Source organism: Pleurodeles waltl, chromosome 5, assembly GCF_031143425.1.
Source record: "Pleurodeles waltl isolate 20211129_DDA chromosome 5, aPleWal1.hap1.20221129, whole genome shotgun sequence".
NCBI lineage: Eukaryota > Metazoa > Chordata > Amphibia > Caudata > Salamandridae > Pleurodeles > Pleurodeles waltl.
This window is the reverse complement of record NC_090444.1, coordinates 714,099,617-714,243,795: the sequence shown is the minus strand read 5'-3', so window position 1 is coordinate 714,243,795 and position 144,179 is coordinate 714,099,617.

Below are 144,179 nucleotides of genomic sequence, written 5' to 3'. Positions count from 1 at the left end.
TGCATTATTTACACAAATGTTCTGCACATTGCCGAAATTTGGTAATAAACCAACACTGTGAAAATAGCCATATCATACCATCCCTACCCACATGTGAAGGACCATGGAAAAGGCGTGCCATAGAGGACAACAATGTGGATGGTAGACATATTTTACCATTCGGTCCCACCCACACCCCCTCCTCATCTTTCTTGCAACCGCCCTTCTCCCAATCTGTTAATTCTGATTCTTCAGCCTGCTGTTGAACACTTCTTAATTCGAAATATGTGCTTTCTTCCTTGGCTATTGTGGTGTGTGTTAACTGGACCATTTCATATTCACACCCACCCAATGCTATTCTTCGTGCCTCTTTGTCAACAAAAACATTGCCCATAGAAACGTAGTCCTTCGCAGAAGTGTGGGCTGCACATTTTACAATTGCAACTTTCTTGGGCAATAATAGAGCTTGCAACAAGGCGACAATCAATGAAGCATGTTGTATGTGCTGGCCTGCTGAAGTGAGGAATCCCCTCATCGCCCACAGTTGACCGAAATCATGTGTGACCCCAAAAGCATATTGGCTGTCTGTGTAAATGTTCGTTGTCTTTCCCGCTGCCAATTTGCATGCTTGGATGAGTGCTATTAGTTCTGCTGCCTGGGCACTTTTAATTGTTGGTGGCCTTCCTCCTTCTAATAACCTTTTGGCGGTCCCCACGGCATAAGCTGCCTGCAGCATCCCCGTGTGGTCCCTGAGGCATGAACCATCTACAAACAAATCGCCCTCGGCCTCTGGGAATGGGGTGTCTTTGAGATACGGTCTCACTTTGGTGTGTGCGTCAACTGCCATAATACAGTTGTGGAAAGAATTATCTATGGAGGGATCATTGTGATCCTTTTCAGTAGGCAGCAGGCAGGAGGGGTTCAATATGGTGCATCCCTTAATCCTTATGTGTGGTGCCAACAGTGCCAACTCATAGCGTGAGAGGTGAGCATTTGTCAAGTGCTGAGTCTTAGTGGTGGTTAGTAAGGTGTCCACTGCATGTGGGACATGTAATACTAAGGCATGAGCCAGGACAATGTTCTCTGATTGCTCTACTGCTAACGCGGCCGCTGCTACTTCCCTCAAACTCGGGGGAAGCCCCGCTGCTACTGGGTCTAGGGCGGCCGAATAGTAAGCCACCGGACGGCAAAAGGTGCAGTGTTTTTGTGCTAGAACCCCTAAGGAGCAACCCCCTTTTTCATAGCAAAACAAGTGGAAGTCCTTGGTGTAATCTGGGAGGCCTAGTGCTGGTGCCGCACGCAGTTCCCTTTTTAATTTCTGGAAAGCTTCCTCACAATGGTCTGGCCATGGTACCTTTTCTGGCACATCCTAGTGTGTCAAGTTTAAAAGTGGTTGTGCAATCAGGTCTACAACAACCTGCCACCCCAAGAAAAGCCCTCACTTCCTTCTGTGTTTGTGGTCTGGGGTGCTGTGTTATTGCTGCTATCCTATCCGGTAGCAATCTCCTGGATCCCGGAGACAACTCATGCCGTAGGTATCTAACCTTGGATTGGCAAAACTGCAGCTTCTTTGGGGAGACCTTATGTCCTTTCCTTGCTAGGTGGCAGTGTAGGGCCACGGTGTCCTGGACACATGCTTCCCGTGATGGGGATGCTAATAATACATCATCAATGTATTGTACCAAGGTAGATCCACCCGGGAGGTGCAAGGATGCCAGGTCCGTCCTCAGGGCATCAGACAATATCGAAGGGCTGTCCTGAAACCCCTGAGGAAGATGAGTAAATGTGAGCCTTCTCATTTTAAATGTAAAACAAAAGAGCCCTTGAGATTCCCTATGAAGGGGCACTGAGAAAAACATATTACTGAGATCGAGGACGGTGAAATGGGTGGCAGTACTGGGAATGTTAGATAGGATTTTGGCTGGGTTAGGAACTACCTGGAATGATGGCACGACTACTTTGTTGAGCTCCCTAAGGTCCTGCGTAAATCTGAATACCGGGGACCCATCTGGCCCTGTCGCTGCCTTTTTCACGGGGAGAATAGGAGTGTTGCAAGGACTATTTCTTATTTCGCGCAATATCCCTTTCTTCAAAAGATCTTCTATTACTGGGGCTATACCCTCCTCACCCTCTTTCTCTATTTTGTGTTGAGGCACCTGTGGTAGTTGGGCTCCAGGGTGCAGTGTCACTCGTACTGGAGAGTAATCCAATATTCTTCCCACGTCATTTGGCCCCTTTGCCCACACTTCACTGGGGACCAATCTTGTAATTCTTGTGGAAGGCCCTGCTCTTGCGCCTTCCCTCCGGGGTCGCATCCCATGAAACCCTGTAAAGCTATGCAATTCTACTTACTTTCCAAGAAGATCCCTTCCGGGGATCAGCTGATGGTGCATTGTTGTTTACACAGCAGGTCCCTACCTAACAAATTCACTGAGCAATGTCTACCAAAGATAAATTGGTGGTGTGCAGTGATAGGGCCTACCTGGAATCTCAGTGGTTGTGTAAGATATTCACTCATAGGTTTTCCGGTCAACCCTACAGCTGTTATCTGTGTTCCTGATAATGCGGCATTTGGTACATCAGAAGCCCTCAGCATTGATCTTGTGGCTCCGGTATCAACCAAGAAAGTCACTGTTTTGCTCAGAACCGTCCCATCTACATAGGGACCGTCTTAATCAACTGACAGTACTGGGCCTTGGAAGTGCGTTTCGGGGGGGGTGGATATGGGAACCCATGTCCCCCATGAGGTGCCTGTGGTATATCTTGGTATGTACCCCAACCTGCACACGCCGGCTCATTGGCAAGGGTATCATATGCATTATTAAGGTAGGGTGGGGTGGGGGTGGCTGTGGTGTCCCCTGTTGTTGTCTCTGTTGGCCCCTACCCCTTGGACCTCTTGTTGAAAGGGGGCAATCTGCCTTCCAGTGTCCTTGCTGATTACAGTGGAAACAGGTGGAACCCGGCGGGGCGTAAAAGGTACCCGTTCACCCTGTACCCTGCCCATGCCCCTTCCTCTCCCCTGCCTTGGTTATTGCTGTAAAATCGTTCCTGGGCCACCATTAGCTTAACCTTGTCTTTTTAAAAATTTTCTTCGTCTGCCCTTTGGATATTCGTTTGATAGTCCGTGCAAAATCTTGCCGCTGCTAACACTTTGTCAATGGGTTTTTGTTGCCAGCACACAAATGACATCTGTAAATGTGTTTGTATAGGTTGTTGTAATCCACATACAAAGTTTGTCACAAACGCAGTGGGTTCTTCATCCCGCTACTCTGCTGGTAGACCTGGAGAAGGCGGTCATAATAACTTGTTACGCTCTCATTCTTTTCCTGTTTTGTATGTATTATTCTGGACCAATCTACCTTGTCCTCGGGTACCTTCTCCCATATGTAATTTATCACCTTTTCTCTTGCTATCTCTACCTTTCCTCCTGGTGCTCCTCCTTTCCCCCTCTCTGGTTCCTCTGTTGGCAATCATACCACTTTCTTGCAATCTTCCCATAGATCTTCTGGTATGATTATGCTGAATAACATATTCAGGTCTTTCCACAGCATTTCTCCCATTGCCACTATCCTATTCAATTCTGTGCACCATTTGTGTGGTTCATCGCATAATTTTCGGAAGTCTTTTGTGAATGAAAACATATCAGATCTATGCCAGGGTACGTAGACATATGTTGGGGTATGGCCATCCTCTCCTGTGGAGGACGGGGGCACCTCCCTCAGCGGCAGTATATTCACATTTTCCTGTACTTTTCCTTTCTCTAGGTCTTTCAGAATCTGGGCTGTCTGAAAGCCTTCTAACAATTCCTTCCATCTTTGTAATGTTAGTATTGCATATTGTAATTTTTCATACACTTTATCGTTACCCCAGGATTTCAATTCTTCCTCTGTGAAGCTCAGTTGGGAGGTATCCCAACTGTACTCTGTCGGCAGGGGACCCGTGCTGTTCGTGTATTGTGCGTATTTCTTATGTATTTCTGGTGCTTGGGCCATTAGTTCTGATTATGCTAGGGACAATAGTTCCTCACTGTGCGCTCTTGTGTTTTCCCTCTCTACATTTGCAATCTTAGTCCTTTTATCAATGAGATCTGTAAGTATGGCACGACATGTGTGACTGTCTGACCTTAAGAACATCTTCTTTCTTTGTGCGCTGGGGGAACCCTTTGGTGTGTTGAACAGTGTGCTGTCCTTTGACTGTGTCCCTGGGATGCTGCCCTTCCTATTTCCTGGTAGTTTTCTTCTAAGTACAAGTTCATAATGTCAATGTTGTGCTTCATGTGGTGTGTGAAAGTACATATCTCCAATATAATCTTCTGCAATTCATGTATCCCTTGGCTATTGTCCCCTGATAAATCTTCGAATGCCTGCCTCCAGTGCGTTATCAACTTTGGCCCTTTCCCTTTCTTTTCCTCTTGTACCAGTAATTTGTCACTCTCTTTGCTCATTTTTTCGAGCAATGTGGGCAGCTTCCTCTTTTATCTCCTGCAGTACTTGGTAATCTTTTATTTTGTCGAGGACTATTTTTAATAGTTCCTCATTGTCAAACCCAGCGCCAGTCCACGGGCTGCAGACTTCTGAGTCGTGGATAGCTCCGAAGGCTGTATCCCTGCTGCTGAGTGCTCAATTCACTCTTTTCTCTCCGAACCCACATCTTTCTTTTCCTGTCCTAACCTTCCCATCAGTATTTCTTCAATTAGTGGGTCCTCTGTCTCTTCTTCTTGTGTTCCCTGCGTATTGTGTTCCTGTGATGGTGCACCTACCACAGGAAGACATGGGAATGTTCCTACTACTTCCAGTGTTTTATCTCTCCACTCCTTCCTCTTGTCTCTCCTCTTTTTCTCCGAATAAATTCCATCCTTCAACTCTACTAATTCCTTGTGCACTTTATTTTTGACATCATTCGTTACACTGAGCTCCCGTAAACAAAAGTCCCAGGAATAGAAGGAGCACCCATTCTAAGTTCCTAATTTTCCGTCCTTTTAGAATCAACATCTGTCTCAAGCATGATAATTTATTTATGTCATATGTACCATTTTTTGGAAACTGTAAGTCAGGTTTTTTGGCTGTCAGTCTATGCCATTTGTAAAGGAATAGTAATGCGTGGAGTCCCTGTTTAATACCTACTTGGTATGCAGGGCTATCCTTTGGGGGTGTAGGTAGGTGTGCCTCCAAATGGTACTTGCTAAGAGGGTTCCCCGTAGCTAGCTTACCCCTGTCCCTTACAAATGTCACACAATTATTCAGTCACACCAGAAAACATAAGGGTGTCGGAAAGTTATCCTTACCGCTCATGCCCAGTGACATATAAGGGAAACAACAGTGGGTGTCTTCACGCACTCAGATCCTCACTGTCAACCGCAATTGATATTAGTGAAGCAGAGAGCTTGTTCTCAGCCATACGACAGTACACTCTGTCATGTTCACCACAAGCATACACAAGTCAGAAAGAAGAGAGTGTCAAAGGTGCTAATGATAGCGATCACCGGCTTCCTTTCGGCTGAAAAAAGGTGACAGAGTAGCCAGGAGAGAAAGTAAAGATCCCGCACCCTTGCTTTCCTTCCCTAAGACAGGGTGCGGCTGCATGGGATTAGAACCCAGACCAAATCCATGGCGGATAACACACAGGTAAGGCAGAGTCGTTGAACAGCACACACAATCACATATAAGACAATATAACACAGAACAGGTACTTGCCCTGAGTGATGATAATTCCTCCCCACACTTTGTGCCAGTGCGTGGTGACCGCAGCGTATGGTCTACAGAAGGGCCCTATAGCAGTTGTGGGCGTAAGTCACTGTAATGGTGTTGCCACTTATTCCCTTGGAGTCCTGGTAGAATAGCAGCTTAAATCGGTCAGTTTATACATATGTCAGTATGCCCCTTTTTATTTTATGTCAGTATGTCCACCAGAAGTCCACCCTCCTATCTCAGTTATAATTGCTCCTCCAGTCCTATGTTATTTCTACGTACAATTTATATAATCAGTCTATTTGTTCATTTATCCTCTACCCTTTTCCTATATATTCTCCCTACCTCATACAAACATTGCGTAACAGACACTAAAACCCCTAATACCTTATAGAACACCTCTTTAACCCAAAACCACACTGACAGAAAACATGCAAGAGCCCGGCACTGCCTGCCTGCTCCACAGGAGTGGACAAACTACCACTCAAAAAATCCTGGGCACCAACTGCCCTTAAAACTGAGGCGGACAACTACCACCCCCTCTGGCCAGAATAGACCTCCCAAGCCCCTCTGGCTGGAAATGCCACTGCCCTACGCACCAACCCTGTCCTGTTGGAAGCAGTTGGAAGCAGTGGCCGCACAGCGCCACCAGATGTCTAACACAGGGAACCCTTCTGTGGCGAAATAAACCCCAGATGCATGTGTAGTAAATACTGAAACATGAACAATTTATGCACTTAGAACAAAAGAGGGAAGGAAGTGGTATAATGAGGCAGAAACAATAACATTAACACAAAACTCCAGTATGCGGCGAACAGCTATAGGCCACCATCGGAAAGTCCGAACGATGTACTGTAGTGGGGCCAGGAAGGTGGGGAGAAGAAACATCAGCATGCTAGCGCAAACAAAGAAGGAACATAACCACAAAGAAGAGCAGGCTAATGGGAGCAGCATATATTTTAATTAACCACACTTCCATTTAGAAGGGTACACCGAGGTCGCTTCACCACTTCCCCCCTGTTAAGTAAAATCCCCAAAGACTGAACAAAAGACGAAACAGGGAAAATACCAACCGACTGAGCGGGACCATAGAAGTGACTGATACTCACGACCGCACCAGCTCCCCGTCCGGGAGGGGCCCCGTCCAGCCCACAGAGAGTGCTGTTGGCCCTCCACACAGAGGCAGGAGCTGGGCCAGCGGAGATCGTCAATCAGGACACCGCATTCCTCCACCAAGATGTAGAAGCTCAGTTCTGACCACGGGGAACCAGGATGCAAAACCACACACCAGCCTGCTCTTTTAGATAAGATAGGATTTGAATGATACATGTACGCGGAGACTGAACAGCCTAAGCCAAGCATGGACAGTCTGCCAAGAGAAGTAATACATGATCTTTTATACAATTAAACCGCAAACACATTAATACATTTCATTGGTTCTTGATATTGACGTATGATCAATTACGAAATACAGCACACGTGATTTATCATTTATTCTTCATAACACCCCATATAAGGGTTGGAATCATAAACCAGGAACTTGCACAATGCGTCCTATGAATCTAATAGCGCATGATACATCTATATTAAGAGAAATAGGAACAATAAGTGCATACGTTAGTACTTTTGAAAGAGAGGATTGCTCAAGCTAGCATGCTGTGATGTTTTGTGATGACTGTGATGTTAGCAAGCCTTGCAGTATAATGCGTTCCAGGAGAGATAAACACATCTCAAAGGCCTAACTAATCTAGCATTAAATGGTGTTCAACATAAACAGGCCCAATTGTCATTGTGTATCACAGGGCCCCCTAGGCCCAAGTTTGCACCGAGGAGAAATGTGATTCCACAATGGCGAACTTGGAGACACCTAAGCAAAGATGCACCTGTCATGAATTAGCAGGTGCAGTGATATTGAGTTTGAGGGGTCTGATTGGTGCACTGGCCCCAATTATATCTTTATTTAATATCGACCAGGCACCCATTTTCTTTGCATGGGTTAGCGCCAATAACACCAGTTGCTACCCACTGTTCAAATATGATGTGTCTGGGCCAGTGGGGTTCAGGAGAGGACCTGGAGTAATGGAGACGCGCTTTCTCTAAACAAGCAAGGATAATGACATTTTCTGGCCTGCGCCCCAATCCTTGGAACTCTGATGCCACAGATAGGGCACTTGTCGGCGTATTGGGCCAGAGCAGGTGGTGTGGTGAGCTGGTGCCGGTTGGGTGAGTGCTACTGAGCGGGGGGAGGGGCACAGCACTAATGTGACTGCGATTACAGCTGACTTCCACCTGCCAACCGCCCACTTGCTGCCTGCTGCCACCCAGTACCCGGTGGCTCCTGGCTTGCCACTCCTGCTCTTCCCCACCTCTGTGCGCACACACCGCATACTGGCATCACAGCGTCTCAGGGGGTAGTGCGGGGGGGGTGGTCCTGGACCTGGGCTCAGTGCCCCAATTCCTCTCAATTCCTCCCAACCCTTGCTGGCCCCTTGTTGGCCTGGCTGGCCAAACACCCTTGTGTCCCCTCGTGCCCCCCACCCCCACACCACACTGTGCCCCAGTCTTCTCACACCCACCTGTCCCTCACCCCAGCCGGCTGACGACGAGCGGCCCGCTGAGTGCTGTAGAGGGTAGGAGGCGGGGTCGGAAGACCAGAGTACAGGGGCAGGGGCTAGTGGGTCCAATGTGGCTCACAGTGTGGCTTGCGGAGGGAAGCCTAGGGAGAGCATGGAGGGGCTTCAGAGGGAACAATAGGAACCCAGCACTCCAGCTCCCAGTACCCAAGTACCCCAGCAACTAGACAACCTGCCAACCCGGCACCTGGCACTGCCTACAAACACCCTCTGACACCAACATCCACCAGGTGCTCCGAGCTAGAATCCTGCTTGCCAGGCCTCCGGTGAGCACAAAGTGGTTGGGCCGCTGGGACTTCACTGAAGGTCGTGAAGGTCTCAAGAGACTCATCACAACACTCACCAGCTTCCGATTGCCCCTTCTGCTCCCTCTGTAGTGTGGTTGGTTTTACATATCCTTTGCGCGTTCGCTTTAGGCTTTAGGCCTTTGTGCACTTTGCCCTGGATGTATTTTATTCATTTGCTGGCAGCTTAGAGCCTCTGTGCACTTTGCTCTAAATGCTTTTTATTAGGCTTCGTACTGTTATTTTTCAAATAGCCAGTTCTACGGTCTTGTTTTTTATTCATATCACACTGTTTTGCCTACTTCAGCACTGGAGTTCTCCATAACATATTCACTCTGTGCTTCAGTCAAGGATACAGTCTGGTACATTGCCGATAGACGTGGTAGGAGTTTAGACTTGGCATTCCTGCGTAGGGACATTTTGTGATCACGATGACATGTTAGTTATAAAATCACTTCCTTGTCCCAATACACGTAAGAGGGAGATTCCGACCAGGGAACCAAAAGTAGACGCTGACTGCCTCGTTGCAGATGCTGAACCAAGATCACAGGACTTTGCTCAGGTATGAGGGCTGATGTCTCCCCAGTGATACAGACAGGCAAGCTAGAAGCTTAACATGCTGTGCTCGAAATAGAACAAGCAGAGGGAGAGTAGAAACTATTATACACGATGATCGCTTTGTTCTTATTTTTTACTCTCCTGGTAACTATTTCAATTCTACTGTGTTGTATGGTTCTGGTTATTGCGGCTCATGCCTTATTATCTAAAATACAGTTGTTTTATTAAATCATTATATAAAACTTATACTGTCTTTGTCATTTGTATATGAGATCATATTGTAAATGAGAGAGTTGGTTTGGATCTGAGTGACCACGACTTCCCTGAGAAGTTCCAAAGATGTCATGCGCTCGGCTGCCCAATCATCTCTTCCCCGTGGGAGAAATGAGGCACAGCTAGTTAGCCGGAGCAAAAACCGGATTTAGGGTGACAGAGTTCCTTACACGTGGGTCAAACTCAGTCCCCCACACCGTTATTGATCCTGCTGCCTAGAAATCCAGTAGTCTCATTTAGGATAATGAGAGCCCACGCGACATGGCGCCGCCAACGTTTGGTCTGGCTCTAATATTTAGGTCCGACTGACTCTCTCGATCTCATATATATTTTGACTCCTCGGTTCCGTAAGCGGAGACGTCCGTGGGGCTGAGGGTTTCCGCCACCATGGGATAGGTACATCCTATTGCTTAGTGGTTGGTTGTTCAAGCTTGAACTTTGAAAGGAAGAACCCCGATATTGGTGTGCCTTCTCTGACCTAGAGCTATTTTTTACAAATGGCAAATCCTAATGTAGTGAATATAGCTATCAATATGCGTCACCCGCTCACAGGACATCTGATAGCACATGGACTGACGGTCCAGGGGGGTCCGGTCACTTTTGTGGTGGACGCCCATGCAGCCTATTTCCAGCAGTTGATGGGGGTACAAATACTTTTCACGAATACACTGTTGCGAATGTCCCTGGACAATACAGGGCTTACGCATACTTAGAGATACCTTTATCTTATCAAGAACACCATAATTGGCTTGATGGCGCCCTCCCACACACAGTAGCACAAGTTAGGTTAGGTCCACTGAGTAATGATGGTCCTACCTGGCCGTTATTGGCTACATATACACCTCATCCTGCGGCTGCTCAATTGACAGTGGTTGAAGTTCGCGTTTATATACAGACTTAACGGCTACATATAGACGATTAGTTCAGTTTGTCATGCAGACACTAAATACAAACGCAGCGCGTGCTGCTCCTGCGCACCCACAGGCGGTGGTTCCGGGTATCAATCCGGCCACTGTACACTCAGTTATTGGTAAGGTACCGGCTAAACGAGAGGAAACTCCATTTTGGCTGGCGCAAAAAATGAATACGCTGGAAGCAGTGTTTCCCCATACGGGACCTCAGGATAAACATAGGATATTGACGATGTGTTTGCCGTATGGGATGGTTCCTCCGGTGGACCTTTGTAATACCTGGGGCACGGTGTTTGCCGCGCTCTATACTATGGCACACGGTACACCGACATTAGCTAATTTACCGGAAGTGCTTAAACAGATTCAAGATGAATATAGGGCTGGCCCTGCCTTAGATTTGGGCATGCAGTTAATGGGCAATTTTGCTGCAGTTTCTTCTATTATTTTGAGTAATCTCAAGGGAGAGGCAGTAGCACTAGCAGTGCGACTGCGTCTTCGGGATGTTCCGCAGATTAATCAGGAGCGGGAACTTACGAGAATAATAGCAGAAACCTATTCTAGTATTGGTCGCGATAGCCTAGGGGCTAGACCGCAAAAATCCCAATTGCAGGGTAAAAATAATAAAGATAATGCTAAACAACAGCAACCTGAGGGTACTAAAAAGCGCTGGGAAAAGAAACAGCAAACACCTAAAAAAGATGGGGGACAGTCTCGGCAACCGGAGACCCCGCAGAATAGGTATAATCTCAGGAATAGGGATAATTTGAAGATGCCTGATAGATATCAATATACTGATACACGCCAATCTCGTTCCTTTCAGGTCTCCTCAGAGAAGAGAAGTGAGAGAGGTGGGCGGTCAGAGCAGAGGACGGAGTACGTGAAACCAAGACAGGATTCACAACGCTCGGCGGAGGTTTCTATTAAACAAGAGAAACCGCTGCAACAAAAACAGCAATTTAAAAAGAAGAAAGTGGCAGCAGTCTCAGTTAGACATGCACTCAAGAAGAGAGTTCTCTTGACGAACAAGACATGGGCGTTAGCACTGTTAGACAGCGCGGCAGAGGTCACAATAGTTCGCCGGAGTCTTCTAGAGCATCTGGAGGTGAAAGCAACTGATGACTTCATACAAGTCGAAACGGCGGATATGCGAGTCTCTGATCCTGATAGAGTATATCAAGTGACCCTGCGATTAGAAGGGGACATTGAGTGCATTGTACACGCCATCTTTTGGGACCATGTGGTAAAATCATATGATGTTCTGCTGGCCGAACAGGATTGGCCACCTGACTTTGTTCGCGACTGTCCGGTTGGGGAGGAGGTTATTGCACCTTCCTTCTCACCACTTGTTCCGAGAGAACTAGCGGAGTCCTATAGTAAAACATGGGCTCTAGCACAGGCTCCCGCCTTATATAGAAATAACGTGGGGTGGGATAGACAATCACCTTATCATGTAATTCCAATAAAGGGCGAACCTCAGCCACAGCCGCAGTATCCTATCAAATTTGAGGCAAGGGCATCAGTTAGGAAAATTCTTACACAATTGGAGTACCAGGGTGTAATTGAGCCCTGTGTCTCGCCGATGAATAATCCCTTATTTCCGGTTGCTAAACCGGACCATTCATATAGGATAGTGGTGGATTACAGACATTTGAATAGTCATACACGCACAAATGCAATACAGAATTCACATAGTGCAGCGCTTATGAATAATATAGTACGTAAGAAATACAAAACAACGTTAGATATCTCGAATGGATTTTTCTGCCAAAATATAGCGCCCGAAAGTCGGGACTATACCAGTTTCAGTGCGTTTGGCTCTCAGAAAAAGTTTTGTCGTTTGCCTCAGGGGTATAAGAATAGCCCAGGACTGTTTTCGGCTCGTGTGACTGAAATGCTGTACGAGTTGGACCCTGAAGCGTTATCATATGTTGATGACATATATCTGACAGACAATGAGATTCTGCAACATCTAAGGCGTGTATCGCGCATTGTTGTGGGGTTTGCTGATATTGGCTATAAGTTTAATTTTAAGAAATCAAAGATTGCCTTCCTCAGCGTCATTTTCCTGGGATATGAGTTGTCGAGTGAGGGCAAGAGCTTAGCGCCACTTTTTTGGGAGAAATGTGCTTTATTGCAGCCTCCTAATACGGTTCGGAAGCTCCAGTCATTGTTGGGGTTTCTGAATTTTGGCAGAACTTACATTCCTGATTATGCTACGCGTATAAAACCCTTATACGAGTTGATTCGTCCGAATTTTTCGAGTAGATTTTGGACGATTGAGCATACACATATCCTACGAGATTTGCAGACTGATCTCTTAGCAGTTAAACACTTACACATACAGGACAATAAGACACATTTAGTCATCAGGGTGATACCTGGGGCTGTTGGGTTTACATACGTCACCTTTAATGAGGGTGAGACAGTCCCGATTGCATACAAGTCACACTTGTATTCTGCTGCAGAACAACGATTTGCACAGACTGAAAAAATACTCACTGCAGTACAGATGGCTGTGATTAAAGAAAGACCGCTTGCCCAGGGACAACGTATCGTTGTTGTTTCCCCGATTCCGGCCTTAGAAGCTGTTACAAAAGCGAGTGTTCCTAATTCGAAAGCTTTACACCCGCGATGGATTCAATGGGCTGCGTCTTTGACGGCCACTGATGTAGATTACATATTTGACCCTAAACTGCAGACTCAAGAATTTCTTCAATATGAAATAGTACCCAGTCCCTGCTGGCACATTGCCGATTGACCAATATCAGGTGGTCATGTATACTGATGGCTCTGCGCAACCAGCGGTTGGGACTAAACAGCAGTATTCTGCTGCATGTGCGGTGGTGAGCGGCACGATGGAGGGGAAGTGTTCTGCCCCCGTCATACTTATACTAAAACCTTGGGAGATTGCACGGCACAGCTGGCTGAGCTCACAGCTCTATTGTTAGCGTTGGAGCACGCGGATCCGGCGATGTTAACCTTGCTGGTCTGTGACTCCTACTACTGTGTACAGTCTTTCAATTAATATCTACACTATTGGAGGATAAATGGGTTCAGAGATTCTAAAGGCAACACCATTAAACATAAATTGTTGTGGGGTAAGGTTGCGGATCTGAAGGAGACGCTTCCTAAGGTCCATGTTGTACATACACTTGGACATCAGCGCGTTGGAATACACGTTGCTGGGAATAATTTGCCTGATGAAGCCACGAAATCAGCAGTGGCTGTCGCCACTGTGGCCGCAGTGACTCGTTCGAGTTCCAAACCAGACACAGAGATTTCGGCTGCCATAAAAGCTACAGCTGATGGCACGCCATTTCCTAAAGGATTTCCTTCTAAATATAGTTACTGCTTGAGTAGTGTGCTGAATGCTGTTGTTAATATTCCAGGCATTGGTGTACGTGAACTACCCAATAAAATTGAGAGACCTCGATTAATTTCTGCAGCACATGAGGGGGTGGCGTCTGCACATGCTGGTGTGGCTGCCACGATTTCACTTTTACAGGCTCGTTACTGGTGGCCTGGTCTATATAAAGAGACGAAGCAATATGTCCTTTGTTGTGACGTTTGTCAGCAGATTAAAGCTTCGTCGGCTAGGCGCCCGCAGCAGACGCCCCTTCTGATTTCAAATAAACCTTTACAGTGTGTGTACTTGGATCATTGTGGTCCGCTGACACCAGATAGTGCATACAAATATATTTTGGTTGCTGTAGATTCGTGCTCCAGATTTGTGTGGGTCTGGCCACAACGCTCGGCTGACGCTCGGACTGTTATTAAAGATTTGCGCATCTTTGTCGATACATTTGCAGTTGCGGCTTTTCATTCGGACTAGGGCCCTGCTTTTGCCTCTATGGCATTCAGGGACACCATGGCTTCGTTGGGGGCCCAACTCCAATTCACGTCTCCATTTCATCCCGAGGGAAATTCTGTCGTGGAGCGTTTAAATCGTGATTTAAAGCAATCCTTAACGGCCAGGGTTATAGGTACGGGTCGTAGTTGGCTAGCCCACCTATATGGAGTACAGAGAGCACTTAATAACTTGCCTAGACGGTCACTGGGGGGTCGTACTTCATATGAGTGCCTGTTTGGAACAAAATGTATGTTCCTGATCTAGATGGTCCTGGTGTGGAGGCGGCAGATACGCCCTTTGACATAAATGATCGTGTCACTGTTTTGCAGGATTTACAACAATTCCGTGAAGATAACTCTTCTGCCAGTGCTGCCTCCTCAGGAATTAAGGATGAGCCAGTAACACCTACTGGTTGGATACCCAGGATTGGGGATCTAGTGCGTGAAAAGGTCGCAGTAAAGAAAGAATTTGGTCCTTCTTATCGAGCACCTGTCCCTGTGTTAGGGGTAAGCGGCACGAGAACTGTGATTTTACCGCCGCTGCGAGGGGCCAAAGGAAATCGCTTTGTTTCCATTGATAATGTCAAGTTACAACATGTGGCCAATTCTGAACAGCAGACCAAGAGGGACACCCAGTAGTTCCGGAATCCCTCTCACTACTTGGGAAGAAGTCCCGCTGCAGGTGATTTACACCGATGCTGTTTCCTCTCCGAGCTTGGGGAGGGTGGATGATGATCTTGCGATTGTTCCACAGACGACGATTAATATGGAATCTTTTGATCAAATTGCTGTACGTTCTACTGATGTTTCTGAACATGTGGTTTATAGCGTGCCTAGGCGAGAGCCTCCATCTGCTTCTTTGTTCACAGTTGCACCTTTTGCAAGAACTGCCTCTGGCTGCTTCAACGACACTGATGATGCAGTGTCCCACTCCTCGTCCTCGATGTCTTCTGTCCGAGGTCCACGTAAGCTGCTGTGTTGGCTTAAACGCACGTATTTTGTTTTTCCTTGGAACTATTTGTGGCTTTTTATGGCTGTAATGACTCTTTTTTTATGGTTGGGATTTGTGGTTACTTTTTTTCTGGTAATACATGGTCATTTTCTTCCTGATCGATCTGACATTGAGCACGTGGAGACTGTGTTAAAACCACATTTTTCATCTCATATGCTTCGAAGAGACTTGTCCAATGTAAACATTTCTGCAATACCGATTCCGGATGGGATTGTGTGGGATAAAGTAATGTTTGATATATATGGTCCCACTGAATTGATTCAAATACCGTATGTCCTCAAGTTATCAATGAATGATATTGTTATACCAGGCATTGTTTCTGATGATTGGGATGTGAAGACAGTAGATGCAATGCTGACAGATTTGCAATATTATACTGTCTATGACGATGAAGATGCTTACCAATTTAGAGATAATCATGGTGACATGTTTTGCTACAACTATTATGGACACCACTTTATTCATAAAGCTAGTAGCCCTAAGTCCATATTTAATTATGTGCAATGGGAACATTGCTCGACTCCCCCACAAGGGAGTTGGAAAACGTATTATGATAAATTTGCATATTTTTCTGGGCATAATCAACGAAATGCTAGGTGTTACTATTTTAAGGTTACTCCGTATTCTAATAAGCAAATGTTATTGACCGATACTAAATTGCTGTATTCCAATTTGTTTGTATCTAAACTTTCGGTCGAGGGGTATGAATACTGGTTTAAGACTGTTGACTTGAAAAGTGTTTGGGGTACGAAAAATTGGCAGATGCAAGGCAGGGATACATTATTTAGAGCATGTACTATCCCTGTGCAGATGATTTTCCTCAATGACACAGTACAACAGACTAGCTGTTTGGGCTTGGCGACAATTAGAGAGTTGAATTTGCCTAGTATACCTGTCCCTTCCAAATTAAACAACTGGCAGCACTATGTGAATGCTACTTTTAGTGAATTTACACATTGGGTCCAGAATGGTACGCTTAACACTTCATCGTTACATCCGGGCGGGTGGTTATTATGGCCTGTAGACACTAATAAGTGTCATAAACGTTTTGTCACCTCTTCAGGGGGGTTCAGGACTAGTAGGGCAGACCCTCGTTACATTTCGCCAGAACACGCTGATATTATAACTACATACAGCGTGGGGAAGCTTTGTCAGCAATGGTTGAGGTCATCCACGCTGGATGCAGTTAAGTCACATCTCACGTTACTGTCTAATGATACTGATTTACAAGATTTTTTGTCAGGTCCCAAGGTACCACGGAAGAAAAGATTTTTATACGAAGTTTATAATGAGATTTGGAAGCTTTCACAACAGGAGGCTGCAGCCCGGTTGAGGCAGATTGATCAGGAAAATCTGATGCAGACTTTGTCTGTTGTTGATAATGGCATGCATACCCTTTCTGACCGTGTTTACACGATTGACAGCAATGTTTCCTCTGCTATTGACATTATTAAATCGGACATGTCTTCTTTATATCATGGGCAGAGTCAGACGTGGTCCATTATGCAGCCGGGTTGGACTCTTCAGACCTTGAAGGCAGGTCGCGTTCCGTTGCAGCACATTCGTGCCAGGGAGATCTTTGTCTCCTTTAATTTGACTCGTCAACAACAGCTGATGGCTAAAAAGGAAGCAACGTATGTTATGTTGAATATTGAGAAACTGGAGAAACTGCCTTTCACAGTGGCTGAGATTCCGTCAGCTGAGTGGTTGATTCATGGGGTTATTAATCTGCCTATCTCCACTCTGCAATTTACTTCTTGTTTGAAGCACATTCCGGTGGGTAGATATGGACTATTGGGAGACAGTTACATACACGAGGTGTGGGAGCTTCCCTTTCAATACAGATGTGTTAATTGTTTGAGGGAAGTTTTTCTTAGCGGTAGTGACTGAGAAACTTCTGTCAGCATTCTATGATTTGTAAACAGCTGTCCTTGCACGGAGCGTGTAACGCTTCGATTGCTAACTTAGCTTGTTATCTGAAGGGAGTTCCAGTCCCGGTTATTAAAAACACTTTCCAGGTGCTTTCTAACAGCAGTTACATTGTTCTTAACAGCGAACGCTGCTGTGCATGCGTGCCGGAATAGTTTACGTTGTCGTTATCAACAAGGCCGGTACGTGCTGCGGGAATGTGTTGTTTCCCCCCACTCAAATTAGGGAGGTAGCGGACATCTGGCCTCTTATTACTACTTCCAAGGTTAATTTCGACAAGTTGAGTCGGCTGAAAGCTTTATTGTTTCAAAAGCATGTGGCCCTTACATCTGCTAGCGAGACCTACGCACTTCAGGTGGCAAGGTCATCGGCGGAGATACAGTCCCTTTTGAATACTAACTTTCCGAGTCACTTCGGTGAACTTGTGGGACGTATATTTAATGCATCCAGCACTGCTGGTATGGCACATTTTTTCAAAGCCGTTGGTGTTGGTTTTGCTCACACCTTCTCTTCCATATTCGGTTTGATACCTTCGGCTATACACTCTATTTTCGGAAGCATTTTTTGGGGTTTCCCGATTACTTTGGCTTTATTGGCTGGAGTCTTGCTGTTGTCGCTCTTTTTTCGCAATGGCTGTCCCGCCATGACGAGATCCTATATTGCTGCTCCCGTCAGCGCAGCTGTGTCGTGAACTCATGATGCAGCATTTTGGAGCAACACTCCTGGGCCATTTGGAGTGTGACTGGTCTCTGTCATTCAGACCGGTTTTGGATTGTGTGCAACCCGTGTTTCGGTGCCTTTGGTGCTTGTTTGAACATGCACTGTCTCTCTGTCTCTCACTGCGGCGCCCTCCAGTGGTCGATCCTGATCTGTTGATGTTCCCGATTAGGGCTCATTCCCAGACTTGTGCACTACGGTTGCGTTTGCTTCGTGAGGCAGTTTATGAGATTCCCTTCCTGGAGGAAGATGGTTTTGTCTCATTCATAGGCCCTGCATGGGGTGCCGCCCTGAATGGTTTTGGGGCTTTGGAACACACATGCTCCATGGTACTTTGTGGCGTGGATCTTCCGATATTGACATACATCGAAGTGGAGCAGCTCCTACTTTCTATTGCTTCTGTTTAACAATTGGATTTTCCTCTCCTGCTAAATTGACATTATATTGAATTTGGCTTTATTGTCACATGTTTTCCAAATTTATGCCTCTGTTGGCTTCTGAACTTGTCGAAATTTGTATATAATTTTAGGTATTGTTTATATCTGGGGCATATTTTTATATTATTGGAACCACTTGCTACTGACAAGGGGAGGGTGTAGTGTGGTTGGTTTTACATATCCTTTGCGCATTAGCTTTAGGCTTTAGGCCTTTGTGCACTTTGCCCTGGATGTATTTTATTCATTTGCTGGCAGCTTAGAGCCTTTGTGCACTTTGCTCTAAATGCTTTTTATTAGGCTTCGTACTGTTATTTTTCAAATAGCCAGTTCTACGGTGTTGTTTTTTATTCATATCACACTGTTTTGCCTACTTCACCACTGGAGTTCTCCATAACATATTCACTCTGGTACATTGCCGATAGACGTGGTAGGAGTTTAGACTTGGCATTCCTGCGTAGGGACATTTTGTGATCACGATGACATGTTAGTTAGAAAATCACTTCCTTGTCCCAATACACGTAAGAGGGAGATTCCGACCAGGGAACCACAACTAGACTCTGACTGCCTCGTTGCAGATGCTGAACCAAGATCACAGGCCTTTGCTCAGGTATGAGGGCTGATGTCTCCCCAGTGATACAGACAGGCAAGCTAGAAGCTTAACATGCTGTGCTCGAAATAGAACAAGCAGAAGGAGAGTAGAAACTATTATACACGATGATCGCTTTGTTCTCATTTTTTACTCTCCTGATAACTATTTCAATCCTACTGTGTTGTATGGTTCTGGTTATTGCGGCTCATGCCTTATTATCTAAAATACAGTCGTTTTATTAAATCATTATATAAAACTTATACTGTCTTTGTCATTTGTATATGAGATCATATTGTAAATGAGAGAGTTGGTTTGGATCTGAGTGAACACGACTTCCTTGAGAAGTTCCAAAGATGTCATGCGCTCGGCTGCCCAATCATCTCTTCCCCGTGGGAGAAATGAGGCACTGCTAGTTAGCCGGAGCAAAAACCGGATTTAGGGTGACAGAGTTCCTTACACGTGGGTCAGACTCAGTCCCCCACACCGTTATCGATCCTGCTGCCTAGAAATCCAGTAGTCTCATTTAGTATAATGAGAGCCCACGCGACACCTCAGTGATATCCGATGACATCCTGCGACATCTGACCTGCAATTTACTAGAGAATCACATCAGAACCCTTCCACAGCTCACAGAGACTGGAGCCTTATGAGTGCAGACCCTGTGGAAGCAGCTTGGGTAGCTCCGAGTGTGGCTTGCAAGGCACCTGGAGAGAGCCCAACTCGCCCAGGCACACCCCGCCACCCAAGCTAGCCGAGACCACACGCCTTAAAACAGCAACATCGCAGACGTAGCAACAGAAGAAAAAAACACCAAAGACGATGAGGTCAGGGAGGCTGCAGAAATCCCCATTGCAGCCTGCACAGCCCTGCGAAAAAAAGAGGACATGCCACAAAGAATCCCCCCTGGTGGATATTCAGCCGGCAGACGTGCTGCCAATGGGCGCCCACATGGATCCCCACAGCAGGGGGAACAATCACCAGCCAACCTAAAATAACAACAAAGTTCCAATTCCTGAAAGACGGAGGAGCTGTCATTTACTCCCCCCACCCCCGGATACCAGTGTTCGCGCCCCATTGACACCTCTGGTGATAATCGGAGTCAAAAAGCAATCACCATCTCCGATTCCTAACGGGAACTCTGGCATCCAGAAGGACGGGTCTTCTAGGCAGGCTGGGGCCCCACAGGATCCAGAGCCATCATCCAGCACCATAACAAGTACAACAATAGCTGCCCTACATAAACTCAGCGGTAAAGCCTACCCAGGCAGGTCCAACACAAGTGTCACAAGCAACTCTCAAACAACTGGGCACAGAAAAATAAACACAGACATGGGTAATGATGCAAAAGCACCAGAAAAGCTGAAACCCCGGTATGGACCACCCTGTCAGGATTGCCCAACGAAGGGGACAACCTCACCCGGCCTAACCTGCCCACCCGGACCGAGGGACCATGCCCAGATCACCACTGGACACGGAGCTCGAGAGGAACATGACGTGCATGAGAAAGCCCTCACTGCATGAAAAGATTGAGCAAACTGGACAAATACAAAGACACCCAGACAAAGGTGGCTCAGAGCTCAACAAGGAGCATCACAGCGAGGCAGAAGCTGACCCCAGCAGACTTCAATGACCTATCATCGGAAGACTAAAACAAGCTCTTAGCCTCATATTTGTCAGAACAAGAAAAGACGTGCTCGAATGAACATCAAGAACCAGGCTCTCCTGCCCTTCACCAGAACCGTGGCTGATCCTCCCCTGACAGTAGCAGAGGATCCCCTAGGCAGGGGGAAGACAGCACTTGACCAGCATTGCTCAGGACTATTCAGTCAATGACTGATGCACTCACTCAGCCAAGATGGATGCACAAGTGAAGATACTGAGCTCAATAGCAACCCATGTGGCTGGCATAGATAGGTGCATCAACGACCTCAATAGTCTCATCAAGAGGGCACAAGAAGCCACCAATGATCTCACTCCAAGATGTTGCTGCTCTGTAACTTTAGACAAACTAAGCCAGCTGCCAAGCATACTCAGGGGCATAATAAAAGAGCTGAAAGACAGGAAGGGCGTACATACGTCTATGCAACCACAATGAGGGCCCAACACTGCACATGGGAACAAGTATGACAGCGAGTCCGTAATTTAGGGCACTTCACCTGGAAAAGCAGCGTCAAACTTTCAGGACCCCTCACCTCTGAGGAAAACCCCAAAAACTACCAGGGAGGGGGGAGTCTCACCATCGAGCAACCTGATAGCAGAGTCAACCACAGGGATTAAGAGCACCGGCAAAACTACACACCACACTCCAGCAAGGCAACCAGATGGAAACGCCAAGTTTAAAAGGTCTCAGAAGTGGGAATCGCACAACAAGAACTACCCCATAACCACTTGGCTACAAACCTACCTGACCTCACAGCCCACGAATGCAACACTAAGAGCAGCACCAATAAAGCGACCAGCAACAAAGGTATCCCAGCATCTTCTCACCCCGCAGGGCATGAATTAGAGCCACTCACAGCAATCCTCACTGACCTCAAAGCCACTTGAGGGAAGAGGAGCTGTCCCAAGGCAGCCCGAAGGCTAGGAAAGGCCACCTGCAACACCAGTTCAGAGGGGGCTCGCCACCAGAAAACAAGGGACAGGACACCCCCTTTCAGGGGGTCTGCCTTACAAGGCAATGGACATCCAACGACAGCCAAGAAGCGACGGGGGACAAGGTCCCCTGCTTCAGAGAGGAGGACACTCCCCAACCACAAAAGGTCTGCAACAGGCACAGGAGCCCGAACAACTCTCCTTGAATGAAGATGTGAGGTGGCAGGTAACCGCCCTTCAGCCAGATACTCCACCTCTGGTTAGGAGACCAATCAGATCTGGCTCCAACAGAACCTCGTCAAATCACCCCTCAGACAAATTTCACACCATGCTGTTCCCACCCAAGGAGGATAAAAATGTGAATACAACAGATTGCCGAACGGACAACATCCCAAGGGGGGGCAGTGCAGAAAAATTCTATTCCACCCAGAATACCGATCACTTGGGAACATGGACATCCTAAACTAGGAAACATACTAAAACTCCTAGGGCAGAACCCATGACTCACCTACATCACCTCTGACATGATTGAATCCATAGAATTCATAGAGTGAAGGCCAGGGAATGCCAACACACCAACCAAAGTCACCGGGCGGTCAGCTACACTGGCTGGGGCGGTTCTCAAGGAAAGCAAACACTTTAAGAAGTGATGAATCATCCTGGAAGGGGCAGAAGACCCTGGTTACCCATATCCTCTCATGCCACGAAAAAGCATACTGGATAACAAAAGGAGGTCGACTGTGGCTCCCCACATGGTTCTTCGAGGAGCAAGAGGCCCGTCCTTACCTTGGGACCAAATTCCTCAAACTCCCCAAGGCATGCTCAGCCCACACATCAAGCTCCAAACCAGAAGGACAGCCACGAGAGAGACGATTGGGGGTGAGTAGCCCACATCCTCAACCAGATGCAAACTACAAACTAAATCACCATCCTGAGGGCAATGAGGTCCTTGACAGTCACTGCTTAAAAGTCTGCTCCTGGAACATCCTGGGCTAAAGGACAAACTGCAAGATCCTCACACACCCACCTATCTTCAAGACTTCTCAGTCATCGCCTTAAAAAAAAGCTGGGCCCGGGAAGCAACCCCGATCCCAGGCAAATGTGGCTGAGGGTAATGGGGCCTGGGGGGTATACCTTTCAACTGCCCCAAAGTCCCACTGCAATATGTTCTCCTTGGACACTGACCAGTTCCTCACAGTGCACCTAACCTATCAACACAGAAGGGAGGAGCAAGGACTAATCCTAGTCAACACATACATGCCTCCGAGACAAACAAATCAAGACAAACAGTCAAAACTGCTTGTAAACCACATCACTCAAGTTGCTGGGTCCCACCCACTTCTTCCCTTACTAGTAACAGGGGACTTCAACATGAACCTGCTAGGAGGGTCTGTAGCTAATGAGATCATTGAGGCCCAGGAGCACCAGTGGTATATTACTGAACAAGCACTGACTAAAACAGTATAGGAAGCAACATAGGAACAGTTTTAGCTGTGCCCTCAGTCATCAGAAAACTAATTGGCTAATTCAGCAAAGATATCCTCCCTTCCCTATCATTCCACTGTACAAATGGAAGCTCCCTAATAGACTTCACCAGGGTTTCCCTACCACTGTTGCAAACGGTCTCTTTCTTTAAACTGAGCTTGAGGTCCGAAAGCGATCACTTGCCACAGGAAGTGGCTTTCACTTCGATTCCAGCCCTACACATGACCAACTCTGCACCCGCCGGCACCGAGCAGCTGGGCCCGCTGAAAAGATTCAAATGGACAAGCACTACCCTTGCTTCCCTGTCTGAGGAAGCTGACAAGCACCTAAAAGCCTCCCAAAGAAGGAAAGGGCCAACTAAAAACAAGTGGGAAGCTTTTATTCATTCATATACCCAGCAATTCATCAGAAACTTGACAGTCACCAGGCACCAACCCCAAAGAGCCACAAAGAAGCCCTACTTCTAGCTTAAAACAGCTAAAGAGGAAAGTTAATCAAGTACTCCGGCTGGTCCACCGGTTTTTCTACCAAGAATGACACCTCATAAATCTGAAACAAGCAAAAGGAAAACTGAAACAGGTGATATGGGAAACAAGGAGGCTACACATGGACAATGTCTGGGCCAGACTCATCTGGGACATAGTACACACGAACACCAGCAAATTCTGGAGGCTTGTAAATGCCCTGAAAAACCAACAAGGCCCAATCACAGACTCAAACAATTCAGAAGCTGACTGGGCATCTTTTCTGAAACGACACTTCCAGCAAACCAAAAGTGGCAAGGAACACGTCACCATCTTTGGCCCAGGCAGGCCAACCAAGCTCGACAACCTAGCTGCCGGCAAATCCAGTAATGTGGACAGTGAACTAGCCCTCTCCTGTGCAGGTGTTCAATGGATAATAAGCAGGGGGAGGAAGAGGGGAGCCCCTGGCCCAAACGGAGTCCTCAGGCCATCTTCAAACTGGATGCGCCCAAGTGGGCCTAATTCATGGCCTCAATCTTTAACCACTCCCTGTCCGGCAAATTAATCCTGGAATCCTGGAGGGGATCCATAATTCTTTTAATACACAAAGGCGGCGACAAGTCCAACCTCAGCATTTACCACCTGATCGCACTCATAGACAATGAAGCAAAGTACTACACCAGCACTCTCCTGGAACACCTTGTCAACTGGGCCAGTCAAGAATCAATAATCACCCCAAACAAAACAGGGATTGCCAGCAAATTAGGCATAGGCACTAACATTATGGCACTATCCCACATTCTGGACTCTTCAAAGGCCATGAAGCTCCCACTCTATCTCTGCTTCATTGTCTTCAAAGCAGCCTTTGACAGCATCAACTGAAACAGACTCTGAGAGAAACTTAAATGTTCGCAAATCCCACAACAACTGCTGAAAGCCATTGAGACCCTTTCCAGCAGCACATGGGTCAGGATCAAATTGGGCAATGGGTCAAACCTATCCAAGAAGATCCCAATGACAAAAGACCTAAAACAGGGCTGTGTCTTTGCCCCCACGCTATTCAATCTCTTCATGGCAGACTTTTCAATTATGCTATCTACAGTCAACTCCCACACACCATGGTTGGGAAAGAAGCAACTGGCACATTTGCTATATGTAGACGATGTTGTACTGCTCAGCAGAACAAGGGTAGGCTTGCAACGCTTCCTGAAAGCCATGGAAGACTATGCCCTCGAGAACGAGCTACAAATCAACCACAAAAATCCTAAATGATGATAATTGACAATAAAGCAGTTCGGCATCGAGGGCCCATAGTCATCGGACCTTAACCACAAACTTTTCAAAGCTTAAATCAAAAGATCAACAAAGCTGCTGTCCCTCACTGAAGACAAGATAACCCTGAAGAAAAGACACCATGCCTGGTTAGTTTTAAACAGCTACAAGATCCTGCCCCCCCCCCGCCCACCAGTTATATCTGGGTGAAATTTTTATCTACAGCATCAAGATGAAGTTCTTGCTCCACTGCTTGGGGGTCCTACCAGTAGGAATACTTGAGAGGCCTTGGCAACAACCAGCTAAGGACAGACTATGACGACTGTGTGGGCTAACACATGAAACGGTGCCCCACGTGCTCTGCCTATGCCCGAGGACCCTGGAGGAGCACATACAGACATGAGACAGTAACCTGTCTTAATACAACCAACCAAAAACCTATCAACCATACAATGAGATAACCTGGAGGGCCTGGAGCACGCCCCAGCCAATGGACCTACAGCTAACAACAAGATTCTGTAACAAGCTTTCTATCTGGAAGCTAACACCATAACACCCCTGGATCATTGTCACCTGTCCTGAACAGGACATAACCCCATGGTTTTATTTGTTTTGGATCTATTTCTTTTAAGAGTGTCAGTTTGATTTTGATTTTTTTACTTCGTATAATTGCAATGGTTTTCATTAACTAGAGGCTCTGATGATAACATTTTTTTTGATTTGACTGTGAATTTCTTAACTCAATAAATGACCTGCCTACTTAGCAGTGCCCTTCATTACTCTGAGTCCTTGATTTTCTTATCGCAGCCCAAGTCCTTGCTCTCCTTTCCCTTAAAAAAAAGTAATAATAAACGAATGTTCAGCTCCATACATTTTTAAATAAAGTTAATATTACAAGAAGTAATGAAGGAAGACTCCTCTTTTTCTATAGTGGGTTGAGCCTTAGTACTTGAGAGAGCCATGTTCAAAAGGTGGAATATGTTCAAACTTGGATAGGCAGTCAATAACGTGCATAGAAGCAAATTGCTCATCAATTAAGAATTGGGACAAGGAAGACAACAAGTAGGCAATTTCAGTACATACAGTGAAATTATTGTGCCTAAAAGTCCATCTAGTATTTCTTTCTCCAAACAGGTGGAGATATTCTTATTCATGTGATTGTTTTTACCACTGTGCAATACTTCTTACTATTTCCCTGTGAAGAAGGGTCTGATCAAATGCAATTTATCTCTATTGTTGGTGCTTCACCAAAATATGGACTTTGATTTATCAGGCTACCAGAATATCGTTCCAATCACTTTGTGATATCAAAAATATCATCAACAAAAATATTGCAGGTAAGAATATTGTTTTTTTTGCATTTCTTTACATATCTGCTAATTGGATTTTGCATTGAACACAGCACATAACAGGACAACAGTGCCACATATAAATTTGATTGTCAACATTCAAATAAGATTTTTACAGTAAGTAAAATAGATATGAGGCACGTGTTTGGAGCAAATAATCTATTTGAATGGGAACTGTAAATCAGGATAAACAAGGTCCCCGGAATGATATTTGCATTCACTTCCTCTCCATTTGTAAAAAAAAATTCACAGCTCTTGCACAGTAATCCATATAGTTATGCCAACCTCTCCGTGGCAGGCACTCCAGAACCCTTGCTATGTCTCTCTTGACATTAAGAAACCAATTACAGCCAGAGATCTCTGTCACCTAGTCTCAGACCACAACCCTTCTTTACTCCCAGCAGATCAACATTTGGGTCTGGGACTGAAGATGTGTTAATAACTTGGCTAGAGCCTTGTATATATCTTGCTAATAATATTTTATGGTGGGGCAGTCCTGAATAATATGGTTGAAAGTCTCTCTTGAGCATATATGCATAGTCTGGCCTTTACCTATCTTCTGCAGTCTATCCAGGCTGCAGTAGATACAATGGAAATATTGAAATTAGATTAGTGAAAAGTTTGAAGGATCGACAAATACTCAGACTGCTATCTTGGCTTCCTCTCATTCATCATTTTCAATGACCCCTTCATTTAATTCCCAGGTAGCTCTTTCTCCCGGTATGGGTTTGGGCCATTAAATAGGAATGACCTTTATAGACCTGATATCCGTGTCTTGCCAAGATGAACTATACCAGTTTGGATTCAGGTTGTTCAAGTGGGTTGAAATCTGGCACCACTGTAAGATCTACCCAGGATGTGTATAGTGCATGATGGATTTTGAGACACTGGACAATTTGGAGTCTATGTAGTCCAAACATCTGAGCTAGAACTTTAAAAGCCTTGATGTGGTCTTGCAACCATATATCTCCCATGTGGGGTTTAACCTTAAATTATTAAAATTAATTAGAGTGTGTATGGTAATTAAATATTAAAGTGTTGATTTTTTACTGCATGTCTATACGAAATGTAATCATTTTTGTGTTCAATACCTTGAATAACGTAGTGTGCATTGAAGTGGCAATAGTAATGATAACTATTGTAATGTTAAACACCTAGTATAATGTAGTTCACATTTTAGTAGTTATAGCCCCTTTAATGTTCAACACCTTCTCCAAAGTAGCATAAACTGTAATGGGAATGGTATATCTAACCCCTTTAATATCAACACCTTCATCAATGTTGCATAGATTGGAGTGGGAATAATCAACCTAATTATTTTAATGCACAACTCTTCCCTCAATATAGGTAAAATTGGAGAGGTAATAGTTATTATAGCTCATTTCATTTCCAGCACTTTCCCTAATGTAGCTGAAACCGAAGTCAAAATAGTAACTCTAAACCCTTTAATGCCCAACACCTTCCCCAATGTTGGTTAGATTGGAGTGGGATTAGTAAATCTAGCTCCTATAATATCCAAAGTTTATCCCCAATGTAGTTCATATTGGAGTAGAAACAGTAAATGTAACCCCATTATTGTTCAGTATCTTCTCCAATGTAGCGTATATTGGAATGGGAACAGTGAACCCTTTAATGTCAAACACCTCCCCTGATGTAGCATAGATTGGTGTGGTAACAGTAAATGTAACTCCCTTTAATGTCCAACTTTTACCAATGTGCATAGGCTGGAGTGGGAATACTAAATCGAATCTCTTTTATGTCCAACATATTCCTCAAAGTAGCTTAGATTGGAGTGAGAATGGTAAATGTAACCCCTTTAACGGCCAACACCTTCCCCAATGTACTGTAAATTGGAATGGGGATCATCAATCATATTTATTGATTATGTGTAAGTTGTATTGAGTAGTATGCAGTGATTGCATGTTTTTATTAAAAAAAACTTTTAAAATTTTTTAGCATACATTTTATTAATACATATTTATTTCACATTTTACACACATCTTTATATTAAGTTCTTACACACAAATGTTGTAAGTGCACTTTTAAGACAATTTTAGTATATTTTTCACTTAGTATGTACATATACATTTTTCTTTTTTAACATGTTTTACTGTTACTTTCATTTTTTAGGAATCATTGTTTTCACATACGTTTAAGTAATACATTTTTTAACAAATATATTAAGGGCCTCATTACGGCCCTAGCGGCCGGCGGTACACCAGCGGTAACACCGCCAACAGGCTGGCGGTGTACCAGCAGTGTATTATGACCATGGCGCATTAGCCACAGCCATACCGCCGGCCCCTCCAACTGACAGCCAGACTTCCGCCAGGCAGTCATAATCCCCAACTGCTAGCCTGTCCATGGCGGTAAACACCCCCATGGAAAGGCTGGTGGTAAGGGGGGCTTGGGGTGCCCCTGGGGGCCCCGCACTGTCCATGCACTTGGCATGGGCAGTGCAGGGGCCCCAGGCACAGCCCCATTGCGCATTTAACTGCCAGAACTTCAGGCAGTGAAATGTGCGACGGGTGCTGCCGCACCCGCTGCACATCAGCATTGCTGCCGGCTCTGTTATGAGCTGGCAGCAATGTTGATGTGACTTTTCCACTGGGCCAGCGGAAAAGTCATAATAGGGAGCCAAAAATAGCGCCAGTACTGGTGGTATAGTGGCGCCCGCAGCTTCGGCGATCTTTTTGTAAGACCGCCGAAGTTGTAATAAGGGCCTAAATGTTTTTATTGGATATCCCATTAACATTTCTGTAATCATATGTATGTTAAATATATATGAATGAGTACTATTAAGTAATAACATATTTTTCCATAATACTTTTTAATATATTTCTAACACATTTGTACGTTTTATACATTTGTAACATTTCTAATAGTTTTTAATATTTCTGTACCACAAATATATATTAGTATTATTATCATTCAACACTCACTGACTTGTATTAAAGTACTCTTTTTAAATTTTCATTCAACTCAATTATTTTTCCGGTACTTCCATTTTTCAATTTCTTATCATTATTTTCAGTTGCTTCTGGTTCCTGTCAGCTGTGGTTCCCTGCTGCTACTCTATGGATCAGGTGAGATGACATTTAAGTTACTTTAGTTGTTTTGTGAGTAGAGAAAAATATTTGCTAGGGTAGTGAAGTTAGATTAGTGTATTGTTTTGTTATGGTTGTCTAGTTTTCCGTTGTACTTTGAGTTTTGTAGAGCATTGCAGTATGCCTAAGTGAAATATGTGTAATATAGGGGGTTATTCTAACTTTGGAGGAGGTGGTAATCCGTCCCAAATGTGACGGATTTACCACCAGCCGTGTTACGAGTTCCATAGGATATAATGGACTCGTAATACGGCTGGTGGTATATCCGTCACTTTACCGTCACTTTTGGGACGGATTACCACTTCCTCCAAAGTTAGAATAACCCCCATAGTGTCATTTATTAATTGTAATACATCATTTTTGTTTTTAAATGAATGTTATTTTTTTGTTGTCTACATGGAATATTTGTTACGTGTGGATGGCTATATTGTGTTTTAAAAAAGTTTCTTGTCACAGTGGAAAACATATTAATGTTTTAATGCATTTTTAAAGAAAATTAACTTTATCATATGTTCATTAACAATTCATTTTACATTTTTTATTTTCATTTTTAAGGATTTGAAGGACTTTGAATTATCTCCATGGATATTATTTTTTCTGTTTCATTTTTGCATTTTTTTCACCAGTTTTGGTGGATTTTATTTTTGTGGACATCAGGAACGGCATGGATTGAGCTATGAAACAGTAAGTTATATTTCTTCATATTTTAAATGGGTGGGAAATGTTGGCTCACAGTTATGTATTTTATTGAGATGTTAAATAACTTGATTTAGATTTAGGTTTCTAAAAAAATATTTTACTACTAGATTGCAGGTATTTAATTATGATTTTGTGGTGTATGTTGGCTTTCATTACATATCTCTTTATTATTCAGTTTTTATTAATAACCTTTTACTTGTCAGTCTTACTAGACTTTGTTTTGAATGATGTATATAATTTAGACTAATTAGTAAAAAATAATTAAATAATATGAATAAATAAAGAGTTTTGGTTTATTTGTTTTGAGGTTGTTTTTTAGTATTAGATGGAATGTTGATATTTTACAGTAGTGTAATGGATTGTTATATGGATTTTAGGTAGAGTATGCATTTCATATTAATAAACAGTGGCACTTTGTGCTATAGCATTTCATACATTTCTTTGGTTTATTTGGATATTTTAGGCTTAATTTGGGCAATAGATTGTTCATTCTAAGTTGTTGTTATCTTTGCTGTTTTTTGGGATTGCTTGTAATTAATAGAGGGTAGGGTGACTTTGGCTATGTATGGCTTGAAAGGCATTGTGCCATCAATCTAATGCATTGTTTTTTTTTTGTTTGTTGAGCCATAGTGCCCTCATATACATTCCACAATGGTATTTGATACTTGGATTGTCACCTGTGGCCAGAACAGTGTAATCTGCCAAGCCACGTCTCTTAAGAACAGTCCTCTTTGTGACTTAAGGCATGATTACGAATTTGGCAGTGGAACCGACAGACCGGCATGTTGGCTGTCCTAAAAAGACGCTGTGCTGATATTTCCTAGCCCACCATATTATGATGGAAATAGGCAGAACTGCCTCCCTCCAAGCAAAAGACAGACCACCAGCGGCACAGTGGTCTGCTATCTAGGTGGTTCGACCTCCAGTGCTGTGACAAAACCACAGAGCCTATTACAAACACACAGTCGCTGTGGTGGTCCCCTTGCGGTGGTTAGCCAATGACGGTTGACCACCGCAGTCCACTTTCAACAAAGAAACAGACAAGTGCAAATTGGATGAATTCAAAAACAACACAGCTGGCACACATTGGTCCACTGGATACACCTGAAAATCACACTATAAAACACACCACTTCACAAACCACATTTCTTTGCATCTCTACTGGAAGACAAAGAACACTGACGACAGTTTTTTTAATTTTCTTAAATTAGGCACCTCTTTTTTCACCATCCTATTTAACACCTTGCACACACTTTTGTCTCTTCACTCCCTATTGCACTTCCCGTGTTAAGTAAGTCACCTACTTTCGTTATTCACCCCGACACATGCAAAAAATCCGCATTTTTCTGAAGATGAGTTGAGAGTCATGGTGGCTGAATTCATAACGATAGAGCCATAATTGTTTGGAGCCCAAGTCCAGCATACTCCTCTCAGTAGGAAAATGGGACTGTGGCAAAGGACTGTCAACAGAGTGAATGCTGCTGGCCCCACCCTGCACACAAAGGAGGACAGTAGGAAGAGGTGGAATAACCTGAGAGGCAAGGTGCGTTCCCTGGCCTCCAGCAACAGATGGAGGCCAACAAGATTAGTGGTGGCCCTCTCAGTGCCCCAATAAGACTCTTTCCTTGGAGGAGAAGGTATTGGCCATCCTGCATCCTGAGGGCTTGACAGGAGTCCTTGGGGGAGTGGAGTCTGATAATTTACAACACATAAACTATTGCAAAACTGCAATGTCATGCATGCTCACAGCTCAGCTTTAGCCACTGTGTTGTTCATGTACTTCACCAACATACCCAGAGTATCTGAGACGTAACACTGTTAATGTGTATTGTTGGACCCAACTTCAGGGCTACCAAGGCCCATCATATACCATAAATTAAAATGGTGCCTTTTAAGTCTTTCAATATCAGAAAATCATCCCAGGAATCATGTTGTGTCTCAAGATGAAAATGATTGCTCAACCTAAATGCAGTCTGCCTACAGATATGTAATACCCAATATTTGTCAAGTGTGTGAAGAAGAGGGAGTGATCTGACTGCAACTCCCAGAACGCCCTGTGTCTGTAATTCCAACCACCAGCCCATTGGTACTTGCCCATATACCCCTGTTTGTTAACTCTCAATTGAAGTGCACTCAGCTGGGACGATATGATTTATCAAGTGTAGAAAGTAGAGACAGTGACCTCACTGCAACTCCCAGAAGGCCCTGTGTCTATAATTCCAAACATCAGCCCAGTGTTCACCTGCCCATATACCCATGTTTGGTAACTCTCTAATGAAGTGTACTTAGCTGGTAGGATACCATTTGGCAAGTGTGAGAATGAGAGGGTGTAACCTGACTGCAACTCCCAGGAGACCCTTGGTCTGTAATTCCAACCACCAGCCCAGTGGTCACTTGCCCAAATCCATGTTTGTCAACTTTCATTTGAAATTGACTGTCCTGTGAGTGAGCAATATACAGATCATGCTCAACTCAGAGATGTGTCTGTCTACCTAGCTCCATCTTGAACTGCTATCCCAGTATTAAACTATTGTGGATAGCAATGACACCTTGCCAAGTGCTCACAGCAAGTATTCCTAAGGCCTCACGCTGCACCATCAGAGTGTCAGCTGCAGTAAACACATTGACACAGCACTGCACACATGATGAATGCAGTTACATATACAGCAAAATTCTGTGTTTGCTATATCTCACTCAACTATCCTCCAAATAGTCAAAGGCACATGTTGTGTCTCCACTGTGATGACTTCACTGTTGGTAAGATGTCATTTTCATTCCATCATCCAAAGTGCAGCTGATCTGAAGATCTTATGAGCTGCTGGTAGTAGAATAGTTTAGGCAAGCTTCACACGTCATGTCAAAAACTCCAATGCCATGGCAACATGGCACAATAGGCTAACCTACAACTTATGAATGTACAATGTTTCTGCTTACTGTAGCACAAAGGGCCAGATGTATCAAGCTCCCAGTTTGCATTTCTTAAATAGCGAATGTTAAGAAATCGCTATGTTAGAAATGCAAAATAGGATGTATGAAAACTGCGAGTTGGTAATAGCAATTTCTTTAAATTGCCAACTGCAATTTGTGTGTTGCACATACTGAATCGCAAAAAAGTAGAGAATCAGTATTTGCAAATCGCAAATTGCGAAAACTGTAAGCCGGAACAGCCTGATGACATCACAATCAGGAAGTGAGTCAGCCCATGCTGTTTCCAGAAGCCCCACCCACAGGAGCAGGCAGAGAGACACAGTCCAGGACCAGGGAGGCAGCCTTGAGAGCCAGCCAGGACCAAACAGGAACATGGCTAATGATGGGAATGTGAAGGAGAAAGGTGACAGGAAGCACAAGCTAAAATTCAGTGAGCAGGAATTGGAGGTGCTCACCGAGGAGGTGGTCAGGAACCACAATAAACTTTTTGGGACTCCAGGTACCTGAAAGTGAGAAGAAGAAACTGTGGTCAGACATCCAAACCAAAATATGCTCAGTGGGTGTTGCGCAGGCTCCATTGCGGAGATACGCAAGAGATGGTACGACTTGCGTTCATGTGCCAAAGAGAGGGTAGCCAGCAGGCTAAAGGAGGCAAGGAGCAACGGAGGAGGACCGCCCACCCAGACACTGTCCACTCCAATGGAAGACATGGTAGAGTCGACACTGCTTCCTGAAGCTGTCAGTGGTGTCACTGACATTGACACCTCAAGCACACCCAGCACCAGCTAAGGTAAGGGCAGTAATAATGTGTCTCCCCATATGTGCATGTACAAATGACCCTTGGAAAATAGCTAATGGAACTATGCAGTGTGTGAGAAAACAGGGCTGATTGCTGAGGCCCCCTGACTTTTTGCCCGTATTTTCCACTGGTGTTTTCCTGACTCTGATGGTGCCCTGGGTACTGCTAACCAGTCCCAGGGCCTGTGCTCTGTGTAAAATCAATATGCAAATTAGGCTAATTATAATTCGCTAAGTCAACCTACCTATAAGTCCCTAGTATATGGTAGGGCATGTAGGTTTAGGGACCGCAGCATAGATAGTGCACCCATAGGTGCACTGCTGAGGTGCCCAGTGTCATCTTAAAGGCAGGCCTGCCTTGCTGGCTGCTTTTAAATTAAAGTTATATGCAAATTCGACTTTGGAATTAAAAGTAGTTCTAAAGTCTTAAGCTACCTTTTTTTTTACATATAAGTCACCCCTAAGGTGTGCCCTATGTGCCTCTAGGGTTGGCTGCCATGTAACTATAAGCAGGGACCTTATAAAAGTAGTTTTATAAGCCCTGGTGAGGTAAAAACAGCCAAATTTGTTTTTCCCTCATCGTAGTGAATGGCCTTCATAGGCTAGAATGGGGAGACTTTATTTTAATTTTAAAAGTCCCCATAAATGACAGACACAAAGAGTTTGGTATCAAATTAATTGTTATAATAAAACCCACAACTTCCAGTTGTTGGATTTAATATAACTTGTTCAGGGAAAGAGTTTTAAACTTTACCTGAAAAGTTACCAATTTCAGCCCTGAATTGTTTTTGCTGCTGTGCTCTGATTGGCCAGCCTCTGGCAGCCTGGCCAGGCTACCTTGCTTAGGTGTGAAGTGGCCTGGCTTCACACAAAGAGATGTGCCTGTGGGAGGGAATCTCCCCTCAGCAGATGCTGAAGCAAGAAGGGTGAGGGCTGCCAAACTGGTCTTCAAAGGCAGAGAAGGACATTTGGAGCAACCCAGCAACACCCCCACATCCTGCAACTCCAGACAACTAGGTGCCCCCTTGATTAGATTAGGAGAGGGCAGGAGAGGAATGTGTTTATGATTTTTAGCCACACCAGTGGGTGGGCTCAGCCAGATGTATCCTCCAAAAATCACTTTCAGCCATGATGGATTTTTGAGGAATGTTGCCTCCTGGGATTGATTTTTGCCACACTTCCCAGGAAGTGGTCATCACAGGGGGAAGGACCCTGCACCTGATTGGAGAATCAGGACCCCCCTGTTTTTCAACCAGGATCAAGGATAAAACTGGCAGACCTGCACCCACACCTCGGTTCCCTACCAGATCCCTACCTGGAAGAACTACAGAAGAAGAAGGACTGCCCTGCTGGACCCCTGGCCTGCACCGGGAACCTGTTTGCTACAGGTGAAAAATCGCTAACCAGAGTCCCCTGCACCAACTCCTGAAGAAATCAACCAGCTGACCACTGCCCAGTGGCCAAAAAGGAGTTTGCGCCAGGTGCATTCTTGGAGTTGTAGTCCACACCCCCAAGGATCATCTCAGAGCTTCTGGACCCTTGGGGTGAGCTGTGGACCCCAGAAGAACCTTAAAAGAACATCCGGGAGAAGACCCAGAAGTCTGGAGATGTTTGGAGAACTTTTGAAAAAAGCTCCATAGAGGGACCGACCCGCCGCGGCAACTCTAGCCCGCTTGCCTCAACCGAGAACCGGCCTGATTTGCAGGTTCGTCCCAGTGAAGAAAATGTCCAAAAAAGAGACTAATTCCGAACGTACAAAGTTGACCGGGACCTCCCAGCCAGCGTATCCGAGGAGGGCTCCAAGGGCGTTGGATCAAGATCCAGGTTTACCCCGGTTGAAGGATTTTCACCTCGAAAAAACGACTAAGTCCGAAGGTAAAAGTCTCCACCGAGGGCTCCCGCGACGCGTATCCGGAGAAAAGTTCCAGGAGGTCGGATTGGACTGGAAGGTTCGTCCCGCTGAAGAAAATATTCAGAAAAACGACTAAGTGCGAAGGTAAACTTTTGACCGAGGCTTCCTGCGGCCTGTAGCCAAGCCGGGCTCCATCGCGGTCGGCCTTAAACTTTAACTTTGCCCCGGTCGAGGTGCAACCAGATGACCAGATTGGCACTTTTTTGTTTCTAGGCGCTAAAAAACAATAATTCTTTAAAAAAATCATATTTCCAGGTCCCCTCATCCGATTTTATTCGTTTTTGTGTCATTTTAAAGGTAAAAATATAATCTATTTTTATAAATTTGTTTTGGATTTTTTAACTGTTTCCTGTGTTTTATTTAATTACTGTTTTGTGGTATTTGAATGCTTTACACTCTGTCTCCTAAGTTAAGCCTTTTCACTCGTTGCCAAGCTACCAAGGGTTGAGCTGGGTTTAATTTACAGAGACCTAACTGGACCTAAGTGGAGGTTAGTGGACTATTGCTAAGTGTACGTACCTACCTGCCCTTACCAATAACCCATTTGCCAACACAGTGTGATAATTAGTCCATGCCACATCATACATACAACACAACAATGCCTTATGGGAGTGCTAGTCCACACACCTAAAGTGCAAATACCACATAAATATCAAGATAGTGTTAAACCAAATTGAGAAACAACACAAAAGACTCTTAGTGATACTATGCCAGTGTGCATTTAATACCATTATGCAACTATTTGAGTATTAATCTAAAATGACATGCAGCACATTGTTGTTGCAGATGTCCCGGGCCCTGACGCAGCAGAAGGTGGAAATGCTGGGGATAGCGAAACTCAGCCACAGTCCGACTCAAACACAAGTGAGTCCTTCATACATGCACCAACAAGATGCAGGAGAAGAGTGTTACCCCTCCCTGAGTATACCCTTGACTCTGATGAAATGCCAGATGAAGTACCCACACCACCCCTAGAGGCTAGAGGCACTGACAGACAGCAGTCCCTGCCCCAGCATCAGTCCACTCCCCTCAGGAGGCGTCGTAAAGCAGGCAGACAGTGCACAAAGGAAGGTGAGGGCCGATCACTGTTTGGCGGCCTTGAGGCTTCCATGCTGAAAGTGCGGCACCTGCAATGTAAACACATGAGGTCAATGCACAGGCAGTTGGTGACAGTCACTCATAACATGGGATCAATGCACAAGCAAGTGGATGCACTCAATGAAAACATGGGATCAAAGCACAAGTAGTTCGAGTCTCTCAATGAAAACATGAGATCAATGCAGAGGCAGTTTGAGTCTCTTAATGAAAATGTGCAAGCTGCATGAGGGACAGCATACAGCAGCAGAAAACACAAAGGAGATGACACACGCCATTAGGGAACTCTGCACTATGATGCAACAGGAGCATGTCAGCCACTGTAGGCACCATCACCATTTGATGGGCAGGTTGGATGGGTTCTGCAGATCTGTCAATCAGCTCACTGCCACAACTGCCTTGCTATCACGACGTGCTGTGGGCATACAAGTGGAGATGGCACATTGCAGTCGGGACGTTGCACAAGGATTGGTGCAAATAACTAATATTTTGGAGACAATGCAGACAGCACGGAGTGCTACAAACAGAGAACAGGGTGGTGGGGATAGTGAGGTGCTCTCTAGCCTCAGCAGTCTCACAGCCCCTGTGATGGATCCTAAGCATCACTGTACTAGACACAGTACTGTCTTTGAACCCGCTACAAGAGGTGCCACCGAGGCCACTGAGCACTCAAGTGGAGTGCGTGGACGTAGGAAGTAATTTTGAAAGCTACATAGGAAGTAATGTTGAGAGCTTAACATGTAGCATAGCAGTTATACTATGATGCCAATAGTGTGACACTGTTACTCGCACTTGTTTGAGTATTGTACATAGCTATGTCCTAATCACACATATATTACCTGAAGTAAAGGCAATAGAGATGCTACCTACAGCAATACATAAAATAGACGTGGTATCATCATTACTTACATCAGAAATAGTTGCGCACGATCTCAGGACACCTTTGTCTGCCCTCTGCTGCACTGCTTCTGTCTGCTGGGTGAAGGGGTGGCAAGGGATCATCATCCTCACCTGAGTCCGGCTCAGTGGGTTCTACAGGTATGCCCCTGTTGTAGCAATGTTGTGCGACATAGTACATGTAGCCACACTTTTGCATGTTGTTTTAGGGCTGTATTGTAGTGTACCACCACTCTTGTGTATGCATCTGTAGCGACTCTTCAGCAGGCCAAAAGTCCTCTCCACAACGCTACGTGTTGTCCTGTGATCAGCATTACACCTTCTTTCGGCTGGCATTGCAGTACTTAGACAGGGCATCAGTATGAATGACCGCACGGTGTAGGCACTGTCTCCTGGAATGACAGGAAAGTAAAATGAGTAATTGTCATCCGTGACATCACATATTCATCAATGCAACATTACCCAGTAATCAACTAGTAGTGTCAACTTTTACATTACCCAGTAGGTATCCTTCGCCAAACTCCCCAACAAGGTGTCTTGTGTAAATTCCACTGTGCCAAAACATGTAGGAGTCATGTGTGTAACCCGGGTATCTGGCCAAGAGATCGGTTATTATGTTGGAGGCATTGCTAATTACTTGTATGTTCATGGAATGTGTACTTTTACAGTTCCAATACACATACTCTATGGCCGATGGTGGACAGATAGCTATATGTGTCCCATCGATGTTGCCTATTACATGTGGGAATTGGGCAATCAGGTAGAAATCAAATTTTGTCTGTAGTAATTCCTGTGGGGTGTTAGGGAATCTTATGTTCTATTGAATTTTGCTCTGCATGGCATTGAGAAATGCATTGAAAAATCATGAGAGAGCACTCTGTGAGACCCCTCCAGCTGCTGCTATTACCCCTTGATAGCTCACTGAGGCTAATAGGTGCAGGGAGCATAATACCTGCAAATGGGTGGATATGCTATTGGTCCTGTGTGTGTTGTGCTGCAGTATGGGTTTTAGATCAGCTATCAGGTCAAGTATCATGGCTGAGCTTAACCTGTACTTATCATATATCTCCTCCTCTGTCTGGGCAAAAAGGGTAATGCGCACTCTAAAAAGTGCGCTCTTGTCTCCTCCTCCCTCTCCTCAAACTTGCCGGGATCCTCATCCTCCTCGCCATCACGTACAGTGCAGCCATTGTGGAAAAGAGGCTGAGTCATTCTTGGCCTCTTTGTGTAGGTTGCACCGGTTTATCACCTGATTACACTTTGTAGTAAATTGCACGTTCAAAAGGCCATTCTGAGAATATCTGCTATTTGCAAATTGTTGTTTCATTGCATTGTGAAGTGGATTTGCGAATCGCATTCTGCGTATCGCAAATAGCAACATGATTTTGCGATTTGCATTCTGCGGTTCGCAAATTCATGTTGCTATTTGTGATACGCAGAATGCGACCCACAAATTCATGTCGCAGTTGCAAGGAATCGCTATTTTAGTGATTCCTTATATTTGCACTGCGACTGCCTTTCATACATTGTGAAAAGTCATTCTGCATTCGCAAACGGTGAAATTTACTGATTCACTCCGTTTGCAAATGCAAAAACCTTTGATACATCTGGCCCAAAATCTTTGGAGGTAGATGTCACACTTCAACCAGTAACAATGTACTTCATTCATCAACAGAGTGAGCTGCTACTTGGCACACGAAGCCACTGAACAGACACCCACTAACCCCTGGATGAATCCCTCAGTGATGTTGACACTCTTGGACTTGTAGATGTGGAGGACGGTCCTGGCCCATCCATGCAACCTGGTCAGACGGCAACAGTCAGTCTTACTTTGGCAACGTCACCTCCCAGCCCTGTTGCATCAACATCCCAGGCAACAATGTGTCCCGTAACCTGTGTACGTAGCACAGTTTTAACGATCTTGTGCCACTGTAGTAAAGTACCCTTTTTTTGGCAGCTTACCCCCCCAATTTTGCCTGATGTCAGTGTGTTTGACTATGTCACTGGAGTCCTGCTAACCAGGACCCCAGTGCTTATGCTCTTTCTCCTCTCAAATCTGTCACTACATACTGGTAACCCAGTATTTCATCCAAAATTGGCATACTGGTGCCCCTTATAAGTCCCTAGTATATGGTACTTAGATACCCAGGGCATTGGGGTTCCAGGCGATCCCTATGAGCTGTGCATTACTTTTGCAATCCATGGGGAGCCCATACAAAGGCTTCTACAGGACTGCAATTGCAGCCTGTGTGAAATGGTGCAGGCACCATTTCACAGCCATCTACAATGCGCCAAGTCACTTATAAGTCACCTATATGTCAGGCCTTCCAACCCTAAAGGCTGGGCACAGAGTACCTGTGTGTGAGGGCACCCCTGCACTAGCAGAGGTGTCCCCACATTGTCCAGGACCATTTTCCCAGACTTCGTGAGTCGGGGACGCCATTATACGCATGTACTGGACATAGGCAATACCTATGTCCGGCTTCACAGCAGTAACTCCGAATATGGCCATGTAAGGTGTCTCACATCTGTAAATTGTACTCCAATACTGATTCTAGAATTGGTTTTACAATTCCCTGCACTCTGGGGGCTCCACAGTGGACCCCATTACTACCATACCAGCCTTCTGTGGTTTTCCAGGCAGCCCCAGCTGCTGCCAACTCACAGACAGGTTTCTGCCCTCCTGTTGCTTGAGCAGACCAAGCCCAGGAAGGCAGAACCAAGCATTTTCTTTGGGGGAGGGGTGTTACACCCTCTCCCTTTGGAAATAGGTGCCATGGCATGGGAAGGGCAGCCTCCCAGAGCCTCTGGAAATGCTTTCCTTGCATAATCCAGTCTACACCGGTTCAAGGCCCCCCAGTCCCTGCTCTGGCATGAAACTGGACAAAGGAAAGGGGAGTGACCACTCCCTGTCCATCACCACCCCAGGGGTAGTGCCCAGAGCTCCTCCAGAGTGTCCCTGGGTTTTGCCATCTTGGATTCCAAGGTGGTGGGATACTCTGGGAGCATCTGAGTGGCCAGTGCCAGCAGGTGACGTCAGAGCCCTCCCCTGATAGGTGTTTACCTGTGCACTTGACCAATCCCCCTTTCAGGACTATTTAAGGTCTCTCTCCTGCGTGTTTCCTCAGATTCGGATTGCAAGACTCCAGCATGAATCCTCTGGATCTTTTACTTCACCTTAAACTGACGAAACTGCATCTGGACCCTCCAGGAATTCTAAAAAATGCAACAAAGAAGCAAAGACGACTTCTACAACATAGGTGGTCATTACAACCCTTGCGGATGGTGTTAAAGCGGCGGTAACACCGGCAACAGGCCGGCTGTAAAAAAATTGGAATTACGACTGTGGCGGAAACCACCAACAAAGACAGCCACTTTAACACTCCGACCGCCACGGCGGTACAAACAAGCATCACGGCGGTCACCGCCAGGAGACAGGCGGAGGACAAAGTACCGCCCACAGTATCACAACCTACCAATCCGCCACCTTTTGCGGGGTGGATTCACCGCGGACAAAAACACAACGGAAACAGGACTTCGAAGGGAAAACGCTCAGCTCTACACACCCCACGAGGAACCAGGACGCCATGGAACCAGAGCTGCAGATCCTGCCAGCCCTTATCTTCTTGCTCCTCTACCAGGAGCACGAACGCCGGCAGTGAAGACCACGGTGAGTACTGCACCTGCGACACAGGGGAGGGAAAAAACAGGGACACACACACGCAACACACAACACCCCCACCCCCACCCTCACCCATGACAACACACACACTAATACATCATGATACATTATAGTTACACCCCCCAATCCCCCCGGAAGAATGCAAAGACCAAAGAAAATGAGTGTAACCATTGTAATATATGAAAATGCAGTACGCAAAAATATACATATATACACTATAAACCAAATATACACCAAGAATAGTAGTCCAGGTAGTGCTCCATTGAAGTCCGTGGAACACTGGGCCCACATGGTATGGGCGAGGCCCACACAAGATCCCCGACCATGACAGAGAGAACACTGCAGGGGCATCAGATAGCAATAAAACAGGCACCTCAGGGGGAGGGAAAGGGGCGGCACCTCAGCCAGTTGAGTGCACGATGCCAAATCCACGAGGGGGCCACATGCCCACTGTTCAATCCTGGGGAGTGCAAAGCCACAGTCTCTCAAGTCTCTACAGTGGGTGGGTTGCCCACTTTCCATCCTGGGGAGTGCAAAGCCACAGTCTCTCAAGTCTCTACAGTGGGTGGTTTTCCCACTGCTTTATCCTGGGGAGTGCAAAGCCACAATCTCTCAAGTCTCTACAGTGGGTGGTTTGCCCACTGCTTTATCCTGGGGAGTGCAAAGCCATAGTCTCTCAAGTGGATGACAGTCTCCACTGGATCTGGAGGGGGCTTTGTGCCCAGAGTGCTTCATCCTGCTAAGGACTGAGGTAGTGGATGGATCTCTCCACTGGTTCTGGAGGGGGCTTGGTGCCCAGAGTGCTTCATCCTGCTTGTGACGGACTCAGTAGCATCAGTGCCCTTGGCGCTCATGGGCCAGCGGTGCATGTGGTGGCGGTTCCCTGTTCAGCGGTGCTTGTGGCGGCGGTGCCCTGTTCAGTCGTGCTTGTTGCGGCGGTGCCCTGTTCAGCAGTGCTTGTTGCAGCAGTGCCCTGTTCAGCAGTGCTTGTGATGGTGGTGCCCTGTTCAGCGGTGCTTGTCGCGACGGTGCCCTGTTCAGCGGTGCTTCTGGCGGCGGTGCCCTGTTCAGCGGTACTTGTGGCGGCGGTGCCCTGTTCAGCGGTGCTTGTTGCGGCGGGGTCCTTTGCAGTGACTCAGCTGCTGGCGGTCCTTCATGGCCCAGCGGGGCTGGTGCTGGTGGTTGTGTCTGGCCCAGTGGGGCTGGTGCTGGCAGTCCTGTCTGGCCCAGCGGGGCTGGTGCTGGCCGTCCTCTCTGGCCCAGCGGGGCTGGTGCTGGTGGTCCTGTCTGGCCCAGCGGGGCTGGTGCTGGTGGTCCTCTCTGGCCCAGCGGGGCTGGTGCTGGCAGTCCTCTCTGGCCCAGCGGGGCTGGTGCTGGCAGTCCTGTCTGGCCCAGCGGGGCTGGTGGCCGTGGCCTCTTGGTCAGCAGGGCAGGTGCTGGTGGTTGCCTCCTGGGCAGCGGGGATGATGGTGGTGGCCTCATGGGCAGCAGGGCAGGTGCTGGCGGTGGCCTCCTAGGCAGCGGGGATGATGGTGTGGCCTCCTGGGCAGCAGGGCAGGTGTTGGCGGTGGCCTCCTGGGCAGCAGGGATGATGGCAGTAGCCTCCTAGGCAGCGGGGATGATGGCGGTCTTCTCCGCCGTGCTGCTCTTCCCAGACCTGCTGACTTTCCTGTGGCCCTTCCCCACCTTGGAAGGTGTCGCAGCTGACTCCACACTCCCACCTGTACCCCTGGGAGGGGCTTTGGTGGCTGGAGTCTTCCCCCTCTCCTGCGGGCACTGGCCAACTTTTGATGCTTCACAGGTGGGGGACTGTCCGTGCTGTGGCTCCGTGCCACACTGGCTGCCCTGGTGGCCGGTGCACTCCAGATTCCTGTGACTACAGGCACCACTGGTCCCAGAGATGTTGTGGCTGAGGTGCTAGGTTGGGACCTGGAGAGTCGGGCCCTAGGAGACGGACGGGGTGGGGGAGGTGTGGGAAAGAGGTCAAGGTTGGACAGGAAACGTTTTGGGAAACACTGTGAAGGGTAGCTGGAGGGGGTTTGGGAGTGGAGGAAGAGGTTGTGGTTGTAGGAGGTGTTCGTTTGGTGACTTTGGGTGAAGGTGCATGCGCTGGAGGCTGTCGTGAGGTGGATGGCTGTTTCTGTATCTTGGGAGGTGGCGTCACAGACACACTGGGAGAGGACACAGGGGACGTGTGAATCGCAGTGGGGCTGGTGACTGCACTTGAGCGGGGTGTGGTGGTGTGTGTGCTGGTGATGGCAGTAGTGGCTGTAGATGTAGTGCATGCAGGTGTGAGTGTAGACGAGACTGGGAGGGAGGAGGGAGATGAGGAGGAGAGGGACACAGTGGAGGCAGTGGATGTTGGTGTGTCTGCATGTGTGTGATGCTTGCGTGAGTGCCTGTGGGATGTGTGGTGCTTATGTTTGCCTGAGCTTCCCTTGTGTGTTGAGGTGTGTGCATGCTGGTCTGAAGGTGTGCTTGGGATAGGCTGAGGTAGAGGGGATTGGGTCTGGGTGGAGGAAGTTGGAGGGGGGAGGCTAGACACAGGGACAATGGCTGCCATCAGTGCTGAGGCCAGAGTCTGAAAAGCTCGCTGAAGGGCCGCCTGACCAGAATGAATGCCCTCCAGGAATGCACTTGTTTGTTGCAACTGCCTTTCTACACCCTTGATGGCATTCAAAATGGTAGACTGCCCAACAGTGAGGGACCTGAGGAGGTCAATGGCCTCCTCACTGAGAGCAGCAGGGGTGACTGGGGCAGGGGCTGAGGTGCCTGGGGCGAAGGTGATGCCCACCCTCCTGGGTGAGCGGCACGGGGCAAACGCTGAGGGGCTGCTGGGAGGGCGGTGCTGGTAGGTGGGGTGGAGGCTGTACCTGTAGATGTGGGGGCACAGATGTTGCCGCCACCACAAGGGAGCTCCCATCAGAGGACGAGTCCGTGTCACTGGTGTCAGCTCCTGTGTCTGCAGTGGAGCTCCCCTTGCCTTCCGTCCCACTGGTAAACTCCGAGTCTGTTGTCTCGCCCTCCAGGGCCATGTGGGATGCAGCTCCCTCCTGGTCCAGTGCCACTGCTCCTCCGCCTGATGATGCTAATGCACAAAAGAACAGGGAGACCACAAAAAGGGGGGGGGGGGCGACAGAAGAAAGACATGTTGAGTGCATGCATTACCGCTACCGTTGGCGGACACAACAGACACAGAAGCCCCCTGCACTACGCCGCGCACTTGGCCTCCACTGTTCAATCGCTGGGACATGGCCTACAAGGCTATGGACGACATCTGCACACATGGATGACACAGGAGCCTGAATAGGTGTACTTGGCACTGTACAGAGGTGGGGTGAGATGCCACAGGGTCTGCCAGAACAAGGGGACCTTGCCTACTAAACTCACCCTGGCCTAGGGAAACCCACAGCCCACCTCACCTACCCAGACAGATCCACTGCGCGCAAAATCAGCAGAATGAGAGTGTACTCACCCCCTTGTGGCTGCTGTGATGCCCCCAAGCACCCATCCAACTCCGGGTACGCCTCCGCCAGGATCCTGAACATCAGGGGGGTCATGGTGCGACGGGCACCCCTCCCACGTTGGGTGGCCATCCCCAGCTGGGCCTCCTCCGTCTTCTTGCTCCAGCGGTGAATGTCCTCCCATCTCTTACGGCAGTGGGTGCTCCATCTATGGTAGACCCCCAGGGTCCGGACGTCCTTGGCGATGGCACGCTAAATATATTTTTTCTGGTGGGCGCTGACCTACATGAATTGTACAGGGGGAAAAGAAAAGGTATTACCAAATGCACCGTCACAGTCATTGGCCCCCATCCCTACCCTTGCCATGATGCACATGCACTCACCGTCGTTTCATGCACGCCTCAATCACCCCCATCTTTCATCCACCCCACTCCACACAGGCATAGCCCATACAGCATGCTCCTAGTGTATTTACCTGTTTGTCTGGAGGACCGTAGAGTAGCGTGTACAAGGGGAGGACCCCATCCACGAGTTTCTCTAACTCCTCCGATGTGAAGGCAGGGGCCCTTTCCCCAGAAGCACGAGCCATTGTCTCTTCCAGACCGAGGCCACAGCAGCACTTGCAATGTAGGTCCTCTCCTGTCGAAGATCAGGTATCGAGTGATTGAACAGATAGAAAATGGCGGTCATGTCCGCGACGGTGCATACCGTCACCGCCGGCGTACATCGCCATTGGCTCCTGGGACCCATAGGGTCTAAGGTTAACAAATGCAGCATTGCGCCGCGGTCTTCGACCGCCTACCGACGGTGTACAACGCCAGCGCAGTTACCTCACATCCCATTGTCCCACAGGTCAGGCAGCCGCCATTTCAGGGGCCCACATGGCTTAATTTTTTACTGCGTCACACATACCTAGGCCTAGCCTCAACACACATACAGGCCAATTTTCGGATTATGATTTGTGTTCTGTGTAAGCTGTGGGTACATACCTCTGAGTTGTTGGACTCTGTGCTCGCTGTTGTCCTTCATAGGCACCGTCTGCTGGGACATGTGAGGAGATGGCAGCATCCTCCGGTGCACAGACCGCTGGTGGACCTGTCGACAATGGAGGAAAGACATGTGATCATCACCTACAGGCTTGACCGTGCCACAATCCAGGAACTGTGTGCCCAGCTGGAGCCAGACCTGATGTCAGCTATCTGCCATCCCACAGGAATCCCCCCTCAAGTACAGGTGCTGTCAGTACTCCATTTCCTTGCAAGTGGGTCATTTCAAACAACAGTGGCCATAGCATCAGGGATGTCCCAGCCTATGTTTTTCAACATGTTGTCCAGAGTGTTGTCTGCCCTGCTGAAACACATGCGGAGCTGCATCGTTTTCCCTCTGGTGGAGGATTTGCCTACAGTGAAAGGAGACTTCTATGCCCTGGGACATATCCCCAACATCATAGGTGCCATTGATGGGACCCATGTGGCCTTGGTACCCCCCGCAGGAGTGAACAGGTGTACAGAAATCGGAAGAGTTATCATTCCATGAATATGTAGATGGTGTGTTTGGCAGACCAGTACATCTCCCATGTTAATGCCAAGTTCCCTGGCTCAGTGCATGACGCCTACATCCTGCGGAATAGCAGCAACCCTTATGTGATGGGTCAACTCCAGAGGCACCGTGTGTGGCTAATAGGTGAGCACCTGGAAGCAAGTCAGTGGGAATGGTTGTCTGGGTCTGGGGATATCCCTACTGGTTAGTGTGTGTCTAACAGTTGTCCCTCTCCATTTGCAGGTGACTCTGGTTACCCCAACCTGTCATGGCTCCTGACCCCAGTGAGGAATCCCAGGACAATGGCAGAGGAACGCTACAATAAGGCACATGGGCGAACTCTGCGGATAATAGAGCGGACCTTCGGCCTCCTGAAGGCCAGGTTCAGGTGTCTCCATATGACAGGTGGATCCCTATTCTACTCACCAAAGAAGGTGTGCCAGATCATTGTGGCCTGCTGCATGTTTCACACATTAGCTTTGCAACGACAGGTGCCTTTTCTGCAGGAGGATGGTCCAGATGGCGGTGTTGTTGCAGCTGTGGAGACTGTGGACAGTGAAGACAAGGAAGCAAAAGAAGAGGAAATGGACAAAAGGAACTCGGTGATCCTGCAATATTTCCAGTGAGACACAGGTAAGAATACAAACCTGCCTACTACATGTATTTTGACACTACTACCTTTCTACTGTCTGTCGTTTTCACCCAGTTTATGGTCACTGAGTTGTCACTTTCCCTTACGATTTCACAGATGTGTGTCCCACAGTGTGACATCTGCTTTGATTCCTCATGGACTAGAGCTGTGTGACATAGGTATGTTGACATTACAATTGAAAGAGCATTTTGCCACTGTAATTGCTAATACACTATTTCGAAATCACAGACTGACTCCAGATTGTTATGTGCTTCAAGGGTGTTTATTTAAGTGCTCAATATTGGAGGGGGTTGTAAAATGGTGAGGGGTGATGGTGGAGGAATGTCCATGGCAGAGTCAAGTCTATTAGTCTCACAGGTGCATTGCCCAAATGGGCATAGGAAGTGGAGCTGGGGCAGTTTGAGGATGGACAGGGTGACAAAGTGGGACAGTAAGCTGACATTCAGGGGGGTCTCATTTCTTGGGGGGGTCTTGGCATCGTTCTCTGTCTTTGTCCTGGATCTCAGAGACCGGTTGCGGGGAGGTTCTCCCTCTGCAGGGGGTGGGGTGCTGGTGTGGTGGTCCTGTGGCGGTGCCTCCTGTCCACTAGCACCGGCGGAGGTGGTGGGCAGTTCATCGTCCATGCTAGTGTCAGGGGCCCCTTGTTGTGCCACAGTGTCCCTCCTGGTGTTGAGTACCTGCTTCAGCACCCCTACGATGGTGCCCAGGGTGGAATTGATGGCTCTGAGTTCCTCCCTGAAGCCCAAATACTGTTCCTCCTGCAGGCGCTGGGTCTCCTGAAACTTGGCCAGTACCGTTGCCGTCGTCTTCTGGGAGTGGTGGTAGGCTCCCATGATGGAGGTGAGGGCCTTGTGGACAGTGGGTTCCCTTGGCCTGTCCTCCCCCTGTCGCACAGTAGCCCTCCCAGTTCCCCTGCGTTCCTGGGCCTCCGTCCCCTGGACCGTTTGCCCACTACTACTGCCCCCAGGTCCCTGTTGTTGTTGGGGTGGTGGGTTAGCCTGGGTTCCCTGTAATGGTGGACACACTGCTGCTTGACGTGTCCTGGGGACAGAGGTATGGGCCCGCTGGGTGGGTGCTGTGCTGGTGTTTCCAGAGGGGGTGTTGAAGCGTCCTTTTCTATCTGCCTTCAGGAACAAACCAGAGACCACCAGAAATATTTAATAATACGTGCACGGAGACTGTGGCTTGAAAGGCCAAGGCCAAGCAGTCTGAATTGCGGAACTCCAATACAATCTTTTATGCATGAAAACCACAAAAGGGTGAAAATACATCATCCAATCAGAACAACTGAAAGATAATTTCTTCATCAAGTACATGGTGTGATGTTGATCAGGAGATGCATGGTATTACACATATATTAGGCATCTATCCAATCACAGTAGAATAACATTTCATGGTGGCAGCGTGATACAAGATGACAACAAGCGTGACCGTCACATTTCTCAGACGTTTGGGACTTTCCAAGGCGTCACCAATCCAGCTTCCTCATAACCTCTCCTCAGACCTATGTGGACATCGAGATGTCTGTCTGTTGGTGGGCGAATGAAGCAATGCATGCCACATGAGCTGTCTCTTTTAAGCAAGCCTTGCATTACAAGCTGCCTGTCAGTGTTAATGCACTAAAGGTCATTCAACCTTCTGCATATGTTTTTCAGGCCTGTAATCATTGAGTATCACAGGATGAGGTCAGGCCTGGGGAATAATAAAATGGATTCCTTAGCCAGTTTCCACATTCCGTCCTCTGATAATCAATGATGAAATGGTTTTTCCAATCCTCCTGGAACTGTCTCCCACCCATCAGTGTTTAGATCTAGATATTGTTTCTGGTATGCATGCTGTTGCTATCTTGGGAATCATTACTATTGCTGTCTTTTGTCATCTTTTGTACCTCTTGTTCAAACTTCAGAGGATACCTGATATATCACTATATGTGTTTTTTTGTATAAGCAATGTTGCACATGGGACATTAACCTTAGTTGTTATCTGGTGTGTGTGTGTGTGTGTGTGTGTGTGTGTGTAATTAGGAACAAATATTTGTTTCCTCAACCTGGAATATGGGAAGTAAAGTTGGGCCACTACTTACTAATCTAGTATTAACCTAACAACAACCCATTCCTCCTATTATGATCACTACACCTGTACTTGATATTATGCATTATTATCAATGACAACTCTTATTTGACAGGAAATGGAATGTTGATGCTGTTCTGTCTTTCACAGCTATAGTTGGTGAAGGTGATGTACGGTACTACTCTGTATTTTTTTTTTACTAAGCACTGTTGGAGCAGGTGTGCGCAAACATCAAATGACACAATATATTTAGATTTGCATCATACTTCACTTTCAATGTAACATTCTTCTAAAATTCTTCTTTGTCCCTCAAAGCATCTTTGCTCATCTCTGTGGTGCTTACTTCTACTGATAATTTGGGAAAGAAGTTCAAAGTTTTAATGTTCAAAGTCTCATTGTCATTTAATGCTCCTATTCTAAGTAAGGGTGATACGTGGGAAATCAGCAGACTTCATGAGAAGTAGCACAACAACAACAAAAAAATCTAGTGCCCATGGCTATTTTTTGGTGGGCCTTGAAGGGGTGTCGGACATTGTTGCCTTATTGTATTTCAAAAGAGAATTTCAAAATGATCAATTTCCTATACCTTAGATTTTGCCCCAGAGGTCACCAGTACTTGAGGCAAAAGGCATTGTAGAATGGAGGCCAGGCACTCTAGAACTGAAGGTTGACTGAGGTATTTCAGCCAGAACTGCAGGAGATGAAGATTGTGAAGCTGAAGTTGACAGTTGGTGAGGTTGACGGTCCCCATAGTCCTTGCAGTTATACTCTTTGGAGGAGACGAAGAGATCCTTAAATGTTGCAGTTGTAGAGGGCTCCTATTCCCGGAGCCAACAGTCTGCAGTTACAGTACCATGGAATGGCAATCATCTGTGCCACAGTCGGTGGTACCCCCTCAGTGTGGCATCAAAGGATAACTTGATTACTTTGTATTAGAAACAAACAGGGCCCCCTTACGCCCTCAGTCCCTTGTAGGCGTGCAGCACGAGCAGCCCTTGTTGAGCGGAGACTCTACCGTGATGGTTGGTCCACCAGTTGTTCCACTCGTTTCTGCTGTTGCGGATGTCATGTTCCGCTACCTTCTTAGTGTAAGAGCTGTGGATCCAGGAGGTCAGTCCCTCCTACTTTACAGGTGACCCAAGCCCAATCTCCCTGTTGGAGAGCATGTCCAGGTAGTGTTGTCTAGCCAGGAAGGGCCTGCAGCTCCTAATGCTGAAGGCAATGCAAACTGCTGTCAAAATGTCTTATCAGATAATAACTTCTCAGCACCAGACATGTTCATAGGCCAGTCAAACAGTATTTCAGTCGGTGCTCAGTTTCACAACTTTGTCAAGGGTGCCTCTCTTGACCAATGAAGCAAGTGGTAGTGCATCAATCTAGAACCGCTCACCAGATGCACAAAATCTTATAAAGGGACATATCTGACTGGTTTATGGGGTAACTAAATTAAATAAATTATTTCACCCCCTCCTCTTTGCGCACACCTAATCGCATAGTCTATTGTACCACCTGTCAGCTGTTACTCATATCAAAAACTGGATCATCATAACACATGTAACATACAACATCACTGTTAGTAGCACCATTCCATTCTACTAATGTAGGCAGGACAGTAATATTCACATATCAAAGGCACAATCGTTATCACTGCAAACCATACATGTGCTACATCGGAAACCTGTAACTCATCTAGGTGAGGCTAAAGTGGAGCTAGGGGTAATATGCATCAAAACATTTTTTTTTCCTTATTATCTTTTTTTTTTGGCCTTATTTTAATTTTTTTAATCAGGAAAGGAAAACCCAATCGAGGTACGTGGGGGGAAAGGCTCTCTACTCTGTGTAACCACATGTTTCTGAAAGAAGAAAGGTATATTGAAACATGACATAAATCTGTACACAGAACTAAAATTTCTCTCCCTCTCATCCCTGCCTCACACTTGCAACATAAACTTCTCTAATTATACTTTCAAAACTAATATTCAGTAGTAAATTTGGAAAACACATGTTAACAGTAATAGCCAACCATCATTGTATAGTCAAGTGTATAATCAATGCAGCAAGTCCTTCTCTTATAGTGTAAGTGTAACACAGGACATGCATTCGGAAGTGACATTGTAGATCTACTGATGACATTATATTAATATTTTGTTACTGTCCCTGTATCTAAAGTCCCATCACTGAGGCATTTAATAAGTATGAACAAATAGATCTTATTGGATAGCCCTTATAATCACATATACTAGTACACTCTTAAACGGCAATCAGCACTCAAAAAATAAATAACAATGACACTCAGTAACAGTAGAATATTCACACAAACTATTCACCAAACAAATGGTAATCCAAAGGTTAGGAGAAAACACATGTTACACCTGTATACAGCCAGTATTTTTTTAACACAGCATTGTATCCAATTATTCTCCTTCAACACACAGAATATTTGCATCAATGCTTGAGGGGTTGGGACCTTGCAGGCATCATCGCCATCAGAAGTCACTTCCCCTTTCTCGTACAAGTGTGATGTGCAAAAACACAAACAGGATGCAATTAATATTTGGCACCCTCATCATCAGAAGTATATTACTAATAGCTGTATTGCAATACTACATAGCATATCTTAAGGTAGTAATAACTCTATACTAATATAGGTATGTTCAATACTCAAAACCACTATGGAAAATATATAGTTGCAATCTATCAACACATGAAGGCAATCCATGTCACTGTGCACATTAAGATGTATCCCGGAAGACTCCCATTAATTATGAAAACATAAAACGAAACATAGACAGACAGATACAGAAAACACATCTTCTCGTCCATGTTCTGAAACCTAGGAAAAAACACGGATAGAAAAATACTCCTCCTGCAGCCAATTATATGCACATATATATACGTAGATATATACATCCCTGCGTCCAGGGTCTATAAGAAAATCATATAAACTTTATAATTCACAGTATCCAAATACTTCTTAGGCATCAACATTCAGCTGTACATTTATTCTTTATTCCATACTTCAACGAATCATGTTAAATCCAGCACACTATCCCATCATCGTGTGCACCACACCTCTACTTTGTCCGTCATGGCGACATATTGCAACAATCCGTGGCTTTGCCCTTGGAGCCATGCCCAGAGTCTGTGGTTTTCAGAAATGGGGAAGGTAATCTTAACTGCCACAACTAATGCAGGAACCTCGCAGATAAATGGTAAATTTGTGCCCAGAGCTTATGAGTTAATGTCACAGATAAAATTACAGTAAAAACATTGGATCAATACCATCAAGTCAGTGGATACATGTGGGATAAAAAACCACACACTCTTCTTTTACCTATGGAGGAGACATAACCTGTAACATTGCATAACTGCACCCAGATAGTGTTATTCTTTTTTTTTTTTTCATCAATAAATGCATTTCCTGTCATATTCATATTTTTTCGTGAACTATGACTGCAGAATTCTCCCTGTGTATCTTAGAAGATATGTGTAACCAGAATGTTTTACCCTAAAACATCACATTCACTTTGTTTGTTCAAAACATATTCCTATAGCTAGAGACATTGTACAAAGTGCAACGCACATTAATTAGGTGGATCCATTAAAGAATCCATTAATATTTACAAGAGATCTACTGTCCTGATACAATATAAGCAGTATTGCCGTTACTGCTATAAAATAAAATACATTTGTGACAAATGTGTTGCATTTATATTTATTTATTTCACCTTTGATACTTTAGTTGCGCTCACATGACTTCAACATACTACATGTACTGCAGGCGTTTAGACATCCACTTGTGTTATTTTCTTTTAGCTGCTTATTAAGTGAAATCGATCACTGTCACTAACACGTCACATATCATTATTATTACTGCCCGAATATGTTTATTTTGAATATCAATACACCTTAGTAGAAGTTTGTTATCACAGAAATAACTCACTCTACATCCCAACAAGAACCCTAATGTTTTATATCCATTATTTCCTGATATTATTTATACTTCAGCACATAGTAACTCTTCTGTTAATGTCTAGATCTTTTCCATAATTGAACATGACTAAATTATTTGTACGTACTCTATAGAGCTATGAAGAAATACACAACCAGGGGTATGGAATTACCGTAGACAGATGCCCAGCACAATTCTTTCAGAATGCTCTCTCATCAGATGCAAATATTTTCAGAAGCCCGAAAGCAAAATTTACTATTCTTTGCTTTCAAAATATCTTCACAAACAATGTAACTAGTAAAGAAAATTTTTGCTAAACTACCATGAAATTTTAGGTGTCATTTCTTTGAAGCATCATTTAGTAAAATGCGCGGATGCATGGTGGTATTTCCAAAATTTATATTCATAGCGGAAAAATCAATGTAACCATTTCAGCACAGTTATGGGCAAAATGAAAATAAAAAAGCATTTATTTTTTTTCGTCCTCTAAAAGTACACATTGCCACAGTAGTTCCTGCCATGAACAAAACTACTTTGTGCCAATATGCTTCGTATGGAAGAGCAGAATGGTGTCACTACCAATGAAGCCAGTCGATAAACAGAGAGACAGAATTCAAATAACAAAAGGTCTGTGATAACCAGTTTGTGGCAGAATTCTTGAAGAAAATCACAAAGTGCACCCCTGGTATCTGTTCTTGCATTAGTGCAGATTTACAGCTTTTATGCATGAGCAAGCATTTACCGAGGCAGACCAGGAAATCGAACTCCTAGACAATATTTGTAAACGTCATTTTAGCAGGAGAAAATATGCATGTGTTTTTACAGGACAAGTAGACTGATGACACAAACTGTCATATGGACAAGTAGACATTTTATAAAATTACACACTCCTGACAACATATTGTTAACTGTTGCAAATTAATCTTCCGTTCCCTCAAGACTAAGGGGGTCATTCTGACCCCGGCGGTCTAAGACCGCCGGGGCCAGGGTCGGCGGGAGCACCGCCGACAGGCCGGCGGTGCCCCGCAGGGCATTCTGACCACGGCGGTTCGGCCGCGGTCAGAAGAGGCAAACCGGACACCCCCTACCGCCATCCTGTTCCTGGCGGTTCGCCCGCCAGGAACAGGATGGCGGTAGGGGGTGCCGCGGGGCCCCTGGCGGCCCCTGCCGTGCCCATGCCAATGGCATGGGCACGGCAGGGGCCCCTGTAAGAGGGCCCCGAAAAGTATTTCAGTGTCTGCTAAGCAGACACCGAAATACGCGACGGGTGCAACTGCACCCCTGCAACTACGCCGGTTCCATTCTGAGCCGGCGTCCTCGTTGCAGGGGCATTTCCTCTGGGCCGGCGGGCGCTCTTTTGGAGAGCGCCCGCCGGCCCAGAGGAAATGTCTGAATGGCCGCCGCGGTCTTTTGACCGCGGTGCGGTCATTCAGCGGCGGTACCCTGGCGGACGGCCTCCGCCGTCCGCCAGGGTCAGAATGAGGCCCTAAATTTGTTCACTGTAAGAATTTTGGCAACCTTTGCATGGGTCAAATATTTTTAAATGTAATCTCTACATAAGAAAGTTCTTATTTGTTGTACACCTGTGGTTCCGAACCTTTTGACTCCTGGGCTTTGTTGGTGCTGCATCTCGGCGACTAACTTTTCAATTTTTAATTTTATTTTGGAAAGGTGAATCCTTCAGGCAATTTCTTTACTTATTTCTGGGGCTATTTCTGTTATTATTTTTTTAGGTACATAAGATCTAAGAAAGCTTTTACACATAAATATGTGGTGGGTAAAGGAAGTAAACCATAAGTGCCTCTCATCTCTCCCTATCCTCTTTGTCACATGTAATTAATTTTTATTATAGCACCTCTCATACCAGAGTAGGGTGTCGGAGCACTTTACAGGGGAGTACAAGGTGTAGGATTTACATGGCACCCACACTGGTAGGCATTTTGCTGAGAGTTCTTGGTCTGGAGAAGCACAAACTCGCATTCAGAACACAACACAGTGGTTAGCGTTGTCTTTAATAATAAGAATGTATTTCTACACAGGCAAACCTTTTTTTTTTGTTTTGTTTTAAGCAGCATAAGGAAAATGAAAGACTGGGAAAAAACAGCTTTCTAATTTGTGCTATGCAGTTGGCATGCATCTCCTTAATTGCAGTTCATAGCTCACTGTGCTAGATTACGATTATGAACTGTACAGTAACTAAAGAATCTCTGTGACAAAAGCAGTAACCCACTGTGCCATCCACATAAAATACTGTTCTTTGCATGATACACATCCTTTGCAGACGGCATATTAACCATCTGCCCTACCTTTCAGTCAAAACTGCCACTGTCCAAAACTCTCATTCCTCCCCAGCAGGTACATTAATCACTAGAGTTATCTAGACGCTTTTATTATCGCTGTACAAGGAGCTTTACAGTGCTTTTAGACCTGCTGAAAAAAAGAAGTAATAAATATAAAAAGACGCACACATATGTTTCTGTAGAGGCACCAGCTGGAGAAGTGACTTCCTCCCAGCCAGGCCTGCGGACCCCCTGGGAATGTGTCACTGACCCCAGTGGGCCCACCGACCACAGGTTGGGAACCACTGTTGTACACTATCCACAGCTGTGCAGTGAAATGCCCCCTGAGGATCTTAACCTAAAGCCACTAACAAGTAATAAAGTCAGAAGCTTGTGTCTTATTAGTTGTGATAACTTAACAATTGAACTTACATTTTCTACAGTGTGTAAGCATGTTACAACCATCCATTGTCTACTTGCAAACCTTTCTCATACTTTGTCTAGTGCCAAATGATAGTGTAGTAATTGCAGTAGTTGTCACATATTTCAGGCCAGTGTATCACTTTCTTACAATCCTCCCACAAATCTCTTGGTACAATAATTCTAAACAATGTATCCAGATCCTTCCAAACAGCCCTCCTACGGCTATTATTCTGTTTAACTCTGTACATGTTTTTTTTTTTTTTGTATACCGAGAGATTGTCTTGTGATCTCCAGCTGTGTGTTTGTATTGCTGAGCACCTCCTACCACATCTTGATGTTATGGAGTGTGTGATGTGCATACGTGGACATATCCCATAATAATTTGTGTGATCCCTCACACCCCTTGCCAATACACCCTTACATTTCATTTGATTTCTGTTCATACTTCTGTTGATGTTTTCTGATTGCGTTAGCCACTTCCTCTTTACCCTGGCTATGTAATAACTGTCTAATTCTTTCATAATGTCTCTTACTTTTTTGCTTTTATTTTTCACTTCCTCATCCATCAAACTCCATGCCATGGTGCGGCTTTCACGTTCCGTCTCTGCCTGCTGCTGTTGAGGCAGCTCAGAGTGTTTGGTCCCTGTTGTGGTGCCCTCAGGCTGTAGTGTAATTCCCAAATGTCCTCAAGCAAAATCAATGTTTTGTTCCCGTGACTGTGCACTCGCCACAGTAAGAGAGCTTGGCAAGCCCCTATTATCTCTAATTGTTTTGTCCCCCAATCTTCCCTGCCCTTGTCAACACCCCCACCATGTGGAGGAAACCATTCTTCAGTTCAGGCATTTTTTATTTTTAGATTATCCTCAACATACAGAACAGCCCCACATTCAAGGGACATCCCATATGCTACTAGAATGTAGGCAGCATTGTAAAGCACAACACATGTCCGCAAAGCCACAGTAACAATACTATCAGTTTTCTTGCAATGTCAAAAAGAGGCCCTCACCACAATAGAACAGACACTCAAAACTGAACAGTATGGAAAACAACACAATGCTACAATGTAATAAATGGCAACATGCAAAACACAGGTACTATAAAACAATCTAAATACCCCTCCCGCCACCCACCTCTTGTACCCAGGGCGAAAAAGTCCCTGGGGACAATCCGGAGGCCCCCCGGGCACCAGGGGTCCGTAAGAGTGGTTCACAGAAGAACCAAACCGAGGAGGTGACAGGCAAATAAGCAGCACATTCCCTGCCTGCTGTACCAGGGCAGACCACTACTGCCCCCCTGGCCAGGTTTCCTCCACAACCCCTCCGGCTGGGTACATAACAGTCAAAACCCCTGTGACCAGAGACCACCCCACTGGGTGTCCCGGAAAACACACACCTCAGCCCCACCGGCTGACCGCTCCACTGTTACAGCCCCTCAGGCTGCTACCCTGGACAAGCCCTCGAGCTGTCCAGAAAACTACACTGCAGCCCCACTGGCTAAACACATTCATAAAAACATGACACCTGCTCGCATCCTCGAAGCAGAGGAAACAAACACCAGTATAAGCCCAGAAAGAAAGGGGTAAGGAATTGACAAGTGAAGAGGGAAAGTAGCATACAACCCCAGAATCCGACGCGTGGCGCACGGCCACCAATGGAAAAGCAGGAGTAGCCACCTGAACAGGAGTGGCACTACCGCCATCCCAGTGAAGGCAGAGCAGAAAAAGAGCCAGAAACAAAAAACAATGCCCAGGGAGAGGGAGAGGGAGAGGGAGATGGGAAAACTCAGAAGCAACTTCACCCCTTATCAGTCCACTACCCAATTATTGAGACACAGACCAAAGCGGACAGGCAAAACCAGAGGGGACCAGGAAGTGACAGAGACTCACCACAGCACTGACACCCTTTCCAGGGAGGGCACTCCGAGCATAGCAGGGAAACCCACAAGAGCCCGGGGCCCTCCCAAACAGCTGGGAGCCAGGCAGGGGAGATCATCAATCCAAACTCCGCATTCTGCACCAAGATGTCGAAGCGTCCTTTTTTATCTGCCCTCAGGAACAAACCAGAGACCAGCCAACCTTAAGGTACAAGCAGTAATATTTAATAATACGTGCATGGAGACTGTGGCTTGAAAGGCCAAGGCCAAGCAGTCTGAATTGCGGAACTCCAATACAATCTTTTATGCATGAAAACCACAAAAGGGTGAAAATACATCATCCAATCAGAACAACTGAAAGATAATTTCTTCATCAAGTACATGGTGTGATGTTGATCAGGAGTTGCATGGTATTACACATATAGGTGGTCATTCCAACCTTGGCGGTAAAAGACGCTTACTGCTGTCAGAAGACCGCCAACATACCGCCGCGGTAAACCGCCACGGTCATTCTGACCCACAACAGGCAAACCGCCAAAATACAGACATCCACAAAAGTCCACCACACCAAAGGCCAGCGAGAAACTGGCGATGACCAAACCTCCACCGTCACGCCAACAGAAATACGCCCACACTATCACGACACGAATCCACGCGGCGGTCTTTCAACCGCAGTATACCATTGGCGGTACACACCGGTGCGCTCAAAATACACACACACTTACAAAACACAGCCACATTGGACAATTACAAATACACACACCTGATACACACACCACTCCCACACACCCAACACAATATAAAACACACACCCACATCACCCTCAAACCCCCACTCCTACAGAATCGGGACCACGCACTGAGAAAAAGAGAACTGAGCACTCAGACGCGCATTTTACTTTCACCCAGAAATATTTCCACGCACTTCACACAACACACCAATACACATCACCACACAATCCACCCCACACATCACCCACACCACCCCATGGCACCACAAAGACACCCCAGGTTCTCGGAGGATGAACTCAGGGTCATGGTGGAGGAAATTGTACGGGTAGAGCCACAGCTCTTAGGGACACAGGTGCAGCACACCACCATTGCCAGGAAGATGGAGCTATGTAGCAGAATAGTCGATAGGGTCAACGCTGTGGGACAGCACCCAAGAAAAAGGGACAACATCAGGAAGCGGTGGAACGACCTACGGGGGAAGGTGCGTTCAATGGTATCCAGGCACAACATCGCGGTGCAGCGGACTGGCGGCGGACCCCCACCTCCTCCCCCCGAATTTACAACATGGGAGGAGCAGGTCTTGGCAATCCTGCATCCTGAGGGCCTCGCAGGACTATCTGGAGGAATGGACTCTGGTAAATCTCATCTTCACTACTTCATCCCCCCACCCCACCAGCATGCCAAATCATACCCCCACCCTCACCCTCACCCCCATCACATCCTGCTCCTTGCAAATGTCTCCCCATCACAGCCCACCCATCCCAACCCCAATCCCTGCATGTGACCACAAAGCATGGACACCCATCAACAAAGCATGCCCACTCACATACCCATCCCCCCCCCAAACCACCGTCACAAAAGCCCCCACACGGGAATGCCAGCACTGGGGTACACGGGCACCCACCCATTACACGCTATGGCACACACAAATGCAATAACCATACTTTTATACCCCTGCAGGACCCGAATGCCAGGTCACCGCGCAGGAGGGTCCACAAATGTCCACTCCACCCCCAGACGCGGCCCACAGTGAGGACAGCACCTCTGTCGACCTGGATCTAGATGACCAGCCCGGCCCATCGGGGACCTCTGGACAGTCAGTTCCCCTCAGACAGCCCATAGCAGACCTTCCCCCCTCTGGGAACACCAGCACAGCACCCACCCAGCGGGCCCATACCTCTGTCCCCAGGACACGTCAATCAGCGGTGTGTCCACCACTACAGGGCACCCAGGTTAACCCACCACCCCAACAACAACAGGGACCTGGGGGCAGTGGTAGTGGGCACACGGTCCAGGGGACAGATCCCCAGGGAAACAGGGGAACTGGGAGGGCTGCTGTGCGACAGGGGGGGGACAGGCCCAGGGAACCCACTCTCCATGAGGCCCTCTCCTCCATCATGGGAGCCAACCACCACACCCAGGAGACGATGGCTACGGTCCTGGCCAGGTTTCAGAAGATACAGCTTCTGCAGGAGGAACAGTATTTGGGGTTCAGGGAGGAACTACGAAACATCAGTTCCGCCCTGGCCACCATTGTAGGGGCTCTGAATCAGGTAGTCACCACATTGCGGAACACTGTGGCACCACAAAGGGCCCCTGTCACTAGCATGGACCAAGAACTGCCTACCACCTTTGCCGGCGCTAGTGGACAGGAGGCCCCGCCACAGGACCAACAGGCCACCAGCACCCCACCCCCTGCAGAAGGAGAACCACCCCGCAAGCGGGCCCTGAGATCCAGGAAGAAGGCAGAGTAAGATGCCAAGACCCCTGCCAGGAAAGGATACCTCCCTGATTGTCATCCACTGTCCCACATTGACACCCTGTCCATCCTTATACTGCCCATGCTCCACTTTCCACAGGCATTTGGACAATGCACCTGTGATACTAATAGTCTGGACTCTGCCATGGACAATCCTCCACCATCACCCCTCACCGATTTGCAATCACCCACCAATATAGAGCATTGAAATAAACACAGTTATTGCACAAAACAATCAGGAGTCTGACTGTGAGTTTGTACAAATGTATTAGACATTACCGAGCCAAAAATGCATATTTACATTGTGATGCCAACTACCAGCTGTAGTCCATGGGGAAACAAAGCAGATGTCACGCAGTGGGGCCCACATCTCTGAAATTGGAAGGGAAAGTCACAACTCAGTTACCATACACTGGTGGAAAAGGTCAGACAGTAGAGAGGTAGTAGGGGTTAAGTATATGTAATATGCCGGGTTGGAATCTTACCTGTGTGTCTTTGAAAATACTGCTGTATTACTGCGTTCCTGTTGTCTATGTCGTCCTCTTCGGCTTCCTCATCTTCACTCTCCACAGGCTCCACAGCTGCTACAACACCACCATCTGGACCATCCTCCTGCAGAAAAGGCACCTGGCGTCGCAAAGCCAGGTTGTGAAGCATACAGCAGGCCACGATGATCTGACACACCTTCTTTGGTGAGTACAATAGGGATCCACCTGTCATATGGAGGCAGCGGAACCTGGCCTTCAGGAGGCCGAAGGGCCGCTCGATCACCCTCCTAGTTCTCCCATGGGCCTCATTGTACCGTTCCTCTGCCCTTGTCCTGGGATTCCTCACTGGGGTCAGTAGCCATGACAGGTTGGGGTAACCCGAGTCACCAATTAGCCACACACGTTGCCTCTGGAGTTGACCCATCACGTAAGGGATGCTGCTATTCTGCATGATGTACGCGTCATGCACTGAGCCAGGGAACTTAGCATTAACATGGGAGATGTACTGGTCTGCCAAACACACCATCTGTACATTCATAGAATGATAACTCTTCCTGTTTCTGTACACTTGTTCACTCCTGCTGGGGGGTACTAAAGCCACATGGGTCCCATCAATGGCACCTATGATGTTGGGGATATGTCCAAGGGCATAGAAATCACCCTTCACTGTAGACAAATCCTCCACCTCAGGGAAAACGATGTAGCTCCGCATGTGTTTCAGCAGGGCAGACAACACTCTGGACAACACCTTGGAAAACATAGGCTGGGACATCCCTGATGATATGGCCACTGTTGTTTGAAATTACACACTTGCAAAGAAATGGAGTACTGACAGCACCTGCACTAGAGGGGGGATCACTGTGGGTTGGCGGATTGGTGACCTCAGGTCTGACTCCAGCTGGGCACACAGTTCATGAATAGTGGCTCGGTCAAGCCTGTATGTTAGTATGACATGTCTTTCCTCTATTGTCGACAGGTCTACCAGCGGTCTGTACACGGGAAGATTCCTCCATCTCCTCGCATGTCCCAGCGGACGGTGCCTATGAAGGACAACAGCGAGCACAGAGTCAATCAACCCACAGGTACGTAACCACAGCTTGCACAAAACACGATTCTCAATGCAGTGAAAGGCTTGTATGAGTGTTGATGCAAGGCCTAGGTATGTGTGACGCAGTAAAAAGTAAGCCATGTGGGCCCTTGAAATGGCGGCTGCCTGACCTGTGAAGTGCGACAATGGGATGTGAGGTAAATGCGCTGGCGTGGCACACTGTGGCGGTAGGCGGTCAAAGACCGCAGCGCTAAGCAGCATTGGTTAACATTGAACCCTATGGGTCTCAGGAGCCAATGACGATGTGCGCCGGCGGTCGCGGTACGCACCGCCGCGGTACGCACCGCCGTGGGCGTGACCGCCATTTTCTATCGGCTTAATCACTCGATACCTGATCTTCGACAGGAGAGGACCTACACTGCAAGTGCTGCTGTGACCTCGGTCTGGAAGAGACAATGGCTCATGCGACTGGGGAAAGGGCCCCTGCCTCACTGCTCAGGAATTGGAGAAACTCGTGGATGGGGTCCTCCCCCAGTATGCGCTACTCTACGGTCCTCCAGACCAACAGGTAAGTACACTGGAGCCATGCTTAGTGGCCAATGCCTGTGTTGAGTGGGGTGGATGAAAGAAGGTGGGGAGGGGAGCGATTGAGGCATGCATCAAACGACGGATGAGAGCATGTGCCACATGGCAAGGGTAGGGATGGGGGGCCACTCACATTGAGGGTGCAGAAGGTGATGACTCTTTTTCTCCCCCTGTACATTTCACATAGGTCAGCGCCCACCAGAAGATTGATATTTGGCGTGCCATCGCCAAGGACGTCCGGACCCTGGGGGTCCACCACAGACGGGGCACCCACTGCCGGAAGAGATGGGAGGACATCCGACGCTGGAGCAGGAAGACGGCGGAGGCTCAGCTGGGGATGGCCTCCCAACGTGGGAGGGGTGCCAGTCGGACTTTGACCCCCCTGATGTTCCGGATCCTGGCGGTGGCCTACCCCGATTTGGATGGGCGCGTGAGGACATCACAGCAGACACAAGGGGGTGAGTACACTCTTATTCTGGTGACTTTGCGCGCAGTGGAGGTGTCTGGGTGGGGAGGAGGGCTGTGGGTATCCCTAGGCCAGGGCGATTTCTGTAGGCTAGGCCCCTCCGTAAGGCATGGCCCTGTGCCCCCGCCCCCCACCTCTGTAGGGTGCCAAGTACAGCTATTCATGGCCCTGTGTCATCTATGTGTGCAGAAGTCGTCCATAGGCTTGTAGGCCATGTCCCACGGATTGAGTAGTGGACCCCAAGTGCGCGGCGTAGTGCAGGGGGCTTCTGTGTCTGTCCTGTCCGCCAACGGTGTTGCAAATGCATGCACTCGACATGTCTTTATTTTCTCCCCCCCCCCCTTTTTTGTGGTTTTCCTGTTCATGTGTGCATTAGCATCATCAGGCGGAGGAGAAGTGGCATCGGAGCACGAGGGAGCTGCATCCCACATGTCCATGGAGGGCCATGCAATGGATTCCGATTTTACCAGTGGGACGGAGGGTGAGGGGAGCTCCACAGCGGGAAATCGGGCAGACATAAGTGACACGGACTCGTCCTCTGAAGGGAGCTCCCTTGTGGTGGTGGCAACATCTGTGCCCCCCCGCAACAACAGTTACAGCCACCACCCAGCGCACCAGCACCGCCCTCCCAGCAGCCCCTCAGCGTTTGCCCCGTGCCCGCTCACCCAGGAAGGTGGGCATCTCCTTCGCCCCAGGCACCTCAGGCCCTGCCCCAGTCACCCCTGCTGCCCTCAGTGAGGAGATCATTGACCTCCTGAGGACGCTCACTGTTGGGCAGTCTACCATATTGAATGCCATCCAGGGTATCGAAAGAGAAGTGCACCAGAGTAATGCATACCTGGAGGGCATTCATTCTGGTCAGGCTGCCCTTCAGCGATCGTTCAACACTCTGGCCTCAGCACTGATGGCAGCCATTGTCCCTGTCTCTAGACTCCCCCCTCCAACTTCCTCCACCCATACCCTATCACCTGTACCTCTGCCTATCCCAGACACACCATCAGACCAGCCTGCACACACCTCAACACCCAAAGGAAGCTCAGGCAGACATAAGCACCACACATCACACAGGCATTCACACAAGCAACATCCACATACAGACATACCAATACCCACTGCCTCCACTGTCTCCCCCTCCTCCTCGTCTCCCTCCTCCCTCCCGGTCACGTCTCCACTCACACCTGCATGCACTACATCTTCAGCCACTACGTCCATCACCAGCACACACACCAGAACCCCCCGCACACGTGCAGTCACCACCCCCACAGCCATTTACACGTCCCCTGTGTCCTCTCCCAGTGTGTCTGTGACCCCCTCTTCCAAGATACACAAACGCAGGCAGCCACCACCCAACAGCCATCCACCTCACAACAGCCTCCAGCCCAAGCACCTGCACCCAAAGACACCAGACTTCAAACTCCTACAACCACATCCTCTTCCTCCACTCCCATACCCACTACACCTACCCTTCCCATTACTCCTAATAAGCTTTTCCTGTCCAAACTTAACCTCTTTCCACCAACTCCCCCACCCCGTCCATGTCATAGGACTCCAGTCAGCACCTCAGCCACCACAAAACCGGGCCCTGTCATGACAGTCTGCCATGGACTATGGAGTCCCCCACCCTCCAGGGCAGCCAGTTCAGTACGGAGCCAAGGCACGGGCAGCCCACCCCCAGAGAAACAATCAAAGATAGGCAGTGGCCGGCGCGAGAGGGTGAAGACACCAGGCACAAAAACCCCTACCATGGCTCCGGCAGGAGGTGTGGAGACAGCTGTCACACCGCCCAAGGTGGGGAAGGGCCACAGGCAATCAGGGAAGGCTGGGAAGGGCAGCACGCCCGACAAGACCGCCATCAGCCCAGCTGGCCAGGAGGGCCCGCCAGACCCATCCCAGGTGGGCAGGAGGACACCAACATGCCCGGCACTGCAGCCCAGGAGGGCCCCGCCAGCCACAGGACAGATGGGCAGGAAGGCACCGCCAGCCACAGGACAGGTGGCAAATGAGCTCCACGCCATAGCCAGATCCGCTGAACTGGGCTCTTCATCTCAAGCACCGCTGAACTGGGCCCTTCATCTCAAGCACCGCTGAACTGGGCCCTTCATCTCAAGCACCGCTGAACTGGGCCCTTCATCTCAAGCACCGCTGAACTGGGCCCTTCATCTCAAGCACCGCTGAACTGGCACCGCCGTCTCAAGCACCGCTGAACTGGGCCCTTCATCTCAAGCACCGCTGAACTGGGCCCTTCATCTCAAGCACCACTGAACTGGGCACCGCCGTCTCAAGCACTGCTGAACTGGGCACCGCCGTCTCAAGCACCGCTGAACTGGGCCCTTCATCTCAAGCACCACTGAACTGGGCCCTTCATCTCAAGCACCGCTGAACTGGGCCCTTCATCTCAAGCACCGCTGAACTGGGCACCGCCGTCTCAAGCACCGCTAAACTGGGCACCGCCGTCTCAAGCACCGCTGAACTGGGCCCATCATCTCAAGCACCGCTGAACTGGGCACCGCCGTCTCAAGCACCGCTGAACTGGGCACCGCCGTCTCAAGCACCGCTGAACCATGAGCGTCAGGGGCTGGCCCGCATCTTAGTCGGGCAGGGCTGCACGAAGCAATCTGGGCACCAGGCCCCACCCAGAACCAGTGGAGACTGTTATCCACTTGTGAGACTGTGGCTTTGCACTCGCCAGGATTGAACAGTGGGCAACCCACCCACTTGTGAAACTTGAGAGTCTGTGGCTTTGTACTCCCCAGGATGTAACAGTGGCCAACCCACCCACTGTATAGACTTGAGAGACTGTGGCTTTGCACTCCCCAGGATTGAACAGTGGGCAACCCACCCACTGTCCGGACTTGAGAGACTGTGGCTTTGCACTCCCCAGGATTGAACAGTGGCCATGGAGGCCCCTCGTGGATCTGGCGTCGTGGACTCATCTGGCTGAGGTGCCCCCCCTTCCCTTCCCCCTGAGGTGCCTGTAGTTTTTCTATCTGATGCCCCTGCAGTGTTCTCTCCGTTGGAGTCAGGTATCTTGTGTGGGCTTTGCCCATGTGATTTGGGCCCAGTGGTCCACGGACAATACATGCTACAATGCTCGGACTTGTACATTTATGTATATAACAGTTTTTGATGTAGAATTATATTTTTAAGCCAGTAATACAATATATTCCTATGTTTAGAATCATTTCCTTTTGTGTTCGCATTCTTCCGGGGGGTTTGGGGGGTGTCACTCTGATGTGTTGATACGCATTGATGTGTGTGTTGTAGTGGGTGAGGGTGAGGGTGGGTGTGTCGCGTATGTGTGTACCCGTAATATTTTCTCCACCCCCCTCCCCTGTGTCGTAGGTGCAGTACTCACCGTTGTCTTCTGCGCCGGCGTTCGTGCTCCTGGTAGAGGAGTAGGAACACAATCGCTGGGAGTATTTGGAGTTCGGGTTCCATGCTGTCCTTATTCCTCGTGGGCTGTATGGAGGTGAGCGTTTTCCCTTCGAAATGGCTGTTTCTGCCGTGTTTTTATCGGCGGGGCTACCGCCCCGGAAAAGGTGGCGGATTGGTAGGTTGTGATACAGTGGGCGGTACATTGTCTCCCGCCTGTCTGCTGGCGGTGACCGCCGCGCTGTTTGTTTGTGCCGCCGTGGCGGGCGGTGTGGTAATGTGGCGGTCTCTGTTGGCGGTTTCCGCCAGGGTCGGAATTCCATTTTTTTTCCCGCCAGCCTGTTTGCGGTTTGGCCGCTGGTTTAACACCGACCGCCAGGGTTGGAATGACCCCCATATTAGGCATCTATCCAATCACAGTAGAATAACATTTCATGGTGGCAGCGTGATACAAGATGACCACAAGCGTGACCTTCACATTTCTCAGACGTTTGGGACTTTCCAAGGCGTCACCAATCCAGCTTCCTCATAACCTCTCCTCAGACCTATGTGGACATCGAGATGTTTGTCTGTTGCTGGGCGAATGAAGCAATGCATGTCACATGAGCTGTCTCTTTTAGGCAAGCCTTGCATTACAAGCTGCCTGTCAGGGTTAATGTACTAAAGGTCATTCAACCTTCTGCATATGTTTTTCAGGCCTGTACATCATTGAGTATCACAGGATGAGGTCAGGCCTGGGGAATAATAAAATGGATTCCTTAGCCAGTTTCCACAGGGGGAAGGTCTGTAGTGGCCTGTGACTGTGTGAGGGGAACCGACTGTCCTGAGGTCCCCGATGGGCCGGGCTGGTAATCTAGATCCAGTTGGACAGAGCTGCTGTCATCACTGTGGCCATCTTCTGTTGGTGGTGTGGACATGTGTGGACCCTCCTGTCCAGTGACGTTAGGTAGGGGTCCTGCAGGGGTATAAAAGGATGTTTATCACATCTGTGTGTGCCATGGTGTGCAATAGGTGGGTGACCGTGTACCCCAGTGCTTGCATTCCTGTGTGGGACATTGTATGATGGTGGTTTAGGGGGGTGTATGGGTATGTGCAGTGGCCATGCTTTGGTGATGGGTGTCCATGCTTTGTTGTTGCATGCAGGGCTTGGTGTTGGGATGGGTGGGTTGTGATAGTGGGACATTTGTGAGGAGTAGGAGTGATGGGGGTGAGGGTGAGGTTGGGGGTATGTGATGGCATGCAGGTAGGGTGGGGAATGTAATAGTAAAGCTTTGACTTACCAGAGTCCATTCCTCCATCTACTCCTGCGAGGCCCTCAGGATCCAGAATCGCCAAGACCTGCTCCTCCCATGTTGTTAGTTGTGGGGGAGGATGTGGACCGCAAGGTAGTGTCTTGAGACCACGGAACGCACCTTCCCCCGTAGGTCGTTCCACCTCTTCCTGATGTCATCCCTATTTCTTGGGTGCTGTCCCACTGCGTTAACCCTGTCCACTATTCTTCGCCATAGCTCCATCTTCCTAGCTATGGAGGTGTGCTGCACCTGTGATCCGAATAGCTGTGGCTCTACCCGGACGATTTCCTCCACCATGACCCTGAGCTCCTCCTCAGAGAACCTGGGGTGTCTTTGCCGTGCCATGGGGTGGTGTGGGTGATGTGTGGGGTGGTGTGTATAGTGATAAGTGGGGTGATATTTAGTGGTGTGTTGTGTGAGGTGCATGGAAGTTCTGTGGGTGATGGTATTGTGTGCCTGTGGATGCTTGGTAGTTGTTTGTGGTGTCTCTCTCTGGCCTTCTCTCTGTAATTGTGGTCGTAGGGGTTTGTGGGTGATGTGGGTGTGTGTTTTATACTGTAATGTGTGTGTGGGAGTGGTGTGTGTATGTGTAGCAGGTGTGTGTATTTGGAATTGTCCAGTGTGGTAGTGTTTTGTAAGAGTGTGTGCATTTTGAGCGCAGCGGTGTGTACCACCAATGGAATACCACGGTTGAAAGACTGCCGCGTGGATTCGTATGTCATGATAGTGTGGGCGTATTTCTGTTGGCGTGACGGTGGAGGATTTGTTTTCGCCAGTTTATGACTGACCTTTGGTGTGGCGGACTTGTGTGGGTGTCTGAATTCCGAGCTGTGGGTCATAATAGCTATGGCGGCCGCAGTGGTGTGTTGGCGGTCTTCTGCACAGCGGGAAGCGGCTTTTACTGCCAATGTTGTAATGAGGGCCATAGTGTCTTCAGCTCCTGCCAGTAACTGCAACTGTTTCCAGGTCGTGCATCCTCCAACGACTGCCTGTTATAAGCCTGCACCAGAAGAACGAAGGAATCTCCCTTGAAGTGAAGGAGTCACTTCCCTGCTTCAGCAGTGTGGGAAGGTATTCTCTTTCTAGCATTGTTACCCCCACTTTTGGCTTGTTTGTGAGTATATGTCAGGGTGTTTTTACTGTCTCACTGGGATCCTGCTAGCCAGGACCCAAGTGCTCATAGTGGAAACTCTATTTGTCAGTGAGTTTTATATGTCTCACTAGGACCCTGCTAGTCAGGGCCCCAGTGCTCATAGTTTGTGGACTGAATGTGTTCCCTGTGTGGTGCCTAATTGTATCACTGAGGCTCTGCTAACCAGAACCTCAGTGCTTATGCTCTCTCTGCTTTTCAAATTGTCACTACAGGCTAGTGACCATTTTCACCAATTCTGATTGGCACACTGGAACACCCTTATAATTCCCTAGTTTATGGTACCCAGGTACCCAGGGTATTGGGGTTCCAGGAGATCCCTATGGGCTGCAGCAATTATTTTGCCACCCATAGGGAGCTCAGACAATTCTTACACAGGACTGCAACTTCAGCATGAGTGAAATAACGTCCACGTTATTTAACAGCCATTTTACACTGCACTTAAGTAACTTATGAGTCACCTATATGTCTAACCCTCACTTAGTGAAGGTTAGGTGCAAAGTTACTAAGTGTGAGGGCACCCTGGCACTAGACAAGGTGCCCCCACATTGCTCAGGGCAATTTCCCCAGACTTTGTGAGTGCAGGGACACCATTACACGCGTGCACTACATATAGGTCAATACCTATATGTAGCTTCACAATGGTAACTCCGAATATGGCCATGTAACATGTCTGAGATCATGGAACTGTCCCCCCATGCCAAATCTGGTATTGGGATGCCAATCCCATGCATCCCTGGGGATCCATCATGGACACCGGGTACTGCCAAACTAGCTCTCTGGGGTTTTCACTGCAGCTACCGCTGCTGCCAACCCACAGACAGACTTCTGCCCTCCTGGGGTCTGGGCAGCCCAGTCCCAGGAAGGCAGAACAAAGGATTTCCTATGAGTGAGGGTGTTACACCCTCTCCCCTTGGAAATAGGTGTTAAAGGCTGGGGAGGAGTAGCCTCCCCCAGCCTCTGGAAATGCTTTGAAGGGCACAGATGGTGCCCTTCTTGCATAAGCCAGTCTACACTGGTTCAGGGATCCCCCAGCCCCTGCTCGGGCGCAAAACTGGACAACGGAAAGAGGAGTGACCACTCCCCTGTACATCACCACCCCAGGGGTGGTGCCCAGAGTTCCTCCAGTGTGTCCCAGACGTCTGCCATCTTGAATGCAGAGGCGTGAGGGCACAGTGGAGGCCTCTGAGTGGCCAGTGCCAGCAGGTAATGTCAGAGACCACTCCTGATAGGCTCTTACCTGGTTAGGTAGCCAAACCTCCTCTGAGGGCTATTTAGGGACTCTCCTGTGGGTTTCTCTTCAGATAATGAATGCAAGAGCTCACCAGAGTTCCTCTGCATCTCTCTCTTCAACTTCTACCAAGGATCGACTGCTGACTGCTCCAGGACGCCTGCAAAACTGCAACAAAGTAGCAAGACAACTACCAGCAACATTGTAGCGCCTCATCCTGCCGGCTTTCTCGACTTTTTCCTGGTGGTGCATGCTTTAAGGGCTGTCTGCCTTCACCCTGCACTGGAAGCCAAGAAGAAATCTCCAGTGGGTCGATGGAATCTTCCCCCTGCTAACGCAGGCACCAAACTTCTGCATCACCGGTCCTCTGGGGCCCCTCTCATCTTGGCGAGCGTGGTCCCTGGAATACAGGAGCTGGATCCAAGTGACCCCGACAGTCCAGTGGTCCTTCTGTCCAAATTTGGTGGAGGTAAGTCCTTGCCTCTCCACGCCAGACAGTAATCCTGTGTACTGGGTGATCTGCAGCTGCTAGGGCTTCTGTGCACTTTTGCAAGGATTCCTTTGTGCACAGCACAGCCCAGGTCCCCAGCACTCCGTCCTGCATTGCTCAACTCGCTGAGTTGACCACCGGCTTCGTGGGACCCTCTTTTATTGTGTTGAGATGACCACCATGTCCCATTTCTTGAACGTCTGTTCAAGTGCTTCTGCGGGTGCTGCCTGCTTCTGCATTGGCTCTCTCTGTTGCTGAGCACCCTCTCTGTCTCCTCCTCTAAGGGGCAACCTCCTGGTCCTTCCTGGGCCCTGGCAGCACCCATTATCTTCAACTGCGACTCCTGCAGCTAGCAAGGCTTGTTTGTGGTCTTTCTGCATAGAAACAACTCTGCATCCTCCAGCGCGCCGTGGGACATCTTCTGCCCAAAGGAGAAGTTCCTGGCACCTTCCGTTGTTGCAGAATCTTCAGCTTCTTCCACCCAGAGGCAGCCCCTTTTGCACCTTCATCCGGGGTTTTGTGGGCTCCTGCCCCCTCTGGACACTTGCGTGACTCTTGGGCTTGGTCCCCTTTCTTTGCAGGTCCTCAGGTCCAGGAATGCATCTTCAGTGCTTTGCAGTCAGTTGTTGTCTTTGCAGAATCACCTATCGCAACTTTACTGTCTTTCTGGGGTAGTAGGGTAACTTTACTCCTACTTTTCAGGGTCTTGGGGTGGGGTATTTTGGACACCCTTAGTGTTTTCTTACACTCCCAGCGACCCTCTACACACTACACTAGGCCTGGGGTCCATTTGTGGTTCACATTCCACTTTTGGAGTATATGGTGTGTGTTGCCCCAGGCCTTTTGTGTCCTATTGCATTCTATTGTGTTCTACTGTGTTTGCACTACTTTTCTAACTGTTTATTTACCTGATTTTGGTTTGTGTGTATATTTTGTGTATTTTACTTACCTCGTAAGGGAGTATATCCTCTGAGATACTTTTGGCATATTGTCACTAAAATAAAGTACCTGAGTATTGTGTTTCTTATAATATAGTGCTGTATGATATAAGTGGTATAGTAGGAGCTTTGCATGTCTCCTAGTTCAGCCTAAGCTGCTCTGCTATAGCTACTTCTATCAGCCTAAGCTGCTAGAACACTACTAATCTACTAATATGGGATAACTGGACCTGGCACAAGGTGTGAGTACCACAAGGTACCCACTATAAGCCAGGCCAGCCTCCTACAAGCAGGCACCCCTCTGCAGCGACAGCCAGTGGAGTGGGTCCCCTCTCCTGATGAATGGCGTGGGTCCACCAACACGGGTGGTGGACTGAAGTTGTTCCGACGGTCCTAAGGTCCAGCTGTCCAACTTTGGTGGAGGTAAAAGCTAGCCACCCCACACAAGACAGTACCCCTGTGCTCCACGTGATATTCAGTTGCCAAGGCTTGTGTGCAACCTTCCATGAAGTTCTTCATGTACAGCACAGCTCCAGCGCCCAACACTCCTTCCGGCGACACACAGCTTCCTGAGTGGTTCTCCGGCAGTGTGGGATCCCTTTGTGTTGTGCTGCATGGGCCTCCATTTGCACCTTATTTGTCCCTGTGCTGTGGGACTCCTGTGCACGCAGACTGGTCTTGTGAGGGCTCTCTGAGTTGGCAAGAGCCCCTCTGTCTCCCCCTTCTGGATAGAGGCCACCAGGTCCCTTCTGGTCCCGGGCAGTGCCAATTTATGCTAACCGCAAGCCTTGCGTGTGCCAAGGCTTGTTGGCAGAATCCAGCAACACAAACCAGACTGCAATCTTGCATCCGGCGTGGGACATCGTCTGCACCAACCAGGAACCCGCATCCGTCTACTTGGGTGCTGTCCTGACGGTACTTCTTCATCGGTTGATCTTCTTTTGCACCTTCATCCAGGTTAGCAGGCGCTCCTGTTCTCCCTGGACTCCTCAGTGCTTCTTGGACTTGGTCCCCTTCTTCCACAGGTCTTCAGGGCCAGGAATCCATCATTGGTGTCCTGCAGTCTCTTCTGGTTCTTGCATAATCTTCTATTATGACTTCTTGTGTTCTAGGAAGCTTACTGTGATTTACTCATGTTTTCCTGGGCTCTGGGTTGGGTTCTATTACTTACCTTTGGTGTTTTCTTACACTCCCAGTGCCCCTCTACAGACTACACTTGCCTAGGTGAGAGACTGACTTTCGCATTCCACTATTTTAGTATATGGTTTGTGTTCCTCCTAAGCCTATTGCAACCTACTGTGATTGTCACTATTTGCACTGTTTTCTAACAGTTTTTACTGCTATTTCTTCATTCTAGTGTACATACTGTGTATATTACTTACCTCCTAAGGGAGTATAGACTCTAGGGTATGTTTGGCATTGTGTCACTAAAAATAAAGTACCTTTATTTTTGTAACACTGAGTATTTTCTTTCAGGTGTGTGATTACTGTGTTACTACAGTGGTATTGCAAGAGCTTTGTATGTCTCCTAGATAACCCTTGGCTGCTGAGCTACAGCTACCCCTAGACAGCCTGGCTTCTAGACACTGACTACATTTCTCTAATAAGGGATAACTGGACCTACTACAAGGTGTAAGTACCTTTGGTACCCACTACAAACCAGGGCAGCCTTCTACAGCCCACAGACCTGGATCCTGAGGTTCAATTCTACACTCCTGACACTAAGGGTTCATGACCCAGTTAAAAAGGGCACCCTGTGCCAAGAGCAAAGGCTTGTGAGGATGGGATGCATCAGAGGGATGCTGTGGGCCAACTGAGTGAGGCCACTGGGGCTCCTGTCAGCCAGGACATAATCAGCCATGTCTTGGGGTCTGTCAGGAGTCCAAAGGTGTGATGGGCCAGGTGTTGACAGAACTCAGGGCATTAAAGCAGCTTCAGAAGGTCGTGATAGAAAAAGTAGATGCCCATAACAACAAAATGCGTACACTAGCAGGGGTGCTGAGGGAAATCAACACCACCCTGAGCAGGTTCTTTCTCCCCACCATCTACCCTTTCCTGTGTGGCAACTACATCACACCAAAGTACATCTGCAGCAGTCACAGGAAGGGAGGCCCTGCCAGAGGCACAAATGTCTGCATACTCCCCTGCTTCTGCAGCAGCTGATACCCCAGGCACATCCAGCAAAGAATCCAGAAGGCGTGGATGGCAAGGCACCCACCACTGCCAGCAATTAACTGCTTCCTTAATGTCCTCCTTTGGGTGCCACAATACACTCTGTTGACTGATCATGAATCCCATACCATTTCCAATGGGAGGAATACGCTGGACTTTGGACTTCTAATGGTGGGACGTCCTCTCCACTTATTTAATTCACCATTACTGACCCCTTCACTTTACATTTTTGTTTATTTCTGTCACAAATATTTTCTGTATGTTAGAGCATTGCAGTAAATTCACATGACACAAACTCAATGTCTGCAGTCGTAAATTTCACATTTAGTCATGTAGATATGTCAGACCATGTGAACCATACGGCTATAATCCAAGGTACTTGTGCAAGCACGGCCATGTTGCATGTACACAGTGTCTAGCTCAGGATTTCAACCACATATACACAAACATACTAGTGTCTTGTCAAAGAATACATTTAATTACATTGTTCAGCGTTAGACTCTCAATATGTCTGAAACATAACAAATCAACAATAAGATTGAATTATACTGGGTAAATGATCAAATTTACAGTTACAGACCTTCAGACCAGGGAAGGAAGGGATCTATCAGACTTTGTCCTGTAGAATAGGCAAATATTGAAGTTGTTGATGTCATCAGCTGGAGCCATATTGTCTACCAGACAAAAGTAATCTTTCATCGTATAATACAAGACCCAGACAGATGGCAGTACAAACGTTTCTGATCACCGGGTCATTACAATCCAGTGCTTCTGCAGCTGATGGTATGACACAAACAAATGTCAGTGATGTGCACAGGTACTTTATCCTACAATGAAACACATCAACAGCTGAATGCAGTTCATACAAAAAGAGTCTTTCACCAATGTGAAGGGAAACTAACATGATTTTGGCCTATGACTACATATGAAACACAAGATGCATCAGGACCAACACAGTATAACAAAAAAGTCCAAGTTGTCATGGCACAGGTCTTCTACACCAAAAGTTTGTGACTTACATTCCCCAAAACAATCCATGTCCACTTCGTATGTCCGAACAGCATCACATACCGGTCAATGTCACAACTCTGAAAAGCCTACATGAAGATGTCAATGAAGATGTCAAGGTGAAGGTACATGAACAAGAACAAAACAAGGAGTTTAGGTATTAGGCCATACATATGATACGTCACATAGCAAGCATCTGGAGAACAATGTACATTACAATAAATATAACACAAAAACAAACAAAGCAACATCGTCAAGAAGTGGATGTGTCAAAACCCTCCTCACCAAACACTCTTTTGCTGATTTTGCCTGTGCATCAGCTTCCTAACTATTTCCAAAAATTAACTCCACACATTAACACAACTGCAGTTCACTGTGCAGTCAAAGTCATGATATCCCATGACATACACTCACGAGAAGAAGCTGTTGATGAGATCTTGCGCAAGTCATCTCCTTCCTCTTCACCACTAACATCTTACTTTGGCATTTCAGGATTCTCACCCAGTCGCACTGCAGGCTCCTCCTCCTCTGGGATGTAAGGGATGTTCCTCTGCAGTGCGATGTTAATGAGCATGCAGCATGCCACAGTGATCTGACACTTGCTCCACCAGTCCTGTCCAGACAGTGCAATCTAATCTTCATGAGCCCAAAAGCCTGATCAACTGCCTACCATGTTATTTTATGGGCCTCATTGGAGCGGACTTCTATTCAGTGGTGTAAATAACCAAGGATGGTTTGGATATGCTGAGTTTCCTATTTAGGAATGAGACATAAGTTCAACAATGAGTTACTTTCTTCACGATTGTAGCACCTGACAGTGCTCACACAAATTCAGGACAGATGTGACTTACAAACCAGTCAGGCACTCTCTGATTGCAGTTGTGAAATCATCTGGGATACGATTCTGTTCGGACTTACAAAGGAATCATGGGCTGAACCAGAGAACCGGGCACAGACATTTGAGAAGTAGAGATCCAACAAGCAAGCAACTGGCATGTTGATAGAATGGACACTTTCCCTGTTGTGATAGACTTGTTCACTGGCCTGTGGTGGCACCAAGGCAACATGTGTGCCATTAATGGCTCCTACCACATGTGGGAGGTGAGCAAAACCATAGATGCCAGCCTTCACATTGGCTAAATTCTCACGTTGGGGGAACCTGATATAGCTGTTCATGTGTTTCATCATTGCGGATAGGACATTTCTCAACACAAGGCTAAATGTAGGTTGAGACATACCACCAGATATGGCCACTGTATATTAGAAGGACAGTGTGGCCAGGAATTGTACTGCTGCCATGAGTTGAACAATGGGTGGTATGCATGTTGGATTACTGTTTTGAGGCATCAGAACTGGTTCCAACTGATGACATAAATCCACAATTGTTTGCCTATTCAGACAGTACTGTTTGATGATGTGACGTTCTTCCATAGTCTGAAGGCCTGGCAATGGACGGTGCACTGGAGGTTGTCGCCTCCTCTCTCTCCCAGGGTACCTATGTGTGAAAATACATCAGTTGAAGCATTAGTCACCATGTCCACACAAAATACATGATGTATAGCAATAAATGTTTGTAATGAGCCAATAGATATATTGGTGTTGTAACGCATTTATCAGGGCCCAATACTGTGGCCCTCATTATAACTTTGATGGTAAAAACCACCTACCGCCACGGCTACGGCTGCCAAAAGACCGTCAGCGCAGCTACCAGCCGTCCGCCATATTGTGGCCATACCAGAGGATGACAGTAAGGTGGTGCTGCCACCACCAGCAGTGCCACGGCAGTAGACCGCCGCCAGCCATATTATGAGAAATAATACGGCCTGGCGGTGTTCTGCTAGCGGCACTGCTGGCGGTAGCAATGCCCCATCCCATCTCCTGCCAGAGGACCCCCTGGATCCAGGTAAGTTGGATCTCCGACAGGGGAGTGGGGTGGGGAATGTTTTGTGTGTCTGTGTGGGGGTGTGTGACTGTATGCATGTGCGTGAATGCGGGTGTGTGCTTAGTGTTGAATGCGTGGGTGCATGTATGGATGTGTGTGTGTGTGTATGTTGTGAAATGTGAATGCATGTCTGTGTGTATGTTTAGAAGTGTGTGTGGATGTGTGTGTGATTGGATGTATGCATGTGTGTATGTATGTGTGAATGAGTGTGTGTATGCGTGTGTGCATGTGTGTAGGGAGGCGTGGATGTAGGGGGGTTGGGAGGTAACTGTAGAGGTAGGGGGGAGAGGAATTCCCTGTCACTGATATGGCCTACCGCCATGGTTTTTGTAGCATTATGATTACGATCATAATCCCGCAGGTGGAACAATGGTGGCCACCGGTCTGGAGATGGATATCTCCAGCCCAGCGGCTGTTACCGCTGTGGTGGTCGGAGTGGTACATTAGCGGGTTGGGTGATGTGGCGGTAAAGACTGCCACGCTGTTGGCAGTACTTATTGCCACAGTATCGCCGACCATCAGGGTCGTAATGACCCCCTGTATTTCCAACCACCAAACTGCTTCACTGGACATTAAGAACTGCCCAGGGCTGTCAGCAGAAGTTGAACACGTGGTGGGTGGTTCCAACCATGGTGGGCACAGCCATAGGCTAACGTTGTTGCCTATAATGGTCAGGGGCCAATGGCTGTTGGCGGTAATGACAGCATATGTGGCAGACATGTACACCGTGTTTTGCAAATTCACTCACTTGACTTCTGACACTGCTGGCATCAACACTTCCACCACTTCAGCTGCTGTGTGCCGCCTCTGTGAGCAATAATGCTAGGCCAAGCAGGTGAAAGAGTCCCTGTCTTCTCTCCTGAGGAGCTGGAGAGGCTCATTGAGGAGGTCCTTCCCCTGGTCAGCTCTATGGCTCACCAAAGAAGCAGGTAAGAACCTCATAGGCATATTTGACCCTGCTCAACATGATACTTTCCTTCCTCATAGGGCATGTTGTGTCTCTGTGCGCCAGTTATACTTTTTGGGTGCCTGTTGTCACATTTTGTGTGCCATACACTGGATGTACATTGTGCAGGTAGTGTAGAAGAGTACCAATGTATTTCAGATTAACATAGTAATGTGTGGTGTGTGATAAGGCATATATCCTCCTTGCATTACATACATACAGCTAGGCAGGAGACTTTACAACCATACAGTAACACATCTGTGGACATGATGGTTGAAAGTGTCAAGTGACAAATGTGTGCATCACAGCATGAGCTGTGAATGTATACTGTTTGAGTCATTTAAGGATCTTGTTAGCAATTTGTGTAGTGCCACAGAGCACTCAGCCCACATCTGGCCTTGGAAAACCATTGTATGAGAAACATATGAAAATCACAGTGCCCTTCAGAGTGCCACACAAGCCACAACCCACATAGAGGATAGGCACATGATGGACTATCATGCATGGAAGGGATGGGAATATGAGTGTCATGTAGGTTCTGTGTGCTCAGCCCGCAGGGACCAGGGCCTGTCCTATTTATCTCCCAGGATGGGACATAAGCCAGGCTAGGGTAGAGTTACTGTGGCTATGCTACTGTGACACCAGGCCCACTCCACGTAGACCTGCAGATCATGGCATGTGGCCACAATGAGTCTCCAGCGGCAAGACTTGGCCTGAAGGCCTTTGTCCATTGACTACATTAGGGATGGGTACTGGGGTTACTCCATGACCTAGTACATTTGTGTATTTGCCTCATTGGCAACGTGTGTCACTGGCTTATGACAGGTACCTTACTCCCACAGCTCTGTGTCACCGTTATACAAGTTATATTTGTCCAATACGTAAGTATTGCACTAGTGCCAAACCTACAGTGCAGATAGTTGGTTGAGTCCAGGGAAGGCATGACATGTGACTCATTAGCTTGGTTACATACAACCAATCAGACCAAACCTATCTATGTATGTTGGATGCCATCTCTGTAGTATTGCCACATACGGTAAAAAGTGTGTTCTGTGCTACAAGAAAAATATCATAGAAACCCACCCTGAAGTGGTATGAGTTACCATTTGATAGTCCACATCTCCACGCATGCACAGGGAATGGACTTTCTGTGCCACCGATGCCAGCCCTTTCATTGTCAATTAAGTGTTATGGTGAAGACTGCGCTTTGGTAGTTGTCTGGAGGGACTGCATGCATTGAGCCAATGTGGCTGGATGTACATGTGTTTGTCCAGTTTGGCCCAAAGTGTTTAATCTTCAGAAGGCTACAGTGGTGTGTTGTGTTTCATTGTGGCTCACATCACAGTGCATGTTGCTTGATCCTGGCCTAACTGATGTCAGTAGGCTTGCTTAGTCAGTGTAGGCCATGAGCAGGGTAGTAGGTCAGTATGCATGCAGATGACTCCAAAAGTGTCTAGCCATGTCCCTGTACTTATCAGCTAGTGTGCTTTACATTTGTGTTGTCTTTGCAACTATAACATTTTTGTGGCGGATATTTCTGAAATGTGTGACACAACCATTTGGGCAAAAATGGATTTGTGACCTTTTGCTTTGGCTCTTGCATCCATACTGGTCAACTCTCATCAGAAGAAAGGTATTTGGAGAGCCATCGCCTAGAAGGTGTGGACCCTGGTGGTCTATGGCCAGCGCAGAACCCATTGCTGCAAGAGGTGAGTGGACCTGAGACACTGGGCCAGGAAGAACGTAGAGGTCTTGCTGAGACTGTCCTCCCAACGTGGGCACGGGGCACATCAGAGCCTGACCCCACAATGGCCTGCAGTCTGGTGGTGGCCTACCCTGAGCTTAATGTGCGTTTGAGAGGAGCACAGTAGCTACAAAGGGGTGAGTGATGGGGATATTCCAGCCTATGACATTACCAAGTTGATGTGTTAGAGTGTGCTATCTTCTCCTGAAGTTTGCATGTCATATTTCGCTTTTACCACATCATTTTCACTGCTGTTTCATGCATGGCCTACCTGTCTTCATGGGATGATGTCTACTTTCCTCACATATGTTTGCATGCCAACATGTGTTTGGAATTGGACATATGTGATGGGGCTACAGTACATGTGGTGCCACAGACAAAAACGTTTCACCATTGATTGTTGACTCACATGTAACCTCCCCCATCATTCCATGTAATTTGGCATGTACAACTGCAGTAGCAATGAAGGACATGACAGGTAGGACTACAGGTTTTATCCACAATGTGCATTTCCATGCCATTGATGTGGAATCATTCAGCAACGTGCTTAGTACATGTTAAATGATGAAGGTTCATTACCTAATTGCTGACGTGCATCAAGGGGTGACTTGCAGTAATGTGGGAATCATATGTGGTTGTGTACAACCATCCATCCAAGGAAATCTGTGTTTGTCTGACAAAAAGAGATAGTGATATGCCTTTTCCATTGAGTGAGATGTCAAGGGCCTTCTATAGGTACTTGAGAATCCCTGGGCCTCTACAACAGTCAATGGGCTATTCTCTTCTACTGATGCAATCAGAGTATGGTATTGTCAGGAGTACCACTCAAGAGAGGTGATTTTCCTGGGGCTACCTGCTTTAACTGATTCATTGTGGTGTTGATTTTGTAGACAAATCTTCCTGACACGTTGCTCAACTTGTCCCCAGTTTACATTTCTGTACAAGATGTGTTATCTATTTGAGCAACTTTAGTACAATATCCAGGAATCTATTTGAACAATGTATATATAGTGAAGTGACCATTGTTGATTTTTTGTTCCAGTGTGACATGGGTGTTTCCATCTCACCTTCTTCCGGCTACCGTACTTCTTTCAGCAACACTGCTGGATTAATTGGCCATCATTTCTTCATGATGTGGCATTGGGTGTATGAAGATTAGCTGTATGCCTGACCTTGTGTGGGATCTGTGGAAAAGTACTTGTCATTGCCCTACTGTTGAGTGATGACAGTTAACATGCTACATGAGGCAAACCATTAAAGGTGATTAGGTCTCCTACTTGTTTAATGGGTACAGTGCTTGCACAACTTAACCCATGCAATTGTGGTTGTCTGTGATTCTAAATTTCCTGTGGGCAACAGTTGGCAGTTCGTATAGCATGCATGCATAGGGTGTGGCAAATGTAGGAGCCTCTTTGCAGGAGCTTGTGGCTGGTGGCTAGTGTATTTCATGTTGATGTTTGCGAATCAAAGCTGTTGTTCAAGTGTGATCAGGCACATGTAGTGACCTCATTTGTCTTTGTAATTTCAGCATCATCCTAGACAAGTGGAGGAGACAGGATAGAATCAAGTGGGGAAGCAGCTGGCCACAGTACCTCCAGGTCTTGAAACAACCAACATAGAGGGACCCAGTGGTCTGGAGGTTGGGGGAGTGCCACTGAGGACAGAGGATCCATGTCATAATATTCAGATTCTTCCTCCAGTGGCCACTCCCTAGTGGTTGCAGATCCATCAGGACCTGCTCCTGTTCCTTCCTTGTCCACCAGCCCCAGTTCCATCTACACCCTCCCTGTTGCTCCCCACCCAGTTGGCTTGCCCGCTCACCCAAGAGGATGGGTGCCTCCTTCACTCTGTCCCCTCACCCCCTGCCTCTGTTATCCTTGCTGCCCTAAGTGAGGAGGTGATTGACCTCCTGAGGAGTATGTCTGTAGGTCAGACTGCCATGCAATCCAGGTGCAAGGCAGCCAGCTCCAGCAGATGGTTGAGTACCTGGAAGGCATTCATAGTGCCATGTCTGACATACAGAGATCTTTTCAGGCTCTGGCCTCACTGATGGCATTCATCCATCCCCTATAAGCCTCCTTTCCCCACCACCTACCTATTCCCCATCCAATATCCTTATTCCCCTACCTGTCCCAATCACACAGGCACATCCACACGCACTCAGCTCAACACACACAAGCAGCACACATAAACATAAGCACCAGAAAACACACCGGTACGCAAGCACTCAACAGTCATTTACAGACACCCCAACAGCCACCATTCTAAGAGACAGCACCCTCACATCACAACTGCCATACACATACACCACCCCAACACCCACTGACACATCCACCACACCCAACATAGCCCCAGACAACACCTCAATACCCACAGACCCACAGACCACAGGTACCATTCCCCCAGACACCACCCCAGCACCCACAGACACAGCCACCACATATACTATACCTGCAAACATCACCCCAAAAACTCACACACAGTCACCACATCCATCATACCCCCAGACACCACCCCTACACCCACAAACACAGCCACCATATCCACCATATCCCCAGACACCACCCCAGACACCCCCACACACAACCACCTCTCCCACATTAACCAGCACCTCCACCTCACACACCCCAAAGAAATGCAAACATCCACACTCACACATGCAACAGACACCACCCAAACCCAAGCATTCCTTAGACACGCACACAAGTAGCATCAACATTCACTGGCAAGATAAGCCCTCCTTCAAACTCCCAACCCCAAACCATTCCTGCAGATCCTACCCATTTTTTTAAAGAAAGTTTCCTTTTTGACCTTGTCCTTACCCCTGTGATCCCCACCCCTTCCCAGAACCAAGGAACCCTACCCACATCCCAAACCATCCCTTCCACATCCTAGTCCTCCCTTGTCACATCTTCCACTGCCTACCAACAGACATTTCCCTTCCACCCAAAGAAGGCACCCCTCCAACGATGAAGACCACCCCCCAAACCCAAACCCACCCATCCCAAATCCAAACCCACCCAAGAATGACCCCTGAACTGCCTGCATGCCCACTTGATGCCCTTTCCTGTGGAGTTTCTTTGGCAGTGATCAGAGTCAAGCTAGTGCACAGTACTGTGCAGAGTCTGTCTAATGGACTGACCAATGGCCTTTGATTCTCATTATGTTTGAGTTAATAAACCCAAGGTGTCTTTTGGGTACACATTTGCCCTGTCATTACTTTTCTACCTTTTTTTTAATCCTAAGTAATTTGTATTGCATGCCTACAGTTGTGTGTGATTCACCCTGATTGCTGTTTTTTTTGCTGTGGTTGGCTAGATCTGACTTTGGATGGCAGGTCTGGTGTCACCCAGGACAAGGATAGAAGTTCCCTGTGAGAATATGTGGGGAGCAATCTAATTGGGATATTTTGTTTGATATGGTTTCAAGTATTTCATCTTGGCTTGACTAATGTCAACATGTATGGGGTTAGATTTGTCCCCTGTATGTTGATTGGACATGTGTATAATGTGTGCGAGGTAGAGTTTTGTTTGTCTACAGATGGAGGGGGTACACTTGTGTTACCTTCTTATACACTTGACTGACCATGTGTCCATTTCCCTGTGTGTACCTTGCAATTACTTCATCTACATGTGTGACCGATGCTGTTGCTTTTGTATTTGCTTACTTGACTTGTGCTTATACATTTGGCAGATTGGCATGAAACTTGGCTCTACTATTTGTTGTCCCTGAGATAGACGAAGTCCCAGTTTCTGTGCAAATTGTGTTTTAGGGGCATGGGAAAAGTGAAATGTGTCCCAGGGCAGCTCCCTTCCTGGAGTGCCCCTGATGCCCTCATCCCTATTGTACAGGCATTGTTTACATTGTGAGCTTTGGATATTTGTCTCAGAAGATATTGTGCATCCCATTGACTTTCCATTGTGTAACAATATGGTTGATATGTGTGGGTCCATTTCAAGGATGTTGCATGCAAGGTGAGATTGGTTTAAATAACACACCCACACTTATGTGTCTTCAGTGTCTTGACAGGCCATGGCATGTGAGCAATGCGAGGGTGTCTGTTTAATTATGTGTGATGTTGATGTGGTGTTGCTGTTATATGACACAATGTTCTGTACACTTCACTTTCCCAGAAGCTGGGATGAGCAGATATGTGAGTTTGTGTGGAGTGTGGTGGTACAGTGTATAGGAGGCTGGCCTGGTTTGTAGTGGGTACCTATGGTACGTACACCTTATACCAGGTCCAATTGTCCCTTATTAGTGAAATGTAGGCAGTGTCTAGAAGCCAGGCTTTCTAGGGGTAGTGTGGATGAGCAGACTTGGCCTAACTAGGAGACATGTAAAGCTCATGCAGTACCACTATAGTCACACAGTACTCACACACATGAAAGAAAATACTCAGTGTTACAAAATTAAAGGTACTTTATTTTGGTGACACAAATGCCCAAAATACCATAGTGACTATATTCCCTTAGGAGGTAAGTAATGCACAAATTATATACTCTAGTATGCAGAAATAGCTGTAAAACAGTTAGAAAACAGTGCAAATAGTGAAAATCACAATAGTTAGAAATGGGCCTAGGGGGAACATAAACCATATACTAAGAAAGTGGAATGCGAAAGTCGGTTTCCCACCTATTCAAGTGTAGTATGTAGAGGGGCACTGGGAGTATTAGAAAACACCAAAGATAAGTAATGAAACCCACCCCTAAGCCCAGTAAAGCAGGAGTAAATCACAGTAACTTTCCTATAACACACAAGAACACGAGAAAGAAGATTTTGCAAGAACCAGAAGAGACCGCAAGACACCAATGATGGATTCCTGGACCTCAAGACCTGTGGAAGAAGGGGACCAAGTCAAGTCCAAGAAGCACTGAAGAGTCCAGGGAGAACAGGAGCCCCTGCTAACCCAGATAAAGGTGCAAAAGAACTTCTTGGTAGGATGCCAACAAGCCTTGGCAACTGCAAAACATGGGGTGCATGGTGTTACTGTGTTACGTGGGGAGGCAAGATCTTACCTCCACCAAACTTTCACCAGTTGGACTTCAGGACCACTTCAGTCCACCACCCGTGAGGCAGGATCCATGTAGCTCTTCAGGAGGGGGGACCAACGCCGCCGATCGTCGATGCAGAGAGGTGCCTGCTGAAACAGGAGAGTGACTCATTCCCTTCAAGGGAGATTCCTTTGTTCTTCTGGTGCAGGCTGAAGACAGGTTGTCCTCTGATGATGCACGGTCAGGAAACAGTTGCAGTTGCTGGCAGGAGCTGAACATACAATGTTGCAGAAGTCTTCTTTTCTTCTTTGTTGCAGTTTGTAATCCTCAGAATGCTGGAATGGCAGTACTGGGGGTCCTCTAAGGAGCCCCCAGAGTGCATGGACTCATACAACCAATGCTTGCAAAAGCATTGGGGTATGATTCCAACATGTTTGATACCAAACATGCCTATGTTCGAAGTTACCATTATGTAGCTGGACATTGAGAGTGACCTGTGTTCAGTACACGTGTACATTGGCGTCCCTGCACTCACAAAGTCCAGGAAAATGGTCCTGGAGGTTGTGGGGGAACCTCTGCTAGTGCAGGGGCACCCTCACATACAGGTACTCTGCACCCTGCCATCAGGGCTGGAGGGCCTGCTATGCGGGGTGACTTATAAGTGACCTGGTGCAGTGTAAATGGCAGTGAAAGGGTGCATGCACCTTTTCATGCAGGCTGCAAAGGCAGTCCTGCAGAAGCCTTTGCATGAAATGTTGCAGCCCATAGGGATCCCCTGGAGCCCCAATGCCCTGGGTTCCTAGGTACCATGTACTAGGGACTTATAAGGGGGCACCAGTATGCCAATTTTGGGTGAAATACTGGGTTACCAGTATGTGACAGCATTTAGAAGAGAGAGAGCATAATCACTGGGGTACTGGTTAGCAGGATCCCGGTGAACTCAGTCAAGCACACTGACATCAGGCAGAACATGGGGGTAACCATGCCAAAAAGAGGGTACTTTCCTACACAGTGTCAGTGACCTGCCCAAAGGGGCCATCATGTGACCTGCCCAAAGGGGTCATCATGTGGCTGTGTGTGGGCCATTCGTTGTGAACGACTCCGACCTGGGACACAAAAAAAGTGTAGTTAGTCCACATGGCGTAACCCATACATCAGCTGAATTGTGACATGTTGATTGGTTGTTGCATTTCGGAACACAGGTTGGTGTTTTGTCTTGCCGTCGATTGCATCCACGGCTGCTGTGATTTTGGTCCCCATCCTTCAGCAGCAGTGGCAGGACATGAAGGATTGGCTCCATGGCAGCACAGGATGTGTGATGCTGCCTGCAGGTGAGTTCCTGCCTTTTTTATGCCTCCATTTCCAGCCGGTTGGGATGTGGTAGTCGGACCACCCTCGTCATGTTGATGGAAGACAATATCATAATCTGTCTGACAGAACCGCTGGCTCTGATGCCCTCATTGACCTATCTTGCAACCGCAGGCTTGTGCTGCCTGGTGGTGCATACGGGACCGCAGCAGTCTTTGGTCTATGGAACCACATGCATCATGATGTGGCAGTCCGACTGCCGAGCAGACAGTGGTTGGACAGCAACAATGGCAGTCCATGGACCGCCAAACTCGAAATCTGGCCCTTGGATTGTATTTGTATGTTTGGTAATAGGAAGATTCTATGAGGAGATTGCAGTGATGTCTGGTACTGGTACATAGACTAAGGGGGTCATTCCAACCCTGGCAGTCGGTGTTTAAGCGGCGGCTAACCCGCCAACAGGCTGGCGGTATAAAAAATGGAATTCTGACCCTGGCGGAAACCGCCAACAGAGACCGCCACAATAACACTCCGACCGCCACGGCGGGACAAACAAACAGCGCAGCGGTCACCGCTAACAGACAGGCGGGAGTCAATGTACCGCCCACCCTATCACAACCCACCAATCCGCCACCTTTTCCGGGGCGGTAGCCCCGCCAATAAAAACACGGCGGAAACAGACATTTCAAATGGAAAACGCTCACCTCCATACACCCCACGAGGAATTTGGACAGCATGGAACCCGAACTACACATCCTACCAGCTATTGTATTCCTGCTCCTCTACCAGGAGCACGAACGCCGGCGCAGAAGACTGCGGTGAGTACTGCACCTACGACACAGGGGAGGGGGGAGGAGAAAATATTACGGGCACACATACGCTACACACCCACCACCACCCTCACCCACTACAACACACACATCAATGCACAGCAATACATCACTGTTACAACCCCCAAACCCCCCGGAAGAATGCAAAGACAAAATGAAATGATCATAAACAGTCGAATATATTGTATTATCGGCATATAAAAACATCACACATTTAAAACTAATATATACATAAATATTAAAAGTCAGATAATTTTAGCAGTCATTGTCCGTGGACCACTGGGCCCAAATCACATGGGCAAGGCCCACACAGGATACCTGACACCAACGGAGAGAACACTGCAGGGGCATCAGATAGAAAAACTACAGGCACCTCAGGGGGAAGGGAAGGGGGGCACCTCAGCCACATGAGTACACAACGCCAGATCCACGAGGGGCCTCCATGGCCACTGTCCCATCCTGGGGAGTGCAAAGCCACAGTCTCTCAAGTCTATACAGTGGGTGGTTTGCCCACTGTTACATCCTTGGGAGTGCAAAGCCACAGTCTCTCAAGTCCATACAGTGGGTGGCTTGCCCACTGTACCATCCTGGGGAGTGCAAAGCCACAGTCTCTCAAGTCCATACAGTGGGTGACTTGCCCACTGTACCATCCTGGGGAGTGCAAAGCCACAGTCTCTCAAGTCCATACAGTGGGTGGCTTGCCCACTGTACCATCCTGGGGAGTGCAAAGCCACAGTCTCTCAAGTCTATACAGTGGGTGGTTTGCCCACTGTTACATCCTGGGGAGTGCAAAGCCACAGTCTCTCAAGTCCATACAGTGGGTGGCTTGCCCACTGTACCATCCTGGGGAGTGCAAAGCCACAGTCTCTCAAGTCTGTACAGTGGGTGGTTTGCCCACTGTTACATCCTGGGGAGTGCAAAGCCACAGTCTCTCAAGTGGATGACAGTGTCCACTGGTTCTGGAGGGGGACTGGTGCCCAGAGTGCTTCGTGCAGCCCTGCCCGACACAGATGCGGCACTGCCCCTTCCGCCAATGGGCCAGCGGTGCTTGAGAGGAAGGGCCCAGTTCAGCGGTGCTTGAGACGGCGGTGCCCAGCGGGGCGGTGCTTGAGATGAAGGGCCCAGTGCAGCGGTGCTTGAGACGGCGGTGCCCAGTGGAGCAGTGCTTGAGATGAAGGGCCCAGTTCAGCGGTGCTTGAGATGAAGGGCCCAGTGCAGCGGTGCTTGAGACGGGGGTGCCCTGTTCAGCGGTGTATGAGACGGCGGTGCCCAGCGGAGCGGTGCTTGAGATGAAGGGCCCAGTGCAGCGGTACTTGAGATGAAGGGCCCAGTGCAGCAGTGCTTGAGATGAAGGGCCAAGTTCAGCGGTGCTTGAGACGGCGGTGCCCAGCGGAGCGGTGCTTGAGATGAAGGGCCAAGTGCAGCGGTGCTTGAGATGAAGGGCCCAGTGCAGCGGTGCTTGAGATGAAGGGCTCAGTGCAGCGGTGCTTGAGATGAAGGGCCCAGTTCAGCAGTGCTTGAGACGGTGGTGCCAAGCGGAGTGGTGCTTGAGATGAAGGGCCCAGTTCAGCGGTGCTTGAGACGGCGGTGCCCAGCGGAGCGGTGCTTGAGATGAAGGGCCCTGTTCAGGGGTGCTTGAGATGAAGGGCCCAGTGCAGCGGTGCTTGAGATGAAGGGCCAAGTTCAGCGGTGCTTGAGACGGCGGTGCCCAGCGGAGCGGTGCTTGAGATGAAGGGCCCAGTTCAGCGGTGCTTGCCCTGTTCAGCGGTGCTTGCCTTGGCGGTCCTTGCCCTGTTCAGCGGTCCTTGCCCTGTTCAGCGGTGCTTGCCCTGTTCAGCGGTGCTTGCCTTGGCGGTCCTTGCCCTGTTCAGCTGTACTTGCCTTGGCGGTCCTTGCCCTGTTCAGTGGTCCTTGCCCTGTTCAGCGGTGCTTGCCCTGTTCAGCGGTGCATGCCTTGGCGGTCCTTGCCCTGTTCAGCAGTGCATGCCTTGGCAGTCCTTGCCATGTTCAGCGGTGCTTGCCTTGGCGGTCCTTGCCCTGTTCAGTGGTCCTTGCCCTGTTCAGCGGTGCTTGCCCTGTTCAGCGGTGCTTGCCTTGGCGGTCCTTGCCCTGTTCAGCGGTCCTTGCCCTGTTCAGCGGTGCTTGCCTTGGCAGTCCTTGCCATGTTCAGCGGTGCTTGAGTTGGCGCTCCTTCATTGCCCAGCTGGGCTGTGGCTGGCGGGGCCCTCCTGGGCAGCTGGGCTGTGGCTGGCGGGGCTTTCCTGGGCTGCCGTACCGGGCCTCTGGGTGTCCTCCTGCTCACCTGGAATGGGGCTGGTGGGGCCCTCCTGGGCAGCTGGCCTGCTGCCGGACTTGTCGGGCGTGCTGCCCTTCCCACCCTTCCCTGGTCGTCTGTGGCCCTTTCCCACCTTTGGCGGTGTGCCAGGTGGCACCCCACTTCCAGCCGGAGCCAGGGTAGGGATTTTGGTCCCTGGTGTCCTTGGCCTCTCGCGTCGGGCACTGGTGATCTTTGGGTGTTTTTCCGGGGGTGGGCTGGCCGTGCCTTGGCTCCTAGCAGAACTAGTTGCCCTTGAGGGTGGGGGACTCCACAGTCCTTGGACAACAGTTTTGATAGGTCCTGGTTTGGTGGTGGCTGAGGTGCTGATTGCAGTCTTATTCGATGGACGAGGTGGGGGAGTTGTTGGAAAGAAGTCAAGTTTGGAAAGGAAAATCAATTTGGAAAGAGAGGGACTGCTAGGCGTAGTCGGTATGGGAGTGGAGGACGAGGATGTGGTTGTAGGAGTGTTAAGTCTGGTGTCTTTGGGTGCAGGTGCTTGGGCTGGAGGCTGTCGTGAGGTGGATGGCTGTTGGGTGGGTGGCTGCCTGCGTTTGTGTGCTTTGGAAGAGGGGGTGACAGACACACTGGGAGAGGACACAGGGGACGTGTAAATGGTAGTGGGGGTGGTGACTGCACGTGTGCGGAGTGTTCTGGTGGGTGTGCTGGTGATGGACGTAGTGGCTGAAGATGTTGTGCATGCAAGTGTGAGTGGAGACGTCACAGGGAGGGAGGAGGGAGACGAGGAGGAGGGGGACACAGTGGAGGCAGTGGGTGTTGGTGTGTCTGCATGTGGGTGTTGCTTGTGTGAATGCTTGTGTGATGTGTGGTGCTTATGTCTGGATGAGCTTCCCTTGGGTGTTGAGGTGTGTGCAGGCTGGTCTGTAGGTGTGTCTGGGATAGGCAGAGGTACAGGGGATTGGGTCTGGGTGGAGGAAGTTGGAGGGGGGAGGCTAGAGACAGGGACAATTGCTGCCGTCAGTGCTGAGGCCAGAGCGTTGAACGATCGCTGATGGGCAGCCTGACCCGAATGAATGCCCTCCAGGTATGCATTACTCCGGTGCACCTCCCTTTCTACACCCTGGATGGCATTCAGAAGGGTAGACTGCCCAACAATGATGGTCCTCAGGAGGTCAATGACCTCCTCATTGAGGGCAGCAGGGGTGACAGAGGCAGGGCCTGAGGTGCCTGGGGCGAAGGAGATGCCCCCCTTCCTGGGTGAGCGGGAACGGGGCAAACGCTGAGGGGCTGCTGGGAGGGCGGTGCTGGTGCGCTGGGTGGCGGCTGTACCTGTTGTTGCGGGGGGCACGGATGTTGCCGCCACCACAAGGGAGCTCCCTTCAGAGGACGAGTCGCTGCCACTGACATCAGCACGAGTCCCCGCTGTGGGGCTCCCGTCGCCCTCCGTCCCTCTGGTGTACTCAGAGTCCGTTGCATGGCCCTCCAGGGCCATGTGGGATGCAGCTCCCTCGTGCTCCGATGCCACTTCTCCTCCGCCTGATGATGCTAATGCACACATGAACAGGAAGACCACAAATAAGGGGGGGGGGGAGAAAGAAAGACATGTTGAGTGCATGGATTACCGCTACCTTTGGTGGAGAGGACAGACACAGAAGCCCCCTGCACTACGCTGCGCACTTGGGGTCCACTACTCAATCAGTGGGACATGGCCTACAAGCCTATGGACGACAAATGCACACATAGATGACACAGGGCCATGAATAGCTGTACTTGGCACCCTACAGAGGTGGGGGGCGGGGGCACAGGGCCATGCCTTACGGAGGGGCCTAGCCTACAGAAATCGCCCTGGCCTAGAGATTGACGACTGGCACCCCTCCTACGTTGGGAGGCCATCCCCAGCAGAGCCTCAGCCGTCTTCCTGCTCCCGCGTCAGATGTCCTCCCACCTCTTCCGGCAGTGGGTGCCCCGTCTGTTGTGGACCCCCAGGGTCCGGACGTCCTTGGCGATGGCACGCCAAATAGCGATTTTCTGGTGGGCGCTGACCTATGTGACATGTACAGGGGAAGAAAAAAAATCATCACCTTCTGCATGCTTGATGTGAGTGGCCCCCCATCCCCACCCTTGCCATGTGGCCAATGCTCTCATCTGTCGTCTGATGCATGCCTCAATCGCTCCCCTCCCCACCATCTTTCATCCACCCGACTCAAGCCAGGCATTTCCCACAAAGCATAGTCCCAGTCTACTTACCTGTTGGTCTGGAGGACCGTAGAGTAGCGCATACTGGGGGAGGACCCCATCCACGAGTTTCTCCAATTCTTCAGAAGTGAAGGCAGGGGCCCTTTCCCCAGTCGCAGCAGCCATTGTCTCTTCCAGACCGAGGTCAGAGCAGCACTTGCAGTGTAGGTCCTCTCCTGTGGAAGATCAGGTATCGAGTGATTAAGTAGATAGAAAATGGCGGTCACGCCCGCGGCGGTGCGTACGGCGGCGGTGCGTACCGCGACCGCCGGCGCACATCGTCATTGGCTCGTGAAACCCATAAGGTTCTATGTTAACCAATGCGGCTTTGCGCCGCGGTCTTTGACCGCCTACCGCCACGGTGTGCCACGCCAGCGCATTGACCTCACATCCCATTGTCACACTTCACAGGTCAGGCAGACGCCATTTCAAGGGCCCACATGGCTTAATTTCTACTGCGTCACACATACCTAGGCCTTTCCTCAACACTCATACAAACCATTCAATGCATAGTGAATCGTGTTGTGTGCAAGCTGTGGGAACGTACCTGTGGGTTGATTGACTCTGTGCTCGCTGTTGTCCTTCCTAGGCACCGTCCGCTGGGCAATGCGAGGAGATGGAGGAATCTTCCCGTGTACAGACCGCTGGTGGACCTGTCGACAATGGAGGAAAGACATGTCATACTGACATACAGGCTTGACCGAGCCACTATTCATGAACTGTGTGCCCAGCTGGAGGCAGACCTGATGTCACCCATCCGCCAACCCACAGGGATCCCCCCTCTAGTGCAGGTGCTGTCAGTACTCCATTTCTTAGCAAGTGGGTCATTTCAAACAACAGTGGCCATATCATCAGGGATGTCTCAACCCATGGTTTCCAAGATGTTGTCCAGAGTGTTGTCTGCCCTGCTGAAACACATGAGGAGCTACATCATTTTCCCTGAGGTGGGGGATTTGCCTACAGTGAAGGGTGATTTCTATGCCCTTGGACATATCCCCAACATCATAGGTGCCATTGATGGGACACATGTGGCTTTTGTACCCCCCAGCAGGAGTGAACAGGTGTACAGGAACAGGAAAAGTTATCATTCGATGAATGTACAGATGGTCTGTTTGGCAGACCAGTACATCTCCCATGTTAATGCCAAGTTCCCTGGCTCAGTGCATGACGCCTACATCCTGCGGAATAGCAGCATCCCGTATGTGATGGGTCAACTCCAGAGGCACCGGGTGTGGCTATTAGGGGACTCTGGTTACCCCAACCTGTCCTGGCTACTGACCCCAGTGAGGAATCCCAGGACCAGGGCAGAGGAACGCTACAATGAGGCCCATGGGCGGACTAGGAGGGTGATCGAACGCACCTTTGGCCTCCTGAAGGCCAGGTTCAGGTGCCTCCATAAGACAGGTGGATCCCTAATGTACTCACCAAAGAAGGTGTGCCAGATCATCGTGGCCTGCTGTATGCTTCACAACCTGGCTTTGCGCCGCCAGGTGCCTTTTCTGCAGGAGGATGGTCCAGATGGTGGTGTTGTGGCAGCTGTGGAGCCTGTGGAGAGTGAAGAAGAGGAAGCTGGAGAGGACGACATAGACAACAGGAACACAGTAATAGAGCAATATTTTCAGTGACACACAGGTAAGAGTACACACCGGCATATTACATTTACTTAAAGACTCCTACCTCTCTACTGTCTGACTTTTTTCCCCAGTGTATGGTAACTGTGTTGTGACTTTCCCTTCCGTTTTCAGAGCTGTGGGCCCCACTGCGTGACATCTGCTTTGTTTCCCCATGGACTACAGCTGTGTGACAGCGGTTTGTTGGCATCACAATGTGAATAACAATTTTGGCACTGTCATGTCTAATACATTTGTTAAAATCACAGACAGACTCCAGATTGTTTATGTGCAATAAGTGTGTTTATTCAAGTGCTCTAATTTGGATGGGTGGTTGCAAATCGGTGAGGGGTGATGGGGAGGATTGTCCATGGCAGAGTCCAGACTAACAGGTTCACAGGTGCATTGTCCAAATGCCTGTGGGAAGTGGAGCAGGGGCAGTTTAAGGTTGGACAGGGTGACAATGTGGGACAGTGGAATGACAATTAGGGCGGTATCCTTTGCTGGCGGGGGTCTTGACATGTTACTCTGTCTTCTTCCTGGATCTACTTGCAGGGTGGTTCTCCTTCTGCAGGGGGTGGGGTTCTGGTGGCCTGTTGGTCTTCTGTCGGGGCCTCCTGTCCACTAGCGCCGGCGGAGGTGGTAGCCAGTTCTTGGTCCATGCTAGTGTCAGGGGCCCTTTGAGGTGCCACAGTGGTCCGCAATGTGGTGATTAAATCATTCAGGGCCACTACGATGGTACCCAGGGTGGAACTGATGTTTCTTAGTTCCTCCCTGAACCCCATGTACTGTTGCTCCTGCAGAAGCTGGATTTCCTGAAACCTGGCCAGGACCGTCGCCATCGTCTCCTGGGAGCGGTGGTATGCTCCCATGATGGAGGAGAGGGCCTCGTGGAGAGTGGGTTCCCTTGGCCTGTCCCCCCCCTGTCGCACAGCAGCCCTCCCAGTTCCCCTGTTTCCTTGGGCCTCCGTCCCCTGGACCGTATGCCCACTACCACTGCCCCCAGGTCCCTGTTGTTGTTGGGGTGGTGGGTTAGCCTGGGTTCCCTGTAGTGGTGGACACACCGCTGATCGACGTGTCCTGGGGACAGAGGTATGGGCCCGCTGGGTGGGTGCTGTGCTGGTGTTCCCAGAGGGGGGAAGGTCTGCTGTGGCGTGTGCCTGTCTGAGGGGAACCGACTGTCCCGAGGTCCCCGATGGACCGGGCTGGTCATCTAGATCCAGGGAGACAGAGCTGCTGTCATCACTGTGGGCCTCTTCTGGGGGTTGAGTGGACATTTGTGGACCCTCCTGCGCGGTGACCTGGCGTTCGGGTCCTGCAGGGGTATAAAAGTATGGTTATTGCTTCTGTGTGTGCCAATGGCGTGCGATGGGTGGGTGCCCGTGTACCCCAGTGCTGGCATTCCTTTGTGGGGGCTGTTGTGACGGTGTTTTGGGGGGGGGGTGATGGATATGTGCATTGGGCATGCTTTGGTGATGGGTGTCCATGCTTTGGGGCCGCATGCAGGACTAAGTTTTGGGATGGGTGGGTTGTGATGGTGAGACATTTGCAAGGGGTAGTTGTGATGGGGGTGAGGGTGGGGGTATGAGTTGGCATGCAGGTGGGGTGGGGGGGATGAAGTAGTGAAGATGAGACTTACCAGAGTCCATTCCTCTACCGACTCCTGCGAGGCCCTCAGGATGCAGGATGTTCAAGACTTGCTCCTCCCATGTTGTAAATTCTGGGGGAGGAGGTGGGGGTCCGCCGCCAGTCCGCTGTACCGCGATGTTGTGCCTTGATACCATGGAACGCACCTTCCCCCGTAGGTCGTTCCACCGCTTCCTGATGTCGTCCCTATTTCTTGGGTGCTGTCCCACAGCGTTGACCCTGCCGACTATTCTGCTCCATAGCTCCATCTTCCTGGCAATGGTGGTGTGCTGCACCTGTGTCCCGAACAGCTGGGGCTCTACTCGTACGATTTCCTCCACCATGACCCTGAGCTCAGCATCTGAGAACCTGGGGTGTCTTTGAGGTGCCATGGGGTGGTGTGGATGATGTGTTGGGTGGAGTGTGTAGTGATAAGTGGGGTGCTATTTAGTGGTGTGTTGTGTGAGGTGCGTGGAAGTTCTGTGGGTATTGGTATTGTGTGCCTGTGGATGCTTGGTAGTTGACTGTGGTGTCTCTCTCTCGCCTTCTCTCTGAATTTCTGGTCGTAGGGGTTTGTGGGTGATCTGGGTGTGTGTTTTATATTGTATTGGGTGTGTGGGAGTGGTGTGTGTATGTGTATCAGGTGTGTGTATTTCGAATTGTCCAATGTGGTAGTGTTTTGTACGAGTATGTGTATTTCGACCGCGGCGGTGTGTACCGCCAATAGAATGCCGCGGTTGAAAGACCGCCGCGTGGATTCGTGGGTCGTAATGGCATGGGCGTATTTCTGTTGGCGTGACGGTGGAGGTTTGGTCATCGCCAGTTTATCGCTGGTCGGTATTTTGGCGGTTTGCCTGTTGTGGGTCAGAGTGGCGGTTTACCGCGACCGCGGCGGTGTTATGGCGGTCTTCTGTCTGGCGGTAAGTGCCTTTTACCACCGAGGTTGGAATGACCGCCTAAGACTATTCAATCGTTTTCATCTGGTAAGTGAATTGAGAATTTGTTGAATAATGTACACAGTGTAGATTTTGATGTCTTCAAATGATCTGGTTCAAATGGTGGTAAAAGCCTTCTATAGCTGTGTGTGGATAGATTCTTAATATTGTGCTTATCATTGCTTATTCAAAGTCAATGAGATTTATTGGGCATATTACTTGTTAGTTTTTGCTTTAATTTGTGTAAGTAGTTCATGGTATGTAGCACATTGCTTGTTAGGAAGCAATGCACATACTAAAGGAATATATGTGTTTTGATACTCATAGTGTGTGGTGTAAATCTTTGTGAATGGCCGAGGGCATGTTTTGAAAGTGCCATCCATCATTCATGTTTGGTCTTAGGATAGTTAAATAAAGAAGGTTACTTTTGGTTCCATTTATAAGTACATCATACATGAGAAATGGTTCTTCACTGCGTGTAGTGTTTAGATTATCCAGAATGTTATGTCTGGAATCTTTTTAGGAGCAACAGGAGTTTCTGTTCTAGCCTTTCTGGTGCGTACAATTAGTCTCTTTAAATATGGCAATCGTGGCAGTTGTCCTGTAGTGCACTCAATGTTTTGGCAGTACATTTCTTAAAATTATTACTGTAGTGTCTAAGTAACTAATGTTTGCTCCTCTAAGGATTTGCAAATCATTCTCATTTCTATTTTAGTCACATTTGAGTGGTAGTTATGCTCTCTAATGTTAGTTACAACATAATTTCCAGTAGTGGCCCACCCATACCAAGCATTAACATAGCATTTTGCATATATCCAATGTATATTTTATTGAGATGAGGGACAAATGATGACTTTTTGTTTTAATTTAATGTTTAGAAAACGTTATTGTTTATTTGTTTATTTTTAGAGCTACATTTTTGTTTGTGTTTGCTTTATTTTGAACTTTTACATGGTGTTAGTTATTGGATATTAAATTACTTTTATTTACTTTTGAACGTTTGTAGAGTTTTGTCATTTAGAAAGGTGTTGTTTCTGTTTTGCCGGTCAGTATTTTCGTGTTGAATCTTCTTTTGTTATCTACAGTTTGCAAATATAAGGTAAAGAATGTTTAGTGGCTGATTTTAAGGACTACATTTTCAGGAGTTAATATAATTCCGATTTATATATGTGTGTTTAAATTACTTACTCTTTGAAGTATTATGTAGCTTTTTTGAAGAATGGGTCTTCTTTTTTTCTCTCTGGAATCCATCAGTGTTGCTTGCACCACTAAATTTCACCCCACACATCAAAACACACACCAACCCACACATCACCCAAACCACCCCATGGCACGGCAAAGACACCCCAGGTTCTCTGAGGAGGAGCTCAGGGTCATAGTGGAGGAAATCATCCGGGTAGAGCTACAGCTATTCGGATCACAGGTGCAGCACACCTCCATAGCTAGGAAGATGGAGCTATGGTAAAGAATTGTGGACAGGGTCAACGCAGTGGGACAGCACCCAAGAAATAGGGATGACATCAGGAAGAGGTGGAACGACCTACGGGGGAAGGTGCGTTCCGTGGTCTCAAGACACCACATCGCGGTACAGAAGACTCACGGCGAACCCCCACCTCCTCCCCCACAACTAACAAAATGGGAGGAGCAGGTCTTGGCTGTTCTGCATCCTGAGGGCCTTGCAGGAGTAGCTGGAGGAATGGACTCTGGTAAGTCACATCTTCACTACTATATTCCCCACCCTACCTGCATGCCATCATATACCCCCACCCTCGCCCTCAACCCCATCACTACTACTCCTCACAAATGTCCCAATATCACAAACCACCCATCCCAACACCAAACCCTGCATGTAACACTAAAGCATGGACACCCATCACCAAAGCATGTCCACTACAGATACCCATACACCCCCCTAAACCATCATCACACAAGGTCCCACACAGGAATGCAAGCACTGGGGTACACGGTCAACCACCCATTGCACACCATGGCACACACAGATGCAATACTCATGCTTTTAGACCCCTGCAGGACCCCTACCCAACGTCACTGGACAGGAGGGTCCAGACATGTCCACACCACCCGCAGAAGAGGCCCACAGTGATGACAGCAGCTCTGTCCAACTGGATCTAGACGACCAGCCCGGCCCATCTGGGACCTTGGGACAGTTGGTTCCCCTCACACAGTCACAGGCCACCACAGAGCTTCCCCCCTCTGGAAACACCAGCACAGCACCCACCCAGCAGGCCCATACCGCTGTCCCCAGGACACGTCAATCAGCAGTGTGTCCACCACTGCAGGGAACCCAGGCTAACCCACCACCCCAATAACAATAGGGACCTGGGGGCAGTGGTGGTGGCCACACGGTTCAGGGGACAGAGGCCCAGGAACACAGGGGAACTGGGAGGGCTGCTGTGCGACAGGGGGAGGACAGGCCCAGGGAACCCACTCTCCACGAGGCCCTCTCCAACATCATGGGAGCCTACCATCATTCCCAGGAGAAGATGACAACAGTACTGGCCAAGTTTCAGAAGACCCAGCGGCTGCAGGAGGAACAGTATTTGGGCTTCAGGGAGGAACTCACATCCATCAATTCCACCCTGTGCACCATTGTAGGGGTGCTGAAGGAAGTCCTCTACACCAGGAGGGACATTGCGGCACAACAAGGGGCCCCTGACACTAGCCTGGACGATGAACGGCCCACCACCTCCACCGGCGCTAGTGGACAGGAGGCACTGCCACAGGACCACCACACCAGCACCCCACCCCCTGCAGAGGGAGAACCATCCCGCAAACGGTCCCTGAGATCCAGGACAAAGACAAAGAATGATGCCAAAGACCGCCGCCAAGAAATAAGACCACCCTGATTGTCATCCTTTTGTCCCACCTTGTCACCCTGTCCATCCTCAAACTGCCCCAGCTCCACTTCCTATGCCCCTTTGGACAATGCACCTGTGAGACTAATAGCTTGGACTCTGCCTTGGACATTCCTCCACCATCACCCCTCACCATTTTACAATCCCCTCCAATATTGAGCGCTTAAATAAACACCCTTAAAGCACAAAACAATATGGAGTCTGTCTGTGATTTCGAATTAGTGTATTAGCAATTACAGTGACAAAATGCTCTTTCAAATGTAATGTCAACATACCTATGTCACACAGCTCTAGTCTATGAGGAAATAAAGCAGATGTCACACAGTGGGACCCACATCTGTGAAATCATAAGGGAAAGTGACTACTCAGTGACTATACACTGGGTGAAAAGGACAGGCAGTAGAGAGGTAGTAGTTTTAAAGTACATGTAGCAGGCAGGTTTGTCTTCTTACCTGTCTCTCACTGGAAGTATTGCAGGATCACCGAGCTCCTGTTGTCGATGTCCTCTTCTTCTGCTTCCTCGTCTTCACTGTCCAAAGGCTCCACAGCTGCCACAACACCTCCATCTGGGCCATCCTCCTGCAGAAAAGGCACCTGTCGTCACAAAGCCAAGATGTGAAACATACAGCAGGCCACGATGATCTGGCACACCTTCTTTGGTGAGTAGAATAGGGATCCACCTGTCATATGTAGGCAGCGGAACCTGGCCTTCAGGAGGCCGGAGGTCCTCTCTATAATCCTCCTGGTTCACCCATGGGCCTCATTGTAGCGTTCCTCTGCCCTTGTCCTGGGATTCCTCACTGGGGTCAGTAGCCATGACAGGTTGGGGTAACCAGAGTCACCTGCAAATGGCGAGGGACAATTGTTAGACACACACTAACTCTTAGGGACATCCCCAGAACCAGACAACTATTCCCACTGATTTGGGTCCAGGTGCTCACCTAATTGCCACACCCAGTGCCTCTGTAGTTGCCCCATCACATAAGGGATGCTGCTATTCCGCAGGATGTAAGCGTCATGCACTGAGCCAGGGAATTTTGCTTTAACATGGGAGATGTACTGGTCTGCCAAACACACCATCTGCACATCCATGGAATGGTAACTCTTCCGGTTTCTGTACACCTGTTCACTCCTGCGGGGGATACCAAGGCCACATGTGTCCCATCAAGGGCACCTATGATGTTAGGGATATGTCCCAGGGCATAAAAGTCACCATTCACTGTAGGCAAATCCTCCACCTGAGGGAAACAATGTAGCTCCACATGTGTTTCAGCAGGGCAGACAACACTCTGGACAACACGTTGGAAAACATAGGCTGGGACATCCCTGATGCTATGGCCACTGTTGTTTGAAAAGACCCACTTGCCAGGAAATGGAGTACTGACAGCACCTGCACTTGAGGGGGGATACCTGTGGGATGGCGGATAGCTGAAATCAGGTCTGGCTCCAACTGGGCAGACAGTTCCTGGATTGTGGCACGATCAAGCTTGTAGGTGATGATCACATGTCTTTCCTCCATTGTCGACAGGTCCACCAGCGGTCTGTACACCAGAGGAAGCCACCATCTCCTCACATGCCCCAGCGGACGGTGCCTATGGAGGAGAACAGCGAGCACAGAGTCAACCAACTCTGAGGTACGTAAACACAGCTTACTCCAAAAACTATTCATAAAACGAATTTTGCCTGTATGAGTGTTTATCCAAGGCCTAGGTATGTGTGACGCAGTCAAAAATAAAGCCATGTGGGCCCCTGAAATGGCGGCTGCCTGACCAGTAAAGTGGGACAATGGGATATGAGGTAACTGCGCTGGCGTTGTACACCGTCGCGGTAGGCGGTCGAAGACTGTGGTGCAATTCTGCATTGGTTTACATTGGACCTTATGAGTCCCAGGAGCCAATGACGATGTACGCCGGCGGTGACGGTACGCACCGCCGCGGACGTGACCGCCATTTTCTCACTGCTCAATCACTTGATATCTGATCTTCGACAGGAGAGGACCTACACTGCAAGTGCTGCTGTGACCTCAGTCTGGAAGAGACATTGGCTCGTGCGTCTGGGGAAAGGGCCCCTGCCTTCAGCACGGAGGAGTTGGAGAAACGGTAGCGGTACGGTATTGCATGCACTCAACATGTCTTTCTTCTGTTTCCCCCCCCCCCCTTTTTGTGGTCTCCGTGTACTTGTGTGCATTAACATCGTCAGGCAGAGGAGCAGTGGCACTGGAGCAGGAGGGAGCTGCATCCCACATGGCCCTGGAGGGCGACACTACGGACTCCAAATTCACCAGTGGGACGGAGGGCGAGGGGAGCTCCACGGCGGGGACAGGAGCTGACACCAGCGATACGGGCACCTCCTCTGATGGGAGCTCCCTTCTGGTGGCGGCCCCATCTGTGCGTCGTTGCTGCAGGCACAGGCTCCCAGCCTGCCCTACGCCAATCCTGACGCTGCTCAGAGCAGTGTCAGGATTGGCTGGGAGTGGCCAGCGAGGTTGCTGTCAGCTAGACTGGGAGCCTGTGCAGACTGGGAGCCTGTGCAGGCTCTCTCCAGCCCAGCAAACGTGTTGCTGGGCTGGAGAGAGTCCTGTGCGCAAGTGTGTTTGGCCAGCTTGAGACTGCCGGCCAAACACATATGCGCTCTGAGGGGGGTGCACTCCCCTCAGATCGTCACCCTCAATGCTCCTCCCCTTTCACATGGAAAAGATGATAAACAGAGTTAATTATCCTTTCCATGTAGAAGAATTTGCTGCGGTTGCTGCTGGCGGGGGCTGAAGCTCCTCCACCCATATGGAGGAGCTGCGCCTGCAGCAGGAGCAATAATACCGGGGTCAGGGCCATGAAAGATCACTGATCCTCAGTCACAGCTGTAGTTTAATACTGACCTTTAGTGATTGCAGGGCTCTTGCTTTCATTACCATGACACCCATAAGCACTTGAAATCACGTGATGATCTGGTCATGCAGTTTCAAATGTGTGAATAAAGTTAAAATGTTGTAATACTTTACCCGTAATGTGCTGTCTTCCGGTGTTCAACTACACGAAATATGTTCTCACATGAATTGTGAAGTAAACACAGAAATACTTTTTTTAATAGGCTAAAATAATCATTTAAACACCTCAAACATTTTTAGGCAGTGATACAGAATACTCACTTAAAAAGTGACTAAAACACTCTTCAGACTCTCTCTTTGCATGACCCTGTGTAGCAAAATAATACTTGCAGCACTTGATTCCGACACAGTGCCAACGGTGAACAGTTGAGCTCTTGAACTGCTATTATTTTAATGTATACTCGAGCCTGAGAGAACACCATTACAATAATGCATCGCTTTAACTTGTGATCCGTGAATAGTGGTTTCCAGTCCTGCCTACACCTCAAGTGCTTTCTTTGTAACCATTATCTGAAAAAATTAAACAAGATTTCAGCATCAAAGCAGTACATAAGCACACTGTAGGGAAAAAACAAACATGCATATGATTAAACCAGAACTCTGCCTCGCTATTAAAAAACAAACTGGATTCATGCCAGCTTGACTCTGTAGCACTCATTGGAATTAAAACAAGGTTGATGTGATAAAATCTAAGGCGGGTTATCAGCAGCATGTTATAGTTAGAGCTATTTTGTAGTGGTGAGGTAGTGATGTTTGAAATGGATTGTTCTATAAAACAGCGAATGGTCATGCATAATGCATCTTTTCGTTTCCTAGCATTACATCTACAGTCATGCAAGTTTATTCTTCTCTCACTGAAACTGTTAAAGTGATTATTTCAGATATAACAAATTCATCTTTTCAAAAGAGATTAACTGACAGTATTTACAACTACGCATCTAACAATAGTTAAAGTATACAATACAAAGCACAGTGGTGGCGCCACAAATCTCAAGGGGGGGAGCAGGGGAAATAAAAGAAAAAACGTACCTGTCCTAATGCTGCCGGCCTCCTTGCTCCTCTTTGCTCCAGCTCTTGTGGTGTCCCAGCAATCCCTCGGACACCAGCACAGGCTCCCCAGTCAATTCAGGCGCTACTCTCAAGCTATACCTATCATGAGAGCAGCACCAGGATTGGTCTGACGGCTTGGTCTGACGCTCAGGCAGTGCAGGGGAGTCTGTGCTGTTTTTCCAACCTGACTGTGCAACACAGCTGGTTTGGAGAAACCTAAGTGTGCATGTCAGTTTGGTCGGCCTAAGACGGAGGGCCAAACTGACATACGCACTTTTAACTGCACTCCACTCCTCCTTAACCCTCCCATGGCCTGGCCCCACCCCTCCCCACACACTCTGGCTCAGCCAGCAGCTGAAATATAAAACGATAATAAAATATTGTTTTATTTTTCAGCTCCTGGCTCTTAATCAGTGGGTGATGCTGCTCTGCCACTGCGGAGGAGTCTCTGTTGACAAAGCATTTACTGTCATTACTATTCTTGGAATCATTTAGGCACGGTTACTAGGGTACAGTAAGAGGGCATAAACACACTTTGCACCCATTTTCACTTGACATCAGTGCCCATCAGGATATAAGTGTCAATTTCCTCTCATGTTGGTCGGACCGGCAAATAGGGCACTCACGCATTGACTGAATGGCTAGTCTTACTGATCACCTAATGATTTGTTTTTTACTGTTTGTGGGCCGATTTATGGCTTGGTGGGCCCATTCTTAATGTTAATTTCTCTTATATTACCACAAGCTTTGCCTGCAGCAAACACAAATGCATACTTTCTATCATACCTTGCAAAACACCTATGTAGCTTGTCTTTACAATGTTAAAGCTACCTTGATTTGCAAATGTGAGCCACATTTTTAACTAGCTGATTTGCTAATGGGGTCCACTTTTAATTTGGTGCTTGGGACTTTAGTGCTTGGGACTATTTATTGTCCCAGTCAGACCCTGTCGGCAATTAAGACTGTATCATGATGGGTGTAGCGACTTCCCCTGCCTAGGTTCCCACCAATGACTAGGCCACATACGGATTAGTAAATCACACGTCTTTATTCCTCTGCGTGTAACTGAGAACTCCAACATACCAAACCAAGCTTTCATTCCATTCTGTTCTAGTGGTGCCCATGGCTTCTTTGTCATTAAATTCTCTAAACTTACAGTGTTTGATAAGTTTGCTGGGTTTTTCCAAAAATTCATCAATTGTTTCACCAACTCTTTGATGATCATGTCATTCATAATCAACGTTTGGTACTGGATTAAACTTGAGATTCAAACATTTTTAATCTGATGGCATGCAACTTATTTGTTTGATCTTGACATTTTTTATTACTTTTTTCACACCACCACCAGCAAGATTTTATAGATATTTGATCATCTTCCTGCTATCAGTCTTCTCAAGTTCATCAATTAAATCTTCAAATGTTTCTATCCAGGCAGTCCATTTGTCACCAATATTTTGCATTTTGGTGGTGTCGAATGGTGGTGGTGGTTTTAGGAAGGTGGCAGTATTGTAGCCCAGTGTGAAACTAACTGCTGTAGGTATTGGAGCTCTCTCTGGCCCCTTTGACAGGAAATCAGGTTTGGTTCTATTCATGCCCTGGCCCTGCAATGGACCAGTCTTGGGGTCGTCCTTGATGGGCTCCTTAAGCAGAAAGGCCTTCTGCCTAAGTTCTTGCCGCTGTAGATATGGGCCGCTCCTTTGCACAACCCAGGACATTTCTCTTGGTGCCTCTGTTAACTGGGGTATGATGACTCCGTTTATCAGGCTTTGTAAGTCACCTATAGTATTCTTCTTACACTCCAGTTTGTATTTTCTTCCACCTAGTTGATCTCTGCCTTGCAGCACTTCTGTTTGCAGCGTTATTTGGTGCCTGATAATTGTTTTCAACTGCACTTTGTAAACCTGGTTGAATCCGCCTTCAGGGTTAATGCTCTATATTTTGTATAAAAATGTCATTGCTTGGCAGCGCAGTACCTTTTTGTATCATCTTGGTCTTAGTTTTGATGTAGCAAGCATTTCTTGACCAGCAATGTGTAGACTTTTTCAAGAAGTTCTCTTTCTGTTCACACACTTCACACCTGCTGGAGTTGCGCTCTGACTCCACATACGTCAACCGTCGACTCAGCACATCGACGAAGGCACATGTGGCATGCACAAGCATGTAGCTTGGACCACGGCAAGCTCCCCAGGAGAGCACTTTCTTTTTAGGATTGCTTATCTTCAGTCTTGTCACCAGTTGTAGCATCTTCCCAAGCCTGGGTACCCACCAATGACAAGGCCACACACGGAGCTGTAAATCATACATCTTTTTCCTCTGCATGGATCTGCGGACTCCAACATTTCATACTAAGCTTTGATTAGATTCTATCCTAGTGATTATATCGCACTGATACAGAGTTCTCAGGGAGCCAGAAAGATTCTGTTATGAATCATGCAAGACACCACATTGCGCTTTGCTTTGCATAGCAAAGCCCAGAGCCTGTTGTATATGCCTGCAGAACATAAAATGAATTCATATAACCCAATACTTCTCTGAATTGGAATGTTTAATTCAGATAGCACAGCATAGTAGAAGATAAAATCAAAGGTTGCTCACTGTTTCCGAGCTGTAGTGTCTGAAAATACAGGACTAATTCAGAGAAATATTGAGTTAAATTAATTCACTTCACACACTACAGGCACATAAAAGGAGGCGCATGGCTATGACTGCACCTGCAAAGCCTATCATGATGCGCCCCCTGATTGTACCTAGTCATAACTGCAGAAGCAAACCACCACACTGGCGTAATAAAGCACACATAACCTATGCAAATAGCGTTTGTACTCACTAGTCCCAATTATTTTACACCCAGGGGCCGTATCATGATGGGCTTTGCTACCTCAGTACAGAGCAGAGCACTTGTTCTTATGTGACTGCAGGGCGTAAAGTCAATTAACTTACTCAGACACTCGTCAAAGTTAGTGCATTATTTAAGAAAGCACATCTCACAAACAGAAAGAGGAAACCACTGCTCATTGTTCCTGAGCTCTACTATCTGAAAATAAAGATCCAACTTACAGTAGTGACTAACAAAGGCCTCCGCAGCCCCCCCAGTGCAAGGGGGGGCAACAAGCTCCAGGGAACCCTGGACAGAGAACTCCTCAGTGAGCTTGGAGGGGGCACCTCCATGTACTGTGCAGAAAGGGGCCTCAAGTTTTGTTACACCACTGACCTAGAAGAATAATGGCATGGACGCCATTTAGGGTTCACCGGTGTCACAGCTGTGACCCCTGGCTTGGCCCTTGTGACCCCCCTGGCACTGTCTGTGTGACGCTTGGCTTCAGAGGTGGCAAAATCAGTGGCAGGAGCAGAATGGCAGTGCGTCTTTATGGACCTCAGAGCCAGGCTCCTCTCTCAGGGTTTTCTCTCATTTTTTTACAACACTAATGGTAAATAATTCTTCATTATTCTCTATTAATGTAATAAAAATACAATTAGCTGGTCTATGGCCCTACCTGGCAGCTGCGGTAAGTAGAAAATGCTTTTAAATGCATGTTGTGTTTGTGCTTGAGGGTGAGTGTGTGTAGGAGGCTGGCCTGGTTTGTAGTGGGTACCTAAGGTACTTACACCTTATACCAGGTCCAGGTATCCCTTATTAGTGAAATGTAGGCAGTGCCTAGAAGCCAGGCTGTCTAGAGGTAGCTATAGGCAGAGCAGCCAAGGCTGAACTAGGAGATATGCAAAGCTCTTGCATTATCACTGTAGTCACAAAATACTTACACACAAGAAAGACAATACTGAGTGTTACCGAAAATAAAGGTACTTTACTTTAGTGACACTAGGTCGAAATTATTTTAGAGGCTATACTCCCTTAAGAGGCAAATATTATACACAAAAGATACACTAGTAACCTGTTAGACCTGACAGCCTTAGGGTGGTCACCCCTAACTTTTTGCCTGCCTCCCTCCACTTTTTGGACACTGTTTTTGCTGGCTTTTAGACTCTGCACACTTTATCACTGCTAACCAGTGCTAAAGTGCATATGCTCCCTCCCTTTAAACATGGTAACCTTGAATCATACCTGATTGGACTATTTAATTTACTTATAAGTCCCTAGTAATGTGCACTATGGGGGTCATTCTGACGCCGGCGGGCGGCGGGAGCCGCCCGTCTGGAGGGAACCGCCAGAATACCGCTGCACGGTCAAAAGACCGCCGCGGGTATTCTGGGTTTCCCACTGGGCTGGCGGGCCACCGCCAAAAGGCCGCCCGCCAGCCCAGTGGGAAACACCCCTCCATGAGGATGCCGGCTCCGAATGGAGCCGGCGGAGTGGAGGATGTGCGACGGGTGCAGTGGCACCCGTCGCGTATTTCAGTGTCTGCAAAGCAGACACTGAAATACAAAGTGGGGCCCTCTTACAGGGGACCCTGCAGTGCCCATGCCATTGGCATGGGCACTGCAGGGGCCCCCAGGGGCCCCACGACACCCCTCACCGCCATCCTGTTCCTGGTGGGCGGAACCGCCAGGAACAGGATGGCGGTGAGGGGGTCGGAATCCCCATGGCGGCGCAGCAAGCTGCGCCGCCATGGCGGATTCCCATGGGCAGCGGAAAGTCGGCGGTACACCGCCGACTTTCCGTTTCTGTCCGCGGCTGTACCGCCGCGGTCAGAATGCCCGGCGGAGCACCGCCAGCCTGTTGGCGGTGCTACCGCCGACCTCGGCCCCGGCGGTCCATGACCGCCGGGGTCAGAATGACCCCCTATATGTGCCTAGGGCCTGTAGATTAAATGCTACTAGTGGGCCTGCAGCACTGGTTGTGCCACCCACATAAGTAGCCCCTTTTACCTTGTCTCAGGCCTGCCATTGCAAGGCCTGTAGGTGCAGTTTCACTGTCACCTCGACTTGGCATTTAAAAGTACTTGCCAAGCCTAAACCTCCCCTTTCTCCACATATAAGTCACCTCTAATGTGTGCCCTAGGTAACCCCTGGAGCAGGGTGCTGTGTGGGTGAAAGGCAGGACATGTACCTGTGTAGTTTACATGTCCTGGTAGTGTAAAACTCCTAAATTCGTTTTTGCACTACTGTGAGCTCTGCTCCCTTCATAGGCTAACATTGGGGCTGCCCTCATACAGTATTGGAGTGGTAGCTGCTGATCTGAAAGGAGTAGGACGGTCATATTTAGTATGGCCAGAATGGTAATACCAAATCCTGCTGACTGGTGAAGTTGGATTTAATATTACTATTCTAGAAATGCCACTTTTAGAAAGTGAGCATTTCTTTGCACTTAAATCTTTCTGTGCCTTACAATCCACATCTGGCTGGGCTTAGCTGACAGCTCCTTGTGCATTCACTCAGACACACCCCAAACACAGGGTACTCAACCTCACTTGCATACATCTGCATTTTGAATGGGTCTTCCTGGGCTGGGAGGGTGGAGGGCCTGCTCTCACACAAAGGACTGCCACACCCCCTACTGGGACCCTGGCAGACAGGATTGAACTGAAATGGGACCTGGTGCACTTCTTAGCCACTCTTTGAAGTCTCCCCCACTTCAAAGGCACATTTGGGTATAAAACAGGGCCTCTGCCCTACCTCATCAGACACTTGCTGGAGAAGAAACCTGAACCAGAACCTGCATCCTGCCAAGAAGAACTACCTGGCTGCCTAAAGGACTCACCTGACTGCTTTCTACAAAGGACTGCTGCCTTGCTGTTGCCCTGCTGCCTTGCTGTACTCTTGTCTGGCTGTGAAAGTGCTCTCCAAGGGCTTGGATAGAGCTTGCCTCCTGTTCCCTGAAGTCTCAGGACCAAAAAGACTTCTCTTTTTCATTTGGACTCTTCGTGCACCAAAAGTTTCGACGCACAGCTTGTTCCGCGGCGAGAAAAACGCTGCACACTGACGCTGATCGACGCGACGCCTTCGGGGCGACCGGAACTTCAACGCATGGCCTCTCAAGGACAGCGCCGCCCGACTTCAGAGGAGAAATCGAAGCGACGCCTGCCGCGAGAGCGAAACTTCGACGCACAACCCCGCGGAACGACGCGCAGCCGGAAAACAAGCAGGAGAATCCACGCACAGACCCGGGACATCTGGTAATCCCCGCGACCCATAGAAAGAGACTGTCCGCGTGCCGGAAAACGACGCACGACTTCCCCGTGTGAAAAATAACGACGCAAGTCCATGTGTGCTGGGATGAAATCGACACACACACCATTTTTCCACGTATCTTTTCTTCTGCGGCCCTTTGCGGAGATTTTCCACTCCTAACCAGGTACTTTGTGCTTGAAAGAGACTTTGATTGATTTTTAAAGACTTAAGACACTTGATATCACTTTCCAGTAATATCCCTACAATTTAACATTGCATCTTTATTCGTTTTGACCTACAATTATCCTGATAAATTTTATATATTTTTCTAATCTCTGTGTGGTGTATTTTTGTGGTGCTATATTGTGTTATTGTATGATTTATTGCACAAATACTTTACACATTGCCTTCTAAGTTAAGCCTGACTGCTCGTGCCAAGCTACCAGAGGGTGGGCACAGGATAATCTTCGATTGTGTGTGACTTACCCTGACTAGAGTGAGGGTTCTTGCTTGGACAGAGGGTAACCTGACTGCCAACCAAAAACCCCATTTCTAACATAACCAAAATCAGGTAAGTAACCAGTCATAAAATAGTGTAAACAATGAAAATCACTATAGGTTGCAATGGGCTTAGGGGCAACACAGACCATATACTAAAATAGTGGAATGAGAATGTCGGTTTCCCACCTAGGCAAGTGTACTGTGTAGAGGGGCACTGGGAGTGTAAGAAAACACCAAAGGTAAGTAAAATACCCCACCCCACTGCCCAGGAAAGCAGGAGTAAAGTACAGCAAGTTTCCTAAAACGCACTAGAAGTCGCGGTAGAAGACAGTGCAAGAACTAGAAGAGACTGCAAGAGACCAATGATGGATTTCAGGACCTGAAGACCTGTGGAAGAAGGGGACCAAGTCCAAGAAGCACTGAAGAGTCCAGGGAGAACAGGAGCCCCTGCTAACCCGGATAAAGGTACAAAAGGGGAACCACAAGTGAGAAGACACAGTCAGTATTGCACCAAAGAAGATAGATGCGGGTTCCTGGTTGGTGCAGAAGATGTCCCACACTGGATGGATAAATGCAGAATGGTTTGCATCATGGGATTCTGCCAACAAGCCTTGGTAAACACAAAACTCATGTTTTTCAAAAAATGTCACTGCTCGGGCCCAGGAAGGACCAGGTGAACTCTACCCTGGAGCAGGAGACAGAGGTGGTTCTCAGCAACTCAGAGAGCTCTCAGAAGACCAGGCAGCATGCACAGGAGTCCCACAGCATGGGGACAAAGGAGTTGCAAATGGAGGTCATCACAGCACTACACAAAGGGATCCCACACTGCCAGGGAACAACCCATGGAGCTGAGCATTGCAGGATAGAGTGCTGGGGACCTGGGCTATGCTGTGTATGAAGGATTTCTTAGAGAAGCACACAGAAACCCAAGGAGCTGAAAAACACTTGGTGCACAGGGGTACTATCTGGCACAGGGAGGCAAGCTCTTACCTTCACCAAATTTGGGCAGCTGGACCTTTGGACAGTCAGGGTCACTTTAGTTCATCACCCGTGTTCCAGAAAAACACTTGTTGTCGGAAGAGGGGACCCAGAGTACCGGTCATCGCTGCAGAGAGATGCCTGCTGAAGAAGGGAAGTGACTCAGTCACTCCACGAGAGATTCCTTCCTGTCTTCTGATGCAGGATAAAGACAGGCAGTCCACAGAGTGTGCAGAACCTGGAAACTGTTGCAGTTGCTGGCAGGAGCTGAAGTTACACAGTTGCAGTAGCCTTCTTGGATACTTTGTTGCAGTTGTAGAGATCCTGGAGCAGTTCTGCGGTTGACCCGATGGAGAAGGTGAGGGAAAGGATGCAGAGGAGTCCTGCTTTAGTCTTGCAATCCGAATCTGAGGAAAAACCCACAGGAGAGACCCTAAATAGCCCTCAGAGGTGGATTGGTCACCTAACCAGGTATGGACCTATCAGGGGGGTACTCTGATGTCACCTGCTGGCATTGGCAACTCAGATACTCCCAGAGTTCCCTGACCATCCTGAAAACAAGATGGCAGAACTCAGGGAGACTCTGGAGGAGCTCTGGGCACCACCCCTGGGGTGGCGATGGACAGGGGAGTGGTCATTCCCCTTTACTTTGCCAGTTTCATGCCAGAGCAGGGACTGGGGGTCCCTGAACCAGTGTAGGCTGGATGATGAAAGGAGGGCACCATCTGTGCCCTTCACAGAACTTCCAGAGGCTCTGGGAGGAAACCCCTCCCATACCTGTAACACTTATTTCCAAAGGGAGAGGGTGTAACACCCCTCTCCTAAAGGAAATGCATTGTTCTGCCTTCCTGGGATTGAGCTGCTCACGCCCCAGGAGGACAGAAGCCTGTCTGTGAGGTGGCAGCAGCTGGGGCTGCAGTGAAAACCTCAGAAAACTGGTATGGCAGTACTGGGGGTCCATGGTGGAGCCCCCAGGTTGCATGGAAATATCCGCCCAATACCAGAATAAGATTGGGGGTACAATTTCTCACTCTTAGAGACCTTACATGGCCATATTCGGGGTTACCATTGTGAAGCTACATATATATATTGACCTATATGTAGTGCACACTTATAATGGCATCCTCGCACATACTTAGTCCGGGAAATTGGTCCTGGACAACGTGGGGGCACCTCTGCCAGTGCAGGGGTGCCCTCACATACAGTAACTTTGCCCCTAGCCTTCAGGAACTGAAGGTTAGACATATAGGTGACTTATAAGTTACCCGGTGCAGTGAAAAATGGCTGTGAAATAGTGCTTGCACTATTTCACTCAGGCTGCAATGGCAGTCCTGAAGAAGTGTTTGTCTGAGCTCCTTGGGGGGGGCAAAAGAAATGCTGCAGCTCATAAGGATCTCCTGGAACCCGAATGCCCTGGGTACCTAGGTACCGTATACTAGGGATTTATAGGGGGATCCAGTATGCCAATTTGTAGTGGAATACTGGGTTACCAGAATTTAAGTACAAATCTGGAACCAGTGAGGCAGTAAAAATACACTGACAAACACTGACAAGCAGGCCAAAAATGGGGGTAACCATGCTAGAAAGAGGCTACTTTCTCACAGTGTGTCTTTGTGTGAGAGTGTGTGTCTGTAAGTGTGAATGTGTGTATGTGTAAGCATGTGTGTGTGAATCAAACTGATGGTCAAAGAGTGTGTGATGTCACTTCCGCTACCCCTGGCATTTTGGTAAATTGATGTTCATGAATATTCGGTTTATTTAATTGGTCTTACGCACTGTAGGCGCATAAAAAGAGGTGCTTGTTCGTGCGCTGAGGTAGCAGAGCCCATAATGATATGGCCTCAGTTTTAAATCAGGCACAAATAACACCCTCTGGCGTGAAAGTTATTTGCGGGAGGTGTTTTTGTATGCCGAATTTCTACAAAGGCATACATTACACCAGTGATTATGGGCAATTAAGATGCAACTCTAAAAGGCTTTAATGGCCTTTGCTTCCTACCGGAGTGAGATGTGGGTTTGCCTCATTTGGCATAAAGGTGCGTCATTCGCAGCGAAGTAATTTCGGGAAAAAAGAAAAATCGAGGGGCATATTTATACTCCGTTTGCGCCGAATTTGCGTCGTTTTTTTCGACGCAAAACTAACTCCATATTTATACTTTGGCGTTAGACGTGTCTAGCACCAAAGTTCATGGAGTTAGCGTCATTTATTTGCGTGAACACCTTCCTTGCGTTAATGATATGCAAGGTAGGCGTTCCCGTCTTAAAAAATGACTCCGATGCTATTGCGTCGGATTTATACTCCCGGGCAAAAATGACGCCCGGGAGTGGGCGGGTCTAAAAAACCCGCATTTGCGCCGGATTTTAGCGCCTGGGTCAGGGCAGGCGTTAAGGGACCTGTGGGCTCAGAATGAGCCCAGAGGTGCCCTCCCCTGCCCCCAGGGACACCCCCTGCCACCCTTGCCCACCCCAGGAGGACACCCAAGGATGGAGGGACCCACCCCAGGGACATTAAGGTAAGTCCAGGTAAGTATTTTTTTTTTTTTTGTGGCATAGGGGGGCCTGATTTGTGCCCCCCTACATGCCACTATGCCCAATGACCATGCCCAGGGGACAGAAGTCCCCTGGGCATGGCCATTGGGCAAGGGGGCATGACTCCTGTCTTTGCTAAGACAGGAGTCATTTCAATGGGGGATGGGCGTCGTAAAAAAATGGCGCAAATCGGGTTGTGGCGATTTTTTTGCCTCAGCCTGACTTGCACCATTTCTGGACGCCCATACGCCATTTTCCCCCTACGCCGGCGCTGCCTGGTGTACGTCGTTTTTTTTAACGCACACCAGACAGCGCCAGCGGCTAACGCCGGCTAACGTCATTCAATAAATACGGCGCCTGCATGGCGCTTCAGAATGGCGTTAGCCGGCGCTAATTTTTTTGACGCAAAACTGCGTTGGCGCAGTTTTGCGTCAAAAAGTATAAATATGGGCCCGAATACATACAGAGGATGAAAAAAAAGCAAAGATCCATATCAGGGCATGACCGTGTACCTTGCTTTTCGGCTGGCAAAGTAACGTTAGGAACAAGGTCCTATTTTTGCTACGTTTTTATAAAACAAACAAATGTAGCAAATAGCGACAATATTCATTCATGTTTTGAATGAACCTAACTTTAAAACCGTAGCAAATAAATTACCTACTACCTCTCACAAACGTGTATAATAAAGTAACAAGATCCACAAACAATTCCATTTTGTAGCTATATATTCAATATTTTCTAACGTTAGCCCTGACATAGTCCATTATCAGTGTGGTATAGTGCAGGTAGTCACAGACAGCACTCCAATTGATCTGTTTGCCAAAATCTCATGTTCACGTACATTTAATGGTCTGTTACATTTTCTGCTTAATGAACTTAACAAATTCATCGTTAAAGGCCCTTCTCACCACTCCCCTACTTTCTTCTGTAAGGATGTCAGTGCATCGATGACTGTATCCATGTCACTTTCGGCTGCTCCAGTATGTAGAGTGTTTAGAAAGCTGGTTCTCCAACAGCTACATCATCATCCATTACTATTTCCACTGTTACACATTTGGCTGGGACCCTAAACCACAGAATTGTTTGGGTAATGATGTATAATCTGGATTTTAAGAAACAAATCAGCTTAAAAAACAGAGCAATACGATTTAAAACTCAAAACCAAGGGTTTGAACAACATATTCCATACTGACTTAACCTAACCACTGCAGGAGAATACCATCTGAAAAAAGCTGGAGTGATGTCTTAAAACTAAAGAAACACACAACGAAAGAGGAAAATGTCTCTAAGTATTGTTTTTGTGCAGGAATATGTCTCTTCCTGTACAAACACAATCCTACCCATAATGCAGGCACCCTTGCACTATTCTGCAAGGGTGTCTGCAATGGTCCCAGGCTGCACCTAGTGTACTAAAGCAAGGAGAGAGCAGAGGGCTCCATGGTGGTCATTTTGACATTGGCGGTTAAAGCAGCCTACCGCCGCAGTGACGGCTGCAAAAATACTGTCACTGTGGCTACCTTCCGTTTGCCATATTATGATCACTGCCGGACTTCTGCCACAATAAGGGCGGAAAACCGGCAGTGATCGTGCTGGCAGACGGTGGTAAGCTGGTGTTGCCACCACCAGCACTGCCAAGCCAGTTGAACACCGCCAGCTGTATTATGACAATTCATACGGCCTGGCGGGGCACTGCTGGCGGTAGCAGTGCCCCTTTCTTTTCCCTGCCGGACGACCTCCTCGCCGGACAAGGTAAGTCGGGTGTCTGACAGGGGAGGAGGGTGGGGGTGTTGTGTGTGTGTCTGAGTGTATGAGTGCGTGTGTGAATGCATCTGTGTGTGTTTTGTACTTTGCGTGTTTGTATGCGTCTGAGTGAGTGCGTGTCTGCATATCAGTGTGATTGTATAAGAATGTGTGTCAGTATGTCTGTAAGTATGCGTGTATGAATGCGTGTATGCAGTGTGTGTATGAATGTGTGGATGGCAGTGTTAGTGAATGGGTGTATGCGTGGTGCGTGTGAGTGTGTGCGTGTGTGCGGGGAGGGGGTGTGGGGTGAGGGGCGCTGTGATTGGTGGGGGTTGGGGAGGGTGTGATGTGTGTGTGTTTGGCTGTTGGTCAGTTGTGTGGCATGTGCGTGTCTGCGGGTGTGTGCGTGTATGGGGTGTGTCTGTGGATCGGAGGGGTGGGGGTGCGTGTGTTGTTCGGAGGGGGTGGTGGTGTGTGTGTCGATCGGTGAGGGTGGGGGTGTGTGTGCGTGTTGATCAGAGGGGTGGGTGAGTGTGTGTGTTGATCAGAGGGGGTGGGGGTGTGTGTGGTGATCGGAGGGAGTGGGGGGGAGTTTGGATGAAAGGGGGGTGGGAGCTGTCTGGTGAGTTTGGAGGGGGTGAGGGAGCTGCCTACCGGTGACAGGGAAGGAATTCCCTGTCACCAGTAGGGCCTACCACCATGGTTTTCGTGGCGTTGCTAACCCCACGAAAACCATGGTGGTAGGCAGGCTCATAATGCCATCGGCAGTACTGTGTCGGCCGCCGGGCTGGAGATTGACATCTCCGGCCCGGCAGCTGATACCTCCATGGCCGTATGAGTGGTGAAGTGGCAGGTTGGCTGCATCCAACCCGCCATTCTCATAATGTGGCGGTATGTATTGCCAGCCTGTTGGTGGTACTAACGTCACATTAACATTCTCCGCTGGGGTTATAATAACCCCCCATATCTTTACACATATGGAACATATCAGATCTCTACCTTCACACACCTCAGTACAGCAACTTGGCCTTCTGCCCTGAATTGTATGAAAGTTTAGTAACTTTGCCCCTTAGTATTATGAGTGAAGTACAACATTTGCAAACTCCACCAAACTTCGCAGATATAGTTAAATGGTTTACTCACCCTCAATAACACATGAAATTACTTTCAGACTGTGTCCAAATGGCCATAAATTTTACACTCAAATACAGAAAAAGAGACGATAAAAAATAAACTGTTGTATAGCCATTTCAGTGATGTCTTTGGGCACGTTATTTTAGTACCTAGGCCTGCTGCTTGTGCCCTTTAGCCCAGTTACATTTTATTCTGCTTAGTTTTTATTATTGCAGAAGAGCTCACATTTGTGATGTTGTTTTATTTTCATTATCTAGTTATTCTTTTGCCTAGGAAAGCATTGCGTTTCTTAGAAAGACATTCTTTTCACTTTGTGGTTTCCTCAAGGCTGCATCAAGATAGGGTTGCCGGCATAAGTGGTACACTGCATCTCCAATGTTCACAGAAACATACACATCCCTACATGGGGACATTTTCTCAGAACATCAGCTGTTTTAGTATAAAACAATTTCTTTGTTCCATGCACATTAGAGGAGGGTTCCATCCAGATTACCACAACTGCATCCTGGTTGACTTTGTTACAGCTGCTTGCTGTGACCACCAGTTCCCTGGCCTGCATGAGGATGGTGTCTCCATAGACAACAAGCTTCCTTGCTCTGGCATGGAGGATGATGTCTTTCCAGGGGGAATGCTGAAGGACAGATTGGGGCTTAGCTTTCTGTGCTCTAACATAACGTAGGTGGGAATTGCATATATTATATTATTGACAGTTTGGTGGGACTTTTCCTGTGTTTCAATTTCCTTGTCACCATATTGCTTCTAGTATGTTTCATCATTCTCATTATTGCATTTCATGCCATTTTATCTTAATCACAGTTCCTTCAATAAATCTTATTGAACCATTTTCTGCCTCTGTTTGTCTTCCCATGTGTGAAACTAATGAGAAAAAAGGATGAGATCTGATTCACAACACTTTCCCTGAAAAGTAATCTTTTCATGCGCCCGGTTGCCACAAATCATCCCTGCTCTTGGGAAGAGATGAGGCAGTGCTAGTTGACTGGAAACTGATTAGGCTGACAATTGTCACATGAGGTGGGATTAGACCTAGTTCCCCAGAATTCAGGTTGTGCCACCGCCGAAAATTCAGCAGCCTCATTAGGATAATGAGAGCCAACAGAACAAAGCAAGAAAGAGGTAGGAAAAATTAGATAAGAGAATACTGTGATGTAAACGTCAGTAAGGGCTACATCAGAAATTGTTCAAGATGATGGGACTAATGTTTTCTTATGAGTGGCCCAGCCCAACTCAGGGCCATTTATCAGAAATTCCTTTTCCACCAGAAGACATCTTCAATATAGATTCTCACAAGACTACATTGTAACCACATTTTGACTTCTTTGATTTGCGCCCTGCTAGGTGGACTTATCAAACTATGAACATATTTTTTGATGGTGTGCATTTAAAAATGGCAGAAGAGTGTGAGCAAATTAAGAGTAGATGCAAATCTCATAGATCTGAGTTTTAGCATTTGACAAACCTTTTTAAATTTGAAAATAAAAGAAATATTTGAAAGTGGTATGTGAATTATGTTGAAAAGTGTTGTATGGTCATTGCGAGGGTGGGGCAATACCAACTTTAGTGATATTCTGTGCCTCAATGTTATAGGTAGTTTTCCATATCCAATGTGAAGCATTATCAGTGGTACCAGTCATCACGTTTAGGAATATGTGTGGTACCCAGATTTGGCAAAAATCACAAATTCTAATGTGTTAGAATTCATTTTGTATGCCTTTAGGATAATCAAATGAACAAGAATTGTCATTATAATAACCCGGTCTGCAACTACACATAATATAAGGGTGAAAGCTAGACGCACCCTCAACGTTGTTTGTCACACATCTCTTACCTATCAGTGTTATTTCCTAGCTATAATGTACTAAGCTGGCTCATGGCTTGATGGATTATTCTATCATATTTTTTGCTGCGTCACGTTTAGATCCTTGAATACCTGCACAGCAGTTGGCTTCAAATTGCAAACCGTTTGCTCTTCTCTCTTCCCAGAAACCGGTCAGTCTGTTTGTTCCACCCAATCGATAGTGTCTTTTATACCATTAGAAAGCACAAAGGGCTATAGAGTGAGTGTGGCCCCCTTTAAGCTCAGACCCTACTTTTGCTTCATCAGACAGAAGACAATGCTTCTATTCCTATATTAAGAAATATATAAAAGTTACTGTGTTGTCATTGTATCTTTCTGATTCTGCCAGCATGAGCAATACTCTTTGACACTTATAACACAAGGAACAATAGATAATGACAGTTTAGCAGCTACAAACTTTGTTGGCTTACACAATAAATGAAGCTACACAACTCACATTATTAGAAGCATGCATGAATCTAAGCCTTGCAGACTCAGATCCATTCAGTACACGTACAAAATATATCTTAATGTGTATTAAGTCCTGTGACACATGTAACATTGTGAAACATATAGGAAAAGAGTGCGTATGTATAAAACTGGTCTCAGGATTGAAGTGAAGCAAGCAGAGAACCACAAGCATACTGCCAGGCCCACAGGTAGCACTTGAGCTTAGTGAAAAGGTTTTTGCACTCCTTGAAGCTCCTCCCCCAGATGAAGGCACCCACAACAGACTTCTTCCACAGCAGGTTAGTCAGCACCATTACCAAGAAAAGAGGAACATTAAAGACACTAGTACTTCAAGCTTCTTGCTTCTTCTAGGGAGGTGCAATATTACAAATATCTTGGTGCACAGCAACAGATTCCTGGCTGTTTAATAATTCCCAAACATACTGATCCTGACCAAAATGTCTAGTTGTCCACCACACTCAATCAACCTGGCCACCTGACGTCCCATAGTGTCTTCGCTCTGCTGCACACTTTACTTCCTACTCTAAGAAATAATTAATGGACTTATCAGGCTTTTTGGGGTTCAGTGGACCTGTGGATTCACTATGCCGCCTAGGGCGACACCCCTGGAAATTCACACAGGATCTGCGGTTCCCTAGCAAAGATCCAGGAGTGTCATTCTAAGTGAGTTATAGGCAAGATATAGTTGCTTGAGGGCATACATTATAGTTACTTAAGATAACTGTGACCAATTAATTTCTGTAGTTTAGTTTGTTTAAAACAGTATGTTTTAACTAACATTTTCACATAACTATAACATCCCTTTAACCTTATTTTTATTCAGTGAACTTCTAACGTTTTCTTGGGCATAAACTAAGATTTTATTACAATTCCTAACTAAAACATCACTTTAACTTTTGCTTTTTTCAAATAATTTCTATGTAACTAAGATGTTCATCACCGTGCACAACAAGAGATTGGGTGCCCAGCCACTGACTTGTCAGTCCCTGCACCTAACCCCTTGCAGGTGCACAAACCTGCAGACGACCACCACCCCTTTTAAATTTTTCTTGGGGCTCCCTGGTAGCGTGGAATCACTCTGACACCCCAGGTGACACCCCTGGGGATTCACTCTCGACCCATGGACCCACAGTGAAGACTCAGTAGTGTCATGCTGGGCATCATGGTGTATCCACAGTTCCACGAAACCCCTAAGATGTTCTTTTTAACAATTGGACTCCAAGGGATGTCACTCTGCGATCCTCTCACAAGGCCAAGGAGGTGAAAGTGCCCCTACCCTGTCACTTATATTATTGTGGGGACTGAGACCCTGAATCCCAAGATGGTGCCACAACTTTTCTATCAGGCTGTGGCCAGCCAAACATATGGTTGAGCATGTGGATCTATGTACGAAATATAGAACATTTTTTTACCGTAATTTCTCAAAAACTACTAATCAGATTGACACCAAATCACAAAAAGCATGCTTTCTGGACAAAGATCTTGCTTTCTGTAAATTCTGTTTAGCTGTTTTGCCTATAACTGTGTCTAATTTTCCTATGGAAAAATGAATGAGGAAAAGTTGTTTTGGGACAGGCCCTTTTTCTTGACCGCTGCTTGAAGGATCACCCATAAACCTTCCCTGAAGGAGCTGCAGTGGATAAGACTTTTTTTCAGTTTCATGAAGATTCTGCAATCAGAGCCAAAGTTAGTAGCATACCAGGAAAATCAGTTTCCTCTGAAATTGTGGTGCACCACTGACAGACTATCTTTATTTGTGGACGTCACCTCTAGCCCATTGTCCAGAAATTTCCATAATTTGTTAATGATACCAGGTTACTGAAAAATGAACTTTTGCCGATGGCCAGGGGACCTTACCCACATGTCCAAGCCTCACTTGCAGCATTGAGGGGCCGCCAACGCTCATACCATGCCAGGAGGCACATAAATCAAAGCCCCAGATCTAGTTGCACAGGGAGCTTTTGCCAGTGGCCGGGGGCCTTGACTACATGTCCTAGTCTCACTTGTGGCATTGAGGGACTGCCAACGCTCATACCACACCAGGGGGTACATGAATCAAAGCTCTATGTCCCACTGTATTGGAAACTTTTACCAGTGGCCGGGGGTCTTGACTACATGTCCCAGCCTCAGTTGCAGCATTGAGGGGCTGCCAACACTCATACAACACCAGGAGGTGCATAAATCAAAGCTCCAGGTCCCACTGCGTGGAGAACCTTTGTCAGTGGCTAGGGAGCCATGAGTACATGTCCCAGCCTCACGTGCAGCATTGAGAGTCCTCCAATGATCAAACCTCTCCAGAAGATGCATACATCAAAGCTCCAGGTCCCGCTGCCTGGAGAACCTTTACCGGTTGGTGGGTGGCCTTGTCTACATGTTCCAGCCTCACAGCATTGAAGGGCCACCTATGCTTATACCATTCCAGGAGGTGTATAAATCAGTGCCTCACCAGGCATCTCTCATGCTCACAAAATAAATTCAGTAGATGGTGCCCTGCCGTCACTATCATTAATACCCACGACCAGTATACAATCAGACCAGCAACCTCGACCTGCTAATCAGATGAATATACCATCATTAAATTGTCCTGGGAGCAACGATTTAGGAACTGTTAGTGATCGAGTGAACATTAATTTGCCTCCAGCCTGTTGCCATTATGTGGTAGTTTTGATTAATGTCCCGCCTTTGACCCTTGGTATAAGTGAATCTCCAGGGGAGCTAAAGGATAAAGTTGTTCACTGGCTTAGTGCGAATTCTGTATTTCCAGCTAATAGAGCCAATCAAATCCTGATGACTAGAAGAGTAGGATGGATTGGCCCCGCTAAGAAAAATATTTACTGGGGGTTGCATTATTATCAATTTTAAGCAACCTAGTCTTGCAGGGGAAACCCTAGCAAGGTCAATGGTAATTACCCCACTTGCAAGGACCATAGCATTACTCCCAATGGGCTATTTTTTTATCAACATCTACTAATGTCTAACAAGTTATCTTTTACTGCCAAAAAGCTTGTCTTAGTAGAACCACATACCTTATTTCTGTGGCTAGTGACAAAGGGGGCACCTGATGTGGTGTTGGTCAGCATTTATAATAATGTATTTAGTACCTCCTGCAGTAAGGTGGTCCAAGCCCTGGATTTGGGCCTGGAAATCTTTCTATGTCCTACTGGTTCTAATTTTGTGTTGATGTGGGCTAGAGATTTTAATACATAGCAATGTTCCATTCCTGTGAACAACATATGTTTGCTACTGCTGCTTGGATGAAGATGGTATTACTCATTTTGGCCACAACGACTATGGGAACACATTGACCTTGGTAATGTACTAATATGATCTTCTGATGTTTGACTGTAAACGGGTTCCTAATGGGGAGTAGATCCCGTTGTTTGTTGGTAGAAGTGCCAATACTGTTATAAACATGTTTTTGGTATCTGACTCTGACCGCGATTTGGTTGGCACCCCTAGTATCATCTTGACTGCCATACGTGATCACAACCTCATCCTGTTACCTTTTTTTTCTTGGAACAACATTAGTGAGGTGCCTACTACTATCCTTAATATTATTCCAGTTAGGTCTAATAGTGTAAGGATTAAATAGTCAGGAACAGAGTCTAACAGTATTTTATGAGAAGTAATAATCAAGAATATGGTAGATGTTAACTACTGTTTGGGAGTGTTGGTGGAAAAAGGAAAACTGTTGTCTAGTTTTAGTCAGATTGCAAGTTGTATCAACTCTCTGCTGGCAGGGGGCCCAAGATCTACTCAAGCTAGTTATGTGGTTTGACCACTCATGTACCTGTGCCTCCAAGCTCTTAAAAGCGGCTTTATATAATTCACCTAGAGAGAGACCCTGTGGTTATTAGGTCACTTCGTAAATCTTACAAGCAGATATCAGCAGTCAGAATGAAGGTGCTACAGGAAGAGGCATGGGCTAAATTGAAACAGGCTTCTGAAACAAAGGACACTAGGGGGGAAATGTCTACTCTGTTTGCACCAAATTAGCGTAATTTTTTTTACTCTATTTCGGTGCAAAACTAACTCCATATTTATACTTTGGTGCTAGACCCGTCTAGCGCCAAATTTATGGAGTTAAAGTCATTTTTTAGAAGTGGAAGCCTACCTTGCCCTAATGAGATGCAAGGTAGGCGTTCCCGTGCAAAAAATGACCCCCCAACCATCATCACACAAGCCCCCACACAGGAATGCTAGCACTGGGGTACACGCTCACCCACCAATTGCACACCATGACACACACAGATGCAGTAATCATGCTTTTATACCCCTGCAGGACCACTACCTAACGTCACCAGACAGGAGGGTCCCCACATCTCTACCCCACCCTCAGAATAGGCCCACAGTGATGACAGCAGCTCTGGCCAACTGGATCAAGATGACCAGCCCGGACCATCGTGGGCCTCGGGACAGTCGGCTCCTCTCGCACAGGCACAGCCCAACACTGACCTTCCACCCTCTGGTAACACCAGCACAGCACCCACCCAGTGGGCCCATACCTCAGTTCCCAGGACACGTCAATCAGCTGTGTGTCCACCACTACAGGGAACCCAGGATAACCCACCACCCCAACAACAACAGGGACCTGGGGGCAGTGGCAGTGGGCACACGGTCCAGGGGACGGAGGCACAGAAACACAGGGGAACTGGGAGGGCTGCTGTGCGACAGGGCACCATCGTAGGGGTGCTGAAGGACATACAGAAGACTATGAGGGACACCGTGGCACTCCAAGGGGCCCCTGACACTAGCCTGGACGATGAACTGCCCACCACCTCTGCCAGCGCTAGTGGACAGGACGCCCCGCTACAGGACCACCACACCAGCACCCCACCCCCTGCAGACGGAGAACCACCCCGCAAGCGGTCCCTGAGATCCAGGAACAGGACAGAGCAAGATGGCAAGAACCCCGCCAGGAAATGAGACCACCCTGATTGTCATCCCACTGTCCCACTTTGTTACCTTGTCCAGATTGGAACTGTTCCAGCTCCACTTCCTATGCCCATATGGGCAGTGCACCTGTGAGACTAATAGACTGGACTCTGCCGTGGACATTCCTCCACCATCACCCATCACCATTTTGCCACCACCTCCTATAATTAGCACTTCAATAAACTCCCTTGAACCACAAAACAATCAGGAGTCAGTCTGTGATTATGAAAATGTGTATTATCTATGACAATGACAAAATCCGTTCGAAAATGTAATGTCAACATACCTATGTCACACATCACAAGCCCATGAAGGATGCAAGCAGATGACACACGTTGGTAACCACACTGTGAAACCGTAAGGGAAATGTACAACTCAGTTAGCATATACTGCTTCAAATTGACAGACAGGATAGAGGTAGAAGTGTGAAAGTAAAGGTAATAGTAAAAAAATTGTTCTCACCTGTGTGTCACTGGAAATATTGCTGTATGACAGAGTCCCTGTTATCAATGTCTTCTTCCTCTGCTTTCTCCTCATCACTGTCCACAGGCTCCACAGCTGGCACAACACCGTCATCTGGACCATCCTCCTGCAGAAAAGGCACCTGGCGTCGAAAAGCAAGATTGTGAAGCATAGAACAGGCGATGATGATCTGGCACACCTTATTTGGTGAGTAGAATAGGGAACCACCTGTCATATGGAGGCACCTGAACCTGGCCTTCAGGAGGCCGAAGGTGCGTTCGATCACCCTCCTAGTCCGCCCATGGGCCTCATTGTAGCGTTCCTCTGCCCTGGTACTGGGATTCCTCACTGGGGTCAATAGCCATGACAGGTTGGGGTAACCAGAGTCCCCTAATAGCCACACCCGGTGCCTCTGAAGTTGACCCATCACATAAGGGATGCTGCTATTCCGCAGTATGTAGGCGTCATGCACTGAGCCAGGGAATATAGCATTTACCTGCGAGATGTACTGGTCTGCCAAACATACCATCTGTACATTCATCGAATGATAACTCTTCCGGTTCCTATACACCTGTTCACTCCTGTGGGGGGGGACCAAAGCCACATGGGTTCCATCAATGGCACCTATGATGTTAGGGATATGTCCCAGGGCATAGAAGTCACCTTTAACTGTAGCCAAATCCTCCACCTGAGGGAAAACGATGTAGCTCCTCACGTGTTTCAGCAGGGCAGACAACACTCTGGATAACACGTTGGAAAACATAGGCTGGGACATCCCTGATGCCATGGCCACTGTTGTTTGAAATGACCCACTTGCAAGGAAATGGAGTACTGACAGCACCTGCACTTGAGGGGGGATTCCTGTGGGATGGCGGATTGGTGATATCAGATCTGGCTCCAACTGGGTACACAGTTCCTGGATTGTGGCACGGTCAAACCTGTAGGTGATGATTAAATGTCACTCCTCCATTGTCAACAGGTCCACCAGCGGTCGGTACACTGGAGGATTCCGCCACCTCCTCACATGTCCCAGCTGACGGTGCCTAGGAAGGACAACAGCGACCACAAAGTCAAGCAACTCAGAGGTATGTACCCACAGCTACACAGTACACGAAACATAATCCAAAAAGTTGTCTGTAAGTGTGTTGAGTCCAGGCCTAGTTATGTGTGACACAGTTGTAAATAAAGCCATGTGGCCCCCTGAAATGGCGGCTGCCTGACCTCTAAACTGGGACAATTGGATGTGAGGTAACTGTGCTGGCGTTGTACACCGTCGCGGTAGGCGGTTGAAGACCGTGGCGCAATGCTGCATTGGTTAACATTGGACCCTATGGGTCCCAGGAGCCAATGACAAAGTGCGCCGGCGGTGATGATACGCACCGCCGCGGACGTCACCGCCACGGACGTGACTGCCATTTTCTATCTGTTCAATCACTCGATACCTGATCTTCGACAGAAGAGGACCTACACTGCAAGTGCTGCTGTGACCTCGGTCTGGAAGAGACAATGGCACGTGCATCTGGGGAAAGGGCCCCTGCCTTCACTGCACAGGGGTTGGAGAAGCTCGTGGGCGGGGTCCTCCCCCAGTACACGCTACTCTACGGTCCTCCAGACCAACAGGTGAGTACATAGGGGGGCAAGTTGTATGGGCTATGCCTGGGTGGAGAGGGCTGGATGTAAGTAGGAAGGGGGCAGAGTTATGCGAGCATGAAGGAGTGTGAATGCATCCGCCACATGGCAAGGGCAGGGATGGGGGCCACTCACTTCAACTGTGCTGTTGCTAATGACCTCTCTTCTTCCCCTGTACATGTCATGTAGGTCAGCGCCCACCAGAAGAAGGATATTTGGAGTGCCATCGCCAAGGAAGTCCGGACCCTGGGGGTCCACCAGAGACGGAGCACCCACTGCCGTAAAAGATGGGAGGACATTCGGCGCTGGAGCAAGAAGACGACAGAGGCTCAGCTGGGGATGACCTCCCAACGAGGGAGAGGTGCCCGTCGCACCATGACCCCCCTGATGTTCCGGATCCTGGCGGTGGCCTACCCTGAGTTGGAAGGGCGCTTGAGGGCATCACAGCAGACACAAGGGGGTGAGTAAACTCACATTCTGATGACTTTGCGCGCAGTGGAGGGGTCTGGGTGGGGGAGGAGGGCTGTGGGTTTCCCTAGACCAGGGCGAGTTCCGTAGGCTCGGCCCCTCCAGAATGCAGGCCATATGCCACTCCACCCCACCTCTGTAGAGTGCCAAGTACAGGTATACATGCCCCTGTGTCATCTATGTGGACAGATGACACTCATAGCCATGTAGGCCATATCCCAGGAACTGCATCTGTAGAGCCCAAGAGCGCGGCGTAGTGCAGGGGGCTGCTGTGTCTGTATTGTCCGCAAACGGTAGCGGTAAGCCATGCACTCAACCTATCTTTATTCTGTTTCCCCACCCCTTTTTGTGCTCTCCCTGTTCTTTTGTGCATCAGCATCATCAGGCGGAGGTACAGTGGCACCAGAGCACGAGGGAGCTGCCTCCCACATGGCCATGGAGGGCCACACCACGGACTCTGAATACACCATTGGGACGGAGGGCGAGGGGAGCTTCACGTCGGTCACCCGATCAGCAAACTGCGACACGGACTCGTCCTCCGATGGAGCTCCCTTGTGGTGGCGGCACCATCTGTGCCCCCCACTTCTACAGGTACAGCCGCCACCCCCCCCTACCAGCACCGCCCTCCCAGCAGCCCCTCAGCCTTCGCTCCGTGCCCGCTCACCCAGGAGGGTGGGCATCACCTTCGCCCCAGGCACCTCAGCCCCTGCCCCTGTCACCTCTGCTGTCCTCAGTGAGGAGGCCATTGACCTCCTCAGGTCACTCACTGTTGGGCAGTCTACCATTGTGAATGCCATCCAGGGTGTTGAAAGGGAGTTGCAACACAGTAATGCATTCCAGGAGGGCATTCATTCTGGTCAGGCTGCCCTTCATCGAACCCTGCAATCTCTGGCCTCAGCACTGATGGCAGCCATTGTCCCTGTGTCTAGCCTCCTTCCTCCAACTTCCTCCACCCAGACCCAATCCCCTGTACCCCAGCCTATCCCAAGCACACCATCAGACCAGCATGCACACACCTCAACACACAAAAGTGGCTCTGGCAAACATAGGCACCACACATCCCAAAGGCACTCACACAAGCATCACCCACATACAGACACAGCAACATCCACTGCCTCCACTGTGTCCCCCACCACATTGTCTCCCTCCTCCCTCCCAGTGTCGTCTACACTCTCACCTGCATGCACTACATCTACAGCCACTAGGACTCGCACCAGAACACCCAGCACCACACCCCACTCACCTGCACTCACCACCCCCACTACCATTTACACGTCCCCTGTGTCCTCTCCCAATGTGTCTGTGACGCCCCCTCCCAAAGTACACGGGCACCCACACACCCAACATCCATCCACCTCACGACAGCCTCCAGAACATGCACCTGCACCTAAATCATCTAAAGTTCACCTCTTACAACCACCTCCTCTTCCTCCACTCCCAGACCCCCTCCAGCTACCCGTCCCAGTGTTCGTCAGAAACTTTTCCTGAGCAACCTTGACCTCTTTCCCACCACCCCCCCCCCCTCCAATTCATAGGTCCCGTACTAGCACCTCCGCCAAAAAAAGTCAGGTTCCAGTGATGCGTGTTAGAGGTATGTGGAGTGCACCGGGCACCAGGGCAGCCAGTGTGCCACGGAGCCAAAGCACTGCCAGTCCGCCCCCTGCAAAGCACCAGAAGTTGGACAGTGCCCGACGGGAGAGGGTGAAGACTCCTGCCAGCAAAGCCGCTCACAAGGGTCCCGGGGTGAGTGCCGAGTCAGCTGTGACTCCTCCCAAGGTGGTGAAGGGGCAGAAGAAGTCTCCAAAGTCTGGTAAGAGCAGTACGGCGGAGAAGGTCGCCATCCTCCCCGCTGGCCAGGACGCCACCGCCAGCCCCATCGTCACTGGTCTGGAGACCACCGCCAGAGTCAGTGCCCAGGAGGGCAGCACTATCGTCACTGGTCCGGAGACCACCGCCAGAGTCAGTGCCCTGGCGGGCAGCACTATCGTCACTGGTCCGGAAACCACCGCCAGAGTCAGTGCCCTGGAGGGCAGCACTATCGTCACTGGTCCGGAGACCACCGCCAGAGTCAGTGCCCTGGAGGGCAGCACTATCGTCACTGGTCCGGAGACCACCGCCAGAGTCAGTGCCCTGGAGAGCAGCACTATCGCCACTGGTCCGGAGACCACCGCCAGAGTCAGTGCCCTGGAGGGCAGCACTATTGTCACTGGTCCGGAGACCACCGCCAGCGTCAGTGCCCTGGAGGGCCCCGGTAGCCACAGCCCCGCTGGGCACTGAGGGACCGTAATGCCACACACCGCTGCACAGGTCAGAAACTGCAAAGTCAAGCACCGCTGAACAGGGCAAAGACCGCCAAGGCAAGCACCGCTGAACAGGGCAAAGACCGCCATGGCAAGCACCGCTGAACAGGGCAGAAACTGCAAAGTCAAGCACCGCTGAACAGGTCAAAGACCGCCATGGCAAGCACCGCTGAACAGGTCAGAAACTGCAAAGTCAAGCACCGCTGAACAGGGCAAAGACCGCCATGACAAGCATCGTTAGTCCATGTGCAGCTGGGACAGTGACGGAACTGGGACCATCACGGGGAGCGTGATGCACTCTGGGCACCAGTCCCCCTCCAGAACCAGTGGAGAACTGCATCCACTACCTGAATCCTTCACAGGATGAAGCACTCTGGGCACCAGTCCCCCTCCAGAACCAGTGGAGAACTGCATCCACTACCTTAATCCTTCACAGGATGAAGCACTCTGGGCACCAGTCCCCCTCCAGAACCAGTGGAAACTGTTATCCACTTGAGAGACTGTGGCTTTGCACTCCCCAGGATTAAACAGTGGGCAAACCACCCACTGTAGAGACTTGAAAGACTGTGGCTTTGCACTCCTCAGGATGGTACAGTGGGCAAACCACCCACTTTTGAGACTTGAGAGACTGTGGCTTTGCACTCCCCAGGATGGTACAGTGGGCAACCCACCCACTGTAGAGACTTGAGAGACTGTGGCTTTGCACTCCCCAGGATGGTACAGTGGGCAAACCACCCACTGTAGAGACTTGAGAGACTGTGGCTTTGCACTCCCCAGGATACATCAATGGGCATGGAGCCCCTTTGTGGATCTGGCGTGGTCCTGTAATCTGGCTGAGGTGCCCCCCTTCCCTTCCCCCTGAGGTGCCTGTTGTATTTCTATCTGATGCCCCTGCAGTGTTCTCTCCGTTTGTGAACAGGTATCTAGTGTGGGCCTCGCCCATGCATTGGGAGCCCAGTGGTCCACGGACATTGAATTGTGCATGCCTGCACTACTATTCGTGATGTATATCTTTGGAATATGTATATATTTCTGTATATATGAGCTTACTGTATTTGGATACATTACAATGGTTCAAGTAATTTGGTTTTGTGTTTGCATTCTTCCCGGGGGGTTGTGGGTTGTTACTGTGATGTTTGGAAATGCATTGGTGTGTGTGTTGCAGTGTGCGAGGGTCGGGTTGAGGGTGGGGGTGTTGCGTGTGTGTGTCCGTGACTTTTGCCTCCCCTCTCCTCTATGTCGTAGGTGCAGTACTCACCGTTGTCTTCGGCGCCGCCGTTGCTGGTGTTCGTAGAGGAGCAGGAAGACAAGCGCAGGGAGTATTTGGAGTTCCGGCTCCATTGTGCCCTCCTTCCTCGTGGAGTGTGTTAAGGTAAGCATTTTCCCATTGCAAAAGCTGTTTCCGCCGTGTTTTTATCCATTATAAAAAAGCAAAGGGATATTTGTTTACACTTGGTGACCACTTTTTGTGTTTTAATGTTGCCTTTTTTATAATGAAGGGCACACACCTAAGGAAGAGTATTATGTGTTAGATGATTTAAATGGGTGAATTTCAGTTCTTATGTGCAGCCGGGATATTTTAAGTAATTTTAAGTAATGTATTTCCCATATGTTTTTATGCTGTATATATTGCATTTACGTTTATGGCTGTTTTCAAACTTGCTGAGTAAAGTTTTGAACCAAAACGAAAAATGAAACCAAACCTACATATTTGATGACACGCTCTTGGCTACATTTGATGTTATACCATTATACACCAACATACACCATGGGAATGGCCTTGTGGTATTATCTGGAGCTTACCAACTTTACAAGAATTATCCTTAAATCCAACAATTTTACCTTCAATGGTAAACACCACCTGCAGATACAAGGGACTTCCATAGGCACCAGATAACCTATGCAAATATCTTAAATTGTAAACTAGTGGACCATATGCTAGCTGCTTCTACTGGTATGGCTAAGATACATTGATTTCATAGTTATAGTATGTAATACAGAAAGTAGAAAATTGGAAGGATTCACAGCTCATATTAACAGTATCCATCTTAACATCAAATTTACTACCAGCACCACTAAACAGAATAATCATTTATTTTCTTGTTATTCTACTCATGATGTATGAACAGAAAAAAATGTAACTGATCTCTACCACAAGCCTGTTGTTTTTCTGTATCTATATACTTGTAAAGAACATCTTAGGAGCCTGGTAGATTATATACAATTTTATGCTATCATCTGCATATCAAACATTAACAAATTGGCAAGTCCTTGCAATTACTTTGGGAAGCACATACTTGAAACACCAGCAGAAGAAACAAAAGTGGCAGAACCACTTTTATGTGTGACTACCGTCCATCAGCAACTAACTAGAAAAGCTTAATGCAAAAATCATGTCCCTTATTATCCACCTCTGAACAACTGAAAAGCGTTTTTCCAAAACCACCAGTCATTGCTTATCTTAGAGCTTCCAACTTACAAGCTTGTATTGTGAGAGGTGAACTCAAACAAGCAGTAACAAATGGACAGTGGTGGCTGCCACAAATATCAAGGGGAGGGAGGGGTGGATAAATTAAAAAATATATAATAATAATAAAAGAATTCACCTTTTTCCCATTGTCACCGCCGCGTCATGCGGTGTGGCTCCTCTGGTCTTCTTGTGGTGTCTGGTCTTCTTGTGGTGTCTGGTCTTCTTGTGGTGTCCCAGCATTTGCACAGGCTCCGCAGCAATCCTGGTGCTGTTTACAGGCTAAACAAAGCATGTAAGCAGCATCAAGACTGGCCTGAGTGGCCTGGAGTGCTGCTCAGACACAAGCCTGGGATATGTGCTGTTTCTCAAGTCCAGCTGTGCATACAGCCAGGCTGGAGAAATCTAAGTGCGCATGTGTTTTGGCCGGGCTAAGACAGCCGGCCCGACACACATGTGCAATTAGTGCACCCCCCCTTCTTACCTCCCACAGCCCAGCCTCGTCCCACCCCGAATACACTATTGGCTGAGCCAGCAGATGATAAATAAAAAAATAATTAAATATCATTTCATCTTTCATCTCCTGGCTAATCCAGGGAGGCAATGCTTCTTCGCCAATGAGAATGAGCCGCCCCTGCAAATGGAGGGGTTCATTGCTGTGATTCTAAAAAGCAATTCACATTTGTCACAACTCCAACTTGTACCCCATGTGCTGTGTTTTTTATTCACTGGGTTCATTTAACCCTTGCCTTGTGGCATCTACCTGTTCTGAGCACTCCAATTCATCCTTCCCTTGTGGCGCCTTCCTGCCTTGAGTACATCCTGATTCCCCTTCCAGAGAACCCGAATGATTGACTCTCCTGTTCTGTTGCTAAGCAAGTTTAGTCTGTTTCACACTTGCAGATTATCACCTGTCTTTTGGGACAAGTTACGCTTTCCACTGTGAACCATTGAATTGTACCATCATGCTCTTGGGATTCTGTTATAATTGTTAATTGTTGGCAATTGCTGTTTGCGCCTGTCACCATCAAGGCCTAATATCCATTGTAACACATGATCTTACGCAAGTTCATTGGAATATTCTATGTGGGACATGAGCCTTCTAGAACACTCTTTTCTTCCAGCATTAATACCCCGTCCAAACCTCATTCCAGTCCTGTGCAAGCATCGTCCCTTCACACATCTCTTGCCACCTCGAGGTTCCAGCACTTTAGTTTTCCAAGCCTTCCTGATGATCCTGTGCTCCTTGGTTCTACAAAGCGTTTAGTGTCTTCCTTCATGATCTATGATTCCGCCTCTTTAGCTTTTTGTGCCGGGCCTCTTGCCATCTTTGCATTCCAGTTTAAGTACTAGACATGGCTAAGTACTTTTCCACAGGTAAGTGTGCACTAATTCATAGGTTAGCAAATAATTCAGATTCTTACAAAGGCGTGAGCATGTTTTTGGACATTAGATACTGTTTAAGTATAAACCCCCATTAATCCCGGCACTCTGGACTCTTTCATTATGGTGCTCTCAGCTCTATTGTAACCAAACTGAAAGTTTGCCACTGTTTTTTGATGAGTTGTATCTAGTATTTTGAGGGAAAGTTCCAAAGCTTGAATTTGTATGCAAGTTTGAATCTGACCTTAGTATGTCATGAGTGCCAGAAAATCTCCAGTTTATTCTTGAAGTGTTTTCTGCTCCCTCTCAAGATATATTTATGATGAAGTCTGTAAGTGTACATATAGCGTAAACAATTGATAGATAATTTTGAGTTGGGAGCGTTTGGGTAACGCTGTCACTTGCTGTTTTTAGTGTATCACAATTTTATTGAGGATATCAAGGTCCAGGGATTCTCGATCCCACTAGGCAGTGCACAAGACAGCAGAGCAGTTCCCTCAGTGACAAACATTTACCTTTTCTTGTTTTATCCCTTCCTCCTTTCCCCTCTAGGAGTAGTTTTTTTAAACCAGCCAGTTGTCACTTGTTTCACTAAGCTGCCCCAGCTGGGATTGGAGGTCCAGCATTGGCTCCGTGGTTGGAACCATGTAAGTGCATGACAACACTGAACGCCTTTTACAAGCATCATCAGTAACAAATTCTGTTACAAGACACACCTATGACATAAGACAGCATCTTACATGCCGCTCAACATGCAATATGTGTGTGATTCAGTGGCAGCAACAAAGCTGTAAAAACACAATATGTAGGGTAAACAAAGAATTACCTCCGTACACAATCCAGGAATCACAAATCAGCAATAGTTAATAACAAACTTGACCAGTCTCTAGCCAATCATCCTAACTTTATGGACCATTTGCTATCAAATATGAAGATTTTCCCTGTGGAACAGGTGTCAAAGGAGGAATTACCGAACTCCAGACAAAACTTGTGGGTGTACTGTTTAAAATCACTGCATCCAGGTTTACTGAACATCACTGACAATGCCACCTGATTACTGAATATCTCAAGAATTCTCAGGTCTGTGCTGATCTCACATTCCAAATGAAATCTTCCCTCATGATGAGTTTTAAAAATCCAGCATTGTGCAGCCACTGAGCAAGCAATCTTTTACTGCTTGAGGAAGGTGGAAGCCAAATTGAAACATTCTGGTGGAAATATATTTTTGTTCCTTGGTGAGTACATCTGTGTGAGACTCTTTCTGCATTCTTGGATAGCACTTTTCATTGTGACCACTTTGGGATCCAGATTTTTGGCTTGGCTAGCTGCTGCATTCTTGTGATCCTACATCTTCATAAACAAACAAATTAATAAATAAATGTATGTGTGTGTGTGTGTGTGTATGTATATATATCTATATATATATGTATCTCTATATATATGTATATATATAGATATATATATATATATTCACTTAAAAAATAAGGGTTACAGGAACGTTATAGTTAGGCTCACATTTCAAACGTACGAAACTATAGAAATGTACAAGTTATTGTTACATTGATATTATTAATATTATCAAAGATGTCATGAGTGCCATAATTTGTAGGGTACTTAGCAGTGCATAGAGAGGGTGTGAGTTATAGTTACCCCAGGGTACTAGTATAGTTACTTGAGATAACTCTAAATAGAACTGGTGAATTTCTATGGGTTTGTACGTTTGAAATGTGAGCCTAACTATATCCCCCCTCTAATTTGTGTTTTTTTAAAGTGAATTTCTGTTTTATTTTAATTCTATTTCCTAACTATAATGTCCCAGTAACCTCTATTTTTTTCAGTGAATTTTCTGTGATTTTTTTAACATATAGTAATTTTCATTACTAGACGGTAATCCAACCAGTACCACACACTGCAGCAGTTTCCCACTCCTGAGTCCAACTCCATATAACCACCCAAGCTTGAATGATGCGCAACCTTCGCCAGACCCTGCAGTACACTCCCCTAACCTCCCAACACCATGCTGTGCACAGCCCTTTGGCCGTGCACAGCAGAAGTTGGCCACACCCTCTCTGGGTGTGAGAATAGTTTTGTAAGATGGTGTATCAGGAGAGTGGCTGCAAGAGTGTCTGTCTGGGTGGGAGAGTGCAAACATCGGTGTTTTAGTGCATGTGTCAGTGTGTGCGCTGGTCTCTGAGTGGGTGAATGAGGCTGTCAGTGGGTCTGTGAGTGGGTGCATAACTGTCTGAGCGGGTCTGTGAGTGGGTGCGTGAGGGTCTGACTGGGGCTGTGAGGGGGTGCATGAGGCTCTGAGTGGGCCTGGGAGTGGCTGCATGAGTGTCTGAGTGGGTCTGTGAGTGGGTGCACGAGGGTCTGACTGGGGCTGTGAGTGGGTGCATGAGGCTCTAAGTGGGTCTGGAGTGGGTGAATGAGTGTCTGAGTGGGTCTGTGAGTAGGCACATGAGTGTCTAAGTGGGTGTGTGAGTGGGAGAAATTGAAAGAGAGAGAAAGAAGGTTAGAGGGACAGGGATAGAGGGCTTTTAGGCTTTTGATGTATGATATACTTAGAATGAGATATTTCTGTACAGTTTTTTTTTTAAAGTATTTGTCATTTTTAAAAATTTTAAATAATTGGTACAAAACAAAAGAGGGAAGCAATTCCAGCTGGATTTGAACACCGACTTCTCAGTGGGAAGGTCTGTGACCATCACAGTGAGCTGTAGATCTATTTTTTCTCTGGGACCGCAAGGAGCCCTCAAGTGCTCCCCAGTGATCCCTCCTTATTTATTTATTTCATTTTTTATATTTTAAAATGCCCTTACGGGCTATCTAGCACCACGGTGCCATTTATTCAGCAATCTAGAGCTGCTTTAAGCATCAGCTCCCTGCTTGCTGAAGTATTTCATCAAAGTTCCCTACACCTGTGCAGGGGACAGAGAGGAAAGCTTTGTTTTTTGACAGCTGGAGCTGTTTGACAGGTCACGCTGTCAAAAACCAAAGTGTTTGCTGTGGCTTGGCTACAGCTGCAAAGCTGCAGCCAAGCCACAGCAAACAGCTGTGTCCCGGGGGTGGGCACCCCAGGACAGAGCACGACTGGCCCTAGGGGGGTGGTGGTCAGTGGCTCCATTAGGGTGGCCGCATGGCCCCCCTTCACCATGAAGATCGCCCCGGGAAGGTGGTGGTCCCCTGAGCTAATGGAGATCCACAACGGCCCTTTTCCATATTTTTACTCCATGCCCCAGGAGGTGGTGGTCCCGGGAGGATGGATGCACGGGCCCCCCCACATATATTATATTCAAAGCCCTGGGAGGTGGTGGTCCCTGGGGGAGGGGCCGGTACCCCCATTTTTCTTTGATATAGCCCCTTGTAGGTGGTGATCCACGGGGCAATGGGGTGGATGCATTCCCTGCTTATTAAGTAGTTAAAGCCCTGGGCAGGTGATGGTCCCTGGGGCTGAGGGGGAGGCTGAAGGGCTTCCCCCATACCATTAAAACAATTTTGCCTTGGGGAGGTGGTGATCCCCAGGGCACAGGAGGCAAGGAGGCCCACTCGCACTCAGAAAAAGATTGCCCTTGGGACTTGGCCCACCTGGATGTCTGGATACTAAAAAAACTGTTAGAGGGGAAGGGGTTGGGGATGAAAGAGACTGCCTCGTTCTCTACTCGTCGCTTGTCTATCACTTTGCCTGTTGTTTTTGAGGACTCAGTGGTTATGTTACTCAAGCTGTAAGATAAAGCAAAACATTAATACTCTTGCTCACTAAATTCTGCCTTGTCTATTCCTTTTAACTAGGATTAATCTTTTAGTTATTAAAGTAACTTTTAGTGTGACCTACCGCAGTGTAGAGAGGCATTAGCTTCTCTTCTGTGTTTCCAATTAATGGTAGAAATTGCAATGAAATTTTACTTGCTGAGTTTTTTGGAATGAGATTATACAACTTCTGTTTTTTATATTCTTTTGCTCTTCTTCAGTACCCTGGATTTGATTGAAAACGAGTATTGTAGAAGAAAACATGTTCTTCATAATTTTCACATGACAAAAAACAAATGTTCTTGAAATAACTGCTCTTCCTGCTCTCCACAGTTTTCTCATGACTAAAACAAATGTTCTTGAAAATACTGCTCTTCCTGTTCTTTCTAGTTTTCTCAAAACTAAAATGAATGTTCTTGAAATAACTTGTTTTCCTGTTCTTTACAGTTTTTTCATGATAAAAACTAATGTTCTAGGAATAAATGTTCTTCACTATTTTTAATATGACAGAAAACAAATGTTTTTGAAAATAGTGTTCTTCCTGTTCTTTACTATTTTCTCGTGACTAAAACTTATTTTCTAGGAAGTAAAGTTTTCTATGGCTTGAAACCAAAACTCTTAAGAGTTCATTCTCTCTGTCTCAGAATACTTGTTTTAATTGACTCAGGAAAACAAAAGGCTTCTGTCTGTCAAAATCTCCTCAGTGAAGTGTGTTGCTTTAGAGGCTGCGCGTGCAGTTCACATCACTCAGCTGTCCACAAGAGCTCCTCCAGCCGCAACACTAGAGTGGCAACCTTGACACTCATCGTCCATCATTTCGAGAGCCCTCCGCTTCCAGGAAACTTTGCATAACGAAGTCTGCAGATTGTACGGGTGTTGCCAACTTCGTAGAACCCCCAAAACCTGGAGAGGGGGAAACGGCAAAAACAAGAGTTTCCTGACAGGTTGTCTGTACCCTGGCCAATTTTCTTGTTTTTAAATCTTTTTCTGTGACTCAGCTACCAAGCCCCAAGATGGTTGACAACACTTTCTGGTTGAAGTGTTATCAGCCAATCAAATCTGAGCACTAAATCGGGAGGGGTCGCAAGTCCTTCACCTCCCTAGATATACAAAAAAAATTTCCCCTCAATTTTTCTAAAGCTACTGAATGGGATTATACCAAAACAATAAAATCACTCTTTCTGGACTAGGACCTACCCGTCTGCCAAATTTGGTGTAATTCTGTCCAGTAGTTTCAGTGCTATAGCTGTTCAAAATCCCTATAGAAAAAGTTAATGGGGAAAACATGCTTTGGGACCCCACTTTTTTCTTTGCACTCCTTGGACGGATCACCTCAAAACTTTCCAGACAGCACCTGACCTGACTGGCAATTTTTGGGGACTTTGCAATCAATTGCCACAAAACTTTTCAAAATAATGCCTTTTTTGCCTAGTTTGCACACAGAAAGTTTTGGGATGACCTGTCAAATGGGGGGTGGGGAAAACAGGATTCTCACAATGAGTTTTCTCTATTTATTTTCCTATAAGAACTATAAAAACAGTTGCAGCCTAAATTGCTGAAGGGATTTACAGCAAGTTTGGCAGAAAGCTAGATCTAGGTCCAGAGAGAGGGCGTTTTGTGTTTTGGTGTAAATCTGTTCAGTAGCTTTTGAGTAATTATTGCTAAAATGTTTTGTATATCTAGGGACGCAGAGGCTTCGCGGATGTCAACAGATCTCAAACTGAGATCTGATTGACTGCTACCACCTCAACCATAAAGTGGTGGCAGCCATCTTAGGATTTGAGTCCTAAAAAAATCACAAAAAAACACAAGGGGGCAGGGTAGGAATATCCTGATCCCATAACCATGCTGGTGGAGTCCCACAGGGGCCCTGCCTTGGGGCAAAAATACTTTAGGAAACAATCTTACTGCAAATTTGCGAAGAAGTGGTGAATCTGTGGCAACATTTTTTAAAAAGTGTAGTCTCCAGCCTCTTTGGCTGATCAGGGCCTGGGAGAAGCAAATATTTACATTTTGGTGGTGGTCGCACATGTGGTCCCTCTCCTCAGGCCAATTTCGGCCCGGGGACCCTCTCCACTTGTGCCATAAAGTGATTGTAGCTCATGCTCCCCCCATGCACAGTGATATTATCAGTGATGTTAAAGAAGATGTCATAAGCGATGCAACATGTAGGGTAATTAGTAGTGCATGGCAAGGGCCTTAGGGCATGAGTTACAGTTAATTAAGATAACTATAACTATAACTGGTGAATTTCAGTGATTTTTAAATTTAAAAATGAACATTTCATCTAACTATAACATTTCTTTCTCTTTGTTTTTTTCAGTGAATTCCTAAGGGTTTTTGAATGTAAATTAATATTTAATTACCATATGTTAATCAAAATCCCTGCAGCACACAGCCTCGGGCCGTGCACGGCAGAGGTTTGAATGAAGGGCCTGGCCTGTGGCCAAGCTCTGCGGTCAACCCCCTGTATGCATCCAACCCCATGCTCCATAGGTGGTTTGGCCATGCATGGCGGGGTGTTGGTCAGAGGGTCTGGCTGTAAGCCAATCTCACACATGCAGCCAACTCCATGTTGCTTTTGGCCATGCGCACTGTGTGAATGGCCACAAGGTCAGGGCCTGGGGACCCCAGGGTTTAAAGAGGAGGTGGATTTGTGCCCCCTTCTCACCAAACCTATTATGGGACTGTCATATTTTAAATTGGAGGGAGCCATGTACCCCCTCCCCGAGCCTCCTTAGGTATGTGGCCCCCTCCCTGAGCCTTATAATGCCCTGGGGAACCCAAGCCCCAGGCTATTATTAAAATTAAAGGGGGGTACATGGCCCCTCCCTGAGCCTTATAAGGCCCTAGGACCCTATCCTCAGGGTCATTTTCGAAAGAAAAGGGTAGGGGAGTGCAGCCCCCCTCCCTGATCTTATTTAGGCCCATGTGGACCTCATCCCCCAGGGCCACCAGTTAAAATTAAGGGAAGGGGGCATGTGGGCCCCTCGCTGGGCTTCTTTCAGCCCTGGGATCCCATCCCATGGAATAGGCACATTTATTGGTGTGAGGGGGACATGCCTCCACTCCCTTGGATGCTTTTGGCCCTGGGGACTCCATTCCCAGAGGCCCAGCAAGATATTTAAGGGGGAGGTGGGAGGGGCATGTGGCTCCCCAGGCCAATTTTGACCCTGGGGACCCCAGCCCCCCAAAAGGCTGGTACCATATTTAATGGGAAGGGAGTATGAGGGGCCCCCTCATGGGCCGAATTCAGCCTCAGGGACCTCATCCCCCAGGGCTCAGCCAACAAAGGGTCGGTGCCCTGGTGCATACCCAGGGCACCCACCACTTAGTTGTTGGGGAGGTGGGGTAGCTCCTGGACATAGCATATAAGCTGGCCCAGGTAGATGGGGTTCCCAGGGCCATTAATGGCCCAGGGAGGGTGGCTGTGGCTCCCCTACCCCTTTGCACATTCAGCCAGGCCCCAGGGTATTGCGTCTCGAGGGAGTGGGGCAGAGCAGTTCTCCTCCCCTTTGCACATTCGGCCGGGCCCCGGGGGATGGGATTCCAAACACTCTCCAAAACAAATGAATGGACACACACACCCGAAAGCTTGCTTAAAGGTTTATTTCCACAAAAAGCCATCAAGGTTTACAGTCTAGAGGAAGGCACAAACACCTGATGCATTTCAGCGAGCACATCAGCTTTTTCACAGCTGAGTGAGTACCACCCACATTTAATTCTAAAATATTTTTCATCAAAGTTGCCTGCTTAAACAAAGCCTATGGAAGCCTATACACAAGTATAGACCATGAGGCAGTGATACATTCCAGACACTTTTTGAAATCCATATCCCTCTTCTACTTCTTTCACACTGAAATGAATCTGGAAATTATTGTTTTCTGCTTAAAAAACAGTTTCCTTGTATTTGATTAGAAATACTTTAGATACGTGCAGGGCACAGCCATGGGTACTTCTGACCCAAGTTTTGCTAATCTATTTCTTAGGACGTGGGAAGAACAAACAGTGGGTACTATCGGGTGACATCGCTGAACCTAAGAAATGTGTGGATGTACTGAATGTCAATAAGTTAAATTTAAAATTCATCAGTGAGATGAGCAAAATGTTATTGATTTTCTAGACATTCATGTTGAAGTGGAGAACCATAAAACAACAACTAGTCTACACAGGAAATCAACTACACAACACATTGTTGCATGCACAAAGCAACCACCCAAAATCTTTGATTTACAGTATTCCCTGTGGGGAGTTAATGCAAGCCTGGTGTAATTACAGTACTGAGGAGAGCTTCCAACACGAATGTGAGGCCATGTTGAGTGGGTTCAAAGTAAGGGGATACTCAGATTCCATACAACATCAAGCATTACAAAGGGCACTTAAATTTCAGAAAAAACAACTTCAGATCCCAAAAGAACCGGGGACATTATTGATGATAATGACAACATCGGATTCATCACAACATTTGACAATACGTCGAGAGAGGTTAGACGGATTCTAGGTAAAAACTGGTAGATCCTATGTAGTGAAGACTGTATGAATGATATGATAAAATATTTTCCCATGATTACTTACGGTCGAGGGATCACACTCATGGTCAGACTGAGTAAGAATGCCATTCAGAGTAACTCTTTCTGGTTAAACAGTGCGAGAATAGGCTTCTTTGTGTTCAGGAAATGCAAAGCCTGCAAAAACAGCCAGGACATCAGTGAATTTTACTTACCCCTATTAGGCAAAGAAAATAATGATTTATAAACGTTTGACTAGCAACTCTGACTTTACGGTCTATGTATAGACATGTGCCTGCAAAAATGGTACATACGGAGTGGCATTCACCCTGTAAAGAAAGGGGACCCGGAACATCCGAGGGCTATCACCCGTGGCGATAGACACTATTCTGTAGCCAGACACTGTGCTCTCATTCATGGGAGTGGCACCAACCTATTGAACGTTGTTCCGATTGACAGGATAAATTTAGGGGCAAGGGGGGGTGACAGGGAAATGACTCTGAGGAGATTGGAGTCGAAATACATTCTGAAACAAAACATCAAAATCCCAGTGCGTCTAAACATGGCTGAGGAAATTAATGCACATTTGGGCTGATATAATACAAATGTGTCACATTATTTGAACAAGTAATTCTATATGTTGCTTGCCCATCATCTAGGAATATGTTGTAAATGTGTGCACTATAAAAGTGTGCACTATAGACTTCTGAAACTTCTTGATTTTTAACAGATTTTAATGTTTGTATTTTATTGTTTTTTCCTTTAGATTTGTTTGCGCCCATCTTCTGTTTTCCTCACCTTTTCTTCACTTTGGGATGCAATCTATTCCTGCACGGGTCAACTGTGTGATATGAAGCTGATATGATAAGCAGCATTTCACGCTGAGAATAGTCAGTGAATGGTATGCTGTTGAGTCATAGATTAAACCATGTCATTGAGACTGTTGAGAAAGATCTGATCATGCATCAGCCTGTTTATGAGTACTGGTGAATTATCTCTCTGATTGTGCCCAGTTGGTCTGAATTGCCTTGTGCTAACTTGTTGATTGATTATCCATGACAAGGTATGTTTGGCCTAATTTTACCACACTTGGCTGCAACAGGTGCAAGTACATTGTTCCACATGAGGACCAATCAAAGCAATATTATTTTGAAAAAGCCCACTTGGGCAGGATGATGCTTTTCATTATTCTGTTACTAGCTTACATACGTTGCTGTAAGTATTGGTCTGACACACTCTGGTACAGTGTACAATGAGGGGTGCATATGATACACCCAGACTTAAATTACATGAGTGGTGATTAATGCGACAGCCATTTGGTGATTATGGAGAAGTTATCTAAGATTTATATAGGTTTGCTACATTACCATCTTATTTTGTGTTATGATTTCTCACAATCTTTATTCATATTTCATTTGATATTATAATAACTATGTTAACATGTGAGCCTTTCATGATATAGTGCATGTTTAATGGGACTTACAATGTGCAACTTACAATGACCGCCACATTAGAGTGTTGAACTGTGGGTTTTACTCAAAATGATACATATTACATGCAGTGTCTCTGATTGTATGCGTGTAATACACATTGCGACAATAATTGACCTGTTAGCCCACTTGAGCTGAACCGAGATGCCTAATGTGCGTAACTGGTAATCCTATTCCCATGCATATGGGTGGTTTTGTAAACATATACTTGACACATATAGTTGTGCAAGGTCACAGAAATTATGCCGACAAAACTATAGAATTAGGACTCCCATTTTAAAAAGGATGGCTGACTTTACGTCCTTGTAACAAAGTTTATCATACACTCATATGCCGAGTTTTTTTTTACGTTATACACACAATAACATTTTTCATCACAACACACAAATTACTCAACTAAGATGCGCAACATAAGAAGAATTGAATAAGTACACAATCCGTAATGTGTCATGTTAAATGAGCTTCCCACTTGAATTATGAGATCATTCGAAGTTACAATGTTTATTTACAGATAGGCGCCATATTATCATGCTTGTTCTGGAGATAGGTTAGCCCTTTGTTTTGTTTTTTAACCCACTGACTGATGACAAATCTTGAATAGGGGTGGTACTCACTCACCTCTGAACAAAGCAAAGTGCTCATTGAACGGCGTCGGGTGTTTATTGTGCCTTCCTGTACACCGTAGACTGTGGCGGATTTATGTGGAAATGAGCCTCTAAGGTAGGATTTGGAGAGTGCTTGTCCACTTGTTTTGGAGAGTGCTTTTGACATTTGAATCAGGTTTCACACCGCTGCCGCTAGTGCGAGGTATTGTGTGATATATATGTAGCACTCCAGGATGCAGCTTCCTCCTTCAGCGGCTAAGTTGGCACAAACTGTGAGACCGGAGACCCGGTACGTTGTGCACAATGAGAAATTTATTTGTGAAAATAGATATGTGAGCATATCCAAGGGTGCAATCTCAAAATGCCATTGTAAGGAAATGCCTCTTTTTGCATGTGCACCCACACTTTTTTGGATTGATGCTGCAGGTTTTCAAACTCTGAGAATGCTAACCAGACCTCAGTAACAGTCTTCTGAGCCCTTGCCAAACATATTTCGAATTGGCTAGACCTAATTGGCAAGTTCTGACTGACTTATAAGTCCCTAGTATATGGTTCCTGGGGCATATAAGACAGAGGCCCTCATTCTGACCTTGGCGGGCGGCGGAGGCCGCCCGCCAAAGTCCCGCCGTCAGGTTACCGTTCCGCGGTCGAAAGACCGCGGCGGTAATTCTGACTTTCCCGCTGGGCTGGCGGGCGGTCGCCTTCAGACCGCCAGCCAGCCCAGCGGGAAAGAGGCTTCCACGATGAAGCCGGCTCGGAATCGAGCCGGCGGAGTGGAAGCTGTGCGACGGGTGCAGTTGCACCCGTCGCGTATTTCACTGTCTGCGCAGCAGACAGTGAAATACATGTAGGGGCCCTCTTACGGGGGCCCCTGCAATGCCCATGCCAGTGGCATGGGCACTGCAGGGGCCCCCAGGGGCCCCGCGACCCCCCCTACCGCCATCCGGATCTCGGCGGTCCGACCGCCGGGATCTGGATGGCGGTAGGGGGGGTCGGAATCCCCGCGGCGGTGCAGCAAGCTGCGCCGCCGCGGAGGATTCAATGGGGCCGCGGTACACTGGCGGGACCCCGCCAGTGGTGCCGGTCCGACCGCGGCTTTACCGCCGCGGTCGGAATCCCCATTGGAGCACCGCCGGCCTGTCGGCGGTGCTCCCGCGGTCCTCCGCCCTGGCGGTCAAAGACCGCCAGGGTCAGAATGACCACCAGAGTGTTCACCCAGTGTTGCAGCACTGTTTGTGCCACCCTGAGTGTGACAAGGGGCAAAATGGCTTGCAGCCGCTCAATGCACACCTAAAAGGCAGTGCTAGTTCAACTTTGCCATTTAAAAGCCACCACTTGCCTGACAACTATATGTTATGTCTCCCCTAAAAAAGACCTATGGAGCTCTGTGGCAGGGAGCTATATATTGTTAAGTAAAGCGTGTTTTTCATATGTTTTAACTGCAACACTTCTAAATTGTTGTTTTGCTGGGAAAAGTTAGTAGCCTCACTGGCTGACATAGGGTTACCAGCTGGTACCCCAGCCTGACTAACTCCTGAATAGGGCTACCTAACTGGTACAGTAAAGTATCAAATTGACTGTGGCATTAAACCAGATCTGATGCCTAGGTCAAATGTAATGTCACAATTAAAGTTCTGCAACCTTTAGAAAGTTGCCACTCTGTTGCCCAGCTGGCCCAGTGGCCTCACAAAGTCTTGGCACTTAGACAGTCTTCTTCCCACCTGGGGAAACATGTAAATACCTCCCAGGTTTACAAACAAAGGCAGTTGCAGCAGAACGAGGTGTGACCTCCTCTCCCAAGGTGGCCACTCATGGTGTTAGCCCAAAAGGTGTGGCTTCAAAGGGGAAGCCACCCTTATTGGGAAAATGATGATAACACTCCGAGCAGGCTCCCATTTGTTCCAGTTGACAAGTTGGAGACAGGGAGGGAAACCCAGTTCCCAAACCATTTATTCCATGGGCATGTGTCCCTCATGTAGCCACACCTCTAGGGTGGGCTATCAACCTCCTTACAACCAAAGAGGGGTCCCAATATCTTTAGAGTGGGAAAAATAGCACTTTGGGATAGCCAAATGCCACACATTGCAGGAAATACATCACTAGAAAGGAGGTGACCTAATAGCCCTTTAGCACAATAATGCTATGGGAGTATACTCATGTGAAGATAGTTGTCCCTACCTGCACATTGACTGATTGAAATCATGTATGTATTGCCAATAATGTGTGGCCAGCTATTGTGCATGGTATACCATTATTTGTTCCAGGGAGGGGTAAGAAAATGGACATAGAAAATTCCTCAGCACTGAAACACTTGCTCTGTGGTCCAAGGATGCATTTTTTGGTGCAGGTTACTGAGTGTTGTGCCAGTGATGGAGCAGATGTAGGTCAGCCCCATACTGTCAGTGAGAAGCGGCAGGCCTGTGCAACTGACTCAGCACATGTGTGTGGTATTAGACATAGGGCCTGATTACAACTTTGGAGGAGGTGTTAATCCGTCCCAAATGTGACGGATATACCACCAGCCGTATTACGAGTTCCATAGGATATAATGGACTCGTAATACAGCTGGTGGTATATCCGTCACTTTTGGGATGGATTAACACCTTCCTCCAAAGTTGTAATCAGGCCCATAATATAGGGTATATGTGATACACAAGGAACAGGAACGTGCTAGTAGTCTGGACCCAGTGCATAGTCAAGCTCCCTTACACAGCCTTGGCCAATTAACACAAAGGGACCAATAGAGCCACAGGGGTGCAGCACCACTTGATTCTATACAGTCCTTGTGGCCCCAGTGCATCCCTTACCACCCCCATGTGTGCACCTAATGAGAATTAGGGAACAACATGATGCAGGTAGGGTCCAAATGCATCTATTTATGTGTAGGTAAATGATGTACTCAGCAGGAGTTGCAACAGATCATCACGACTTCTGCTGAGTACATTGGGAGCCCATCTCATCCATTTTCTATGCTCCCTACCACACCTGCCCTCAGCAGCCGTTCAGAGTGCTGGAAAAATTGAAATAAGGAATTTCTCATCTTACACACTGGCTTATACATATGCCACCCAAACAGGTTTTGGGACCCCCTTCCATACATGATGCATGGCACAGGCCTTATTTGGTGATGCTCATTACCGAGTCACCCTAAGCATGCATAACAACACTTTGTAATAGTTGTGCAGGGAAAATGGTACATCTGCCCAGCATCTGCTTCATTATTGTACATCTGACTTGGAGGCCTAAGGTGGCGCTGGGACTCTTCATACAGATAGCATACGACAGGTCCACATCCACAAGCATTACATGCAGCACTCAACCATATCTGCAACTGTCATGCTCATGCAAAAGTAAGGACTTTTTATGGAAATTTGAGACTTACTAACGGCTCCTCCAATCTCAATACCCAACTGATCCAGCAGATCCTGCTCCCTTGTATCCAGAACTGCCCATCGATGCTTGAGTTGGTGGTTATCACTTCCACTGCCAAAGATCCATGTGCGGTGGTGGAGCACCTTGCCCCACTGCAGCCAC